Source organism: Grampus griseus (assembly GCF_964374135.1).
Source record: "Grampus griseus genome assembly, chromosome: X".
NCBI classification, from domain to species: Eukaryota; Metazoa; Chordata; class Mammalia; order Artiodactyla; family Delphinidae; genus Grampus; species Grampus griseus.
The window spans coordinates 110,404,842-110,522,487 of NC_138999.1; the positions used below are offsets into that span (position 1 = coordinate 110,404,842).

At 37.6% G+C, this 117,646-nt stretch overlaps 1 protein-coding gene across 4 annotated transcripts; it reads right to left on the reverse strand.

Moving 5' to 3' along the window:
• Window positions 1-34,669: 34,669 nt before the first annotated feature.
• On the reverse strand, window positions 34,670-103,695 carry SMARCA1 (SNF2 related chromatin remodeling ATPase 1). 4 transcript variants are annotated; one of them, XM_082680810.1, is made up of 25 exons: window positions 103,427-103,694; window positions 98,807-98,893; window positions 96,626-96,792; window positions 96,182-96,282; window positions 95,976-96,076; window positions 93,213-93,392; window positions 89,416-89,571; window positions 88,137-88,268; window positions 87,103-87,171; window positions 83,382-83,491; window positions 81,658-81,884; window positions 80,431-80,552; window positions 77,619-77,654; window positions 76,547-76,699; window positions 74,137-74,269; window positions 73,407-73,555; window positions 71,117-71,236; window positions 63,738-63,848; window positions 63,363-63,476; window positions 54,249-54,371; window positions 52,106-52,238; window positions 49,443-49,561; window positions 49,109-49,321; window positions 36,519-36,629; window positions 34,670-35,401 (listed from the first exon to the last, which is right to left on the reverse strand). In XM_082680810.1, exons 1-25 carry the CDS (start codon window positions 103,598-103,600, stop codon window positions 35,330-35,332), a joined length of 3,213 nt encoding a protein of 1,070 aa, XP_082536936.1. In that variant the 5' UTR covers window positions 103,601-103,694; the 3' UTR covers window positions 34,670-35,329. The 4 variants fall into 4 exon arrangements, with proteins under 4 accessions (XP_082536936.1, XP_082536937.1, XP_082536938.1 ...); XM_082680812.1 differs by having other exon boundaries at window positions 35,305-35,401; window positions 36,488-36,629; window positions 103,427-103,695; XM_082680811.1 differs by lacking the exon at window positions 77,619-77,654 and having other exon boundaries at window positions 103,427-103,692.
• Window positions 103,696-117,646: the final 13,951 nt, after the last annotated feature.

Below are 117,646 nucleotides of genomic sequence, written 5' to 3' on the forward strand. Positions count from 1 at the left end.
AGGCAAAAATAAAATAGGGCATGTAAAGAAAAGGATTTTAAAAATCAGGCTATTTAGACCAATGGGTCTTTGTGAGCAAGGCTGGGATTGGGGAGTTGGGCAAACAGGCATGCAAAGGTTGGTAGTGAGGAAAAAGTTGGATTGATCAGTTGAGACTAGTTTAAGGAGAGATCCAAAACCTACGGTTAACATCATACTTAATACTGAAAGACTAAAAGCTTTCCCTCTCAGGTCAGGAATGAGACGAGGATGCTTGCTTTCACCAATTCGATTCAACATCATACTCGTGACTCTAGTCCAGTCAATCAGGCAAGAAATAAAAGGCACCCAGATTGGAAAGGAAGAAGTAAAACTATCTCTACTTTCAGATGACATGATCTTGTATATAGAACACTAAAGAATCCACTAAAAAAATTATTATAACTAATAAACAAGTTCAGCAAGGTTGCAGGGTACAAGATGAATATACAAAAACCAACTGCATCTTGATGAACAATCAAAGAATGAAATTAAGAAAGCAATTATATTTACAATAGCATCAAAAAGAATAAAATATTTAGGAATAAATTTTAAAAGAAGTGAAAAACTTATACTCTGAAGACTACACATCATTGTTGAAGGATACTGGAGAGCTAAATAAATGGAAAAACATTCACCCCATGTTCATGGATTGGAAGAATTCATATTGTTAAGATGACAATATTCCCCAAATTAATCTACATATTCAACAGAATCCCTATCAGAATCCCAGCTGATTTCTATGTAGAAATTTAGAAACTGATTCTAACATTAATATGGAATTGCAAGTTTCCCAGAACAGCCAAAACAACATTGAAAAGGAAGAACAAAGTAGGAGGAGTCACATTTCCTGATTTCAAAACTTACTAAAAAGTAACAGCAATCAGGACAGTCTGGTAGTGGTGCAGGATAGACATATAGATCAGAGGAATGGAACCACGAGACCAGAAATAAAACCATATGTCTAGGATCAAGGGTGCCAAGACCGTTCAGTTAGGAAAAATACCCTTTTCAATAAATGGTACTGGGATGGCTGGATAGCCTTATGCAAAAGAATAAAGTTGGACCCTTACCTCACATCCTACACAAAAACTAACTCAAAATGGATCAACGGGGACTTCCCTGGTGGGCCAGTGGTTAAGATTCCTTACTCCCTAGGCAGGGAGCCTGGGTTCAATCCCTGGTCAGGGAACTAGATCCCACATGCCACAACTAAGACCCAGCACAGCCAAATAAATAAATAAATAAATATTTTTTAAAAAAAGGATCAACGACCTAAATGTTAGAACTAAAACTACAAAACTCTTTAGAAGGGAACATTGAGGCAAATCTTCACGACCTCAGATTTTGCAAAAGATTCTTAGATATGACACCAAAAGCATGGGCAACAACAACAACAAAAGTAGATAATTTGGACTTCATCAAAATTTAAAACATGTGTGCTTCAAAGGATGCTGTGAAAAAAGTGAAAAGAGAATCAACAGAATGGGAGAAAATATTTGCAAATCATATATCTGATAAGGGATTTGTATCTATTTAAAAAATCTATAACTATAAAAAATCCAGACTATTTAAAAAATCTTATAACTCAACAATAAAAAGTCAAATAACTCAATTTAAAGTATGGTCAAATGACCTGAATAGACATTTCTCCAAAGAAGATATACAAAGGGCTTTTCATTAACACATGAAAAGACACTCAACATCATTAGTCATTAGGGAAATGCAAATTAAAACCACAATAAAATACCATTTCATACCCACTAGGATACAATATAAAAGATAAATAATAACAAGTGTTGGGGAATCTATGGAGAAATTGGAACCCTCATACATTTCTGGTGGAAATGTAAAATGGTACAGCCACTATGAAAAACCATCTGGCAATACCTCAAAAGGTTAAATATAGTTGTCATATGACCCAGCAATTCCACTCCTAGTTATATACCTAAGAGAAACCAAAACATATGTCCACACAAAAGTTTGCAGACAACTGTTCACAGTAGCATTATCCATATAGCCCAAAAGTGGAAACTCAAATGTCCATCAACGGATGAATGGATAGACAAAATATATATATATATATCCATCATACAAGGGAACATTATCCAGCTATAAAAAAAAAAGGAATGAAGTACTGATACATGCTTCAACACGGATAAGCCTTGAAAACATTTTTCTAAGTGAAAGAACAGTCACATCAGACCACATACTTTATGATTCCATTTATACAAAATGTCCAGAGGAGGCATATTTATAGAGACAAAAAGCAGATTAGTGATTGCTTAGGGATGGGACAGGAGAGAGGAAATAGGGAGTGGTTACTAATGGGTATGGAGTTTCTTTTAGGGGGAATGGAAATTCTAAAATTAGATTGTGGTGACAGTTACACAATTCTGAATATACTAACAACCATAGATTGTACACTTTAAATGGGTGAATTATATGGTATGTGAGTGATATCTCAATAAAACTGGTATTATGAGTTGAATTGTGTCTCCCAAAAAGACATGCTAAAATCCTAAGTGCTGGCACCTGTGAATATGACCTTATTTATAAATACGGTCCTTGTAGATTTAATCAAGTTAAGATGAGGTCATTAGATTGGTCCCTAATTCAACATGACTGGTATCCTTATAAGAAGAGGGAAACCTGGACAAAGATACATAGGGAAAATGCCATGTATGACAAAGGTACAGATTGGAGTGATGCAGCTGCTAGCCAAGGAACACCAAGGGTCGATGGCCATCACCAGAAGCTAAGAGACAAGGGGTGATTCTACCCACAATCTCAAAGGAAGCGTGGCCTTGCTGACACCTTGATTTCAGGCTTCTAGCCTCCATAACTGTGAGACAATAAATTTCTGTCATTTTAAGCCACCTAGTTTGTGGTACTTTGTTATAATAGCCCTAGCAAAATAATAAAGCTATTTAGAACATAAATATATAAAACAACACAAAGAGTTTCAACTTGTATGAGATATCAGAGATAACACTGGGGGAGTTCCCTAGCGGTCCAGTGGTTAGGTCTTGGCACTTTCACTGCTGTGGCCCGGGTTCAATCCCTGGTCTAGGAACTAAGATCCTGCAAGTCGCGAGGCATGACATACATACATACATACATACATAAATACTAGAAAAAAAGAAATAACACTGGACTAAGAGTTAAAAGACCTAAATTTTTGTCCCAATTCTCTCCTGACTCCCTCTATGACATTAGGCAAGTCACTAACTCTGAGCATAAGTTTTCCCATTTACAAAATGCAGGGATTGGGTTGCATAATTATTAAGGTCCCCTTAAGGATGACATTCCCTACCATTAATAGAACTTATTCCTTTTTCAATTCTGAAAATGTTAGCATAGGGCCCCAAATTCATATGACACCAATAAAAAGAAGTGAAATATTTTATAATCAAATTAACTCCTTCCATCTTGAAGCTCTTTTGCTCATCTTGAAATCTCACTGGAACTAAAACCACTGTTGTTTATAAGACAAGGATGCCCACTCTTGCCACTTTTATTCAACATAGTATTGGAAGTCCTAGCCACAGCAATCATACAAGAAAAAGAAATAAAAGCATCCAACATGGAAAGGAAGAAGCAAAACTATCACTGTTTGCAGATGACATGATACTATACATAGAAAAACCTAAAGACTCCACCAAACAGCTATTAGAATTAATAAATGAATTCAGTAAAGTTGCAGTACGCAAAATTAGTATATAGAAATCTGTCGCATTTCTATATACTAATAACCATCTACCAGAAAGAGAAATAAGAAAATAATCCCATTTACAATTGCATCAAAAGAATAAAATACCTAGAAATAAATTTAACCAGGGAAGTGAAAGATCTGTATTCTGAAAACTATAAGACATTGATGAAAGAGACTGAAGACAACACAAATAAATGGAAAGATATACCATGTTCTTGGATTGGAAAAATGGAAAGATACCATGCTCATGGATTGGAAAACTTAATATTGTTAAACTGTCCATACTACCCAAAGCAATCTATAGAGTCAATACAACCCCTATCAAAATATCAATGACATTTTTCATAGAACTAAAAGAAATAATCCTAAAATTTGTATGGAACCACAAAATAGCCAAAGCAATCTTGAGAGAGAAGAACAAGGCTGGAAATATCATGCTTTCAAACTATATTACACAACTCAATATTAAAAAAAAACCTATTAAAAATGGGCAGAGGGGCTTCCCTGGTGGCACAGTGGTTGAGAGTCCACCTGCCGATGCAGGGGACACGGGTTCGTGCCCCGGTCTGGGAAGATCCCACATGCCGCGGAGCAGCTGGGCCTGTGAGCCATGGCCGCTGAGCCTGCGCATCCGGAGCCTCTGCTCCGCAACGGGAGAGGCCACAACAGTGAGAGGCCAACGTACCACAAAAAAAAAAAAAAATGGGCAGAGGACCTGAATGGACATTTGTCCGAAGAAGACATACAGATGACCAACAGACATATGAAAAATGTTCAGCATCATTAAGCATCAGGGAAATGCAAATCAAAACTACGATGAGATATCACCTCACTGGTCAGAATGGCCATCATCAAAAAGTCTACAAGTGGGCTTCCCTCGTGGCGCAGTAGTTGAGAATCTGCCTGCTAATGCAGGGGACACGGTTTCGAGCCCTGGTCTGGGAGGATCCCACATGCCACAGAGCAACTAGGCCCGTGAGCCACAACTACTGAGCCTGCGTGTCTGGAGCCTGTGCTCCGCAACAAGCGAGGCCGCGATAGTGAGAGGCCCGCGCACCGCGATGAAGAGTGGCCCCCGCTTGCCACAACTAGAGAAAGCCCTCACAAAGAAACAAAGACCCAACGCAGCAAAAATAAATTAATTAATAAAAAAAAGTCTACAAGTAATAAATGCTAGAGAGGATGTGGAGAAAAGGGAACCCTCCTACACTGTTGGTGGGAATGTAAATTGATACAGCCACTATGGAGAACAGTATGGAGGTTCCTTAAAAAACTAAAAATAGAGTTACCATATGATCCAGCAATCCCACTTCTGGGCATATACCCAGAAAAGAGGAAAACTCTAACTCAAAAAGATACATGCACCCTTATGTTCATCGCAGAATTATTTATAATAGCCAAGACATGGAAGCAACCTAAGTTTCCAACAATAGATGAGTGGATAAAGAAGATGTGATGTGTGTGTATGTATGTGATGTGTGTATGCCTGTGTATATATATGTATATATAATGTGTATGTTTATATATATAATGGAATATTACTCAGCCATAAAAAACAGAATGAAATCTTGCCATTTGCAACAACATGGATGGACCTAGAGGGTATTATGCTAAGTGAAATAAGCCAGACAGAGAAAGACAACAACTGTATGATTTCACTTATATGTGGAAACTAAAAAACAACACAAATTAACAAACAAAACAGAACAGAAACAGATCCATACATACAAAAAACAAATTTGTGGTTGCCAGAGGGGTGGAGGGTGGGGAAATGGAGAAACAGGTGAAGGGGATTAAGAGGTACAAACTTTCAGTCCTAAAATAAATAATTCATGGGGATGTGATGTACAGCATAAGGAATATAGTCAACAATATTATAATAACTTTGGTGACAGATGGTTACTAGACTTACTGTGGAGATTGTTTCATAATATACATACATAAATGTTGAACCACTATGTTGTATACCTGAAGCCAATATTGTATGTCAACTATACTTCAATTAAAATAAAATAAAGTAAAACAAAATAAAATTAGGATCCTAAAAAATCTACCCATTCTGTGTAAAAGAGACTAGAATGATTTTACCCATATCTCAGGGAAACATCAAGGACACTTATAGGCTCCTGACAGCTATGGATTGAAAATAAAGTCTTCCATAAGAAGTCATATTCTAAGTCTGTGACATATTTTTGGATGGGGGTGTTCACTCATATATTACATGGAATAGGACAATAAATTAACATAAAACTTGGCCCAGAATTGGTAAAAACTCCCATGGTTCCTGCAGAATCAAAACCAATTTTTAGAGACACCTCCACATCCTACGGTGTATGGAATACCCATAGAAAAGACAACCTTGAATTTATAATAAAAAGGTAGAAACCACTTGAGGAAATTAACCACCATGAGGAAGAGTCAGCTGTCACAATAAACAGCAGGATTACCATCCAAGAAGCACACAAAGTAAATAGTTGAAGGAGATTATAAAATAGGCATGTTTAAAATAATTAAAAAGATAAAAGAAGAGCATAGGACTTTGAGGAAAAAAGATGAATTTAAAGGAGAAACAAAAAGAACTTCTCAAAATAAAACATAGTCACTGAAATTAAAAACTGAATAGAAAAGAACTGAAGACTAAACACAGCTGAAGAGAGACTTTGTAAAGAGCAGAAGTTAGCTGAGAAATTAACTTAGAGAGATAAAAATGGATGGAGAACGTGAGGATTAAAATACCTAAAGATATAACAAGCAGAATAGTATTAAAGAAATACTATTATTTTAAAGGTCTTGTTTACAATAGATAGAAAATGAGTTACAGAAGAAATGAAGAAAGAGAATGGGGAAGAGGCAATATTTGAGGAGATAGTGGCTGGAAATTTTATAGAACTGAAGAAAGACGTGAGTTCTCAGATTAAAGAAGCACAATGAGTCTTAAGCAGGATTAATAAAAACATGGGTAGGCGGGATAAGCACCAACCTCTAGATAATGCTCACGTCTGAAGAGGAAAGGAGGGAAGGGTATGACACAACGGATAGAAGGGGAATGAGTCTTCAATGGTATGATGTGCCATTTTGTTTCTTTTTAAAAATTATCTGCAAAGGCAAATTTATAGAAAAAGAAAGTTGATTAGTGGTTGCCTGAGGCTGACGTCGGGAATGGGGAGTGACTACCATGGACATGAGGGATCTTTTGGGGGTGTTGGAAGTCTTCAAAAATTGAATTGTGGCGATGGTTACACAGTTCTGTAAATCACTGAATTCTACTCTTAAAATGGTAAATGTTATGGTGTTTAAATTATACGTCAGTAAAGCTGTACTTTTAAAACTATCTGTAATATATTTAGCAAAACATTATAATGTATGACTATTAACATAAAAAACAAATACGTTTGTATATGCTATTAAAAGCTTTTTTTAAATGACGGGGCATAGTAGTTGGTTTCTGCCTATAGGTCTGATGGCTCAAGTCAATTGCTTTTTGGAAAGAAAAGAAAGAATGTGGGACTTAAAGATAGTGTTGCTGAAATAATAACAGTGATAATAATAGCTACTTTATATTATTTGATTTATTAATTTAGATACATGCATATTTAAATTTTAAGTTAGGGATGTTGATTATATTCTCTCATTCTGTGAAGCCAAATCAATGTTTGCATCTTCCTGGATCACTTTCTGCATCATCTAACACAATTTTCCAAAGCACATCATTTTTACTTCTGAATAGTAGCAGAAGATACAGCATTTCAAATATACATATATGATGCTCTCTCTAGTAAAAAAAATGTTCCCAGGCAATAAGTTATACCTATAGGCATAACATGCATAACAACTAGTCCACTTTTTCTCACTAATAATTTAACACAGTGATTAAAAGAATAAGCTCTGGAGTTTGACCAGCTAACATCTATTGAGGACTTGCTAAGTGTCAAGCCTATCAATCTTCACAATAACCCTTGAAGTAAATATTGTTATTTAGCACCATTTTTCAGAGGAAAAAAAGAAGTCTCGTAGAAGTTGAGTAATTTACAGCTAGTGAGGATCTGAAGGCACGTGTCTCTACTCTAGCTGCTCCTATCAAAAGTCTAACTACCCAGAGCCATGTTATAAAATTAACCACAGGGTCTGGTGGAAGGAATGTTGTCCTAAACTCTTGTCAGTGCTGTCAGATTAAAACTTTGTTTCCAGTTCAACCAATGATTTTAGGTAATTTTGACACCAAGGGTTCCAAAGAATTCAGATATCTTTGCCAGAGTTTTTCAGATTGTCTTTTCTAGGAAGGTTCCAAGTCCACCAAATCATGGATAATCTCCCTGTTGCTTTAGCTCTATAGAGGAGCTGGGAGTGTTGGCTGACTCGTTGGCCAGGTAGCAGATCAGAGATGGCTGACTTTCGCTGGCAGCAATGGAATTTTTTAAAATGTATAAACCCTAAAACAAAGGCAAAAGTAAAGAGACTATCGCTGGACAAGAAATATCAATAAGTTTCTGAACACAGAAAGCAGATGTAGAAGTGGTAATTGATGAAGTGAGGCAGAAGAAGCAATAGCTAGAAAATGCATAGAGGAATACAGCCAAGAAAGGAATCAGTATGCCGTCTATCGTCCCACAAAAGCTTATTGTTCAGAAGCACCAGAGACAACAAAAAGTAAGAGTGAGGTGTGGAACTGACAACACAGGAATTAATTAAAAGTCTGTATGTGGAACAGTTGACTCTCCCCAACATCCAAATGCCCATGCGCAGAAATATTAACCACCAGACTTTTTTCCCAGGTGAGGAAAAGGGGGCTTCTTCTCTGGAGAAATTAAACAGTCCTACAGCAAAGGCCTCTGCTTTCTGATCTTTGGGAGTTCCCTATCAGATGACTCTAATGTGAAACATACCAGTTGACCAGCTTTATCCAAGCACAGAGTTCCCAAGCAGTTGTTTATATTTTATTTCATTATTCTTATACATGAACCCAAGGATCATCAGGCATTTGAAGAAAGTTTTCAATGGAGAAAAGATCAATAATAAACAGGAAAATGGCCCCAAGGGAAACAGCAATAGTTCAGGGAATAAAGAAAAGTAAAAAAGCAATAAAAATAAAATAATTTTTTTATTGTGTTAAGAGCACTTAACATGAGATCTACTCTTTTAACAAAATTTTGAGTGCACAATACAGTATTGTTAAATATAGGCCTTATGTTGTACAGCAGATCTCTAGAATTCACTCATCTTGCATAACTGAAACTTCATACCTGCTGAACAACTCCTCATTTTCTCCCTCCCCCTAGTCCTTGGCAACCACCTTTAAACTCTCTGCTGTTTTAAGTTTGACTATTTTAGGTGCCTTAGAGAAGTCAAATCTTGCAGCATTTATCCTTACGTAACTGGCTTATTTCACTTAGTATAATGTCCTCCAGGTTCATCCATGTTTTAGGATATGAAAGGATTTCCTTTTTTTTTAAAGTTGAATAATATTCCATTGTACTTATATACCACATATTCTTTATTCATTCATCCATCAATGGACATTTATGTTGCTTCTGTGTCTTGGCTATTGTGAATAATGCTCCAGTGAACATGGGTGTGCACATATCTCGTCAGGATCCTAATTTCAATTCTTTTGGATATACACCGAGAAGTGGCATTGCTGGATCATGTGGTAGTTCTTTTTGGGGTTTTTTGTTTTTTTTTAAGGAAACTCCATACTGTTTTCTATAGCATCTGCACCATTTTACATTCTCAACAACAGTGTACAAGGGTTCAGATTTCTCTAAATCCTGGCCAACATTTCTTGTCTTTTGTTTTTTGATAAAAAAGGTTGTGAAGAGATAACTCATTATGGTTTTTGGGGGGTTTTTTCTACTTCTGCACTCTGTGTGCTACAATGCTCCCTAGATATTAAAAAACAGTGAATCAAATTCATTATGGTTTTGATTTGTATTTCCCTGATGATTAGTGATGTTGAACACCTTTTCATACACCTCTTGGCCATCTGTATGTGTTCTTTGGAGAAATGTCTGTTCAAGTCCTTTGCCCATTTTTTAATCAGGTTGTGTTTTTCTGCTAATTGAGTTGTAGGAGTTCCTTGCATATTTTGAATATTAACCCCTTATCAGATATATGGTTTGCAAATACTTTCTCTACTCTGTAGGTTGCCTTTTCACTCTGTTGATTGTTTGCTTTACTGTGCAGAAGCTTTTTAGTTTGATGTAGTCCCACCTGTCTGTGTTTGCTTTTATTGCTTGTGCTTTTGGTGTCATGTCCAAGAAATTATTACCTATACCAAGGTCATGATGCTTTTTCCCTAGTTTTCTTCTAGGAGTTTTATAGTTTCAGGTCTTACATTTAAATCTTTAATCCATTTTGAGTTGATTTTTATGTATGGTGTAAGATGTAAGACGTCCAGTTTCATTCTTTTGGATCCCATTTGTTTAAAATAGCATCAAAAAGAATAAAATACTTAGGAATAACTTTAACCAAGGAGGTGAAAGACTTTTACACTGAAAACTACAAAACATTGATGAAAGAAATTAAAGAAGTCACAAATAAATGGAAAGACATCCAGTGTTCATGAATTGGAAGACTTAATATTGTTAAAATGTGCAACCTACCCAAAGCAATCTACAGATTCAGTGTGATTCCTATCAAAATCTCAATGGCATTTCTTTTACCAAAATAGAAAAAAAATTCCTAAAATTCATATGGAACCACAAAAGACCCTAGTAGCCAAAGCAATTTTGAGAAAGAAAAACAATTTTAAATAACATCCTCATAGAGATTCAAGATATTGTATTCCTAAAACAAGGACAAAATGCTAAGACAAGGGACCAATGAGAAAAAAAGAAAGAGATTGTGTACATTTAAAATGTAATTTCCAAAATAAAATTTAGTGACAAGGTTGAGCATAAAGCTGAGGAAATTTCCCAGAAAACAGAATGAAGGCACAAAGAGGTGGGAAATCTGAGGAAAAAATATAATACACAGAGGATCAACTCAGAAATTCTAAATCTGATGAACAGGAGTTTCAGAAAAGAGAATTTAGAGAGGAAAGATAAAGAAATTATCATAACAAAGAATATAAGAGCATTTTATAGAGCTCTGTGAAGAATAGAGTTTCTATACCAAGGAGGCCTCCTCAGTGTCCAGTGCAATGAATCAAAAACACTCCACAACAAGCCACATCACTGTGAAACTCCAGAACACCAAATATCAAGACAAGGTGCTAAAAGCTTCCAAAGAGAACAAAAGTGGTCATCTACAAAGGTACAGGAATCAGACTGGCATCATATTTTTCATCAGCAACACCAGATGCTAGAAGACAACTGAGCCACACCTTCAAATTCTGAAAGAAAATACTTTCCAATGAGAATCATCCAACTACAAACTTATCAATCAAGTGTGAGAATAGAATCAAAACATTTAAAACTCAAAAAGTTTATTTCTCACACATTCTTTCCTGGGAAGTTACTTGAGGATCTATTCCTGGAAGAAAAAGTAGTTAACCAAAAAAAAAAAAAGACATTGAGACCCAAGAACCAGTGGCTCTATCCAAGAACTGCAGTGAAGAGAAGTCCTAGGATGATTGCTGCTCCTTAGAACTGGGGAACAATCTGGGCAGAATGGAGCGACTTCTTGATGCTTTTTTTCATCAATTATTTTCCTCAAACTTAGAGGGATTTACTACAAACTGATTTACCTTTCAGTGAATAAATATTTTTCCAAAGTATATAGTTTCTTCAGTTTGACCTCATTTTCTCCTTACTCCATTAAATTCTAGCAAAAGTAAATTGAATAATTTTGATTAAAAATATATATTATATGATCCAAATTTTATCAAAAATCGGTTTGTACATAGCAGCCTACGTGCCCATCAAGAGATGTATGGATAAAGTAGATGTGGTACGTATACAATGGAATACTACTCAGCCATAAAAAATGAATGAAATAATGCCATTTGCAGCAACATGGATAGACCTAAAGATTATCATACTAACTGAAGTAAGTCAGAAAGAGAAAGACAAATACCATATGACATCACTTATGTGTGGAATCTAAAATATGACACAAAATGAACTTATTTACAAAACAGAAACAGACTCACAGACATAGAAAATAAACTTATGGTTACCAAATGGGAAGTAGGGGAGGGATAAATTGGGAGTATGGGATTAACAGATGCACACCACTATATATAAAATAGATAAACGACAAGGATTTACTGTATAGCACAGGGAACTATATTCAGTATCTTGTAATAGACTATAATGGATAAGACTCAAAAAAAGAATATAGATATATACATGTATATGTATAACCAAATCACTTTGCTGTACACCTGAAATTAACACAATATTGTAAATCAACTATACTTCAATAAGAATAAATAAATAAAATTGGCTCTGTACATCTATCACTGGTCTGTCTATATGTGTGCAATCAGATATTCTAGAATGCTGTTAATCTCATGTTAAGGGTGATTGCACCAGGGTGATGGGAATTGGGGTGGTTTTAGTTCTCAACTTTTTACTTTGAATTGTTTGAACTATTTATAATGAGCATGTATCATTTTTAGAAGAACAATAAAGTCATGTTGAAATGAGAGGATTAGACTCAAAGGTCTCCAAAAATCTCTAAGCTCTAAAAGTCTATGATTTAATATTCTATGAAGCAAGCACAGATTCATAATTCAGTAATGTCTCCACATTCTTTTTTTTAAATAATATTTCACTGAAACTTCTAGCCTCTTTGATCACTGATCTTTGTCTAGGCTCAAGGCCTATTGGAAAAATACTAAATGACCTCAAATAATTAACCTTAGAGGACAGTGTGTTCTCATCAATCAAAAGCAATTTTTAAGATACAAACAAAAATTTTAAAACAGGAAGCAAACTATCTGGTCTAAGAACAATAAAGAAACATCAACTTACACATAAAGTAGTTTTAATATTTAATTGTAATGACTGTAAACTGTCTACTTAGAGAGGTTGTAAATATATCTTACATTGGCATACTTTTCTTCAAAACAAGCAGTCCAAATATATAATCCAGTAGGAACACCCCCTATTCCCCTAACCTCCCAGGTCTTTCAGACCTGTGTATCTTTGGACACATCCGAATGCTTTCTCCCTCATCTATAATTTGGACAAATGCCATTCACCTGGCGAAACTCAGTCCCTCCTACAACTACAGGCCCATAGCACTTGGCATATACCTCTGTTATAACAGTTCTCAGGGCCACTGTGTGTAATTGTGCAGGTTGTGCACTGCACAAAGTCACCCACATGAGGGAGTAAGTAGGTGTGCAAATCTATCCTGAGCTTAACGGCCAAGCCAGGTTGTACCTGCCTAGAGGAAGTCTCTTTATTAAATTTGAACAAAGGTATCTTATAGATTCATACTGACTCTTAGAGTTGTTTGGGTTGAAATCAGAGTTTACTCATCTATTGCCCCTCCTAGAGTGTGCACTCCTCCAGGGCCTAGCATAGAGTAGGGACTTAATGTTTGTTTAATGGATGCTGAATAAAGATAAGATATAAACAGTTCCCTTAATCTCTCAACATCAGAGCGAAAACAAGTGTCAGGCATCTTTCTCTCCCCTTATTTAGGTTGAAAAACATTTCTCATAAAGTTGTACAGAAGAAAAGGAAGAAAATAAAATTAATATTTCATGAGTAGCAACTCAATGTCAGGAACTTCACATATGTTATCTCATTTTATGTTCCAAATAACCCTACCTATTAAGTTTTACTAGGAGGAATAGTCAAAATACTTAACAACCAGTACAGCATGGGTACCTACCAGTCAGAGTGGACACTGGCCCAATCAGAACAGAGCCCAGCGGCAAACAACTGATCCACCCATGCTGGTAACGTTCAGCTGAAAGTCAGCCCTGAGTATCTCATCCCCACATTACAGATGGGCAAATGAATGCTCAGAGAGGTTAGGTAATGTGTCAAGCTCACATAGCTAGTAAGTGGAGAAGCTAGGACTAGACCCTGATAAGTCTGAGTCCCAAAACCGGTGCTCTTTCCCCCATACCATGATGCCTCTCCCTGGTCTCTAAAGCCCAGCAGAAGCGTGACAAGTTGGGCTTAAGTTTCCTGATGTCTAGTCCAATGTCTATTCACTAGACTACTTCATTTCCCCAAAGAGGGATAACATTGTTTATGACTCTAAAATAATGACCCTCATTCCATAAGTCACACACAACAAATAGTCCTGTTGCTTTAGAGTCACACCTCATATCTTAGTAAATCTGAACGAGACATTTCTATCACTTTATACATTGAAGAGGTTAGCAAAAGGAGACAATCCTTGAATAATGCTCCTAGCTCCCTATGCAGTTTTTAAAGTCCGTATTCTTTAAATCTGAACTACATAATGCAGTTCCTTTCAGCAAATACACTTCAACTGTTGAAGAATATACCAAATGTAATTTTGTTCTGTGAAAGTTCAGGGCAATACTTTGCATCCTAGACATTTCACTATCAGTTGATGAATACTAGCTTTTTTCAAGACCTCATACGTTCTCTGAACATAGTTTCATTTTGGGATCCTGTTATTTACCCAGTCCTTGCATCAGCTACTGCACAGCACTATGGCCAGACACTATACATCATGGCACATCCCTACTGGGAATGAAAACATTCAACAATGTTTGGTTTCTTCCAAGGCTGTTTTCCATTACAGTCCTGTAGGAGACTCTAACAAATTTGTTTCTCCTATGAAATCAGTTCTTTTCTGTACAGAAAAGGGGATTTTTTTCCTTAGGTCAGTTTTACTACAATATAATACTAACCTACAGGTAATTGACTCATTCTGATTTGTGACCAAAATTTATTTTTCTTGCAATAAAAGAGTGAACCTAAGGAAAGATTATCACTTAAAAATGCTTTTTTAAAGACCCGATTTCTCCTCTTTTTACAGAAATAAATGGTGAACGTTTTTAAAATGCAAAATTTGTAGAGACATGTTGAAATTGCTTTAAAAGAAATCAACAAAAGTATGAAATACATAATTTACAACTACACTAATACAAGTATGCATAGAAAATATTGCACATATGCATTTTGTAATACAGGTTTTGGATCTTCTTTCCATGCAAGTCATGGGAATGGCATTCAAAATATTTAAGAAACAGTGTAGCACGGACATCAGCCAATCAAAACAGAGGCCATCCTAGCTCTGAAATAGAAGCCCAAACTCCTCTGCTAGACTACAGATTAACTTTTTAATTTCTGGGCAGTAAGAAGATCTTGGGGTTCCCTGGGAGGGGTCAGGTCATCTGGGATTGGGGGGCACTTGAGGGGCTCAGGGAAGGAACTATTTACCAATCACTAAGAGGTATTCAATATTTTAATAACCAGTACAGCTGGTTATTAAACAATTACAAGTAGTATATTTTGATTTATATTTTAATATTATATTAGATATTACCATATTAATCAAAATAACCAATATGGTGGGTACCATCTGAAAATCAACTTTGCCAGTCAATACACTATACTCAAAATGTTCATCAGTGCCTGCCAGGCCCCAGGCCCTTTGTCCAACTCCCCTACCCTTAGCCCTACTGCCCAGGCAGCCATGTTCTATGCCATATTACTCTGCCCTTCACTGGCCACAGCCAACAGGACTCAGGGACTCACAACCCAAAGGCTGAAAATCCCTAGGCCAGCCTTTTTGGCCTGACACAAAAAAATAACCTGGTCAACCAATCCGATTCCTAGTCTTAGAAATTTGAGTTAGGAAATACAAGTAGCAGTTAGTACTTTCCTGGCAGGAAATGAGAATGGGAAAGGTGATAACAAAGATATCACAAAGGATGGGAGGAGCTTGGGTTGGACACAGTGGCAGCAGTTAATCATGGAACTGTGTGGACATCCCAACCGACACCCGAGGAAGGGTGACAAGCCAGGTGCCAGGAGGGATGGGACACAGGAAAAACTCTGTTTGGGGTTTACAAATATAGGGGCTCCCAGGCACACAAGTGACAGAAGACCTAGAGAAATTCTCCTGGATTGAAACTACCAACAAAACCCCACTTCAACTTGATCACCAGAGGCCTGATTCAAGTACCCTAAAACGGCAGTTTTTAAAGTGTGATTCCTGATTTGGATATACACACTACTATGTATAACACAGATAACTAATGAGAACCTACTGTATAGCACAGGGAACTGTACTCAATACTCTGTAATGGCCTATATGGGAAAAGAATCTAAAAAAGAGTGGATATATGTATATGTATAACTGATTTACTTGGCTGTACAGCAGAAACTAACACTACATTGTAAAGAACTATACTCCAATAAAAATTAATTCTTAAAAATTTAAAAATAAAAAATTTAGAGATTGGGTCAAGATGGCAGAATAAAAGGATGTGTGCTCACTCCCTCTTGCAAGAGCACCAGAATCACAACTAAATGCTGAACAATCATCCACAGGAAGACACTGGAACTCACAAAAAAAGATACCCCACATCCAAAGACAAAGGAGAAGCTTCAATGAGACGGTAGGAGGGGCACAATCACAATACAATCAAATCCCATAAACACTGGGTGGGTGACTCACAAACTGGAGAACAATTATACCACAGAAGTCCACCCACTGGAGTGAAGGTTCTGAGCACCACATCAGGCTTCCCAACCAGGGGGTCTGGCAATGGGAGGAGGAATTTCCAGAGAACGAGACTTTGAAGGCTAGCAAGATTTGACAGCAGGACTTCAACAGGACTGGGGGAAACAGAGACTCCACTCCTGGAGGGCACACACAAAGTAGTGTGCACATTGGGACCCAGGGGAAGGAGCAGTGACCCCACAGGAGACTGAACCAGACCTAACTGCTAGTGTTGGAGGGTCTCCTGCAGAGGCGGGGGGTGGCTGTGTCTCACCGTGAGGACAAGGACACTGGCAGCAGAAGTTCTGGGAAGTACTCCTTGGCATGAGCCCACCCTGAGTCCACCATTACCCCACCAAAGAGCCTGTAGCGTCCAGTGCTGGGTCACCTGAGGCCAAACAACCAACAGGGAGGGAACCCAGCCCCACCCATCAGCAGACAATCAGATTAAAATTTTACTGAGCTCTGGTCACAAGAGCAACAACCAGCTCTACCCACCACCAGTCCCTCCCATCAGGAAGCTTGCAGAAGGCTCTTAGATAGCCTCATCCACCAGAGGGCAGATAGCAGAAGCAAAAAGAACTACAATCCTGCAGCCTATGGAATGAAAACCACATTCACAAACAGACAGACAAAATGAAAAGGCAGAGGACTATGTACCAGATGAAGGAACAAGATAAAACCCCAGAAAAACAATTAAATGAAGCGGAAATAGGCAACCTTCCAGAAAAAGAATTCAGAATAATGATACTGAAGATGATTCAGGACCACAGGAAAAGAATGGAGGCAAAGATCAAGAAGATGCAAGAAATGTTTAACAAAGATCTAGAAGAATTAAAGAACAAACACCTAGAAGAATTAAAGAACAAACAAACAGAGATGAACAATACAATAGCAGAAATGAAAAATACACTAGAAGGAATCAACAGCAGAATAACTGGGGCAGAAGAACGGATAAATGACCTGGAAGACAGAATGGTGGAATTCACTGCCACAGAACAGAATAAAGAAAAACGAATGAAAAGAAATGAAGACAGCCCAAGAGACCTCTGGGACAACATTAAACGCAACAACATTAGCAGTATAGGGGTCCCAGAAGGAGAAGAGAGAGAGAAAGGACCCGAGAAAATATGTGAAAAGATAAGAGTTGAAAACTTCCCTAACATGGGAAAGGAAATAGCCACCCAAGTCCAGGAAGCACAGAGAGTGCCAGGCAAGATAAACCCAAGGCGAAACATGCCGAGACACATAGTAATCAAATTGACAAAAATTAAAGAGAAAGAAAAATTATTAAAAGCAACAAGGGAAAAATGATAAATAACATACAAGGGAACTCCCATAAGGATAACAGCTGATTTCTCAGCAGAAACTCTACAAGCCAGAAGGGAATGTCATGATATATTTAAAGTGATGAAAAGGAAGAACCTACAACCAAGATTACGCTATCCAGCAAGGATCTCATTCAGATTCAAAGGAGAAATCAAAAGCTTTACAGACAAGCAAAAGCTAAGAGAACTCAGCACCACCAAGCCAGCTACACAACAAATGCTAAAGGAACTTCTCTAAGTGGGAAAACACAAGAGAAGAAAAGGACCTACAAAAGCAAACCTGAAACAATTAAGAAAATGGTAATAGGAACATATATATTGATAATTACCTTAAATGTGAATGGATTAAATGCTCCAACCAAAAGACACAGGCTCAATGAATGGATACAAAAACAAGACCCACATATATGCTGTCTACAAGAGACCCACTTCAGACCTAGGGACACATACAGACTGAAAGTGAGGGGATAGAAAAAGATATTCCATGCAAATGGAAATCAAAAGGAAGCTGGAGTAGCAATCTTCATATCAGATAAAATAGATTTTAAAATAAAGAATGTTACAAGAGACAAGGAAGGACACTATGTAATGATCAAGGGATCTACCCAAGAAGAAGATATAATTATAAATATACATGCACCCAACATACGAGCACCTCAATACATAGGGCAAATGCTAACAGCTATAAAAGAGGAAATCAACAGTAAAACAATAATAGTGAGGGAATTTAACACCTCACTTACACCAATGGACAGATCATCCAGACAGAAAATTAATAAGAAAACACAAGCTTTAAGTGACACAATAGATCAGATAGATTTAATTGATATTTATAGGACATTCCTTCCAAAAACAGCAGATTACACTTTCTTCTCAGGTGCACACGGAACATTCTCCAGGACAGATCACATCCTGGGTCACAAACCAAGCCTCGGTAAATTTAAGAAAACTGAAATCATATCAAGCATCTTTTCCGACCACAAAACTATGAGATTAGAAATAAATTACAGGGTAAAAAACATAAAAAATACAAACACATGGAGGCTAAACAATATGTTACTAAATAACCAAGAAATCACTGAAGAAATCAAAGAGGAAATCAAAAAATACCTAGAGACAAATGACAACGAAAACACAACGATCCAAAACCTATGGGATGCAGCAAAAGCCGTTCTAAGAGAGAAGTTTAAAGCAATACAATCCTACCTCAAGAAAAAAAAAATCTCAGATAAAAAAATCTACCCTTACACCTAAAGGAGCTAGAGAAAAAAGAACAAACAAAACACAAAGTTAGTAGAAGGAAAGAAATTATAAAGATCAGAGCAGAAATAAATGAAATGGAAACAAAGAAAACAACAGCAAAGATCAATAAAACTAAAAGCTGGTTCTTTGAGAAGATAAACAAAATTGATAAACCATTAGCCAGATTCATCAAGAAAGAGAGGGAGAGGACTCAAATCAATAAAATTAGAAATAAAAAAGGAGACGTTACAATGGACACCGCAGAAATACACAGCAACGTAAGAAACTACTATAAGCAACTCTATGCCAATAAAATGGACAACCTGGAAGAAATGGACAAATCTTAGAAAGGTATAACCTTCCAAGACCGAAGCAGGAAGAAACAGAAAATATGAACAGGCCAATCACAAGTAATGAAACTGAAACTGTGATTAAAAATCTTCTAACAAACAAAAGTCCAGGACCAGATGGCTTCACAAGTGAATTCTATCAAGCATTTAGAGAAGAGCTAAAACACATCCTTCTCAAACTCTTCCAAAAATTGCAGAGGAATGAACACTCCCAAACTCATTCTATGAATCCACCATCACCCTGATACCAAAACCAGACAAAGATACTCCAAAAAAAGAAAATTACAGACCAATATCACTGCTGAATATAGATGCAAAAATCCTCAACAAAATACTAGCAAACAGAATCCAACAACACATTAAAAGGATCATACACCATGATCAAGTGGGATTTATCCCAGGGATGCAAGGATTCTACAATATACGCAAATCAATCAATGTGATAAACCATATTAGCGAACTGAAGAATAAAAACCATATGATCATCTCATTAGATGCAGAAAAAGCTTTTGACAAAATTCAACACCCATTTATGATAAAAACTCTCCAGAAAGTGGGCATAGAGGGAACCTTCCTCAACATAATAAAGGCCATATATCACAGACCCACAACAAATATCATTCTCCATGGTGAAAAACTGAAAGCATTTCCTCTAAGATCAGGAACAAGACAAGGATGTTCACTCTCACCACTATTATTCAACATAGTTTTGGAAGTCCTAGCCATGGCAATGAGAGAAGAAAAAGAAATAAAAGGAATACAAATTGGAAAAGAAATAAAACTGTCACTGTTTGCAGATGACATGATACTGTACATAGATAATCGTAGAGCTGCCACCAGAAAACTACTACAGCTAATCAATGAATTTGGTAAACTTGCAGGATACAAAATTAATGCACAGAAATCTCTGGCATTCCTATACACTAAAAATGAAAAATCAGAAAGAGAAATTAAGGAAACAATCTCATTCACCATTGCAACAAAAAAATAAAATACCTAGGAATAAACCTACTTAAGGAGGTAAAAGACCTGTACTCAGAAAACTATAAGACACTGAGAAAGAAATCAAAGATGACACAAACAGATCGAGAGATATACCATGTTCTTGGACTGGAAGAATCAAGATTGTGAAAATGACTATACTACCCAAAGCAATCTACAGATTCAATGCAATCCCTGTCAAACTACCAATGGCATTTTTCACAGAACTAGAACAAAAAAATCTTCAAATTTGTATGGAGACACAAAAGACCCCGAATAGCCAAAGCAGTCTTGAGGGGAAAAAAAGAAGCTGGATGAATCAGACTCCCTGACTTCAGACTATACTACAAAGCTACAGTAATCAAGACAATATGGTACTGGCACAAAAACAGAAATATAGATCAATGGAACAGGACAGAAAGCCCAGAGATAAATCCACACACCTATGGTCAACTAATCTATGACAAAGGAGGCAAGGATATACAATGGAGAAAACACAGCCTCTTCAATAAGTGGTGCTGGGAAAACTGGACAGCTACATGTAAAAGAATGAAATTAGAACACTCCCTATCACCATACACAGAAATAAACTCAAAATGGATTGAAGACCTAAATGTAAGACCGGACAGTATAAAACTCTTAGAGGAAAACATAGGAAGAACATTCTTTGACATAAATCACAGCAAGATCTTTTTGGACCCACCTCCTGGAGTAATGGAAATACAAACAAAAATACACAAATGGGACCTAATGAAACTTCAAGGCTTTTGCACAGCAAAGGAAACTATAAAGAAGATGAAAAGGCAACTCTCAAAAGGGGAGAAAATATTTGCAAACAAATCAACAAAGGATTAATCTCCAAAATATATAAATAGCTCATGCAGCTCAATATTAAAAAAACAAACAATTCAATCCGAAAGTGGGCAGACCTAAATAGACATTTCCCCAAAGAAGATACACAGATGGCCAAGAGGCACATGAAAAGCTGCTCAACATCACTAATTATTAGAGAAATGCAAATCAAGACTACAATGAGGTATCACCTCACACCAGTTAGAATGGGCATCATCAGAAAATCCACAAACAACAAATGCTGGAGAGGGTGCGGAGAAAAGGGAATCCTCTTGCACTGTTGGTGGGAATGTAAATTGATACAGCCACTATGGAGAACAGTATGGAGGTTCTTTAAAAAACTAAAAATAGAATTACCATATGACCCGGCAATCCCACTATTGGGCATATACCCAGAGAAAACCATAATTCAAAAAGACACATGCACCCCAATGTTCATTGTAGCACTGTTTACAATAGCCGAGACATGGAAGCAACCTAAATGTCCATCGACAGACAAATGGATAAAGAAGATGTGGTACATATACAGTGGATTATCAGCCATAAAAAGGAACGAAACTGAGTCATTTGTAGAGACGTGGATGGACCTAGAGACTGTCATACAGAGTGAAGCAAGTCAGAAAGAACAAAACAAATATCGTATATTAATGCATATATGTGTAATCTAGAAAAATGGTACAGATGAACCGGTTTGCAAGGCAGAAATAGAGACACAGATGTAGAGAACAAACATACGGACACCAAGGGGGGAAAGTGGGGCGGGGGTGGGGGGTGGGATGAATTGGGAGATTGCGATTGACATATATACACTAATATGTATATGTATAAAATAGATAACTAATAAGAACCTGCTGCATAAAGAAAAGTAAAAAAAATTCAAAAATAAATTTAAAAATAAGTAAATAAAACTATGTAAGGAAATTCTTGCTGCAAAAAAAAAAAAAGAAAAAAGTGTGATCCTGGACCAGCAGCATCGATATCACCTGTGAACGAGTTAGAACGCACATTCCCACAGAAGCAGAAACTCTGAGGGTGGAGCTCAGCAGTCTCTGGTTTAATAAGCCTTCCAGGTAATTCCAATCCAAGCTCCAGTTTGAGAACCAACCCCCTCAAGCTGGCTTTGCCAAGACTGCCAGCATTACCTGGAAATGTACTGCTGCTGCCCTTAGGGCATCTCAGGGGTGGTCCTCCCAGAGGCAGATTCTCCAGTTGGTCAGATTTGCTGACCAAGGAACTCACTTCTCTGCAGTGTGTGTACGCCTACCAGTTCCAGTATAAAATCCACCATCCCCAAGCAGCTGCAGGATGCAGTATACACTCTGAACCAGGAATCATAGACAGGCCCAGGAATTGAAGATTTGAAGATGCCACCTAAAAGTTATAGGCACTGAGTCTGATGAGCAGCTTTTATTTTTTTATTTTTTTTTTGCGGTATGCGGGCCTCTCACTGTTGTGGCCTCTCCCATTGCGGAGCACAGGCTCTGGACGCGCAGGCTCAGCGGCCATGGCTCACGGGCCCAGCCGCTCCGCGGCATGTGGGATCCTCTCGGACGGGGCACGAACCCGTGTCCCCTGCATCGGCAGGCGGACTCTCAACCACTGCGCCACCAGGGAAGCCCTGATGAGCAGCTTTTAATGTGCTCTTTTCATATTACTTCTAGATAAAATCGCATTGCCTTCCTGCTGGAAGTGGGGATAGCAGGTGTTTGTGGCTGAGGTGTAATAAACCGTTTTAGGCAGAGGCAACTTTGGTCCTGCATGGAGGAGAAAGGTTGGTGTACCAACGGGCAAGAAACAGACTATAGGGACATGTCAATTACTGCCTGTTAGTCCACTTCCTGCCTGCACCCTCTGCTGCTCACGCTGCCAACTTTCATATCACATGACCTTGTCCTCTAGCCATAGGGTGTACCCCCGACCCAGGCACAATCAAGTCAAGCAAACCACTTACCTACCATGTCACCTGATGTAGAAGATGATCTGTACCCCTGTGAGTCTCCCAGCAGAAAAGGTGAAGGCTGAAGCAGTTAGAAATGACAGCTGAAGCTTACCAAAATTGCCCTGAGGAGGAGAAGGATCTATGAAGGGTCATGGCAAGGCAAAGTAACAACAAAAACAGAATGCATTGCACAGCATGGGCTTCCAGGAAATGAAATCGGCAGGCCATCCATCCATTAAGGCTAATCACAGAGAGAAGCAGAGATACTGAGAGAGAATGACAGGGACAGTGAGAGAGGCATCATGGAATCCTGGAGAGAGACGGAAAGCATAACTACCTGGATTGCTGTTGGCTGGTGTCCTTAGGAGAGTCGCCTTTCCGTGTTTAGATGGTCAGAGTTACTGAAATGCCTGAGGAGGGGGCTATTTAAATTAGTTTGAGTGTAAGAGCACGTGAGGGCAATTAACAGGATGAGGGAGACCCAGAGTTCATTAGAAAGACAAAGACAATGAAAGAAACAGAGAAATACACACAGACCAACAGAGACAGAGAAAGACAATGCCTATGGACAGCAAAGCTTGAATGGCATTCTGTCAGAGACAGGGTCATGGCCACAACCCCTTCTCCCAGGAGTTTAACCCGAAGTCCAATTAAATGAAGAATGAATGCACAAATGAATAAATTAGTAAATTTTAAAAGGAATATGTAAAGCTAATGACCTTTGTCGGGATGGACACAGGTGACGCTGGTCAAGGCCCAGTGGCAGAAAGAGCAACAAAGCTTCTGAGATCAAACCAGTATGAGAGTAGAAAGAGATGGCACTAGTGGACCAGACCTTGCCCAATGTAGTCAAAGAGGAACAGAAGGACTGGGTCTGCACGGTGGCAAACCCAGCAACCAATCTCAGCCCAGCTCTTCTGGTGGGTGTCCTGAAGAAAAGTGAGTTAATGTTTCTAAAGAGCTCAAGTGTTCGAATTTCAGACCAGTTTTGTTGTGGTTTTTTTTTTGGTTTTTTTGGCCATGCCACACAGCATGTGGGATCTTAGTTCCCCGACCAGGGATTGAACCCGTGCCCCCTGTGGTGGAAGAGCGTAACCCTAACCACTGGACCACCAGGGAATTCCCCAAACCAGTTTTTGATAGAGCACCTTAACTCAGTGGTGGCCTGGGTGAGGATCTCACTCAGGGGCCTGGGGAGTGATGGGAGTGGGAGTGTTTTGCCCCAGACTTACCAGTTCAGTCATCACACGTGGCAATGCACAGTCCAGCACCAGTAATGGCCTCAGTGGCAATCAAGGAATCACAAACCTTGCCAACTACAGTGGCAGCAAAAGTGGCATGGAGGGACTTCCCTGGTGGTCCCACGGTTCAGACTTTGTGCTTCCACTTCAGGGGGCCAGGGTTTCATCCCTAGTCAGAGAACTAAGATCCCGCATACCTGCACGGTGTGGCCAAAAGAAAGAAAAAAAAAGTGACATGGGAAGCCTGTTCTGAAGTAAACGACTTAGGGTAGCAAAGGTGGAGGTTTCCAGCCTCAAAAGGGTTTATCTGAATTCTGGCCCAGTGCCAAGAGAGGAGTAGCAGGACCAGCCTTAGGCCTTGGTAAACATGTGGGGCCTTAGGGCATTCCAAGACAACACAGGACATTTGCTCTTATGGCCTCTATTCTGACCCTGCCATTTTGACCCCCAGGACATTTTTGTTCTGAATTTTGCTCTTGCCTCCACCCAGAGTATGGACCATTCAGGTTAGAGGAATTTAATTTTACTAGCCGTTTAATACCTCTGTTTCAACTTATAAGACATTTCTTGGAATGTAACTAGGGATTTGACGCCTTGAAAGCAGCTGAGCCCAGGAGAGGAAAGACACCATGTGCTAATCTTCCCAGTTATAGAATCCTCCTGCTTTACCAGTTTATAGCAATGATAACCTCCAGCATGGTGCCTGAGAAAGAAAGAAAAAAAAAGGCAGCCTCTGAAATCTGAAAGCTGGTAGCCTGGTGCTCACAGCTAGGCCATGTTATTCTTCTATTGCACATTAATAAGTCTGCATAAAACTAACTTCAAACAAGGTTATCCTCAGAATATGAGACAAAACAAGGACACTTCATAATTGTAAGCAAAAGTCAAGGTCACTGTGTCCCAAACCAACTACCAAACACCGCCCCCTCTTGGCTAAAATGAGGAACTGCTATTTCTTCACCAGTTAACAGCTTTATTCTCTCTCCAGCTGACCCTCCCTATAAAAAAGATTTTATTGAGATACCCAGTCATAGAATTGTCCCTGATTTCTGACAGAATCAACCTAGAATGAACCCTCATTTCCTTAGACCCTCCCTCTACCTAACTAAAGCCCAAATCCTATAATAGGCTCTTTCTACTATCCTCTTACTGAGACACCCCATGGTTCCCCAAGGTGTGTACTCACCCTCCCTGTAACAAGAAATAAACCCAACTTGATCAACTCAGGTGTGTTCCCAGTGGGCTTTAGCTGAAGGGCATTGGCATGCCCCTATAATTCATTCTTTTAATTGATTTATTTTGTCTTTATTGTATGTTTGTGTGTATGTGTGCGTTTTGCATGGAAGGTGGAAAGACATAAACTTTCAGTGTCATATTTATGATTTTGGAGGGGTAATAGAGTTTTAAATGTTGAGTGTAAAATATCTACAAAAAGTTTAAGAAGAACAGGTAACTAGCCATAATTATATTAGGAGAAACTGCCTGTTTAAGTTGTACTATGGTAAGTAATGTTAATTATTAAACCACCTGAGTCTTTTAATGGAAATTTGGTGATATTTTAACAAAAGGGGTGTCAATTGGGGGGCTCAGGGATGCATAACATTTTTTTTCCCATTTAAAGTAATGGTAATGGTAATTGCAACTTTGATTCAGGAGGATTTGCACCAAGGGAAATTGCCAGGAACAAATCACAAGGGGAAAGATTATACTCATAAGCATTGGATGTGCAATAGCATAGATCCACCCTGAAGAATGGGAAATTTCTGGAACACCTGAGGGGAGGTGCTCACAATTTCCTCATGGAATCACTAAGAAATTAATATCAATTTCCAAGTCATAATAAATATAACTGGTAGACCTAATCAACACAAGATAAAATGGTCAATGTCTAAAACAGCACAGGGTAAAATTTATTAGAAACAAAAAACTGAAAAAAAGACATGTCATTTGTAACACTGGAAACTGAAAACTGACCTGAGAAAATTTAGACTTGGTGGAAATAACCACCATAGAAAAACATGGCAAGTTGTGAAATTGCACAAGATAAAATTTTTTACTGACTATAATTTTACAGAAAAATCACACGTTCTTAAAAAATTTAGACATGTAAAATTTGACCGAAGGAAACAGACTTTGATAAAAATAATGTTCACAATTTACAATGCAAAGTAAGTTTTACTATGAAAAATAGTTTATTGATAAAGCAAATCCTTACTGTAAACTTAAAATGAAACTAATGAATCCCAATGAAAATACTCTCAGTAGAATAAAAATACAAATGGAAAAAATCTGTACAGTTTAGAAAATCGATCAAGGACTTTAGTTGGCTTAAGGGAATTTGTTTCAGTAAAAATTTGCTCAATAAGAAAAATCACCAATGTTGGGGTATTAGTTAGGATATAGCTCCATATACCAATGACAACAAAAATCAAAAACAGTGGCTTAAACAGATGGAAAACTACTTCTCTCTCAAGATAAAGTCTGGAAGTGGGAGCACCCAAGGGCTGGTCAGGCAGTACCATGGTCCAGGGACCCAGGCTCCTTCTATCCAGCTGCTACACCATCCTTGACGTGCGTCCACATAACTCAAGATGGTTGCTCAAACTCCAGCCATAATAGCCACATTCCAACTAGCAGGAAAGAGGAAAGGAAGAAGACCTCTCCTTTTAAGGACACTGTCCAGAAGTTGCAATGTCACTTCTATTTACATCTCACTGGTCGAAATTTAGTATGCAGCCATACCTAGCCACAAAGGGAACTGGGTAATACAGTCTTTTAGCCAAGTGGCAATGTGAACATCTGAAAATAGATATTCTTATTACTAAGCAAGAAGTAAAAGATGTATATTGGGAGGCAATTGGCAGTCTCTGTCTCTTTTAGCATAATTGTGATATACATGCTTGTACTCAGAAACAGGGCATCCAAATGTTCTTGTAGCTAAATAGATGGGGGATCCAAATTGTTGGCTCAAAAACGCTACTAGTTCAAATGGTAGAGTCAAAAAGGCAGGTACCAAATATCTTTGTGCCCTTCACGGACACATCAGGAAGGAAGGTTCTAAGTGACTCACTCTGGACTTTCCATTGAGCTGTGTACAAGGGGACTCAATGTTATAATTTGGGGTACTACTAGAGGACTGTTATTTGCACACTGACTATAAAACAGGACACCTCAACAGCAGAAGCTCGTGGTAGATTCCCCTCCACCCCCATCTTGTATCCAGACCTTTTGCAATGTAACTTTGCAGCATCTCCCCTCGAGAAATGGAGTCAATTTCCCTATCCCTTGAATCTGGTCTGGCCTTGTGATTCGCTTTGACCAGTAGAATCTAGAATGAAATCCAAGCCTGGGCCTCAAGAAGGCCTTGCAAGATCTTGCTCTTTCTTTTGGATCCCTGCCAAGCTGCTGTGTGAACAAGCCCCAGCTAACCTGCTGGATGATAAAGAGGCATGTGGTGAAGTTACCCCCATTGCCCAAGCCAACAACGAGTGACTCCCCACAACCGGGGTCACCTAACTGACCGTAGTAGACATGTGGGTGAGCCCGGTCAAGACCAAAAGAACCACCCACCTGAGCCCAACCTACAGAATTGTGAGTTAAATAAATGGCTGTTTTAAGCCACTAAGTTTTAGAGTGGCTTGTAGCAAAAGCTAACTGATGCAGAGCCTAACTAAAATAAAGCCAAACCAAGCTCAGTTATCATCAAAGCCTGAAGGTGACAATTCTGAATATTCTCCTTAGCATGTTAAGTCCAAAGCCCTGCACCCTGGGAGATACAACCACTAGTTAACAGTTCCGTGAGGCTTGGGCAGTGCACCTTGCCATGCTCCAGCACCTAGCATTGGGGAAGGTCTCCACATGAAGAAAATTATGGCACGTAAATTACTCACACATGGTTTATATTGCTTTTCTTAACTATAAAATAAAAGTGAATCTTTTAAAGACACAGTCCATCCACATTCAAATTTTAGCAGTAGATGTGCATTTATAATACAGCATATGAAAGAATCACTTTTTCTCCTACTATCATGACCAGCAACAGTTGCCACCTCCCAGAAGACTCAAAATACTGTGACACTGTCATACAATTAACCACTGTTCTCAAGGACTCATGTTCACTGACAAACTGTCTCACCAATAATCACAAAATATGGTAAATAAGAAACCCCACATAGGTGATACAATTCTCATGAGAAGTTATCAAGTTTGCATTCTTATTATAATGGTACTTCTTGTGATAGCTTTTACGCTCATCAGTGTTCCAGCCATATACCAACATGGAATCAACCACAGGCCATAGGAACTGACCTGGCTACAGAAGCTGAGCATCTGGACAGTGTAGCATAGTGTCCATATTGGCCTCCAGGGGAAGGGGTTCAGAGCTCCTCTCCGGTCCTCTTCCTATCTCTTACAGGAGTCGTGGAGGAATGCCGAAGTGATAAGTAAGATTCCCGAACACTTGCTGAATCACAGTTTCTTGTGGGTGGAGCCTTGAGAATATAAACAACCCCATATGGATGGAATGCCTCTTTCTGGATTCATTCCCTCTGGAGCTGGTAGCTGTGAGTTCTTTTCTCATAGCAGTGGCAAATTCTGAGATTTGATTTTGGCCTAAGGGAAATGCTACGCTATTCATCCTGCTTTGGTTCTGAGTTCCAGGCTGCCTCTACCCTAAGCTGCCTTGTGATCAAGCCCAGCTCAGTAGAGTCCTGAACTAGGGTTTGGAGCCAATGTGCAAGTTAATGTTACTTTGCATTCTTTTGACACTCTTTCATGCATATGCATCCCTTGTGGAACACCAAGAGTGGTAGGGCCAAGGCACAATTTAAGTATTCCTGAGTTCCCTGGCCTAATACCACCATAATTCCATCCCTTAGTAGTACCTGGACCTTATCTCCACTCCTAACACTGACATGGTCTCAGTAGACAGAGCAGAAACGGACATTTAGAGAGCAAAGTCCCACAAAAGAGATTGAGGTTCAGTTTCCAGACCTGAAGCACTATTCTGCAAGCACAGACTATAATCTCCCATGAGTAATAGGCGGGTGTTGGTATTGGTGCAAATAATCATTTTAGGAGCTAGCCTTGTTCCTGACTTCAAAGTACAGAAGCAGCAAGGTCTGCAACACGACCTAGGTCTCCCTAAAAGAAGCAGTGTGACATTTTTGGCCTATTGGATGGTTAGATCCAAACAGTCATATGGCCAACTAGATGGCAGGTCCAGATTCTGTTCCTCTTAATCTTGTTTTAACCTGCACCCAGGGATAAAGAGAAAATGATGATGAGATAAAATTCTGGGGTATCGTGTGTCTTCTCTGAAGTTTTCTGAGTCCCTTCTCCACCATATGTTCTCACGCTGACTCTGATTTCGGCATCATCTAAATCCTAATCTACGAATTTGTAGAAAGAAGATAAAGGGATAGAGTAACAAAAAATAACTGTTAGTGATTTGCAAGGTTTAATCAGGAGACAACACATTCCTTGCGATGGCTGTTATGATCACGTATCTTCAGTGAGCACCGGCCAAGCTCCAATCGTGGCTGTGGATTTCAGAGACTTCCACCGTGGGATGCAATCACTGCAGGGAGGTAGAGCTCACTAGTAACAAAGATTGAGGCCTTTACTGCCTGGGGAAGGTAGCCTCGTGGACTGAGTTGGAGAGGAAAATCTCAGGAGAGAAAAAACAAGTCCAAGAGTCAAAAAGACTTTAAATAATGCCTATACCTAGAATGCCCTGGCTGTGAGAATTGGATTGGCCCAGACACAGTGGAAGGCCTTTACCAGGTAACGTGATTACAGGATATTTTAAATGAACTAAAAACTCTTGTCCAGGAGATAATTTGAGCTCTAGGAGTGACGGAAGGCAAACTAGGAAAGAATTAGGAAATTAAGGAAAAGAAGAAACACTGAGGTCTCAGAAACCATGATGGACACATACGAAAGGAAAAAAGGGCATACAAAGATATAACCAGACCTAACTGTAATCAGCTACCACGAATGTAAGGGCGGCCATCTATCCAACACACACTGGGAAACAGCAGATGGAATACCATGCCAATCTTAGTAGAAAATGGGTAAATTACCATATTTTGGTAATGCTCTCATATGGCCAGTACAAAAACTAAGCGGCATTTGGAGACTTACAGTTGATTCTAGAACAGAGGTATCAATCCCAATTGAGATGATGGTCACATACCAAATACTCTAGCAAAGATGGGACCTTATTCAAAGATCTTTTCTGTCTTGGATATAGCAAATAGGCTTTAGTGTCTACCACTGAAGGAGATATGTTAGTTCAAAACTGTATTCATGATGAGAGGTAGACAGTTGGACATAAATAGTACTCACCATCAACCTCCCATAGATATATGGAGACCCTAAAAAACAGGCCACATAATTTGATAGTCCTACATATAGACAAATCTAGTATCATGTCACAGAAGGAAGATCAGAGATTAGCCAAGCATACCTTGGGGGCAATATGGAAGGCAAGGTTGAAAGTCAAGGGAAAGATATAGCTTGAATCTGACTACAGTGGCCTAGATGAACGTTTCCCCAGTGGGAAAGTAATGTATCAGGAAAGGGACAAATAATCAGGTCACTAGACCAACAGATGAAAAAGAAAGGCCTGCTATCACCAGGCTTCTGTAATGGTCACATGGCACAGTACAATGAGAAAGGCCAACACGTGGTCCAGTTACCTAAATGAACCAGTGCTACAGCAAAGGGGCACCAACCAGCATGGAGAACACTTAAAGAGACAATAGCCCGGGTACTAGCTTTGGTCATACCAAAACTTGGGAACCTTTAACTTCTGCTTGATAATAATTCCCAGTACCATAGCTATCAGTGATTCTTACAAGAAAGTCTGGTTTGTTAATGGAGAGAAATGAGAACCCAGTACTTTGTACCAGTGCAAAATATCCTGGGCCAGTCACATCACACACTGTCCACACAGGGGTAGATCTTCTAAGAACAGATCAGTGATATACTATCCAGTCATTATTCTCCTTAAACACACCACACCTTTTTATGAAATAACTAAGGGCTAAGAAGAGCTATGCATGCAAGGTGAGTGTATTAATTTGGGTTTCCTCAGAAGCAGACCCTGAGACAAAGATTCTAATGCAAGTAGTTTATTTAGGAGTTGGCCCCAGAAAACACTCAAGACAGGAGTGAGGAAGTGAGACAGGGAAATGAAAACAGTCAATAAGGAGCATGTTATCAACACAGCCACTACTGCGGGAGACCGGAGCTTCATCCCACGAGTAAACTCTGGGGAACCATACAGATGACACACCTTAGAGTGACCTTGCTTAAGGGGCGCGAGAGCTGTTGCACTTACACACCAACTCCAATCCACTCTGAGGTGTTAACCCTCTTCCAGCCTGCTGTGCAAAGGGTAGAAAAGCCTTCAAGGCCTCTGATAAAGCCCTCAGATGAAAAGATACTGGCAGTTAGAAATCAGCTGGAGCACACAGAAATAATACGGCGGAGGGATAGGGAACGTGTACCTGAACCACAGGAAAATCTCACCGCTTGTCTATGGGGGAGGGTAGCTTAGGCAGACTAAATGAAGGAGACACAGGGTAGAATACTGATAGGAGTTTGAAATTTGACGGCAACTGGAGGATTTCAAAAAAACACCTGGAGAGAAAGCATGCGCACACCAGCATCATCATTGAAACTGGCCCGGGAATCTCTACTAGCTGCATTGGCTACTGCACCATAGAGAAACAACAGACCACACTGGGGACCTTTGCCAATAACTGGGAAAAATAGCATTTCATTTTGGTGACAGTAGATAGTTTCGCGAGTTAGGTAGAGGCTTTTCAAACCAAACACCCAGCAACTAAGATAGCTGCAAAGATTCTAGCCCAACAACTTCCCTTAACTAGGAGGTCTCATATAATGGACCAAATTTGGGGGCTTATTTCATGGGAGAACGTGTCATCTGATAAGAATCCGGGTTTTCCAGACAGCATAAGCACTGGTAGGCCAGGGAGCCAGAAGGAACTGTGTGATAAAGACTGAGAGACAAGCAGCTACGATGAAAATGAGAGATTTCTGAAGTCTCTGCCTTCTTTTGATTCTAAGGAAATTAGGGACCGAGTATCCAATGGATCAAAACAGATGCTTTACTAGGGCCTCTGTGGGAGCCTGAGGTTACTGGGAAACCTATTCACCTCTTGTCTTCTACAGAGAGGCCCTGAGTAAAGGAAACCACTCAGAGTCCCTGTACTTCTGCTCACTTCCCTCCTTCACATTCTCCAAACAAAGAAGCAGGTTGGGTCAGATTCCAGTACAATCTGTAGACCGCTTTTACTGGTGGGCTGCATCACTGTGCATTTGTCAAATTGTACTCATAGATAACAGCACTCTCTTCTGCTGCTTCTGGTCTCTGAGCAGCTGACTCAGTAAACTGACTATCCTGCTCCCTCAATCCAACACGGCAGCCAGGTCTAGTGTTACTATCCTATCAGTCTAGGCCTCTTGTGTGAAGTGGGATTTATTTGTTGGGAGTTTTAAATCTTCTGTGACACTTTAATTTCTCTGTGGAAAACTGACAATAAGAGGGGTTTCAAATAGAGACTTGGGGCATTCTGCATCCCCAACACTGTATTGGTTGGACTGTGCTACCATCAGGTGTTCACTGTATGGACCTCCTTGGTAGGCTATGTTCAACAATGACGCTGTACATAATCTAGGAGACCTAGATTTCACATCTCTTTGGTCCAAGAAAGAGCCATGATATAGCCAGGGAAATGGCCCCATGAAAAGACTGACAGAACTTACCTGCAGATTTTCTCTCTTAAAGTAGATGGTCACATACAGCTTAGCCATTAACCCCTTTGGGTTAACAGAGAAAGAACAAGAAGTAGAGATTGTTAAGCTTCCGTGAAAGAAGTTCAAAGACCCTAATTGCACCTGCTCCCACCCTCCATCTTCATTTCTCCCCAAGAAATGCTGAACTGATTGATCGGAGGCCAGTACCCTCACTGGGCTATTTTTCAGTGCACAGAACTTGCGGGTATTAATAAGACCCTCTAAGGTATAATTTTCTCCATCTCAGATGACTGGAACTTTTAATCTCATTGGAGTGGAAAATTCCAAGATTTCATTTTGGGCTTAATAGTTCTGGATTGAAGTTTGGAGCCAAAGCACCAGCTAGTGAAGTATTACTTTGCTTACCTTTGCCTCTCTTGTGGACCTTATAGAAAGGGCAGTTAGGCCAAGGACAGATTTGGATATCTCTGGGTCCCTTGACCTAATATCATTGTAAACTCATCTCTTAATAGCACCCTAATTTCAACCAACCTCCAACAGAGTACAAGAGTCCAAGTCCTAATAGTGGAAAGAGTAAGAAGAATCCTATCAGGAGCATGGCAGTAAGAAATATGAAGTCTGGACAATGAAAAAAGACTCGGAAGAGTCCAGCAGACAGTGGGTTGTCATTCTAGAAGATCTATTCATATGTTGCAGAACCCCAATGAGAATGAGGATGTGAAAGACGCTGACTTGCACTCAGGGCTACCCAAGGTTTGCCAGTGGTACACTAAATAGAGTCCGATAGGAAATGCAAAAGATCTTGGGAGGGGGAGAGAGCAACTCTTTAGTGGCCCCAATTTTGTTTTGATAACAACACCACTGTCCTGCATTCCCAGCTTTGCTTATTTGCCATGTGTTTCACACTAGGTTCTGATCCATTTTCCCTGTTCCCTTATAACCTGACCTTGACTCTGATTAATCACACACTAACGGTTTCGTGTGACAGCCCCTGTGGCAGGGGCAGTAACGTAAAAACATTCCATTTGTTCCCCTACATTTGCCAGTCCTCTTGCACATACACAGGACCATGTGACTAGTTTTGGACAATGAAATATAAATGGATGTGACATTTGTCACTTCTGGGCTGAGGCAATAAAGAGCCTATATGCGATTCTCCAGCCTCTTTTTCTCCTACAGCGGCAGCTGAATAGGCCACATGTTCCAGATGGTACAGCTGTAAAACAGCGGAGCCTCAGTCAGCCTGGAGCCTTGAGGGACTGTGTGGAGCAGATCTCCTCCCAGCGTGGGGTCTGTGGTGTGGGAAAGGTAGAAGCTCTTGGTGTGCAAAGCCTCTGACGCTCTGAGATTATCTGTTATCTGACCGTACTTGTATTCCTATGGAAGACCCTCCCCCTTTCTTCTGCATGCATAGCACTTACTTCATACTCTTAACTTAGTTGTTAATAAACCTACGTGTTATACCCAGACTCCCCTGGACTGGCTCTATGGGACAAAAGATCAGGCACAAGTCAGCAAGCAAAGCTTTAACTTTCAACCAAATACATAGTTGTGAGCAATTCAATTCAGTAAACACAACTATTTTCTACTGCACAAAAAACAGGAAATAATTAAATTTCTTATAGACGTTTCTTTATTATACTTTCCCACTTGAATATTTAGAGAATAATTTAAATGTAATGCATACTGACAGCAAGCACAGTATCAAATATTAGTTTTTTAAATTTTTTCTGTTCTCACCCTTTATTCCTTTAGGAAAAAAATATTTAGATGACCTCAAAGAAACAATTATTATGCTAATCACAGTATGCAGTAACACGTACAAGCCCATACTCAATAGAAAAGAAAGCAACAAAGAAGTGAAAAAGTCTTTCTCCTCAAATCATTTTAATTCAATTTTCCACAGCCATATAAATTTAAAGTATGAAACAACAATAATACAGCTATAGAATCTAGGTTCTCTTTCAAAGCAGCGGCATATAAAACATAGAAAAGCTAAAACCTCAGCACAAGCTTCAAAAGAACAAGGACTGAGAGGATTTTGATGAAGACATGAAATGCACAAAATACAGTACACAGAAATACTAGAATGCATAAAATATAAAGCTACATTTCATGTAGAAAGCATTGTAAAATATATAAAATATGCAAGGAATCAAAACCAAAGAGATTTTTCTTAGAGTACCATGAATACACTGGAACTGGCATTAGCATTTGAAGATGGGAACAAGAAAATAGCAGTTTCCCATTTAAAACTTTATTTCTAGGCTTTAGGATTTCACCTTCTTGACATCCTTCTTTCCAGAGCTCTCAGTAGCTGACTCTGCTTTTCTTTTCTGTGACTAAAATGGAAACAGATTTAATGTTCTGCTCCAATATGCACATTTTTAAATGGCCCAACAATGTTAAATCTAGGATGTAAATGCATTAAAAAAAAATTTTAACATGAATATTCACTTAAATGTTATACTCACATTTAATGTTCTATATAGCCCAACAAACTATGTAACCCAATGTAAAATAACCTCCAAACATGTTTCTTTTTAAGAAAAGACATAAAATACCCATCAAAAATAGTCATCAAGTTTCTACTTACACATGGCACTATAAATGTATGCTTATCTTAAAGGACTACTTAATACTTAAAGTTTTCCGGGAAAAATGTTATTTATGAGTGTATTATTTTTTAAATCTTATGACAGATGTTAACATACCATATTTCATATATTCTATGATGCACATTTGTTTCCCACTTTAGCATCTCTGAAATCGGGATGCATCCTATAATTGATGACAAATCATAGTTACTTGGAGCAGTTCTTCTTAGTGGCACATAAAATAATGCTGTGTCTTACAATGGAAGGCATCTTAGACTTGATGAAATATGGTAGTTTACTTAACCACACTCAAATAATATCATCTATTAAAGAGTATTTGAAATTGTAACTATACAAGGCAACCTGACTGAATTAAAATTAAGTCATCTTATTATTCAACAGTTAACTTATTACCAAGTAAACCAAGTAAAGCTTTGCTGTCTCCTCAAAGTTCTTATTTGCACTCATAGTCCCACAAAGATCAGAAAACTTATTTGATCAAATCAGAACTCCCAGTTTCAAACTCAGTCCCACCCCACCCCACCCCTCTCCTACTCCCCATGACAACTCTGGTCTCAATTCAAAGGATTTTACTTGCATTATACTTCTGCTTAAAAGTCATGAGGAATTTTTTAAAAATACTGAGCCCTGTTACTACGGGAGTTCCTAACCGTATGTTCTACAAACAAAAGGAAGCATGTGGTTGTAGTGTAACTCTTTTTCTGTCAAAAAACAAATCAGCATTTCATAAAACCAGTTTTTATAATAGGCATCACTATGGCATTAAACATAATATAGGCATTTTAATTATGTAAAAAAAATGGGATCTACCTAAAAGTTAGGAAAATGCTGAAAATTTTACCATTGGAGTTTTAGTTGCCCGTTTCTTCTTTTCTGCTCTCTCTCTTTCCTCAATTTCCATATTTTCTTTCTCAATCAATGAAATCAGAGTATTACAGCGTCTCTGGAATTCCTAAACCAATTAATACAAGACTTTTAATTTCTTCAACCCCGGCACAATCTTTAAAAAGTGGTAATTCTTTAACTGTATCATTTTTGTGACACAGAATTTCTAAGTTGGTATTCTTCAGAACAATAGTCATACAGAGTATATTCCACCAAAAATATGAGAAGTGGATAAATATCATTCAGTGGGTAAATGGGTAAACAAACTGTGGTACATCCATACTTTGAAATACTACTCAGCAATAAAAAGGAAAGAAATATTGGTATATGCAACAACCTGGATGAACCTCAATGGAATGACGCTGAGTGAAAAAAGCCAATCTCAAAAGGTTACATACCATATTGTTCCATTTATATAGCATCCTTAAATGGAAGTTTAGAGATGGAGAACATATCAATGGTTGCCAGGGGCTAGGGAAAGGGGGGAGAGTGGGTGTGACTATAAAGAGCTAGCACAAGGAAGTCTTGCGGTGGTGCTAGTTACACGTACCTACCTGTGATAAAATTGCACTGAACTACACACACGTGTGTGCGCACCCCCCCCCCACACACACACAAGTGCATCTATAACCAATGAAATCTGAATAAGCTCTGTGGATGGTACTAATGTCAATTTCCTGGTTGTGACACTACTGTATTTATGGAATATGTTACCATCTGGGAAAACTTGGTGAAGGGTGCATGGGCCCTCCCTGTACATTTCTTTACAACTTCCTGTGAACTGTAAGTATTTTGAAACAAAAAGTTAACAAAAATCACATAAACAAAAAAATAAGAGGATGTCCTATTGTCAAAGCACATTTTGGAAGTACTCAGTTTACAAAAGTCAAACAGATTTCTTTTCTACAGGGCTGCTCATAGCCTTTAAGTTCCTAATGAGCACTGTCAACCACTAGGGTAGGCGATGTAAGAAGCAAGCAATTCCCCAAGCTATTCAAACAGCAGAACTCCCTTCTCAAAGGACATCTTGTGGGATCAGAGTTCTGAGGAGGGCGTCTCAGGAAACACTGATGCATTTGTTAATTCAGAGCAAGCAATAGCTGGAAAGATTCCGCATTAACCTTGCCACTACCTATATTTCACTGCCAGCAAATCAATGCATCCAAACGATAAACAGTTTTTATGAACATATGATGAGCATTAAACATATGATTAGTATCGATGCTCATATATATTAACCCTGTACACTTTGCTGTATTTTAAAGGTAAATAAGTTTAATATCAAAGGATAAATAACATTTAAAAATGATTTCTTTTTTGTATAAGCAAAAATATCTGGGGGTTCCCTGGCGGCGCAGTGGTTGGGAGTCTGCCTGCCGATGCGGGGGACGCTGGTTCGTGCCCCGGTCCGGGAAGATCCCACATGCTGCGGAGCGGCTGGGCCCATGAGCCATGGCCGCTGACCCTGCACGTCCGGAGCCTGTGCTCCTCAACGGGAGAGGCCACAACAATGAGAGGCCCGCGTACCCCCCCCAAAAAAAATGGATAAAATATAAAGCAGCTAAACCCTCAAATAAAAATGTAGATTTATTGGCAATTAAGAACTCCAACCAAAAAATGGTCCAAGTACAAGAATAGAAAACTCATAGGACTCCCCTGGTGGTCCAGTGGTAAAGAATCGCCTTCCAATGCAGGAGACGCGGGTTCCATCCCTGGTCGGGGAACTAAGATCCCACATGCCGCGGGGCAGCTAAGCCCATGTGCCACAACTACTGAGCTTGCGCGCCTCAACAAGAGAGCCTGTGTGCCGCAAACTACAGAGCCCACGCACCACAACAAGAGAGAGAAAACCTGCATGCTGCAACTAGATAGAAGCCCGAGCACCGCAACGAAGAGACTGCGTGCCATAACAGAAGATCCTGCATGCCTCAACGAAGATCCTGTGTGCCGTGACTAAGACCCGATGCAGCCAAAAAAATTAATAAAAATAAATAAATAAAATAAATATTTTTTAAAACTCATAAAAAATTAAAATGTCCATATATTAAAATTTTTTCAAAGAAATGCAAAGTAAAACAATGATATATTTATTAAATTAGCAATGACACGTTCATGCAAGTGTGTGTGTGTGTGTGTGTGTGTGTATGTGTGGTGTGTGTATCTGGTGTTGGCAATAAGATGAAATGGGAGCTCTCATTCATTGATGATGGGATGCCAAAGTTAAAAATTGTGCCCTCCACAAAATCTGTAAGTTGAAGTCTTAACACCCCTGCAGTGTGACTGTGTTTGGAGAGAGGGCCTTTATGGAGGTAATTAAGGTTAAATGAAGTCATAAGGGTGGGGCCCTAATCCGATAGGTCTGGTATTACAAGAGGAAGAGACACCCAGAGATCCCTCTTCTCTCTCTCTCTCTCTCCACTCACACAGAAAGGGTCATGTGAGGACACAGCAAGACGACTCCATCTACAAGCTAGGGAGAAAGGCCTCACCAGAAACCAATCCTCCCGGCACCCTGATCTTGGACTTCCAGTCTCCAAAGCCATGAGAAATTTGTTTAAGCCACCCCATCTACAGTAGTGTGTTATGGCAGCCCAAGCAGACTAAAATAATATCTTTCTAGAAAGCAATTTGGGAATATCAATGATACATCTTAAAAATTTCATACTCTTTGAATGAACAATTCCACTCCTAGATGCTTAATGTAAGGCAATAAGAGACGTATACAACGATTTACAGAAGAATATTTAGAGCAGTGCCATTTTTAGCAGAGAAATACTGGGAACTAAATTTTGGGTACTTTGTCAATTACCATATACATATATACACAACTTACTATATATGTATATACACAGCAGAAATATCTGAGCGAGTACTAACTACATACAGTGTTATAGTGGTTAACAGCAGCTATTTCTGGAAATAGGAGCAATGGTAACTTTTATTTTCTTCTTTATACTAGCATGTATTTTCTAAATTTTCTGCAATGAACATTTAGGCCTTAGGCAATCTAACATTTTTAAGAAATGGCAAATTTTTTAAATACAGTTTTATCTTTCCAAATAAAAGCTAGAAAAATGGCATACAGAAATATTATCAACTATTCAAGCATTTTCTACTCTGTAAAATTCAAGCCCAAAAGAAGGCAGAAAACCAAAGATAGTCTAGCCAGAAAAAAATTCTTCATTAACAAATTATTGTTTGACTATTAAAAATAACCTTACAAAACACTGGTACATTCATGTTTCTTGTGCATCCTCAATTACCCAAGGTTAAATAATTTAGGAAAAATAACACTGGAATTTTCCTTACTTACCAAAACAATAGTGGTATCTTTAATATGCAGACCAAACACTCTTCACAGCTTCATTCAGTAACACACATACAAATTAAACAGCATGTTATTCAATTTATCTATTATAGAAAGGGCTAAGTTGACCCCGATGAGATTTGATTGTTGGTTTCTAGGGAGACTAGATAGAGTCTTTATGTGAAGCTGATTCTTGAACCATTAAGCTATACCCTCTGGCTATTATTATTCTCAGTAAGTAATAGTTGCCTGTGACTGCAGATATCTTTAGATACATATTCATGGTTCATAATGGGTGATTCAGAAAAAAACTAACACTTTTGAGACAGTCTCATATGCAGTGAAATAGAATATTTCAAAATGATTATAAATCGACTGTATAATAAGTTCTTACCTTCATTCCTTTTAACCTGTCACTAACTACAGACAGAAAAATAATCTAACTCTCTGGAGAAAGGCACCAAGGAATGAGTGAGTCTGGACGTTACCTTCCTAGCATAGGTAATGCCACTTTCTCTAAAGATACCAACCCCATCTTTTATTCACATGCTTGAAGACTGCCTAACTAAACAGATGGTATCATAAACAGAGCACGAGCTAACACCAGAAATTACAAGGAGGCCAGATTACCAATAAAATAGTGATTCATGTTTTGAATAACTAAGTGACTATGAAATGACTATGAGAAATTTCATGATGTCAAAAGCACTTTTATCTCATATAATTTCGCCTTTCACATACATATCCCCCTAGATTCTTGTACCTTTTTAATCTTCCTATTCTCCTCGGATTACAGGGAGTGGTTCATGTGCTCTCAAACTGTTTCCACAATTCTGTAGTCTAATTATCTCTTTCTCTCACGATTTCCCCATGCTGGATTTAGGAATGAAATTGGAGGGAGAAAAATAGCACACAAGAGGAAGAGAGGAGATACAAAAACAATAAAGACAACAGAAGAGAGTGGGAAAATGGCAAATGGGAAACTGTTCTGCAGTGTTAATAGCTGTGGCCAAAGGAAAAAAAAGTACTTTGTGTTCACACATGCGCAGGAAATGCTAGATTTTTAAAAGGTTAAACAAATTTCTTCATGGCAGGACTTCTCAGAGCTTTTAGCATTCTAATGTAGGTTGGAAGTGTCACAGGCAGGATTCAGTATCAGCCATTTCCCAAATTTATTTGAACACAGAACCCTGTTCTGCATATTGTATACAGTAAGGCCCCTACATACAAACCGAGAACTTTCAAAGATGCGAACTTGCGTTCCATCTTGCAGCTTGCCCTCCATCTCCTACTGCTGATGATCCTTCAGCTCTACCATCTCCCACCTCCTCTCCCTCCTACAGTCAGTAACTCTTCTTGCCTGTTCACTCGATGCCAGCCCCTATATGCCAGCTATTATACTGTACTACTGTACTTTTCAAGGTACTATACTGTAAGATTTAAAATGTTTGATTTTTTCTATTTTTTATGTATTATTTGTGTGAAAAGTATTACAAACCTATTACAGTAGTACTATATAGCCGATTGTGTTAGTTGGGTACCTAGGCTAACTTTGTTGGACTTAACAAAGAAATTGGACTTACGAACGCACTCTCGGAATGGAACTCGTTCGTATGTAAGGGACTTACCGTATTTGCAAATCCTGGAACAATGTTTGGTAGAAACCAACTTGGGAAATGCTGTGCAGGGTAAGAGTGATAGATAAGACTAAGTTTGAGTCAAAATACAAAGAACCTAGAAGCTAAAAACAAAGAACTAAGCAATTTTACTTAATTCAGTTGACAAAAGGATCTCACTGATGATTGTTGAGCAGGAGTCGTCATGTAATCAAAGGTGTATTTTGCACTCTGAAATCTTCCCTTGATACAGAGTCTCAATAGTGGGAGCTCATAAAATTACTGACTCTCAAGATTGGAAAGGACCTTTAAAAATTATTCAGGTTGATGCTGAATCCCTTCTACTAGGTCCTTACTAATTAGCTATTCAGCTTGTCTGAATTCTTCCAATGACGGGGTACTCACTACCTCCCAAAGCTGTCTATCCCACCTTCGGACAAGTTAAAAATGTTCCCTTATGCAAACTGAACAAGCTGATTTTTGTAGTCAAATTGAACAAGCTGATTTTGTAGTCAAATTGAACAAGCTGATTCCCTCTTCTGTATGACAATCTTTCAAATATTACAAGGCAGCTCTCATGGCTCCATCACAATCACTGCAATTACCACCAGACCTGCCAGACATCCCTCTTTTAGGCCAAATAGCCTCCCCCTTTACCCATCCTTCATTTAACACTTTTCTTGAAGGACTGTATAACACTTATGTCTACCCTTGGTTATATTATTTCTTTCCTTCCACCTTTCTTACACATTCTTTTAAACCACGGGTCAGCACATCCTTTCTGTGAAGAGCCAAACAGTAAATACTGTCAGCTTTGTAGACCACATGGTCTCTGTCACGACCACTCAGCTCTGCCATTGCAGCATGAAAGCAGCCATAAACGATGCATAAGTGAATGCGTGTGGCTGGGTTCCCATAAAACTTTACAGATGCTAAAATCTGAATTTTGTATAATTTTCACATGTCACAAGACAGTCTTCTTTTGATTTTCTTTCAACCATTTGAAAATGTAAAAATCATTCTTGGCTTGCAGGCCGTACAAAAACAGGTAAAGGGCTGCAGTTTGCCAAGCCCTGTTTTAAACTAGTCTTTAGATTGACTTTAAACAAACTGTCTGCCTTGGTTTTCCGTATCTTTTTAATAGTTTATAATTCCATTCAATGCAAAGTCACCCAAGTTTCAACTTTTGAATACTAGGATATGTATCTCTACCTTTATTTAATAAATAATGGGATGTTTGCAGTAAGTGGCGCTGCCCTGTACTGTGTGGTGAATATCAATCACGCCAGGCACCAAGTTCAAACATCCTCTGCCCCAATACCCAGCTTCAAAGCATCAATTCAAAAGGCACAGAAAGCATCAGTAGACTTGAAGTGACTTATTGAAAGAGATTAAAGAGACTCCACATTACACTTCCTACGTACTAAAATCCTAGACACTAAGCCTGCCTAAGTCTGAATGACAGAAGGTCGCTGCCCGTTATGGTTGAAAGTCAAAAGCAGGTGAATGAGCAAAAGCAAAAAAAATAAATAAATAAATTGCACTCCACATCTGCACATCTAAATTGGTAGGTGGTTCTATAAAGTCAGAATCTTCTACAGTTCTTAGTAAAACAAAATGGGTGTTTGTTTCTCCTTTGCTCTTTCATAAACTCCCTATACTTTACCTTTGGGAACTGATACCTTCAACTATACATTCTGTGGTATATTTCCTAGGTTCTTTGTCACTTTGGAACCTCTATCATACTAACAAAAAGCAATGGCATTCTATACTAAAATCTCAGGGCCCAAGTACACTGGTAGTTAGATGGGAGTTATATATTCTAATAATAATAATTAAGAAATATATCCTACATTTCTTAAACAAGTATCAAATGTTATGATAGTCTTACCTAACTGCTGCTACTTAAACATCGCTATTTGTAAAATGTCACATCACCTCTTCACAATACATAAATACATAAAACAAACTCCTGTTAGTGCATGTATCGTATTTCAGATTGTTAGAACAACTCAGTCTTAAATCAAACACTATAGTTACTAATAAAACACATGATATTTACAACTGGCTACTCAAACAAAAGCTGCAGGGATTACAGCCAAGTAAAGTCTATCATTAGAAAAAGGTAGATGAAAATAAAAGAAAGGAAAGGAAAAGAAAAAAGAACTCAAACCCATTGCTACATTTCTTCACATTCTATCCAAATCTGATCCAACTGTAGGGGTCTATGAGATAGAAGCAAACTGAAGTACGAAAGTTCCATGCTCATTTATTCACTGAATGCCTACTTTGTGCAAGGGTTATGCTGGTACTTTTAGGTGTAACCATTTGCACCTGATAGTTAAGAGAGCAGCAGTAAAAAATGACTCTGGGGCAGATGGTGCTATAATAGCCAAGGGAAGTAAAAAAAGAGGAGGAACAGAGAAAAGACAGAGATATAAATTTGGGAATCGTCAGCCTATATGGTAGTTGAGGTAGACATTTGCCCATTTCCACAGAACAGTATTTCTAAAATGTAAATCTGACCATGTCACTGCCCTGTTAAAATCTTTCAATGACTCCCCATTTCCTATAGAATAATGACCAAAGTTCAATACCAAGGACAGGGCTCTTCGTAATTTCGCTGCCAGCTCCTTCCTCATCTTCCAGAACTTCCCTACTCACACTCCAGCACAACCTACTTGCAGTTTCTCAATGTGCTGTGCTTGTTTCTACCTTTGCACATGCTGTTTCCACAGTCCCAGAGCCAACTCCTTCCTGGTCATTCAAGACTCAGTTCCAAGAAGGACCTCTTCTATGAAGCCATTCCTCTGACCTAACCCTCAAGGTAAAGTTAAACACAACCCCTTCTGTACATACCTCTATACAGGACCTTTCTGAAAATTAAGGCTGAAAGGGACATTTTAGTCTTTCAAGCACATTAGGAAACAATATATCCCTATAAGCATAAATATATTTTAATATTTTCATAATTCTACAGTCAAGAAGAACCCATCATTAATTTTACATTTTACCAATTTTGTGAATAATGTACTAATTCATATCCTCACATTTCATTAAGAATGTAATGCTCTAAGAAATCAATATTAGCTGTTATCACACAATTAAGCACTAATACACAAAATTAAAAATCATGAGTGGCCTTCTTCATAAAATTTCCTAGGCTGTGCTGCATAAGCAACAAACAAAAGTGTTATTGTGACTATAAAACAGTTTGGAAAATTTTTAATTTGACTTTTGTTTTTCTAAAGTATCTAGAAAGAAAATCCTTCTCTGACTGGACAGATAATTTATCAAATATCCTGTGCTGAACTAATAATTTAGCTAACGTTTACTATCAATGATAAACCTATAAAAAGGGAGGCAAGCTAATAAAGAGCTATAGCAATATTTTCTAAATAGTATTTTTTCTCCTACAATTCTGATGAGGAATGTCATGTTCTTAATTTTAAATAAGGAACACTTTCATTAATAATAAAGCTGTGATTTGAAAACAAACAGCAATAACATGAAATTTTTATTACATTGTATACAACAGTGTGTGATTCTCTCTCTGAGATACTACCCCAAAAATTCATTTAAACTACTACAAAAGGCAGGGTAATTGTAATAACTAATTACTAATACTCTGATTCAACTCTAAAGTCCATGGCCACGGGCTATGTACACGGAGCTTCTTGCGAGGCCAGGAGAGGAAAGGAAAAAGCTTCCTAGAGGCTAAAAAGTAAGAATATTTTTAAACTAAAATTAAGAGTCAAAGCAACCCTGCGGAGGAAGCATAGTGGCTATATCAAGAAATGTTCTTTATTTCAGAGAGCCAAATTCTGCTTTTTCTCCTTTAAGTACTTAAAAGAACCTAAGCAGGTCCAAAGAATTACTGATTAAACTTTGGATACTTTCAATATGTCCTTTCCAGTAAACTAATGTGCTAGATATTTTAGAATTCTCAGATTCTTTTCAAATCTCCCAGTCACGTTAGTCTGTCACTAAATGAACAGAGATAATGCCCTGACATTCATTCCCTAAAAGGAATTAATGAGCTAATGTTGGTAAAGGGATTGGCAACCTTATATATAAAAGGTAGTATATAAATACAAAGTATTATCTTTTCCTCTTACAGTCATCTGGCAAAGGTCCTTTTAATTCTGATAGTTTTTTAATGTCCTAAGACTAAGACCTCATTATAATACACTTTTTTCTTAGAAGGAAAATGGTAGGGCAATTCATGTACTCTGAGCTTAAAAATCTAAATTGATCATATCCTTCCTACTTGTTTATGTAGTTCAATAGAGACTGATTACTTACTTAAAGACCACACAAGTTCTCAGAGAAAGAAATCACAGTCTTTTTAGCACAGAGAAACAGAACTAAAACTCATTTTTTCTTTTGTATAGCCAGCATTTTTGAATGGAGAAGAGCCTCAAAGAAATTTTCAACCTTTAGCTGAAGGCTTTCAAAATGCGGCATATTTAGAAGTGGAGGTTCATGCCTTTAAGTACTTTAAGACTGTTAAGTCAGAAGCCATGAATTCAGTACTTTGAGATCTCTGAATAAAATATAACTACCAAGGTTTCTTTTTTTTCCCCTAAGTATTTCACACTATTTATTGGTGTCACTGGGAAAGAGTCATCTTTAAGCAAGATTATGTTTTTAAAGATAGCTTCTTTAGTAATAAGCTAAGTTTAAAGTTTAATCATTAATAAAATTTTAATTTGAACACAGTGATACACTCATATAATGAATCAAATTACATCCCCTGTTATTTCTAAGACGGGGTTTTTCAATGAAGCAAATTATTTTAATTTTGGAAATCACAAATGCCTCTTTCAAGGGGGAAGTTTCACTTCCTAGATTGTGAATGTGATTCACTATACAAGATCAATTATTTAAAATGAGGGGAAAAGAGATCATCTAGAAATAATAGTAATCCATTTCTTTAATTCCCTAATGATTTTTATTAGCATGAAACATTCCAAAAAGATGATCTAAATATATTCATGCATATTTTAAAATATATTTCTTATATTCTAAATCCAGAAATATAAGCAAAAATTATCCATTAACTAGGAGGGAAATAATATAGTAGAAAAGTTAACAAAAACTCTGGACTAAAATATTTAATATGAAATAAACTACTATGTGTTTTTAAAGATTCTTTACAAATCATAAATTCCACCTTCCAGAACATAATTAAGGACAGAATTGTCTTCATTTTTAACAGACAAAATAAAAGTTTCATTTTTCAATCACGTATGTAGTTAATATCCACTCTTTGGAAAACATACATTAGATATTTAAACCTCTTGGTAAAGAAAGAGATAAATGTTTTGTTGAAAGATGGAAGAAAAGATTCTTTACAAGGGAGTTGAGAGACATCTAGTGGTTGTTAATAATACACTGGGTTTCTTCACGGAAAATGAAATAAGGTTATGTATGTAGTTCTACAGTCATGTTCATATTACAAATAATGTAAGATTTTCCTTGCTCTTTTGAATCTGTTTCATCCGACTGCTTTAATGTTTCCAGAAACTGAAAACAGCATTAAACTCAACCTTTTAAAAAATTAGTAAACTATCACTGAAATAATACTCAAAATTCAGCAAATGTTCCATCACATAAAAGGGCATGTATGATCGAAAACATGATTCATCAACAAATGCAGGTGGGCATTTGTCTTTTACAAGCTGCTGATGCCGCTCTAAATCAGATCATTACACGCATAAAACCCCAAATGGCTAAAAGTTTTAAATGCATGGCTTTTGAAAGGAGTTCTCTGCTAAACATGGTCATAGATGCACCGAGCTAGAAGGCACCTTAAAAGGCCAACTAGCTCACTGCCAAAGTCTTCAGACTGTCAAAATAGAATCTCATTTTCAAAGCTAATAGAAAGCTATTTAACACTGTTCTTCAATAATCTATTTCAACCATCCAAAGAACCCTGTCAAACAACTCTTCCCTACATCCAACCTCAGCCCTTCATGCTACAGATTAATTCCTATCTTTTTTATTCTTTTCTCAATTCTTCCTACTGTATCTTATTAACATATACACCTCTTCCTATTCTTTTGTACAAGTAGAGCACTTTACATTCATCCCTACAGTTGTCATGCTGCAAGGGAGATTCAATCAATCCATCATTCCAATTTCTCTAGTTCCTTTTGGATTCTGGCTTGATCCAAAGTATTTGCTACCTCTCCCAGCATTATGTATTCCATAAACTTGACAGACACATTCTAGTAACAATCCAGGAACCCTCTAAATTTGTGTTAAAATTTTAAGAAATATCTGATCTTATAAAGCATCCACCAAAATTAGCATCTTCAGTATAGCAACTCAGATTTTTCTTTTCTTTTTTCAACTTGAACTGAAAATATAAAATGGGTCAAACAAAATGTTCAGCATTGCTTCACACCCCTATGAACTTTTGGCCGAGAAAACATTTACGATAGACAGAAACTAAAGAAAAATGCTCACTGTTTAGATTGTTAGTTTCCGGTTACTTTTAATGTTTAGGCTGTATGAATCTACTTTTGTCTTAATTACCTCGGCTAACAAAAGACTGACAATGCCAACATTAAAAACATGTGGCACTTATTTCAATATCAGCAAGAACACTGCTAAGCAGCACTAGGATTTAACAGGAACACAATTCATGTTAGAAAGTAACAGTAAATTGCATGAAGCTAAAAATAAAATCTCTTCTTAATTATTCTGTCTCATAATATTCTTATAAAAACTCTACTTAGGCAACAATTCCTTCTCATTAAAAATAAATCCTTAAGTTATTCACACAGTCTCAAGTATCACCTGCCTCATGACAAAGGGGAAACTACCTTTAAAGTGAAGAGCTCTGATGGTCACCATATTAACCAAGTAATCAAACTCAGCATCACCAAGAATGTGACAACCTGACATAATGAGCCTCCTGATGTGATGCAATGAGAAATACACATCACTTAGGCAGCATTCCTGCCGAAAATGCTTAACCTAAATCTAACAGTGAGCAAACAATGAGATACATGTTGGGCATTCTACAAAATGAGTCTGGGTACCTTCAAAAAGTCATTGTCACGAAAAACAAAAAGTTGTAGACTGAAGAGACTAAAGAGACTCAACCAAATGCAATATGTGAACCCTGACTGGCTCATCAATTTAAAAAAACAGCTATGAGAGACACTTTCGGGACAACTGGAAAATTCTGTACATGGACTGTATACTAGATGACATTACTGAAGCAACGTTAACATTTTCAGGTAGGATGATGGTACTGTGCTCATGTAGGAAAATATTATTTTTATATTTAGGAGATAAATGCTGAAGTATTTAGAGGTGAACACTCATGATGTCTGTGACTTACTTTCAAATGGTTCAGAAATATAGATCTGTATATAGATTAATGAATATAAAGCACAGATCTGTATTTCTGAATACAATATATAGATTCTATATCTATAGATAGATGCCATGTATGTATGTATAAGTATATACACACATATACTAGTGAGAGGAGAAAGCCAGCGTGGCAAAATGTTAAGAATTAGAGAATCTAAGTAAAGGATGTATGATATTTGAAATTTTTCAAAAGAAAAAGTTGGAGGAAATAAGTAAGAAAGGAATACGTACCATGGCGGTTCTAGACTTGATAAACCAGTCAAATCTAAACTGAGGAGCATTCCGAACACACTGTCTTAATTCTTCATACACGTTTTCTCTATCAAAGCCCATTTTGTGTAACATACAAATCAAGAATCTATCTTCTTCCTCAGTATAGTTCTTTCCTTTGCTGGTTCCATACTGAATACGTAACTGATGAAATGGAGCCTTGTATCTTGCAATCTGTAGATTTAAACAAAATAGTGCTTTTGACTAAATGTGCAATAATAATAAGTCAAAGCTAATCACCATTTAATCAATTAAAACAATCTATTGGTAATTCGACAATTATGAAATATACTACTTTGGCATCCAGGGCTTTCTTGATACTGATCCTTCGTTGGATTCTTGCTTCTCCACGTTCAATTTGAGCCATAATTTTCTCAATGTCCTGTAATTCATTGCAACGTTCCCAAAATACAGCTGAAAAACAGAGTTATTACTTTACAATTCTATCATCTTAAGTAAGTGAATCCAAGGAACTGTAGAATGAAGAATTAGCAGGAAAGGATACAGTGAACTTACACTGTTTATAATTAAGATTCAAATTCATCTGTATATATACGTTCAATTATTAAATACTCCTAAGGTGTAATAAATGAGGGGTATTAAATACCTCCTTCCATTTAAAAGTAAGACCTCAACAAGGAGGTTTTAGGTTAGTGATTTTCCTTTCATGAAATATTACGAAGTTTTTAATTATCCATCCCAGATGACCAGAATTTCAAAAGATATTACTACAGATACTGATTTAAGCTATGCTTTTATTCAAACATTATATAGAAGGCACCAAACACATAAAGTGAAAAAGAAGACAGGGTGGTCATATAAACTTAGAGAACATAGTTTCCTAGCAAGCAAAAATAAAAACGAAACTATTATCAACAGGTCAATCAAACTTCCTATAAAGCAGCAATTTCTACTGAAACTGTTACTTCGCTTTTGGAACCACTCACTATTCTTACAGTATTTCCAGTGACATACAGCTTGTTTTTTAAACTTACTTGGAATAGCCTTTTCTCTTTAAAAAAAAGGAAAGCCAAGTCACCCAAATTTTATAAATGAGCTAAATGATCTGGCTGCATTAATGTCACATCTTATGACTTCAGTGAGAGGCCCTCTAATGACATAGTCTACATTCTCAAATTTTTTCATTTTTAGAGTCTATCAAGAAAGGAATGTCAGTACTCTGATTTTTATAAGCACCTGTATTCATTTATTCATTCTCTCACTTATTCATTCAACACAATTTAAACGCCTACTATGAATAAGATACCACAAACAGCCAACTGTACACATTTCATCTTTTATTGCAACCAACTACATAAATTCATTCAAATCTCCCCATCCTCTGACTTGGTCCCAATTAAGCTGCCCTGAGCTAGTCATGCTACCTGGCTTGCTGTCAATTTGAGGGAACATCTGACATGGTATTTTTTTTTAAATAAGCTCTTTTTAAAAATATTTATTTATTCATTTGGCTGCGCCAGGTCTTAGTTGCGGCACATGGGATCTAGCTCACTGACCAGGGATCGAACCCAGGCCCCCTGCATTGAGAGCACGGAGTCTTAGCCACTGGACCACCATGGAAGTCCCGACGTGATATCTTTTTAAATCATTTTTTTTCTTGCAATTTCATACACACTGATGCTATCCCCCTTCCTAACTTTTGAAGAAAATTCTACTTCAGAAAATCTCTCTGCACATATCCTTTTATACTCCTTTCATTCAACTCTTGCTGCTAAAATTTCTCTCTCTCCTCTATTTTTCCCCTCTTTAAGCCCCCAAATGTCCTAAACTTATGTGATAAATTTTAAGGGTAGTAGTAATGTTATACTGTTATCAAAGTAAAGGACGTTCATAGACTTGATGTTATACTACACGAAATAAAAACTCAAATGTAATCCATCTCTCAAGTCCCTGGCAATCACCAGAAGACCCTTTCAGATTTCCAAAAGAAGAAAAAGTGTTCTCTAATTAAACATGGATTTATTCAAGCATTAGCACTATAAATAAATTAAAAATTGTGCCTAATCTATATTAATCTTTGGTCTATTTAGTAGTATTTCAATGTTTCCTCCCTACTATTTTTCATGGCAAAAATGCAGAATTTCAGTTGTTAGGCTAAATAGGCTTTGAGAGGCTAGCTCAGAAACCTAAACCTACTTTGTAACATTGTTTCTATGGGGAAAAAAAATGCCCTAGATTCTATACAGCTGATATTCAGACTAAATTTGAGAGCTCAATCTAATTGGATTTTAGAAACTTCCTATGTTCTTCTACATAAAGAAAATTTACTAGACATATTTACCTATTTTAATAAGATTTCTTTTCAGAAGCCTGAGGTTGGATGCACTGTGACATGGAAATCAATATTAACTCCATTATGCTTCAGCACCTAATCTAGTTCTGGTCAAGACCAAAGACACAGCTAAGTAAGAGAAGGAACTGATTCTAGGACCAATCAACAGGTTTATTCAAGCAGTCTTTTCAGATCCACTCCAGCTTGCCTGGAGTTAGCAGAATCCACACATAACTTGCCTGGAGCAAACTAGAACCCTGAGAGTGTTTGAGGATCTAAAAGGACCTTATAGGAATTCTCTACTTCAAGGACAACCTAGAAAGACACTAATTCCATCCACTGAAACTGAAGCCTTAGACTTGACTTGCCCAGAAGATGATCAAATTCCAGACGTGGGAAAGTAGGCATTTTGCCAGTGCTCATCCAATAGCTACCCTTGTTTTATCAGTGCTATACTTGGCTCTATTAGCTAACTAGTAGGAACCACAGCAATTTGTTTTGATAAATCTTATAATCTTTTCATAGAAATACAATTATATTTTATACTTTCACTTACAGTTTATTCATAAAAGTCTAAAGGTCTCTGAACAAAGGTAAAATTAAATTGACACTAAAGAAATGCATAAGGTTACAATTAAACACCATTTTTGTAGTTGTATACAAACCTGAATATTCCATGACCTCCTCAGGAGATTTGCCCTCCACCTCTCGAGCTATATTATCAATGTCATCTCTTCCATACTTCTCATTAGCTTTAATAAACTGATTAAAATCTCGCTTAGTCCAGTTTGTGAATCCCTGTGAACAAAAAATTAAGCATCATCAATAGAGGTTAAATCAACCAATCCAAATATTGTTCTATTTAGTTCTATACAATGATACATTAAAAACAGTTCAAAAGGCTTAAAATTTTCCTTCTTATAAAATCCCAGGTGTTTTATGTTGGAATCAAAAGTTGAGTTAGTGTTACTAATAACTGCTTTTCTATCATGAAGAGAATATACTTCCCTCCAAGTACTAAAAACTGATTTATAGCTCCAAGATATTGTGTAGTTTTTAACTCCGTATTTTATAGATGCCTACTACATTAAAATACAAATGCATTAAAATTAAAATACTAATGTAAATGCTGAAGTCCTGGATATTCCAGTACTTCATTTTTTTCACAGACTTATTCCCATGTAAATTAAGAAAAAATGTGTATGCATTAAATCAAAGAAATACATGAAGGAAAAAAAAAGACTGAAGAAAAATTTTTGTAGCTCTTTACATCATTCCAAACTACTGTGAACAAATAATTTCTGTTCAAAATTATATTCATAAATAGGATTCGATAAACAGAATGTTATGGGGCCTGCTCAATTTCTTTCCTAAAAGATAGAACAGTTCGACCAATCAGTGTTTTAAGTCTCTTTGGTATTTATTTGAAGTCACAAGATCAAATTTTTGTCTTCCACTCCTCAAGTCCCCACCCACATAAATGTGATACCCTTGACAGAGCAAAACTCTATCCCTAGGCGTTAGTTGATAAAGATTTTAGATTACCCCATATTTTGTTCCTTTGTACTCCCATGATTTTTTAAAAGATTAATTATTTAGGGCAGTAGAGAAAGGTGATTAAAGATGACTTCAAGTACTAGGAGGGGCAAAAAATTGATTTTGTTTCTAATTACAAACTAAAGCAATTTCTCAGTTGAGACTGTATATTCACAATATATTGTACATTCACAATATACTGCAAGCCAAGTAACAGTCTAAGACCATAACTTTATTTTTGTGTTCAGGAAATAAATTTTGAAAAAAAATCATGAATATTTAAATGTTTTACTTTATTCTGTGGTAAGTCCTAATATTCAACCAGTTGCAATTACATTTTCAAACTAAACTTTATGACTTCCAGGCATGTGGCTCAAAAATTATGAATGTAATTTGTAAAACTTCATTCAATAAAATTACATGTTATAACAAAGAAAAGACCTATATAATAAATAGGATATAAATATAAAAACTATCTTTCAATAATTAATGTGGAAAATTTCCTAGCACTGTGCTTTGCATATTGTTCAAAAGAATTTGTTGAATAAATAAATCTTGCTGGCTACTTTCTATACTAAGGTGGTATCATACAGTACATGTTTCTTTATTATTTTCCAAGGATCTTTTGCACTGTAATTCTTTTTATCTTCTACAGATTATTTTGGAAGTATGACACTCGTAAAACTCATTAAAGCAACAATGACCAGAAAGCATTGATATGTTGTTCAAATCGAAATGTTCCCTACTTATTAACTATTAGCTTTTAACTATACAATGAGCACCTTTTATAGTTTCAGAAATTTCTCATCATTGTATTAAAGTTCTTTTCAAGAAAGAATATAAGGCATTTTGAGGATTATGAAATCATTCCATAAATAAAAGATTAGTAGAGTATAATTTCAGAGGACAGTTCACAATCAATAAAATAAATTTAAATTTTCAAGAATATGCTAGTAATTACTGTCTATCAGGATTCATATGTGGATTAACTGACTTTACTATAATTGATAAAATGCATGTCTTATTTCTTATAATTGACACCTATATTTTGCATTTATATATTTTTTAGTATTTCTAAAAGAGTGTATTCTATAAAAGGAATTAAAAAAATAGGGATATTTGGTCTAAATGTATGTTTACAAAATAGCCCTGAGTTGTGTTGGTGTGTCCAATCAGGGTACCAGGCCCATACAATAAAAAGTAAGTGTAATTTATAATATCTTTTTTTCTATTCGTTGACTAGAAGTATTTCAATCACTTAAAATATGTTACTTGTGTGAGAAGTTTTTCCTTTTCTTCAGTCTCTTCTGGTGTAAGAGGTTCAGCTCCATCAATCTTTTTTTGCTCCTCTCTTTGAGCCACAGCTGGATTGGGGATATCAGGATTCCTTGGGACCTAAGAATCAAGAGGTGTGTTATGAGTAAACTGTTGAGAAAAATTAATTAAGGGTATACATACTTGTATCAATATTTAGAGTTAGTTCAGCAGTAAACAAAATAAAGTCATACCAGAATGACACATGACCCTCTCCACATTTCTACTACCATGATATTACCAAAGTAGAACTGTCTTAAATGTGCCACGTGGTACTTTACAGTTAAAAACCAGTTACAGCTAAATGCTACATTATATTCTAGACGTAATTACACTGTGGAACAAAATATCCTTATGATATGGTAATGCATGGTAATAATAATATCATTATCCCCAACACCAACATTATACAATAAAATCTCAAGCCCAGAAACAAAAAGTTGGGTAGTACAAAAAGAGCCCATATTCACCTGGCAATACAGACCAGGGTATAGAAGTGGCAATGCACCTGAAGATTGCATCCAATGCTCTAATCAGTTCAACATGCAAAAAGAAAGGAGTACTTTTATTGCCTTCCAGGATATGGAAAGAGACAGCATCTTCACATAAAATGCAAAGACTGAAAGAGTGACAGGATAATGAAGAAGCAAAAAAAAAATAGAGACTATATATAAGAGGGAAGGGGTAAGCAAAGCACACAAACAGCTGTGATGGGACCTGCAGTCAAGGGGAAAAAACTACAGTAGCAGTGAGCAACAGAAGGTATAGTGTATACTATACAGCGCTGCATAGTATATAGAGCTGCAATACACTGGCAACTGAGAAGAAGAGAGCTCAAGTTCAAAAGACTGAGGACAGAAGCTCAGCTCTACAAGGAAGCAAGCAGTCAGCCAGTCATTTGCATCTCAAAACTGTAGTCCCAGGGGCCTCAGTGTGTCACCATGAACTTAGACAACCCATACAGTTCAGCAGTATAAAGCAGCATTCATTGTATGGAGTGATAAACTAAGTCACTCAGCGCAAAGCCTCACATCATTTTTATGTGCATCTGCAGTGACAATGCAGCACATTGATTTACGAGGGCAGGTATATAACATGTATAGTACATTTTATAGCATCCATCAAACATGGCAAGAACAGGGTTGGCAGTAAGCCTTCCACTGTTTGGAAGGCACACCTATCATAAATGACTCATCCTCTAGACGTATCAAATAGTCATGGTTTTACTAAAACATGATTATAATACATACTAGAGTACATTTCTCTAATTGTCATACATATTTCATAGAGTTTCAATCATAGCATTGTAATTTAAAAATAAGTATTTTTAAAACTATTGTATCCAATAGTTGTTTAAATATAAAACCTACTAACTGGGCATTAAAAAGACATACTGAAAAACAGATTCATTTGTACATAATCATCAGTACGAGACAATCAAATTAGTAAGTAATGACTAAATGTCTATTTTGTCCATAGCACTATGATAGGTGTTCACTGGAATATAAAAAATAGTGGACATGGTCCTTGCCCACAAGGAGCTCACAACCTAGCTGCGGAATTCTGAGCTATACTCTAAGAACTATAAGAATTTGGGGAGATGGAGAAGAGAGAACGAATATTCTAGGCTGGAGCAGTAAAGCAAAAACGGTAAGGCAAAAACAGGAAGGAGCATATATAAGGTTTATGTTGAGACGGGATAAGAAACAAGGTCAGGGGGAAACAGAATTAGAGGGCCTTCTGAAACTACACAGTAGGCAACAGCAAGCCATTGGAGATCTTTCACCAAAGGAGTACTGTTTTCACCTGCAAGCCTTGTGCTGGATGGATTGAAGTGAGGAAGCAACTAGAGGCAAGAGAACCAGCTAAACTGTTGTAATCTAGAAATGACGTATGATCACCTGGCCTAGGATGGTAGCAAATGGAAATGGAAAAGAAGGTGTAAATTAAAAATGAAATGTAGTCCAGTGATATGCATGATTTAAAATCACTTTTTTCAATAGCTAAATTCCACTTTTAAATCACAGGCACACCAGCAATTCCACTCCTAACATATCTATACAAAGACTTTTAGGAGAATGTTTATAGCAGCTTTACTCACAAGAGCCAAAACCCAGAAAGCAGTCCAGATGTCCATCAACAAGAGACTGGATAAGCAAACTGTGGTATATCCTTACAATGGAATAGTACTCGGCAATAAAAAGGAATGCACCATTGATAATGGGACAACATAGATGAATCTCAAAAACACTATGCTAAGTGAAAGAAGCCTTACACATAATATATGATTCCATTTATGTGAAACTCTGGAACAAAAAAACTAATCTACAGATGAAAATAATATCAGAACAGTGGTTGTGTCTGGGGAATGAATATGAGGATTGACTGGGAAGGGGCACTTTCTATATCTTTATAGGGGCTTCAGTTATATAGGCGTATGCATTTGTCAAAATTCACCAAATGGCACACAAGATTTATATATTTCAATGTATATAACTTTTATCTTAAAAAGAATCAAATAAATATTGAACTCTGGCTAATGATATACATGTTGAAGTGTTTCCGGGTGAAATATACTTATGTCTGCAACTTTGAAATTCATAAAGAAATAAGAAGGATATCCATTTGATAGAAAGCTGGAGAAATGGACAAATAGGTGATAAAGCAAATACAGTAAAATGTAAATTGGAAAATATATGTGGTGTGTATATGGGTGTTTACTGTATAATTATTTTGACATTTTTCTGTTTGGAAATTTTTCATAATAAAATGTTGAAAAAAATTACAGACATAGCTTTAAAAGTTTAACAGACCCCTTCAGTTGCTGGTGAAATTACTTTGGCCATAAATTTTAACTTTCATTGAGGAAAACCTCTTTAATCTTAAGATATTTCTCTACCAAAATGCTTCAAACTTTCCATACCTGACAAACCATACTTTAACAAAATATTTCACAAACATCTAATTTTATGACAGAAAATGGATAATATACCCACACAAAATGAACTTTTTATTCTATGTAGATATCTTCAATACTAAAAATTTTCCACCTGAACTTTAATAAAGGCAAAATCAGAATATTATAACATACCATTAGATTTTAGGATCGACTGCCCATATTTTTAATACAGCAAAACTTTAGAATGACTTCATCAATGTTACATTTACAATTTTATTTTTCTTTTAATTTTTTAAAATTCTTCTGCGGTATGCGGGCCTGTCACTGTTGTGGCCTCTCCCGTTGCGGAGCACAGGCTCCGGACGCGCAGGCTCAGCGGCCATGGCTCATGGGCCCAGCCGCTCCGCGGCACATGGGATCTTCCCGGACCAGGGCACGAACCCGTGTCCCCTGCATCGGCAGGCGGACTCTCAACCACTGCACCACCAGGGAAGCCCACATTTACAATTTTAGTTCTAAAAATTACTCAAACAACTGCTAAAATTTTTAGAATTAGAAATGACTCGTAATTCCTAAATTCCTGTATCTCTTCCTACAAATAATCTCCTTCTTAATATTTATTATTTTTAAAAGGTATTCATTTTTTACCTCATGAGGTTTTATCGACATTTAGCTTCCTAGAGTGATTTCAAAGTGCTATAAAAGAATTAAGTAGACGAATTATAGGCCAATAGTACTAAACAGATACCTAGATGGTATCTCAAGTACTCATACTGTATATATTACTGATGACCCCCAGGAACACTTAATATACAAGAAGTTATCTTTCAAGGAAACAACTCAATTATTATTTGGATTTCTAGTCAGATAGTAAGGAATTTCTGATTAAGAGTTATGTTCCATGGAAAAGTGAAAAACTTTTTGGGGGGCCTTGCTTCTTAGGAGCTTCAGCAAACATTTCATAGAAATATGGAATACTGAATTAAATGTGACAACACACAAAATAAAAGTAGTAACCTGAAATCAGCTCACTGTATTTTAATTCTACCACAACAAAACAGGTGGCCCACAATGACACATTACGGAAACTCACAAAGATTATAGAACTTCCTGCATTTGTCAAATGTTTATATCCCCTCCCAAAGAATTTTTATTGAAGATATATATTAGAATGTCCTACAGCTTTCTTCAGCTTCTAATATGGCAAAACTCTTTCACTCCATGTCTTAGACTCAACGGGACTTTTGGATACTCCGGATTTTTAAACTTCTGCAATTGAAATATCAATTCAGTCACCTTCTTCCAATGGAAGGGTTTTAGTGAGCAAGTGATTAAAAGCATTAAGTAACTCCTTTAAGTCACAAGAGCAATGAAGCTTCTGAATACGTCTAACCTGCAACAAGGTCAGAGCTTAGACAGCAGGGAAAATTGGCACATAATGCACAGCTATCTACCAAGTGGTTAGGACAAAACAAACAACTACTTCTCTCAGCCTCAAATAAAACAGAACTCTTTAATTCCAGATCTTATTATCAGGAATACTGCTGTGACCTTGTTGTGCTGAGTATTGAGGGGAAAAAACAAAACAGAAAATAAAAATGCAAATAAGCAGGCCCTGAAGAAAAATGCTGTTTACCAACTGCTTCAAGCCTACTGAGCCCTTCACTAACCACACTCCAAGTCACTACATAATGTGACAGTGGGGACTCAAAATGGACAAAATGGAACCATGCACCACAATGCCCCCAGCTTCAGACAAAACCTCCCTCCCCTGAGCTAACAATCATTTAAGCAGAAAGAGGGAAAGGAGTCCCTTTTTGAGAACCTAACTACGTAGAGAATATCAGGAAACTCCACTACAGCAGTCCTGTTCATCTGAGAACAAACTATTGTTCCATTCATATTGTGGCTTGGGTTAGTTTTCTGGCGGTTTAGTAGGGGGGAAAAAAAATCAATGCTAGGAATCCTTGAGAAGATATGCCCAACACTTATCAATATCATATCGTCCTTTATAGGAAGCTTTTGCAAGTGATTAACATGCCATGCTCATCTGTCTATACAGTCAGCCCTCCGTATCCGCGGGTTCTGCATCTGTGGATTCAAGCAACCTCAGATCAAAAACATTTGAGGAAAAAATTGCAGAAAGTTCCAAAAAGCAAAACTTAAATCTGCTGCATGCTGGCAACTATTTACATAGGATTCACATTGTATTTATACCTATTTACATAGCAATCACATTGTATTAGGTATTATAAGTAATATAGAGATGATGTAAAATATATGGGCGAATTTGCATAGGTTACATGCAAATACTACGCCATCTTATATGAGACTTGAGCATTCACGGATCGTGGTATCTTTGTGGGCTTCTGGAACCAATGTCCCGCAGATACCAAGGGACAACTGTACTCAAACACAAGACCCACCCAATTAAAGCACCCACCTTAGCTCAGGTCTGTAGCCCCTGGTAAAGAATGGAAGAGACAAGGTTCAGAAAGAACCAACATCCAGAATGTATTCTTCTTTGTCTTGTAAATCCCCAGCTAAGTAGGCATACAGAGGATCAAGGCAAGTCTTAAGACAGTACAAAGGCAATCCAGGATGGGGCTGAGGAGAGCCTGGGGCTAGGAGTGGAGTGGTAGGGGGTCGATTCTTCTTCCACCCCCACTGCCACCACCACACTCCCAGCCACCACCATCTTTGCATCTTCACACTGCAGCAGCCTCCTGGCTGGTTTCCCTGGAGAAACTCACCATTCTCTGTGTTGCAACCAGAGTGATTTTTTTTTTTTTTTTTTGCGGTACGCAGGCCTCTCACTGTTGCGGCCTCTCCCATTGCGGAGCACAGGCTCCGGACGCGCAGGCTCAGCAGCCATGGTTCACGGGCCCAGCCGCTCCGCGGCATGTGGGATCTTCCCGGACCAGGGCACGAACCCGCGTCCCCTGCATCGGCAGGCGGACTCTCAACCATTGCGCCACCAGGGAAGCCCAGCCAGAGTGATTTTTAAAAATGTAAGTCTGATCATATTCTACCTCTTATAAGTGGCTTGACCTTGAGCAAATTACTCAGGGCAAATTACTCAACCTCTGTATGCCTCAGTTTCCCCACCTGTAAAATGGGTATGTAGTTCCAGGGCTCTTCTGAGAATACTGAGCTAATCATTTCTCAACAACTAAGAAGAGTAAGCAACACAAGTAAGGACTAAATAACTATCTGCTGTTATTATTCCATCACCCACCTACCCCTTTGCCTTAAAAACATCTCAAAGGCTTTCTTTGCTCTGAAGTTCAACCTAATTAATATGACCTATAATTAATGTTCAATGCTCCACTTGATCCAACTCAACCAACTCACCAGTTTCATCTCAAGTCATTCTCCTTCTCACCACTCCCTAGCAACACTGGCCTTCTTTCAATTTCTGAAGGGGCAATCCTCCTTCCTACCACAACACCTTTGTACCTGTGGCTCCCCCACCTGAATGCTTCTGTCCCACACTTCACTTGGCTAATTCCTGTGCATCTCTCTGATCTCAACTTAAATGGTGGTCCTTAGGGACCACCTCCCTGATCTCCCACTCCACACTAGATACCCACGTTATGATCCCTCGTAGCACCCTTTGTAAGTACTGAAAACAAGTAACGTCACTACGCTGTGCTTTCAGCTTAATGTCTGTCTCCTCCATTAGAACGTGAGTACTGTGCACTGAGGAACCCCCACTGTCTTATTCGTCAGTTTATCCTCAGACCTTGACATAGGACCTGGCATAGGGGAGCACTCGATAAATATGTATTAAATGAAAAACAGTCCTCCTTTCACTCACACTCCCTCTCCAGTCACTTCTCTCCGGGAGGTGAGGAACAGAAAACAGTAAGGTGCCACAGCATGGATGCCGTGCCATCTCCCCTCTGCTCACTCATCCCTTTCCTCTCTTCTTGCACCTTCCTCCTTCCTATCACCCTTCGCAGCTGTCCCTTCATTCCTCCCTCTTCTAAGGTTTCCTCTCTCCTCCATCTCCTTCCAGCTGGCCACCACCCAACTGTCATGTAAGACCCTGACCCTTAACCACAAACCGCCTGTAATGAAAGGCACTATCTACATTAAAACCAGAGCTGTGGCGAGAATGTGGTGGGCACTGTATTATCACAGGGAACAGAATTTCAGTATCTCCAAAGAAGGAGCATAAACAGTTATATTAGCAGAGGTGATTTTTTTATTGCTGCTACTTGACTACCACTTGGCTCACCTCCCAAACAACATGTCAAACCACTGTAAACACAGTCCTTATTTAGGGCTGCAGAAAGAAGCAGAGTTATGTCAGATGCAGAAATAGCCCAGAATGTCTGAGTGGAAAGAGCATAGCATTTGAATGCTCAGAACCTGTGTTTGAGACCAGCACCCTTGGCAACTCTGTTAGCTACCTGACCTTGAACAAGTCATTTAACCTCACTGAACTTGTTTCCTCACCTATTATATAGAGGTGATAATAACACCTATCTCGCAGGGTTTCTAAGAAATCAAATGAAGTATGTGGTAAAACATTTATTCAATTATAAGATGCTCTACACAGATATTTGGTTGATTACTGGGGTCTAACATTTCAATCTAATTCTCCTTTAAGTCTCACTAATAATAGTCAATAAAAGTTAACAGAAAATAATGATCTAAACCTAAAATGTTTAATAATTCTTAGTGGGATCATGTATATATTTGTTTACCTCGTGAAATCTTATTCACTACTTTATTAATTTTACTATTTTTATTTTACATTTTAAACCTATAACTTGCCTGTTTCTTCTACCATATCGCTGTTTTCACTTTCTTTGAAACTGGTTTTATGCCTGATCCGATGTTCAACCATGATTCCTGTACTCTTCTACAACTTCCTAAGAAGGATTTTATCCAGTCCTGTTGGTTAAATACATTCAAATTTAATCATATTTCCCTAACCAGATTATAACTAACCACTTTATATATTTTTATACTTATATTCACCCTAACTTTCTTGTTCCTATTTATATATATTTCCACTTATATTCACCTTAAGTTTCTTGTCCCTATTTATATATATCTAAACTTTGGTACATAAATAGCAAGCAAAACTTTTTTGCTCTATTTCAAATGACAGTGCTCCCACTTTGGACAAATAGTAGAAACACTCTAGAGATTCATTCAGTTCCAAAATATTTTTTTAACATCTTTATTAGAGTATAACTGCTTTACAATAGTGTGTCAGTTTCTAACAAAGTGAGTTTGTTATACATATACATATGTCCCCATATCTCTTCCCTCAGTTCGAAAATATTAACTAACTAAATATCTTATATATATATGGAGCTTTTCTAGGCATATTACAGTTACTAATCAAAGTAACTGGTCACAGTTCCACTTGTGATAAAAGTTCACAAAATAAATTTTAAAACACAGCTTCCAATTCATAAAACATAAATCTTCATAAAATTATAACAGTGTTAATACTTTTATAATTTTGTTCATACTATTGACTATTATTTGGTCATCCCTTTCCACTCACTAGGAAGCCAATTTCAACATACAGAAATAACCTGGTATGCTTAATCTCTCAATGTGATAGCTGTAAGTATGACAGACATTATATTTCACTCACTACAAACGGGTTCTTATCTACCTATATAAGTAAGAAATTTGAATTCCAAAAGATCATTTTTAAGTTCCATAATTCATTATCGTGTTTATCATTATTTTAACACCTAAGTGATCACAATCTACTAACCACCAACAGGGCTTCTATCAATCTACGAGCAATAAACACAAAAATACTATTTCTTGGTCATTTTGAGGAAAATAATCAGACATTTCCTATCATCTATTATACATTCACTTCTATTTAAACACATACCTATTGTTTATTCTACATATTCTTCAAGCACCTGAATACGAGAATTATTAAAATGGTATTACTATTTTGAAATATTGGATAATTCTCCACTAATCTCATTTAGTGATGATCTTACTGGTGATTGGGTAGCTTGATGCTTTGCTTCTAGTTAAACCCCCTCTTTGGTTTTAAAAACACCACTATTTTGACTTACTCTTAAGTTCTCTCACATTAAAATGGAACACTTTCTAGTCTAGCTTGATACATTATATTAGCTTAAAAGATTGTATTATGCTAATCCAAAAAACTGAAAAATTACCTTATAGCCTATGGTCTTCCTATAATAAAGAATTTCCTTTTCGAGGAGCTCAAATAAGCGTGGTGGGAAAAACTGAAAATCCTGAATATTTGGCTGTTTTGGAGGTCGTGGAGCCTGCGGGGGAGAAAATGCATTACATATATATTTGTTTTCAGTACATGAAGTGAACACACTTATCTTTTATTATTTCTTTTATATATAGAAAAATAAATACAATGGAATCCATTTATATGGCTGGAGCATATCAAGTACTTTTCTGTATTGTTATATTTTAGGGACTAAGATTTAGCACTAATATAAGTAAATCTGAATCAGAGACCACGTTACGAGACAATTCTACTGTAGGACATAAAACCTGGCCTCATACTGCTTTACCTTTGGAATCTTTGGCTCACTAACACGTAAAGCCTCTCTGAAGTAGGCATCCACCGCATAGTTGGCTTTGCGTTCTCGTTTGGGAGGTTCAATCCATTCCACCATTCCAAGCTATACACGAAAACAAGAATGAGGAGTTTAATAATTCCAAATTTTTTTATAAATATCAAGCACATCAAGGTTGTAGAAGTGCGAGAAAACCAAAGCCATTAGGAAGAATCAAAACTTGCTTTGTAAAACTCTAATTGGAAAAGATACATGCACCCCAAAAGAATCTGAAAAAGAAGTAACTAAATCACTTTGCTGTACACTTGAAACTAACACAATATTGTAAATCAACTATACTTCAATTAAAAAAAAACTTGCTTTATAAGTCAGTTATACATCCCAACTTCCAAAACCTCATACTGTATACCAAGTTTAGGTGCAAGTGCAAGGATGGTTTTCTTTTTTTTTTTAAAGAAGTTTGAAACTTAGCTCTTGCTTAGTGATTGAGAAGAATTTGCATAATCTGGTTAATATTTTATGTCAAAATAAATAAATAGCGTCTAATATAGGAGGAAGACTAATATTGATTCTGGTAACTGTGTTAAGTGTATGAATTAGAAAATAGCTGAAAGGCATAAATAATAAATATCAACATGACAGCCACATATCCCTTCAAATCAAGAGAAATTTTAAAATAAGACCTCTTGGTAAGGTAGCTGTGGGAAAAGCCAGTGGAATCAGAAAGACCTGAATTTGAAACCAGGTTCTGCCACTTTACCAACTGTATAACTCTGAAGAAATTATTTTCTCCATCTGTAAAATGGGAATAATAATAATACCTACTCTGAGGATTAAATGTGACCATATATGTGAAAGCATTAGGTAAACTGCCAAGAGTTAAATGTAAGTTATTATTAAATATCCAAAGTGGTGTGAACAATGATTTGGTAGCCTTACAAAACTTTACCCCAATATCAGCTGGAAAATGCAATTTAAAAGTCAATATACAAAAGTGACAATATAAAGTTCTGAGTCTGTAGGTATGCTTTTCTAGTTCAGATATTTTTCTTGATTTCACAGTGCCTAGCCTACTACTTTTACACAAAAGAGGCCATTAATCTATTGGGCTGGCTAAAAGTTTTGTTTGGTTTTTTCTGTAAGATGGCTCTAGTAGCACTTACTTGTCTTTAACTTCATTGGAAATAATTCTGTTAGATTGTATGTGACAGCTGTCATATCAGCATGCATTTAAAAAAAAAGACTTATCAAAATTGGTGAATTTTTGTGTAGCCATTTTAACATTGAAGATGGAAGAAAAAAGCAACATTTCCAGCATATTATACGTTATTTTTCAAGAAAGGTAGAAACGCAAAAAAAAAAAAAAAAGATTTGTGCAGTGTATGGAGAAGGTGCTGTGACTGATCGAACGTGTCAAAAGTGGTTTGCGAAGTTTCATGCTGGAGATTTCTCACTGGACGATGCTCCACAGTCAGGTAGACCAGTTGGAGTTGATAGCGATCAAATCGAGTTATTGAGAACAATCAACAGTATACCATGCGGGAGGTAGCCAACATACTCAAAATATCCAAATCAAGCACTGAAAATATTTGCACTAGGTTGGTTATGTGAATCGCTTTGATGTTTGAGTTCCACATAAGTTAAGCGAAAAAAACCTTCTTGACCATATTTCCGCTCTACTTAAACATAATGAAAATGTTCCATTTTAAAACAAATTGTGACGGGTGATGAAAAGTGGGTACTGTACAGTAATGTGGAATGGAAGAGATCGTGGGGCAAGTGAAATGAACCACCACCAACCACACCAAAGGTCAGTCTTCATCCAAAGAAGGTGATGTTGTGTATATGGTGGGATTGGAAGGGAGTCCTCTGTTATGAGCTCCTTCTGGAAATCCAAATGATTAATTCCAACAAGTACTGCTCCCAATTAGACCAACTGAAAGCAGCACTCGATGATTAGTCAACAGAAAATGCATAATCTTCCATCAGGGTAACACAAGACCGCATGTTTCTTTGAGGACCAGGCAAAAACTGTTACAGCTTGGCTGGGAAGTTCTGATTCATCTGCCGTATTCAGCAGACATTGCACCTTCAGATTTCCAATTATTTTGGTCTTTACAAAATTCTCTTAATGGAAAAAAATTTCAATTCCCTGGAAGACTGTAGAAGGAACCTCGAACTCAAAAAGATAAAAAGTTTTGGGAAGATGGAATTATGAAGTTGCCTGAAAAATGCCAGAAGGTAGTGAAACAACAGGGTGAATACGTTGTTCAATGAAGTTCTTGGTGAAAATGAAAAATGTGTCTTTTATTTTTACTTAAAAACCGAAGGCACTTTTTGGCCAATCCAATACAATTAATGGTCCCACTCTATTTGACCTCATCTACAGGCTGAGTTCTAACCTTGTTATCACATTTTAAGAGTGGAAGATAAACTAAGATGACTAGAATGGTTAGAAATCATAAACTCTGTGTCTAGAGAAGTAAAGACTAAAGACAAAATGGTGGCATCCACATATGGAAAAGTCTATCAGATAGAAAAAAATGTTCTTTGTTGATCTATAAGATTAAAACCAACATGGAAAGGCACAAGAAAGTAGATTGCTACTCAATATAATTTAACAAATATGTCTTAAGTACCTATTTGCAAGTGTCAAGGATACAAAAGTGAATAAAACAATCTCTTCCACCAAGGAGCTTATAAGCCAAATAAGAAGTATTTTGAGGTACTTCCCTGGTGGCACAGTGGATAAGACTCTGTGCTCCCAATGCAGGGGCCCAGGTTCAATCCCTGGTCAGGGAACTATATCCCACATGCATGCTGCAACTAAGAGTTTGCATGCCACAACTAAGAGTTTTTTGCATGCTACAACTAAGAAGCCCACCTGCCTCAACTAAGGAGCCCACGTGCCACAACTAAGGTGCCCGCCTGCCTCATCTAAGGAGCCTGTGTGCCACAACTAAGACCCGGTGCAACCAAATAAATAAATATTTTTTAAAAAATAGAAGTATTCTGAGAACCAGAGAATATAACACAGTGAAATGAAATATCCTGAATAAGAATCCCAACAATACCGAGTTCAACCAGAGGTTGGATGGGGGGAAGAAAAAAAAACAGAGGCTAGATAACTGTCCTAGATGTTATCGATGGGATTTCTTAATCACAAACAAGGTTAGACTAAATGTCTCTTTTACCTCTAAAAGTTCACGAGATGGATAATGTGAGTTATGTAACATGATGAGTTTTGTTTTGTTTTTCCCCTCAGATGGGTTAATGTGAGATGACAGTAATAGAAAAGATTTTTTTTTTTTTTTTGCGGTACGCGGGCCTCTCACTGTTGCGGCCTCTCCCATTGCAGAGCACAGGCTCCGGACGCACAAGCTCAGCAGCCATGGCTCACGGGCCTAGCCGCTCCGCGGCATGCGGGATCTTCCCAGACCAGGGCACGAACTCATGTTCCCTGCATCGGCAGGCAGACTCTCAACCACTGCGCCACCAGGGAAGCCCGAAAAGATATTTTTTAATAACCAATATTTATTTGTCTCGATTGGGATGAAAAATCAATAATAACTTAACTTTCTAAAAGTAATGTATTTGGCCATTTAACCTATACTTGTTTGAAGGTTTAGATATTCAAATGTGAAATAAGTATTAAAGGCCAATTCCTGGATTTTCAAAAACAGAATAAATCATGCTAAATTAGTTTGTTTTAGATAAGACTACATTAATACAAACTTATTCAGGTTAATTTATTCAGAATCAATTTCAGTCATTATGACTTAATTCACCAGGTATGGTTATAAACTAATGCAACTGGTTCGATAAATCTTATATAAAAATCTACCTCACTGTGCAATTTCCATATGTATGAACAACATTCTTGCAGGTTTTCAATTCTCTTCAAAGGACAGTATGAACTTATTTTATGAACCTATCTAGAAAATATGGAAAGACATAATAAAAATATAATTTCAACTCAGAATATTCAGAAAAAAATCTGATTTAGTCAGTCAATTATAAAAGTCATCATAATTGTTATCATCAAAATTTCTTTATATCTGTACATCATTATTTTGCTAGAATTAGAAACACAGGAAAACTTGTTATATTAGAAATGGACAAATATTTTACTAAGCCTAATTTTCCTCTAAGAAAGTAGGTAGGAAGCACCACTGATATTTAGACTTTTCACTGTTACTTTATAAAACACTTATAATAACAATAAGCCCAAGGGAATAATTGTAAAATTAATAAAATTCATATCACATAATGAGATCTAAAAAGCATATTAGGAAGGCAGTTTGCACTCTGTGTATGCAGGCTGTCACCTCCATCTCCTCAGAGTAAGCCATAAGTAGTCTGAATTAAGGTTATAGATAGAATAACCACATAGATTTTGGTCAAGATACTAAAAACTAACCAGAAATAATGACAGCAACAAAGCATTATCAACATACTAGTTGCAATGCAAATTAAAATGGCTCACCTCTGATTTTTCAGTAAAATCAATACCTAAGAATAAGCTTTTTTATTTTAAAAAATTCATTCTGTCAGTTAAAAAATTTAACAGCTTTATAGAACAATTTGAGTAACAAAATAAAAATGATAGAATTGTATTATAACTCAAAAAATAACTCTCCTTGAGTCCATGTTGATATAAATAAAAGAGTACATAAATAAATGGGGAGAAGGGACAGCTCTTCCTTACAGAAAAATCCCAATTAATAAATGTAGATGGAATGAAGGAAATACAAAATTACCGTTAAGTAAACACCACAATAACTATTGCAGGCAAACTCCACCAAGAGATGCTAAAACCAGTGGGCAAAAATTTGAGGCGTATCTCCCCCCACCAAGATACTTATCAATTACAAAGGGAAAAATGGGAACTCTACAGTGGAAAAAGCCAGCAGACATCACCTCAACAACGTGACTAAGGTTACTGTCCCCAGTAACATGACATAGTGATGTCATATGTTCCCTGGTATGATGTACTGAGAAAGACGTAACATCCCTTCCAACACATTCTTGCTAAAAATGCATAATGTCAATCAAATCATGAAAAAAATGTCGAACAACCCCAAAGTGAGATTCAAACTACAAGACAACTGAACAATACTCTTCAAGAGTCATGAAAAACAAAGAAAGACTGAGAACTATCACAGATTAGAAGAGACCAAGGAGACACAGCAACAAAATGCAATGTGGGTCAAGAGAATGAGAAGACAAGCCACAGACTGGGAGAAATTGTTTGCAAAAGACATATCTGATAAGAGACTATTATCCAAAATATACAAAGAACTCTTAAAACTCAACAATAAGAAAACAACCATTCTGATTTTTAAATGGGCGAAAGATCTGAGGAGACACTTCCCCGATGAAATATACAGATGGCAAATAAGCAAATGAAAAGATGCTCCCCATCATATGTCATGAGTGAAATGCAAACTAAAACAAAGACATACTACTACACACCTACTAAAATGGCAAAAATCCAGAACACTGTCAACACCAAATGCTGGTGAGAATGTGGCGCAAACAGGAACTCTCATTCACTGCCCACGGGAATGTAAAATAGTATGGCCACTTTGGAACACAGGCTGGCAGTTTCTTACAAAATTAAACATACTCTTACCATACAATCCAACAATCGTGCTCCTTGGGATTTACCCAAAGGAGTTGAAAATCTATGTCCACACAAAAACCTGTACATAAATGTTTATGGCAGCTGTATTCATAATTATCAAAACTTGGAAGCAACCAAGATGTCCTTCAGTAGATAAATGCATAAATAAGCTGTAGTACCTCCAGAAAATGGAATATAACTCAACACTACAAAGAAATGAGCTATCAAGCCATGAAAAGACATGAAGGAACTTTAAATGCATATTACCAAGTGAAAGAAGCCAATTGGAAAAGGCTACATACTGTATGATTCCAACTATATAATATTCTGGAAAGGGCAAGACTATGGAGAAAGTGCAAAGATCAGTTGTTGCTAGGGGTTGACGGAGGGTGGGATTAACAGGCAGCACACAGAGGGTTTTTAGGGCAGTGAAACTATTCTGGATATCATAATGGTGGATACCAGTCATTTATACATTTATCCAAACCCACAGACTGTACAACACCAAAAGTGAATCCTAATGTAAACGATGGACTTTGAATGATAATGATGTCAGTGTAGGTTCGACTGGTGTGGGATGTTGACAGTGGAGGAAGCTGTTGGAGGGAGGCAGATGGAATATGGGAAGTCTTTGTATTTTCCACTTGATTTTGCTGTGAACCTAAAACTGCTCTTAAAAATAAAACTCTGTTTTTAAAAACTGCAATGTGGGATCCTGGATTATAAACCCTGGAACAGGGAGAGGACATTAGGGGGAAAACATGTTAATTTCCTGGACTTGATCACTGTAATATGATTAAGTAAATTGTTAACATTAGGGGAAGCTGAGTGAAGGATATATGTGAACTCTTTACTAGTTTTTGCAATAAAGTCTGAAGTCATTTGAAAATTAAAAGTTTTTAAAATTACAGCCATAATTTCAGTTTAAACAGACAAAATAAATAAAATTCCCATTTCTTCAAGAGACCTTTGTTGTCCATGAAGTATATTACAAGGCATTCTTTTATAAATGAGACCACCTGTAACAAAGTCCTTCTGGCATTTAAGTAACTATATGTTAACAATAATATTATTACTAATATAATTAATACTAAGTGCTACATATTTTGTTCTAATTACTCTATAATGTAATTACTCCAATCTCCATTTCATAGGTGAAAAAACTGATTATCCAAAGTCACTTAATTATGGTTACCAAAGGGGAAAGGAGGGGAAGGATAAATTAGGAGTTTGGGATTAACATATACACACTACTACATATAAAATAGATAACCAACAAAGACCTACTGTACAGCACAGGGAACTATACTCAATATTTTGTAATAACCTATAAGGGAAAAGAATCTGAAAATAATACATGTATGTATAACTGAATCGCTTTGCTGTATACCTAAAAGTAACACAACATTGTAAATCAACTATACTTCAATAAAAAAAAATTTAAGTCAATTAGTGATCGAGCTGTGATTTCAGCTTTAGAATCCAGGAACTCAACCACATCCTATACTGCTTCTCAAAAACAAAAGTGGTGGTAGTGGTAGTAGCAGCAACAGCAAAAATGATGTTGATGGTGGTGGTAATAATAATAATAATAAACCAGCCCTTAGATAAGATCATTTTGACATACATCACTTTCACGCTGTAGCACAGTATTGTGATAGGTAAGTGCCAGTGTTTTGTTAAATATATAATTGTTACGGGAAGAAATGCTAATTTGAGAATCTAATGGTTGAGGGTAAAAAGTTACCTTCTGTTTTTCTCTATAATCTTCTCCTTCAAACTTGTACAAACTTTGTTCAGTGTCCATTCTAAAATTTCTCAGAGAAGACTCTCCCATTTTCTGCAAGCGTTCATTCATCTCTGCAGTCTAAAGTTGAAGGCATTGAAATTAGAAAATTATCACTGAATTACTTGTAAAAATCTGTGGATTTTCTATCTTTTTAAAAGTCAGGTTTTGATATGAAATATGCAGTCTGTTAATTTACAAGGTAATAATGCAATGTTAACATCAAACTTGAATATAAATTTAATTTGCCCCAAGTATTTTAAATACTTAAATGGCTCTTAAGTGTTCTCACTTAGGCTTTCTTTAAAATCTTTTGTCATTGAAAATGTAGCCATATTATAATTTCTGCTGCATAATTTTAATGGGACACATGGCTAATGCTAAAACAAAGGCAAACTTGGATTAAACAACACATTTGCACGCTAACATAAAACACAGGAACACAAGATTGTTCAAATTCCAACATATGGCTTCAGATACGTGAAAAGGTACTAAATATCACTAATCGTCAGGGAAATGCAAATCAAAGCTACAATGAGATATCACCTCACACTTGTTAGAATGGCCATCATCAAAAAGTCTACAAATAATAAATGCTGGAGAGGATGTGGAGAAAAGGGAACCCTCCTACACTGTTGGTGGGAATGTAAATTGGTTAAGGAAATGTAGAAAACAGTATGGAGGTTTCTCAAAAAATTAAAAATAGAGTTACCATATGATCCAGCAATTCCAAATTCCACTCCTGGGAATTTATTTGAAGGAAATGAAGACACTAACTTGAAAAGATACCTACCTGCACCCCCATGTTCGTTACAGCACTATTTACAATAGCCAAGACATGGAAACAACCTAAGCGTCCATCGATGGATGAATGGATAAAGAAAATGTGGTGTAAACGTATACAATGGAACATTACTCAGCCATTAAAGAGAAGGAAATCCTGCCATTTGAGACAATGTGGATGGACCTTGAGGCTATTATGCTAAATGAAATAAGTCAGACAGAGAAAGAAAAATACCATATGATCTCACTGATATGTGGAATCTAAAAAAAAAGAAAACCTAACTCATAGACCCAGAGAACAGATTGGCTGGTTGCCAGAGGTGGGGGGTGGGAGGTCAGTTATAAAATAAATAAGTGCTGGGGCTATAATATAAATGTATGGAGGTATAGCCTCAGAAACAAAAAATAGTCTGAAAAGTAAATTCGACCAATTTACAGGAAATACAGTACATAAGTGAACATGGGAAAATACTCCGTGGGGATGGAATCAGCAAAATCTAGACTGTGAGCAACTCAAAAGGCAAACAATCCAGTTTCTTCACCAAATAAATTACAAGGGAAATAATACATAAATGGAGGGAGAACCTACAGATTAAAAAGGATACATATGACATATCAACCAATGACAATGTATAGACCTTATATGCATTCTGATTTTTAAAAAAGTTTTAAAAAAGCTTAGCTACTTCTGAGATAATTGGAAATTTGAATTATAACTGGATTTTTGCTGTTAAAGAATTATTGGGGTTTTTCAGGTGGGACAATGCCATCATGGTTATGTTTTTAAAGAGTTCTTATATTTTAGAAATACATAGTGAAATATTTACAGCTGAAATGATATGGCTGAGATTGAACTGGGGCTGTGAATGGGGCAGGACTGGTTGATGAACTGGGGCTGTGAATGGGGGAGGACTGGTTGATGGTTGTTGGAAACAGGTGATAAGTACATGGGGGTTCATTACACTATTCTGTCTACTTTTGCTTATGTTTGAAATTATCCATAATAATTTGTGAAAAAAGGTAAATTCAACACAAAATTGCAATATTCTGAAACAAATTATTATACTTTAACAAATAATGCTTTAATATTTTACAAAATGTTCACAAAAGTTTCAGTTAACACAATGTATCAGTAGATAATTTCTAATCCCATGCAAAAAAGTCACAAAAATGCAGTCCTGATACAAGTGATTAAACACAACATTTTTGGGGCTTTTAAGTAGAGTAAATACCAATATTATAAGCATGAGATATAAGGTCACTCAATTTTAAACTCCGGTTCCTACTCTTCTCACCCAAAATTAAACTAAAAAAAAAACCCTAAATTATCCCTGGATATAAATCTACAAATTCTTAGAACATGAGTCATTTGAAACATGCATTTGAAACAACACACTACAATAATCATGCTGAAATAAACTGATGTTAAAGCAATCCATCATGAAAACAAAATGCCATTTTAACTAACCTTCTTTTCCCCTCTTTCCAGAAGAGTTGTAATGTCTTCATCTGTCAGCTCACTTTCTTTAGAAGCAAAAACATGGGTGGCTCCATGACGTATCATTTGTAACATTTCCTCTTTTGCCATCTTGTTAGACTGTTGGTCAATAAGTCTTCCTGATAATAAAAATAAAAGTTGTATATATGCAATGATATTCCAGAGAAAGCATAGCATATTAGTTCTAATCAGAAACTACTACATTTAAACATAAGTAAAACTTTAGTGAGCTTTAAAGTAATTTTTTAAAAGAACAACCCTGCAAGTTTTTCTTCTACCATACCTTCTATTTCAATATGAATTTCCTTCTATAAAATTCAGTTAAAACATAGGACAGAAACATTTTTTCATGTTCAAACTTCATTTCTCAGATCAAATTGTTCTGTATGAAAAGGCACCCTCTAATACATGTTCTAAAATTTTTAAACCAAACATTTTATCTGCTAAATAATACCAAGTACTTCAAAAGACATGCCACTGACATTCAGCTATAAGCTAGTGATGTTCAAGTACCTACTCCATATACTGAATGCCAGGTTTCAAAATAGGCAGATTTAAATTAGCATTTTTTTTAATTTGACTTTTTTCTTTTACTAAGTTTGCAGATTTTGGTCAACTTTCATTAAAAGTAATCTCCTCTGAAGAAAATTGCACGTGTTTTTCAAAAAGAACACCTAATTCAGTTTACACGTATAAATACCTTGTTGTATGACAATTGAGTCAAGTCTCAGTTTTATCTCAGCTCTTTCAACAATCCTTTCTTCAACGGTGTTGTCGGTGATGAGACGAAATACACGTACTGGCTTCTTCTGACCGATACGATGTGCCCGATCCTAGTAGAAAAAAATCCTAATATAAGACATTGGGCATTCTGGATAAAATGTATGGTATAGCAAGCTTATGCTATAAAATTCTGAAAATAAAAATTAGTTCCTGATCTCTCTAGACCTGCCATTTTTGAAACGAGGGTAAAGAATATTAAGAATATCTAGAGACCCCTGGGAACACAGAAATCTGCAAATATTCTGCCGTACCATTAATGGAAATTTCCAGAAGGACAACAGACAAAACCCCTTTAAGATGAGGACTAAAGAGAGCTGAAAGCTTCTGGATTAAGTTACTAAGTAACTTTAAGCCATTAAATACAAACATCTTCCACACTAGCAAGGAGTTTTTTAAGTGAGGGGCAAATTAGTTAATAAGGGCTGCTTTGGTGGCAAAAGTCAGCTTTCTCTCATCAGCAAGCAGTTCTTTGTTTACTGAGGCAATTCAGGGATCTGTAATAAAGGGTCATAAAAATTAATGGGCTATTAATACCCTTACTGTATGGTCTTGAACTGGTCCTATGGTTTACAGTTGGTAAAGGTGTGACAGGTGGCAAGTTCTGATAACATATAAACAGCTAGGGGGAGTGTTTTTGTTTTTGTTTTAAACATCTTCATTGGAGTATAATTGCTTTACAATGGTGTGTTAGTTTCTGCTTTATAACAAAGTGAATCAGTTATACATATGTCCCCATATCTCTTCCCTCTTGTGTCTCTCTCCCTCCCACCCTCCCTATCCCACCCCTCTAGATGGTCACAAAGCACCGAGCTGAGCTCCCTGTGCTATGCGGCTGCTTCCCACTAGCTATCTATTTTACGTTTGGTAGTGTATATATGTCCATGCCACTCTCTCACTTCGTCCCAGCTTCCCCTTCCCCTTCCCCGTATCCTCAAGTCCATTCTCTAGTAGGTCTGTGTCTTTATTCCCATCTTGCCCCTAGGTTCTTCATGACCTTTTTTTTTTTTTTTTTTTTTTTTTAGCAGTCACTATGGAGAACAGTATGGAGGTTCCTTAAAAAACTAAAAAGAGAACTACCATACGACCCAGCAATCCCACTACTGGGCATATACCCTGAGGAAACCATAATTCAAAGAGTCATGTACCACAATGTTCATTGCAGGGGGAGTGTTTTTAAAACACAAGAAGCTGCCAGGGCAAACAGGTGAAGGGAGGAGGCTGGTCGAGAAAAAAAAATCAAAGAAACAGGGTTCAAAACAGCCCTTGTACTAAATATAAAAACACTAGAGCCAGTAACAGTTTCAACACAGCACACTGAGAGAGAATGCAACACCCCTACACATATTTACATTTCAAACTCAAATCGGTAAATCGTGAAAGATCAGCTATCCTCTAACACTTTTAAGGAAATAAAGTGTCACCAGTAAGTTTTCCAGTTCAGTAACACTGTAACTTACTGGGGCTTACTCCAACTTAGTCACATCAAACATGCAGTTTGGTACCTAAAGCAGTAACAATTATGCCAAAGCATGTGGATTTTAAAATGTCCCGATGGTCAATATTTTCAATTCTCTATTATAAAAGAAAAGGGACGACTTCTAAGCTCTGCCTCATTGGCATATGACTTTAATCATTTCCAAAGACAGTCAGTTGTCCCATAAATTCCTGGGATTTTGAATGCATAGCTATGTTTTATCTTTTTACCTCTGAAATTATATATAATCTCAAAACTTGAGTCACAGTGACTCAAGTTGTAGCTCTAGTTCAATAAATGATACCATGATGAAAGGTAAGAAAAGCTCCCTGAATCTTTTTTAAACATAAGAGTAGTTTCTGATGGTGTCCTTAGGTAGCAAATGTTTTCCTGGAATATATTCCTTTGTTACCTTTTTACCTTCTTGCCCCAATTGTTTTATAACAGAAATTAAAACCCTATCTCTCCCAATTTCAGTGCTAAGGATTTTAATATATTTAGTTGTTAAGGAAATTAATACTGAAAGACTAATTTTTAAACCCTTTTCATTAAAACATATGTATGTGCCCTCTTCAATATTTAGGAGTGGGAAAAAATGACATTTCTGTTTCATGATAAAAGCCAAAATCAACACACAAATGCTATAGTTGGGCTTGGGGTGTATTTGTTTTTGTTTTGTTTGTTTTTTGCAATTAGCACAGCAACTTTGTTTTCCAGAAAAATCTATTTTAACATCTACAAAATCCCCCAAAGATTGTTGTTACCATTTTATCATAAATTACCTTTGTGCTGTATAAATAACAATAGTTTTCCGAGCTAAGGTAAATTTCTGATACCATTAAAGATTACTAACCATAGCTTGTAGATCAACCTGTGGATTCCAGTCTGAGTCATATAGTATAACCACATCAGCACTTGCCAAGTTAATTCCAAGACCTCCAGCCCTGGTACTCAGCATAAAGATGAATTTGCTACTATTAGGAACATTAAAGGCCTCTATTGCTTCCTTTATTTAATTGACAGGAGATGGAAGAAAAAGAGAGAAAAATCAAATTATATTACCAGAGTCCTTAAGAAAGAAATAAACATTTTAACATGCATGCTCAAAACCCCACTTTGTAATATTCTTCCATCTTCAAAAATATTTAAGCATCTATCTATAAACTGTACTATGTGTACAGTAAAAAGTGTATTACATAACGTTCCTAACCTTTAGAAGCTTACCTCAATAAAAAGAACAATCACAAAGACAAATTTAACTAAGCAATTAATCAATCATTTAAATTATTTTAAAATAATAATAGTGAAAATGTTTTAATTGAGTGGGAGCTAAAATATATCTAGGGGGTAAAATGTCAGATATCTCAACTTCATTCCCATTAATTTATGAAGAATTAATAAAGAAGGTATAGAAGACCAACCAAGAGAGATAAAAGTTTAGAAATGGGAATGAGAGCAACAGATAGAGGGGAAGGTAAGTAGATTTATTTCCATATGGTGAAAAGGAGCAAACAGGGAAGTAATGAGGAAAATCAGGAAGGTAATCCAGGGATATTCAGTGAAGAGTCTTAAAAATTAATAGGATGTTAATATCCTTGCTATATAAAGATCTCATACAAATTAATTAGAAAGAAACACTAAGACCGCAATAGAAAAATGAGAAAAAAAAGGACAGTACACAAAAGAACAAGTACGAATGGCTAATAAACACAAGAATAATGTTCAATCTCACTAGTAATCAAATAAATGCAAATTAAAACAACATAATACCATTTTTTAAAGATTAAAAAAATGATATACTCAATGTTGACGAGGGGGCGGTGAGACGGGCACTCTCATACATTGCTGCTGGGAGTGTAAATTGGTACAACCTTTCTGGAAAGCAATTTGGCAATATGCATCAAGAGTCTTAAAAGTGTTCATACCCTTTGACCCAGTAATTCCACTTCTAGGAATTTATCCTAAGGAAATAATCAGAGATGGGCACAAAGATTTATGTATAAGGACTTTTACTTAAGCATTATTTATAATAGTGAAAAATTGGAAACAACCTGAATGATCAACAATAGGGGGATAAATTATTTATTGTATGTCCACAGGATGAAATATCACACTAAAATTATTTTTACAATGATATTTTTTACTGATATAGGAAAGTACAATATAATGTTGAGTAAAAAGTATCAGGATACTGAACTTCATATGTAGTGTATAGAGTATAATATTAATTATTTATATATTATATATGCATAAAAATATTGGCCAGAAATACTTTTCTTCTCAAGATTTCCTTGGCAATCATATATTACTTTCATAATCGCAAAATACAGGAAGTTCTATTTTTAAGGAATGGAATGGCATGGTCAAAAGTTGCAGACAGAGAAGGTGACTCTGCCGCAGTCCATACAGCATGTAGAGGGGGCAGTACAGAAAGCAGCATGGTGTAGTGAGAGGCAATTTGGTGTAGAGGAAATAGCAAAAACCTGGGCGTGAATCATAACTCTACCATTTATTACACATGTGGTTCTCAGCAAGCATTTAACCTCTCCGAGACACAGTTTCAAGTGGAGAAAATTATGCCAATACTTTACTGGGCTGCTGGGAGAATTCAGCTGGAACTCTAAGTTGCCTAGCTCATAGTCGTTGCTTGACAAATGTTAGTTCCTTTCCCCATAAAAGTGAGGAGCTAGCTGAATTTAGCTGTAGCAATGGAGAAAGGGCAAATCCAGCTGCTACTGAGAAAGAATTGCTTATTAACAGCTCGCAAACAAATCGAGTAAGGAATTAAAGGTAGTCTTCCCCTTCTTACTAGGAAAATAGATGAAATGCTTGTCTGAACAACAACATAATGGGAAGGCAGGACATTTCCAAAACAAAACAAACAGCTCTCACTTTGCTATATCTTTTTTGTTTTAAAGATTTTTTTTTTGATGTGGACCGTTTTTAAAGTCTTCATTGAATTTGTTACAATATTGCTTCTATTTTATGTTTTGGATTTTTGGCTGCAAGGCATGTGGGATCTTAGCTCCCTAGCCAGGGATCGAACCCGCACCCCCTGCACTGGAAGGCAGAGTCTCAACCACTGGACCGCCAGAGAAGTCCCTCACTTTGCTATATCTAAAGTCAAAGCATGTGATTCAAAGTCTCTGAAAGGAGAACATTATTTAACATTTTAAGAAACCAGATAATTGGAGCATAATTAGGTAAAGTCCACATTATTCATGAGCAGAGAGATTAGACAGAAATGCAAATTGGCTATTTGAGATCAGAAAGCACCTACTCTTCTGCCTTAGTATCATCTTCATTCCGGGAAGAAGGGCCATCTTGAATGGTACTATGCTTAATGTGGATTTGGAGAAATCCATTCCCAGGAATAAATCAGCGAAAGCCCAATAAAGATTCAAGTTACCATTTCAGAGAGGGTAAAAGACTAAAGAGCAGGGAACAGCATAAGCTTTGAAACGTCCTCATTTATAAATATTACCACAACTGTTTTCCCACAGTGTGTAGCAGGGAAACCCTTAATGTGAAAAGGGCCTGTGCTCCTGCTGTGGACACTATCGTACACTATGCCAGGTTTCACTAAGGAGGCACACAAGGGACAGAGTGCCCACTGCAGCTATGGAAGGAGAGGGACACAGGCTGAGAGTCTTTGTGGCCTGAGAAGGGGTCCTAGACCTCAGAGGTGAAAAGGCCTGTGTGCACTTTCATGACCTGTGGGCTATACTGCACTACATAGTACAAAAACTCTGTTCATACATATTATATGCAGTGATCCTCACAACACTGTCAGGAAAACAGAAGCCTAAGCATTAATATTACCCTTATAATAAAGAGTCAAAGATACTGAGGCTCAGAGGATTAAATAGCTTGCACGCATAGTGGTGGAGTTGGTGTTAAGTTCAGGTCTTCTGAAACCAAGTTCAATGCATTTTCCACTATACCATGAACTCAGGATCTCTGCCCAGAGCATGAGTATAGACTTAAAACAGAGGCCAAAGACAGAGCCCTGAAGGATCACAGAAAAGAGAAGATAAATTAGCAAAGCCCTCTCCCTCAAAAAAAAAAAAGTGCTTTAAAGGGCTTAAAATACATTAGACCCCTGACATTCATGAGAAGTCATCTAAAAATCTTCAAGAATTTCCAAATTACAGAAAACTAGTGGGTGCTAGGCAGGCTTCCTCATTAGCTAAGTGACTCATTCCTGCACACCAACCTTTTAGTACTCCAAAATCCAAGTGCATGATAAGCTCCTACACCTATGTTGTCCCATTTCAGTTGTACAAAATTTCTGTAAGACTGAGATCATTCCCTTTACAAATTACTGTCTCATGAGTCTATGGTTGCTCATAAATTGAAACAATCTCAACTGTTAAGCTCCATGAATGGCGAGGCTCTAATGTAGGAGGCAAATCAAGAAAAGAAAATGACACAGAATCAGGGGTCAAAGAGTAAACTGAGAAACAAGTAGTCAAAAGGCCAGAGACAGCAGTGATTAGAGGAGGTAAGGATGTAATAGATAACTTAGGATGTCTTTGAAAACCTTGGAAAGAAAGATTTTTAAAGAGCCAGTGTAATGGAAGTCCAGCTAAAGATCTCAAAGAGAGAGAGATGGTAGTGAGAAATTCAATGCACCTAGCTAAAGAAAAGGCCAAAGTTCAAAACTACCTAATGATGAAAAACGTGGCTTAATTGAACTCTGATTTTTCAAGTCTTGTTTTATTTTCTCTTCCTCACCTCTCTTTCTTCATGTGGGGTTTGTCCATCCAGTCGACAATACTCGTAACCACGCCACATACAATAATCCTCCAAAATGTCCAGCAAGCGAGTCATCTGGCTAAAAATGAGAACCCTTGAACCTAAAACATTTCACCAAAAAAAGCAAGTGGTTCATCTTGTGTAAAACTAACTTGAAAGTTACAAAAATAAAAGTAAACATCATTTGCAATATAAATATATAGCACATGAACACTCCACTAACCACACACACACACACACACACACCTTCAAGGGATACTATACATAAGTATGCATTTGTTGAGTTACACATTTTTAAGGTCTTCAAAATCCTCCACACATATTGAGATGATTTAAAATCTTCCCTTACTAGAAATAGAGACACAGATGTAGAGAACAAATGTCCGGACACCAAGAGGGAGGAAGTGGTGGGTTGAATTGGGAGATTGAGATTGACATATATACACTAATATGTATAAAACAGATAACTAATAAGAACCTTCTGTATAAAAAATAAATAAAATAAAATTTAAATGATAAAAAAATAAATTTTAAAAATAATAAATAAATAAAATAAAATCTGCCTTTACTCCATCCTGAGGATGTTTCTAGTCTCTCATCCTCAGTAGATACACCCCCATGCTGCTTCCAAGCTTCTCTTCCTAACATACAAGTCTGATCACATCACTGTCCACAGCCAAATGTTCTATGACCACCCCACCACCTTCAAAATAGTCCAAACTCCTTAAATCATAGTGTAAAAGGCCTTTTGTAATGGCCCCATCCATCTTCCCAGACTCATCCACTGCCACTCTACCCAAATACCACAAGCTCTACATTCCCTTCCTTCACACCTCTGCTTCACTGAAGATGTGGAACACCCTTCCCTTCCTTTTTCTCATGGTTTACTCCTACACATTCTCCCGTGCTCACCTCAAACATCATCTTTGTGAAGACTTCCCCAACTCCCAATCTCTCAGCATATCACAGCACTATCACAGTGACCTGCAACTATTCCTCCTCACTGTACTGTGAGCATCTACAAGGCAAGGACTGTTGTCTTGTGCATCTTTGTACACCCAGCCCATAGGACAATTCCTGACAAACAGTAAATACTCAACAATGTGTGCTGAACAAGTGAATGAATGAATGACAAATGATTATGCAAAATGTTATTCATATACAATATTAAGTTACTTCACATTAATTTGAAGATTTGTAACTCACCCTGTTCCTTGAGTTTGGCCAACAGTTTATCAAGAACTACCATTTTACCACTGTTGCTAACAATGTGCTCATCAGTGGTATACGGTGGACCAGGTTCAGCACCATCAAACAGGTAAGGGTGATTACAACACTTTCGAAGCTGCATCAGAATGTTTAAGAGCCGCATCTTGTCCATTTTGCCAGCAGAGTTTAGAACATCAATATCTTTCATCAGGATTTTTGTATACCTAAAATTTTAAACTATAATTAATCATCAACTATTATAAAGGCTTAATGCCATCAAGAAATGTCCCCTTGGAAAAAAAATAATGTCCCTTTGGTGATCTGCTTAGATTCCTATTTAAAGAAAAACAAAAAGATTTGATTTGAGACTAAATTTGATCAGCAAAACCAAAAAATAGTGACGATCTGAATATTTTAACTTGTATGTTGCCTATAAACCTATTTCCTCCTGCTTTATCCATTGCTAAAAATTGCCATCAGCTGATAACAATTCAGACAACTACATCTGATAATTATTAATATTTAATAACTACAATATTTGCTGAAAGTTGGTATCTGGCTTTTACTTGTTTGAGTTAAAAACAATTGCAATTTCTTATACCTGTCTTCATAGGTCATTTTTTTCTGATCCTATAAACATTTTTATTGTCTTTTCTAGACCTTCACCCAGGAGAAAACAGACCTACATATCCACCTGGACAGTAATAATATTTAATTATAACGACGGCCAACTTGTACTGAGTGCAAGTGCCAGGTATATGAATCATCTTGTTAAATCTTTACAACTCCAAGGTAAGTACTAGGGTCACTGCCATTTTACAGATGGAAATTCAGGCAGCTAAAAGAAGTGAAACAATTTATTCAGAGCCACAGAAAGGGACAAAGCGAGGGTTTGATCTTAACGTCTGAGTCCAGAGAAATATACTCTTTACCACTCCTCTATACTGGCTTCAATAATAGAGAAGTCACTGTATATTATAAATTATCTAATTTTATTTATATAAGCAACACTTTGCTTCTCTTAGTAGCATTATTACATTACTAACATGTTTAATTTTATGTTTAAATTTATGATTCCTTGTGACTCCTCTTGTCAATTTCCTGCTCTGCTTGTATTTATCAATACAAGCTTGCTTTTTTCATTGATGGAAAAAGCAAGAATAACTAGCAAATGTGCCGGTGACATTATCCCCTTTAACCCTAACATCCTTATAAGCTAAGTATTATTACCCCCATTTTACAGAAGGGAAACTGAGATTACATAACTTGTCCAAGCTAAGTAGCTATTAAGAGGCAAAGCACTGACTCAAACACAGGTCTATAGACTCCAAGGCCCATGCTCTTTCCTAAAGGTTAAATAAAATACTCATCAATTTTCTATTAAAATATCTGAACTACTTAACTTGGCATTTAAACATAAAAATGTAATTTTTGAACTAAAGGCACAACTGAACCACTACAAAGCTTTTTTTTTTTTTTCCGGTACGCGGGCCTCTCACTGTTGTGGCCTCTCCCGTTGCGGAGCACAGGCTCCGGACGCGCAGGCTCAGCGGCCATGGCTCACGGACCCAGCCGCTCTGCGGCATGTGGGATCTTCCCGGACCGGGGCACGAACCCGTGTCCCCTGCATCGGCAGGCGGACTCTCAACCACTGTGCCACCAGGGAAGCCCACAAAGCTAATTTTTAATAAATAAATTCTAATGGAAATATAATAGCTCACCATTCTCGCTGCATTTTACTCAATCCCAAGTAAATCTTGATTTCCTTTTTAGGAGGCAGGCTCTTCTCTACATCAGTTTTTATACGCCGTAACAAAAATGGTTTTAAAACCTAAAAAGTGAGAGTTTTTATAAAAGTTTATAAAACATTCAATATTATAAACCATTTATTTCATTGACAACACCCTAATGTGAAATTTACTTCCCACTGTATAATCTGAAAAACACTACCAACACCAGTTGCCAACTTTCTTGGTAAAAAAGAACCAAGTAACGGCCCATTACAGGCTCAGAATAGGGGACCTAAATTAGACATTCATGATTTGATGGCAGAAAAGACATTAAAAATTAAGACAGTAAGATTATTGACTATTGAAAAAGTACGAAATATACTTTTTTAAAAAATCTGCTGTCATACAATATTTTTAAACCTGAGAGGAAATCTGAAGTCAGAGTATGGATCCAAGAGTCTCTAAAAGTGAAACAAAAATTCAAGCCATTTAAAAATGGTTAACTATATGAATGAGGAGAAAATGGTTCAATGTTAAGGAAGATACGAATGAAAAGAGAAAAAACATGAAACAGTCAGTGTATACCTGCAAGGCAAATTCTATCACAAGAAAAAAAAATCTCTAGAGCACCTGCAATGTGCCAAATACTACATCATGGACTTGATAGAGTATTAAATCCTTACAATAAATCTTTGAGGGAAAGGCAATTATTTCAATGTTAGTAATGTCACCAAAGTCACCTTGCTAGTAAGTGGTAGAAGCAGAAATCAAACCCAGATCAGGCCGATTCTACATCCAGCTCAGTCCCTGATTAGCTGTTGTGAGCTGGGCAAGTTCTTTTAACTTTTCCAAGCCTGTTTCCTCATCCATTCATCCAAAACATATAGATTTATGGTATTTGTGTATGCCAAGCATTTTTAAATGGGGATAAAGACACCTAGTTTCAAGGCTTCTGTGACAATTTGTGGTAGTACATGTGCAGAGCTTAACCACAGTAGACATCGGTAAACTGTGGCTATTATTACTAGAGATCCATGGGAGGTAAGGAAAAGGGAAGTGTAAACGAAGACTTCTGGTTTCCTGCTTGGGCCTCTTAAATTTGTCTAAGTGGCATTTTTAAGAGTTTCAACTGACTGTGAGACATTTAGGCAGAAGACTCAGAAGGCAGTGGGACATGTAAGTCTAGAGCTTAGGAGAGAGACAAGGAGAGAGAAATTTGGGAGTTATAAGTATAGAGGTGGTAGCTGAAACTATGGGAGTGAACCCCCAGGGAGAGCACATATGAAAAAGGAAGCCAAAGACAAAGCCCTATGAAACACTAAACTTTCAGGGACAGAGAAAGAAAAGACCATGGTTGGGACTGAAAAGAATAGCCAAAGAGGTAAGAGAAAATCCATCCCATACCCCAGACACTAAACAGAAAGCTCTTAAAGCAGGAGTGGTTAGCGGTACTAAATATTACAGAGACGCTAGGGCACTGACCAAAAGGTATACCCTGAACTAAGTAACTGAAATCACAAACACTTGTTAAGTAAGTTTCAATTGTATTTAATGGATAAACTCTAGTGGTCAATGGATTCAGGAGTGAATAGGACCCACCAGAGACAGAGTAAACATTCCCCAGAGTTGACCAAGTTCGTGCTATCAGAGGCCCAGCTGTACTACAACTTGTGTTACAAGATTCTTGGAAGATTTGTCTTCTACTCCTCTGCATTCTTGCAATAAATTCCCTATTACATAAGGTCATTTGTTTCTGGACTTGTTCTGTTTAACTCTAAATAAATATTTACATAAAGCATGATGACTGTTAGGGCTTCAAGTCAATAAATGTTTAATGAGCAGTTACTCTGGACCAGGCACACAGGGTACAATGTGGTGGAAAATAGACAGGGTCTCTGCCACACCAAGTTTACATTTTTCCAGGGTAGGGGGAGAGAGGGAGAAGTGGACAATACATGGGTTTTTTTTTTTTTTAGTATTATCTGTAAAGAAAGATTGAGACTCTCATTAAAAACAGCAGACAAAAAATAGCAAATGCATCTATACCCACTTCCTCACAAAACTCCACTAAGCCAATTAAAATTATAGGTGTACATTTTTAAAAAGAGTGAATAGGGACTTCCCTGGAGGTCCAGTGGTTGAGACACCACACTTCCAATGCAGGGGGCAGAGGTTTGATCACTGGTCGAGAACTAATATCCCACATGCCGCATGGTGTGGCCAAAAAAAAAAAAAAAAAAAGGAGCAAATAGGAGATTTGGTGGTGGAGATAGAGGGGATAAACTAAACTTTCAAATAGCTTAGCCATCAAGGTAATAAACCAGAATCACAGCTCGAGAAGGACAAAGCGTTGAGGGAGTACTGTTCTGTGTATGTGAGGTGGGGGCATCTAAGTGTGGGTTAGGATTTAATAAGGGAGATAATTGAGCATATTTACCTGTTGAAGGAAAAGAGCCAACATGGAAGGAGAGGTAGAAAATTCAGTCAATAAAAAGGATAAATCAAGGGGAAAAGTCCATAAGGAAACAAGAAAAGATGAGATCCAGGGTTCACGTTGGAACAATTAGCCATTGCTGGGAGAAAGACCTCTTCCACTCAAACAGAGGTAACTCAGATGCAGATATCCTTGGAAGATGGATATCCTTGAAGGAGTTCCTACCTAATGTCTTCTATTTTCTCTTTGAGAAAGGAATGATGGTACTTGCTGAGAAAGGAGGAGGGCAGGGAACACCTGGGTTAGAGGTCTTGGGGAGACTGGGGAAAGTCTGAAATAGCTGTTCTAGGAAATGAGAAAGAATGCTGAGGAAGGCCATGTTGAAGGATCACCAACATCATCAAATCCCAGCTTACGTTAGGGAACATGAAACTGTAGTGGCTCCAACCTGTACAGTGGGTGTAATCTCCTTTATCAGTGTTGAGCAGCCCCAGTACAGAGCAGGTCACTCTGCTAGTAAGTGGTAGAAGCAGAATTCAAACCCATAGGACAGTTACATAATTCCAGTTTAGGGCTTTTAGGGCAGAAATGGCAGATCAAGAGAGCAAGGGAGTTTGAGATATTGGCAAAAAAAAAGTGGTTCAAGTGATAGAACATGGGCTCATTGCTGGATACAGAAAATGTAACAGAAATGGTCTGACAGATGGGGGTAAAGCAGGAGTCCAGGCACTGGATATCTCTGTGAGATAACAGGACAGATACAAATGGAGTAATATGAGTGAAAGAGAAGGATACAAGAAGCTGTTAACAAAGAAGGGGAAACTGGTGTTCAATGAATGTGAGGGGGTCACCTGGTAATGAGTAGATGACAGAGAAAAGAATGGACGGAGGATGGACTTGCAAGGTAACTTGAGCCTCAAAGGAAGAGTTTTACACATGACAGTGGAGAAGCAGTGGTTTTGAAATGGCATTGGGGAACTAAGAGAATACTGATGCAATCTCAAGGACCTGTGGGGTACGGGAGAGTGAACAGCCTCTATGGGAGAGAACCACATTATCCTGGGGAGAGAGCCAAAGCAGAAGAGCTGTTCCATAGAGAAGCTGAGGATACAGTGGGAGTTTGCCTCCCAAAGAGGCTATTAGAAAAGTCGAGAGGGAAAAACACTAAGACTGAGCCCAGAAGCAAATCCACAAGTTCAAACAGATTCTATAGCAGCTTGTTTTCTAGCTCAGTTATATATATATAAGTACTAAATTTTCCTGTCTGCTATTACTTACTGCGTGAAGTCTTTCCACAAGTTTTTGATCACCAAGACAATTTTTAGTGTCAAACCAAGAATCAAAGTCCTGTGGAGGGGTGAAAATTCTGCAGTAAGTGCACAGTTTTTTTTTTAATAAATGCAGTATTCTATAAATTCTTATACAACTCATATAGCAATAATTCATTTTAAAAGCACTGTAAAAATATGTTAACTGTGATGGCCAATATTATTTACTTCTGAAAACAGATAAAATACTGGAGCAGTTAACAAAATCTGAACTGCATTATAGAGGCACTCCATCAGCAGGTTTTCCTTAAAAAGCTTTTATTAGGCTTCCCCATACCATAGTAGCATTGTATCCAGTTAAAAGGAGTAGGAATAAGAATAAAAAATCGAAGACATGCTAATGAAAATGTTAATCAAACAGTAAAAATGAACAAAAGCAAGATAAGGTATACAAACCAATAGATAGCTGAACTTGGTACTTTTATTATCAATTAATATCAGTAATGAGGAAAATCAAGCTCCAAAGTCCTTAAATCATTCAATTCTGTTTGCTGCACTAGCATAACCTTATGTTAATGATAAAAACAGTATAAATCATACATTTACAAAATATGTTGCTTTTCACATCACATATTATAAGCTCTTTAGTACTCACCAAATGTTAATACCTGCAATAATTAAAGATTATTTCAATGACTCCACCTGCCAAACTAGTATGTAGAAAACCCTTCCAATTTAATTAAAAGAAAATTTAGAAAGCACTATTCTGAACTCAGTCTACCTTATGTCATAAGTTGTGGTAGCAATGTTATTATATAGGCAAAGTTTAACAGGCAGGATAATCTCAAAGAAAAGAAACATTATTTCTCTAAATATCCCCGTTTGAAAAAATTTCTACTTAAGAGCACCTTTCTGAGAAAATCAAAACACAAATAAAGAATTACAAATGAAAAAGAACTATCAATTTCAATCTACATTCTATGCTTTGAAAACAGATGTCTGTGAACATAAGAAAATTACACTTAAAACGTATGACAAACTTACATCTGCAGAATTAAAGACATCAGGCAATAAAAAGTTGAGTAGTGCCCAGAGTTCATGCAGGTTATTCTGCAAAGGTGTTCCAGTTAGGAGCAAGCGGTTAGTTGACTTGAACTCACGAACAATCTCTGAAAGCTAGAAAAATAATAGTTACGTCAACATTGTTTTATTTATTAGAATGTTCATCAGTTCTTCATCCAACCCAAGACATGTTTTGAATAAAATAAAACTTGAAAATTAATTTTCTGTGGCAAAATATCCTGGTTCAGGTGACATTGCCACAGTGAAGCACAACTGAACAAAATATTCTAGGCATTTCTACACTTACAAGAATGCAGATCATAGTCACACCTGAGACCGTTCCCCCACTTTAAAAAATTTATTTTTTCCATTTTGGGTCCACAGAAACAGTCAGAACTCTATGGAATTCAGGCTAGTCACTTTATACAACACTATCGCCTTCTCCCTGCCAATCATGTTCATCCGCCATGCCTAGCCAACTTCTAACTTGGCCTGGTCACAATTTTTAAGCACCACACTTGAGCCCATTTTCCCCGAATATCTTATATTAACTTTCTAAATATAAAACCACAAAAATTAAAGCACAAAAAGTATAAAAGAACAGTAATCTTATCAATAAAAATGCACATTTTTATAGTGCTCTTAAATTAACAATTATTCTCTAACATGCGTCCTCTTATCGGGTATTAACTCTAATTTGAAAAGCACCACCTGGTGATTTTGCTTCAGTTGTGTCCCTGGTTCTCCCAAAGCAGCCCAGTGATCCAAAGAGAGGTTCATCATAATAATTGACGCTTTTCCTACTGTTGATGGAGTTGAATGGCAAGAAATGTTGGTATTTTTCAATGTTAACACCACACTCTAATTCACACAAGTCAGATAATTCTAGGAAATGATTTTTTCTAATCCATATGAATACACGTAAGGTAGCTCCTCAAAAAATAAACCAATGCAAATGACATTTATACACCAAATATTGCCAAAATATTAAAATACTGTAGCATAACAGAGTTACTTAGGCTGCAACAGTTATAGCAAATGAACACCTAATTTTCTTTACATAAAAACTGGGCTCAATTTTCATTTGTCTTATATTCAATCATTTAAACTTCAAAATCATTTTAAAAACTGATTTTCTTTCACATTCTGTGAATAAAATCACAACCTTCTATCACTTTTTTAATTCTGAATACAGAGAAGTAAACAAACAGAAATTGTAGTTAAAAGAAAACTTTAATAAAGATGTTGAGAACTAGCTTACCTTAGATTTTTCATTCTTTATTCTGTGAGCCTCATCGATGACTAGGTATCGCCAGTGAAACTTTTTGAATACAGATTTTTCTTTAATTACCATCTCATAAGAAGTAACACAAACATCCCACTCTCCTGGCATCATTTCATCACGAATAAAAGCAGCCTGATGCAAAATAAAGTTCCTTATATTAGAATATGTTGACAAGATGTCACAGAATTAAAGCATCAACAGACTATTAAGAATTCTAAGAGACCCTTGGAATCATTCGGTCTCATCCATTTTACAGATAGGAAATCTGAGGTCCAAAGATACTTTTGTGGTCAATTATCTGTATGACATGCTAATATTTTTCATCAACAAAAGAGAAGCAAAGGCTTCCGTTAAACGAGTACAGCATATTCAATGAACCGGAGAAGTTCATATCACCAGAAGATGACAATTACTAGGCTCTCTCTTCATACCACAAAGGATCAAAAGGACATGGGCAAAGGAACTACTTTCTGAATACCATACTCTTACCAAAATCCAAGCATTACCAACATGATAGCACTTCGATAAATGGAAAAAGCTCAACATATATGAGTGATTCCAACCTTTTGAGATCTCTTGTATGTCTCCTTCACTTTCTAGCAGGGATGAGTCATAAATTTTGTTAAGGGGTCATGAAAGCCCATTAATGTTTTTGTGAAATTCCTGATGTTATGAGACTACAAATGTGATTTTATAAAGGGGACTTGCTCTCTCTCGATACATGAGTCTATTTAAAACAGTGAGACTATTTAAAACTATTTTTAAATCTTCATAGGCAGTGGCCAATGTGGTAGCCAAGTTGATTGAAAGCATTTTTAACTTGTATTAACTGAATTCCAGATTATTTTTTATTACAGGTCAAAATAAAACCACAAAGGTTAACAGGGAGCAGCAAAATCTACATTGAGAAGGGACTGGTTAGTACTGTAAATCTGAAGTTACAGTGCATAAACAAAATTGACTGTTCACTGCAAAGTCATTATTTCATAAATTCAGTTATGCATCAAACACGCAAGGGACTCTTTCAACAAATATTCAATGAGTGCCCACTATGTATAAAAGAATTGCCTGGACTGAAGTAGAGGACAGATAAAAGGCCTTTGTAGATCTCAGCTGCTCCCTGGGAAGTGGTATTCAAAAAGTTAATTAAGACATTAGGGAGTTAGAGGCAAAATAAAAAGAACCAGGGTGCCAGACCCTATTTAGTCCTGCATATACCTTACCCTTATTTGATTTTGTGAAATACTCAGTTTAATGGTTCCTCGTACAGTTTCATAGAACATACACATATTTTAATTTAAATTAGCTCTTCTTTGAAATTTGTGTAACTACTTGATAGTTTCAGAGTTAAATATCTTGATAGAATATTAAATAAGGATCACATAATCCAAAAGTTCTCATATTATAGGTGACAAAAATTAAGGCCCTTTGAGATTCATTCAACACCACAGTCAGTAGCAAAGCCAGAATTAAGACCAGATCTCCTGTTTCCATGTCCATGACCTTTGATGCCTCTGGAGTGTGAAAGGAAGGGGTCAAAAACTATGTTTAGGAATCATACCTCTAAATACTTCAGGACTACATTAGCTTCAAACAGGATCAGGATTTTCTCTAATAATTTCCTACCTCAATTAGATACCTACTGTAGCTTACATCAAATACTTTATTACCAAAATACTGACCTCATAAAGTGTTTACAGAAGGCCAAGAAAATAGAAAGATCCAATATATCTATCCCATGTGGTACAAAGGCTCAAATCTGTCTATAAATAATGATCTGGATTTTCTCTACACATAATGACATCAATCTTTAAGTGCTGCATATGGCACATTAATTATTTATGTAATTAACAATTACTGGTTCTCAAACTCTTTGACCATGGCCCACAGTAAAATTGTATTTTAGGTCGCAATCCAGTATATACATACATGTTTGAGGGCGTGTATATAGAAAGAAGCAATACATATCCTCAATGCTACTTTCTACTCTGTTCTATCTCACTGTTTTAAAAAATTGTTGTCACCACCCACTAAACTGAACCCCAACCCATTAATGAGTGGCAATTTGCAAAACATTGACTTTGAAGGTTAGTTTTCATGATTAAGAAGTTTTCGAAGTGTCTAGAAGAATTTCAACCTCCCATGGGGTAGAGATAGGGCAGTCACCAATTAAATACATCCACCTTTTCTTGAAAACTCCCAGAGACACTTCATGAAACCCTTGGATTCCACATAATATAGTCGAAAACCACTGACATACATTTTTACTGAGACATGATGACAACACAAGCCTAGATATTTCTCAATATCTATGACCTTCAAGAATAATTTCAGGGACTTCCCTGGTGGCGCAGTGGTTAAGAATCTGCCTGCCAATGCCGGGGACATGGGTTCGAGCCCTGGTCCGGGAAGGTCCCACATGCCGCGGAGCAACTAAGCCCATGCGCTACAACTACTGAACCTGCGCTCTAGAGCCCGCGAGCCACAGCTACTGAAGCCCGTGCGCCTAGAGTCCGTGCTCTGCAACAAGAGAAGCCACTGCAATGAGAAGCCCCCGCACTGCAATGAAGAGCAGCCCTGCTTGCTGCAACTAGAGAAAGCCTGCACACAGCAATGAAGACCCAACGCAGCCAAAAATACATACATACATACATACATACATAAAACGAATAATTTCAGCAAAACAAATCAATACTTTAGAAATACAAAATTTTATAAGAAATGGTATTACATAATAGCAGCAATCAGAAAGATTTCTAAGTGACTAATTTGCTACTGCGAAATATTAGGCATAGGGAAGAATCAAGCCTGTAATTCTATATTTATGAGCTCAGTATTTCAATATTTAAATTATTTATAAGTTAAATTTAAATAACTTTAAGTAATTTTTCTTCAAGCAAAATGATAAGAATAAAATCACATAATTCATTATGCTACCATTCTTTTGAGGATATCTTTTGATAACCTATCTAAATATGTAAAATAGAATAAATCTTTACTCTAAACTATGTTCTCTGGAGGCAAAATAAAGACCAAGTTTAATCATATGCTTTCTAAACTGACTATTCATTTTGGTATTTTTGCATAATTCATTATTTTTAGATTAATTCAACAGTCCTAAAATAATTGTAGCCTACTAGATTGACAAATAGCTACTTTAAACAAGAGCCCAGAATTTCTGATATTATCTAAGAATGTATGCACACATGTATTTTTCTATTCAAAGATCAAAACTGAAAGCTGTGTCTATGCATAAACACAAAACACAAGGCTCTCTGTACAAAGAGAAAAAGTTCCATTCATGTGTGTGTGCATGTGCATGTGTGCGTGTAAACAAGTCAAAGTCAAAAGTAAAAAATTTAAACAAAAAAATTGAAATGCAAATTGATACATTTTTGGCATCAAAACAGCACAAATGATAGAATCACTGAAAAGATAGACTGTCAATAAAGTAAGATTTTTAAAAATAAAACATCACTTAAAAGTGCAATTCAAAATGCTTAGGTTAATGAGCTAGTTAAAAGTAAATGCCAATAAGCATAATAATGGGTTTTCTGTTATGAATAGGTAACACATCTACCTCATAGGAGTGTTGTGAGAATTAGCTTAATTAATATATAAAACGCACTTACAAAAGAGCCTAACAAAGAGTAAGCACAACTTAAGTGCTATTTAGTAGTAGCAGTCAACTCGAATGTCTTTTATAGCAATAAAACTTAACCCCAGAAATGATGTTATCCTCGATTGCCTTTTGAAACCTGTTTCTCACTTACTCTCGCATCCTTGTCTCCAACGAAACAAATAACACGAAGAGATGGGACCCATCGCTTAAATTCATTCATCCAGTTGTGTAAAGTCGACTTTGGAACTAAAACCATGTGAGGTCCAGGAATGTTTCGGTAATGTTTCAGGTAACCAAGCAAAGCAATTGTCTGTAAAGTCTTACCAAGGCCCTGCGTTATCATCACAAGGAAAAGAAAGCCATAAACATTTTTTATTTAATGAAACATTTGTTAGTAGCAACTTTACAAAAGATATTTGCCAACTATCTCACATAGGGAAAAGTTAAAAGACTTTTTTTTTAAATGAATAAACATTCCAATTCAATACTTACCCTGAGCACAAAAAGAAGCTAAGAACTTGCAGTTAGAAAGTTGCTCAACAAAGCAATTTTCTATTTAGGAGACTTTTACTCCTAAAGGAGCAAGCAACCTATATTATTTTTTCTACTAGTTTGCAAAATTAGGAATTTCGTGTATTTCACAAAGACACATTTCCTTTATCAGCCTGCTTAGAAACCGGTCTTTCTTTCCCATTGACCCCAACATTATTACAGCCCAGACATGAAATATTCACACTATGCATTTCAAGGGGCATGTAGCTCTATACTTGCATCTCACACCCTTGAAGACCTAATGAATCATAAAAGAACAGAACATAAATGAACTTTGCAGCCAGAAAGGACTGTAGAGATCACCTAGTCCAGTGGACTTTTTAAAAAATAATATACTGAACACCCATGAATCCACTACCTAACCTATGGGAAAGAGAACTATGTCCTATGCTGTATGACCTTTCAAAACAGTTTCTGGCTTTATCGCTATACAAGGTATACATTGCTTTTATAAACCTAAGCTTAAAGCTATTTTTATAGCATTTATCCTATCTGATATTTCACTTATGAGATGAGTTTTATGGATGTTATGCATTAAAATCTTAAAATGTTTATTCTCCTTAACCAAGTAAGTGCACTTCTAGAAATCCTATGGAAATAATTTGAGAGGTGCAGAAAAACTAAATTACAAGGGTTCTCATAACAGTATTATTATATATCAAATATATACATATATATCAGTCAACATATACGATATACATATATAGAATATATACTATCAACCAATCCATATGACCAGCAATAAGGGAGGAAATGAATAAAATTATGGAACCTCCCTAGGATTAATTATTATGCAGTAATTAACAATTATTCTTACCAAAATGTTTTAATTGTGTGGAAAATATGTATGAATGTGAAGAAATCAGAATACCAAATCATATATAACACGACCTCAACTATGCAAAATAAATACAACCAGAGGAAAAAGACTAAAAAGAAATATGCCAAAATGTTAACTATGGTTATTTCGAGGTAACAAAATTATAACTTACTTTTAATTTTTTCTCAACTTTTTTCCAAATTTTCTATACTCGAAGTATCTTTCCCCTTTTTAGTAATTAAAACATAGCTGGTGTCAGCATAACTTCAATATGAAGGATCTTTAGACAGGCTGCAGCCAAGAGGAGCGTGAGGCAAACCCTGATCTTTCTCTTGTCCAATTAACTAAGCTCCTCCCTGTCTGAGCTGACTGTAGTTTCCAACCCAGAATACTAAATATAAGGAGCTACAGACCCTTGATTTAAAGGACTTGCCACACACCTAACAGTTGCTTAGCCAGGGATGAGTACCTATGGGACTGACTACTACACTACAAGCTATAGAGCATCGATAGTCATGTGGCCCATATGGATATGTGATTGTAAATATGGCTCCAGAGTCACATATATGAGTATCACTGCCCTCTCTTAAATCCCACCTTATTCATTTGGTCTTAAAATGCCAAACCAGGTCTTCATACACTCCTCTGACCTGATGAATTAGCATCTTAAATGGCCTTACTTTTTCTCTTCGGTCTTTTTTTTACACAGTCTGCCCTCAAAATCCACAGGTTTCGCATTGGGCATTTAACCAACCACAGATCAAAATCTGTGGATGGCAAACCGCGGATACAGAGCGCCCAACTGTACTATGCCATTTCATATAAGGACTTGAGCTTCCATGGATTTTGGTATCCCTGGGAGTCACAGAACCAATCTCCCTCGGACATGGAGGGACAACTGCATGTCCATCATTCCTTAGCTCATTTCCTGACTCCCAGCTGGCACTCTACTGTCAAGACTCAACAATGCTCTTCACTTTTTTGTTCCTCACACTTTCTTTGATCACACATGGAGGCATTTACATTCACTCATGCATACATTCATTCATTTAGCGTTTGGTTTCTATCGCCACCTCATTCCCAAAAGGATTTCAGGTAGCCTACAATGAAAACATGGAACATAAATTAATGGTCAAAAAGAAATAAAGAGGGGCCAAGGAAAGTAAGACTAAAAGCTAAAGGATAGGAAAAGGCACAAAGGACACAATGGGCAGACCATTAAAAGTTACACTGATGCTCCATTTTGGTATTCACTAGGGCTCTGAGCTTCCTGGAGGCCATAGTGCAAACATGAACAAAAGTACAAGGAGGTTTTTTTTATACCATCTGAGAAAATCTCACTAAGAATTTTGTGGCCTGTGAAAGTATATGTTCTAGAGGTTACTTAAAGAAACAATTCTAGACTTCACAAATGCCTTTTATGTTATAACTAAATAAAACAATTAGCCTCCAAACCCCAGGGGGGAAATTCAGCTCAGGTATTTCAAATTTACATAAAATTACTGATAACTAAGAATGTGTTTTAAGCTACCAACTCCTTACCATTTCATCAGCCAAAATACCATTGACTCCATTTTCATACAAAGAGATCAACCAGTTCAGTCCTCGAATCTGATAATCTCTCAGTGGTCCTCCTTTCACATCTGAAAAAAAAAAATCAAGGCTCTCATAATTTCATTAATACAACCAAGTAAAATTTTCTAAAACTAAACTGAAAACAAAAAACACCAACATGATGAAGTACTTACATGAAGGTGACACCTCAAATCTAACACACACGTTAGATGTTTTCCGACTCTCCGAGAGCAGCTCTTCATCTTCTTCTTGCTCTGTGCGCCTGTGACGGTAGCTGAAATGAAAAAAGAAATACCTTCGTATTCAACCCAAATGCTAAGGTGTCAATTAAGTCAGTATACACTGTTAATATCTTTTATGAAAAAAGAAGGGTTATCTAGAGTCTTGCTTAGAAGTTGGTAGAACCAGCCTACCTTTTTACTGATTGACTTCTACTGAGATAAGAAATATTGTTGCCTCCAAAACATACTTACACTGACAATAACCATATTTTTTGAATATAAAATCACACTGAATAAGTGAAGAAGGAAGGGAAGTATGAAGGGAGGTAGAAGGGGGGCAGGAGGAAGGGAGGGAAGGAGAGAGGGAAGAAAGTAGAGAGACAGATGCCAACATACTCTCCAACAGAAATTAAGCTCTGCTTGTCATCTTTCTTTATTCGAGGGCGTCCCAATTTCATGTTCAGAGGAGATGTTGGAGATTTCTGTGCTGAAGGTTGAATGAAATGTGCAAAAAGTTCTGTCTGCTTCAGTAAAAATTCAAATCTCTTTGCTCGATCTGCTTTCTAATTTACAAGACAAAAGAAAAAGTAATGATTTCTTTTTGTGTTCATTCAAAATTTAACAAATACTTATATTGCACTTAATTTGTACTATGTTCTAAGCACTTTAAACATACTAACCCATTTAATTCTCTTAATAAACCTATGAGGTAGGTACTAGTATTATCCCCATTTTACTGATGATAAAACTGAGGCACAGAGAGGGTAAGTAACTTGCCCAAGTTCCCACAGCTAGTAAGTAGCAGAATTTGAAAATGGTATTTTCAGATGGTTTGAGTAGAAGCCAAGTGATCCGACAGACTTAATAAATGACTCAATAAGAAGTACTCTGCTTAAAGAATTGGGGTCAAAAGGCAAATCCTGAATGGTTTGGAAAGCCAACCAAGAATTTTCAAGCTTCATCTAGAAACAATTTAAATCTTAGAATACAGTGTCATCTTGTCTCAAAATACTTTCAATGTCATGGTACAATACATTTCTCTCTTCAAATATAGTGATCTGGAAAACTGTGTTTTATGCTATGAGTATATAAAGTTTCTCCCGAAAGTGAGGATTTGGAGAAAAAATATACACACACACATATATAAGTGAAATAGTTGATATATGTTAACAATTAAAAATCGACCAAAGGTAAAATAGAGAGCTAGTGGGAAGCAGCCACACAGCACAGGGAGATCAGCTCGGTGCTTTGTGACCACCTAGAGGGGTGGGATAGGGAGGGTGGGAGGGAGCCGCAAGAGGGAGGAGATATGGGGATATATGTATATGTATAGCTGATTCACTTTGTTATACAGCAGAAACTAACACACCATTGTAAAGCAATTACACTCCAATAAAGATGTTAAAGAAAGAAAGATCGATATATAATTTCTCAATACATTTTAAAAGGTCATATAGCTTATACCAATAAATGCAATAAAACTTTTTTTCACTAAAAAAATCCTAAAAGATCAAGATAAAGAAAAAAACCAAGGTGATTTTTAAATTCCCAGTCACTTTCTGACCACAGGGTAGAGAATATTTGATTACCAATGAAGGATGCATAATTAATAACATCAGAATCTTACAAGAATTCATTAACGTAAATATAAGAATTAGACAAATACATTCAGACCAGTAGCTGGAAGGAGGCCAAAACCTTTCCATTTTATGTTATCCTCACTGGAATGTTGTTTTTAGAGTTGTTAAAACATTAACTGTCTACGTTAGATGTGGCCTTAAACATTAAGGCATGGAGTTTTGTAAAATCACCATGAACAACCAAAAAATGTACTTCATCTCTACTAATTTTTATAATATTACTTCAAAAACAGCCCCTTGACCAAAAAACAATCAGTTCTAACTGCCTATTAATTTCTCTTTTCAGTTAACCAAGTTCACTGGTTTTGAAAGATCCCAGGGCATAAAAGTCTAGTTAAAATTAAAGCTAAAATATGGGTTTTAGTGACTAAAAATTAAATAATTAAATGTAGAGCAAAGCCATAGGTGGGTGTAATTATGGTTATACTGCTTAAGCATGTAATATTTTCATACATTGGGCAAATAGCCTTCCCTCAGGAAAATGTATTACCATATTACATGTTTCATAATGTGCAGCATTCATTCACACATCCAGAGCAAGGAGAGAGGGAGAAGAAAATACCAGGCTGGTTTTGTGACCTGCTTTCTCTCAGCCATATTGATATTTTATCCACTTACATTTTCACTTCGTGGATAAAATATTTCTAGCATAAAACACCCTATTATGGGGTAAAGAGTGCTAAACAAAAGTGAAGAGATGTGCCTTCTAGTCCCAACTATTCCATATCATTTCTCTGATACTTTATTTCCTCATCCGAAAGTGAGGAGATTCATTTATCCATCAAAAATCTATTATGGTGGATGATATATTAAATTACTTTTCAATTCTAAAACCTATGATTCTGTATTCATTAAACACATATATTTTTTAATCTTTCACATGTCCTCTATACAAATCAACTACTGTATTCACTATCCTAGCCAAGAACATATTTACCATTTTCTCTTCATATTCTGGATCCATTTCCTTTTCAGATTTAGAAGCTTTAGCAGCAAGTTTGAGTTGAAATGGAGAAAGGATTTTCTAGAATTTCAAAGAAAATAAATCATCAAATTGCAAAGCAAGGTCAACATTCTCATTTGAAGAAAGTAAAAAGTAATTAAATACTAAATAAATAAATCAACATGGGCCATGCCTGGACCAGTGATGAGAGCATGCCATGAACAGGGCTTATGATTAATCCAGTTCTGTGCACCTGAGGTCCAATTAAAAAAAAATCCGAAGAATTGTGAAAGCCAGCGAAATAACATTAATTAAAATAAAAACCAAAAGGTGGGAAAATGAGCCTTTTCACCTACTGTCTAATTTAAAGTGCAAGAAAGTGTATAACCACCAAATAGGAGATTTAAAATCTAGACTATTATCAACCACAAACCAAAGAATTCAAGGAAAGTAAATATTAATTCTCAGAAACACTTCTTAATGTAACAAGCCAAACTTTCAGAAGAAAAGACTGTGGTTTGTTCCTGAAAAGATATGATTTTTTAATATTGTTTTATATTCTAATTAGAACATTCAAACTGTTTTATGTACTGCAGTGCAATCATTTATATTTAAAATAATGAAATAGTACAGTTTCAAACTTTTGGTTTATGTTAATTTTCTCCTACTGGAAAGAAAACCTTTTAAAACTATTTATAAACACGAATATTTTGTAGAAGCAGTTTCTCAGGGCTATTAACTATTAACCTTTGATATTTAAAAAAACTGTAATTTAGTGAAAAGTAATATAAATCAGCTACTTTAAAATACTGAAATTATCTAGGGGGTTATCTCATACATCCTATCCTTTATAAAGACAAAGCTGGTACTTGTAAATATAAATAGATATGTAGAATACACCTCCTTCCCTGTAAGAAATCAAGAAATAAAATAATAAAAACACAAATCTACCCATTAGTACCAGAGTGGAGAGTATTCCAGTTTTAACACAGACTGCAAAGTCAAAACACAAATCTGTTTGTGAAAACTAAAGAAATTATGTCCATTTGAGCACGGCTTTTGACAGCCTGTTCCTGAAAACTTAGGTCATAAATCAAGACAAGAATGTGATCTTAAACATAAGAAAAACATGGCTCCAGTAGTTAATAAATGTTTTCTAACATTTACTAAAATTTCTATTTTGAGGAAATCCAGACTAAGATTATGGAATCTGACCCTGGTCAGGGTTCTCCTTTGGAGCACTGATCAGATATTTTTCAGTTATTCTTAGCCCAAACAACAGCCATCTTGATTTACAGCATCTCATATGTATGTATGTGGGATGTTCTGAATGTAATTCTGGATGGATGAGAATAGAAACTACTAAAATGCCCTCAATACCACACTTTCAAACTGTCACATACACTAGAAACCCTATTTTATTTTCAAAGCAACAAGGAAAATTCGATAACAAAATCCACACCTTTATCATTCCCTGAAAAGCTAAATGAAATCTAGTTTTCAAGTTTCAAAATTACTTTCCCTCACATACACAAGTGTATATCTAATAATGTGGGATACAAATTTCACTTATAGAAAATTAAAGCTTTATTATTAGAAAAACATTTTACTCTTTACTTTTTTGCTTACCTTGTGGTAGAATACCATAAAATTTTAATTATATGCTAATTAAAATTCCTAACCTTGAGCATTGCCATTAAAAGCTGTAGGTAATTACTTAATTGGCACTATCTTCCACAACAAATTTTAAAATACCTACGTTCTAAACCTTTCCATTTGTGTCTGTGTATGTTTTCACAAATAAACTCTCTCATACAAGAAAAGATAAAAGGTGACCAAGATATTCTAATGAATTCCTTATGGATTTTATCATCTGGTAGTCTAGATGCCATGAGAATGCAGCACAAGGTCACCAAGATGCCCTGTCTTAAAGACCATGACCTTTTTCTTGACATTTTCATTACCAAAAATACCAACTCTAATTTTCACAGCGTTAGGTTATCCAACTGTCACTTAAACCAAGGAAGTTCAAGAACCAGAAGGTAAGCAAAAATACCCTTCTGTAGCTAAATGTCACAAGATAATCCACTCTCATCTACTTTATGCATCACGAAAATGCTCTCATTCAGAGCCTACTTTCTTTTATTTGATACGCAATTCCAGCAAGTTTGATAATCTGGCTTCCCATTCTACAGAGAATAAAAGCTGCAGCAAATGACTTGGGAACGACCACTAGAAGAAGGCATGCTGGCAACAGCAAGAAAGGATGGCAGAAGCCCAGGACTAAAACTTAAGTTCCATTGCGCTAACAGCCCTTCTGCTTGGTGTTCAGGTTATCTCCCTCTCCCCGCTGGATCCCTTGTATTTTTGTATTTTGCAATTGTTTTAAATGAAAGGTTTTGCTACATCTACGTTCTTTATCATAAACCCATTCTTTCTGATGAAAGTAGATGAAGTGTCTAAAAAGTGATAGTTAGCCTGACAATTGAGGGAGGAGACTGAAAAATTATGAAAAAATCAACACAATACCAAAGTGTCTGGGAGGTGGTTATTTGAGGGGAAACAACCTCCTAGGTCTCAAATGCCTTTGTATCACTGTCAGAGTACAATAACTGGCGGACATGAGAAAAAGGTATTTAATCTGCACTTTTAGGACACCATTTAAGGCATCAAGGCAGTGTGTAAATATTTAGATTGGAGGGAGGTACCGATTTACTTTATTTGAAGCAATGGTACAAATGAAAGCACTCAAATAGATGTTTTGGTACTACTCAGAGTTTTAAGGAAAAATTAAAAAAGATGTAGTGACTAAATCAGTGAACTTCAGATATCCAGAAAGTTCCTTCCAGGCAGCACCTCATTTCCCTACGCTGAGCGGACAAATGAGATACTATTAGTGCAATTTCTGATCAGGCCACAGAGTTGTAGTAATATATATGCATCAACTCTCTGATTATACAGGATTTTTATTGATTCCCAGTCTCTTCACAATTCAAAAAATTTATACACCCTGGAAATTCGACAACCTTTACTGCCATACAAAAGACAGCGGAGCACTTACATTTACCCCATCTAGGGAATAAAAGGCACCTAGATGCACTCCTGAATTTCCCAACATTGATTTATACTGATGCTTGGTATTTGGCCCAGCTTTAATCATCAATATTGTCTTACCGATCCAAGTACCACACAGATCCTAATATGCGTATGTTTTCTATGGTTTTCACTTAGCACTACAATCGTCCTTCTGTTTAGTCAACCTTGTAACAGTAAAATATGTCACTGAAGCAACTGCTGAATTTAAAATTACTCTAATTCGCGGCGAAAGGTGTTAACTTCCCTCAATAGCTTTTCATTTGGTCATATAGTACCATATAATGATCCAGACAAAGCCACTGGAGATCTCTAAAGCATAATTTTAATTACCTACGGTTTTTTTTAATTGCGATATGTCTACTCGTAAACGGAAAAAAATCCAGCCATGAAAGATCCGTTCCACAATTTTATTATACATCAAAAATCCTTATGCCCCATCCTATTTTTTTAATCTCAATTTTTTCAACGAGTTTCATAGTTTTATTTGCACGTCTCGGCCCATATGATATATGCCTTATGGAGATAATATATATTTTTCTGGATCTGGCTTTAATAGGTGTCATAGCCGTCCCCTTACGTACATTAGCAGCAGTTCATCCTGGCGACGCTGAGTTTAAAAAAAATTTTTTTTTTAAACCTGCGTGTGTCCAGGAGCCAGCAGCGCCCACTAGGAAAGGGAGGCGGAAGCCTGGAAGGCTTGGGGCCGGATTGGGGGACCATTTGGGTGGCCCTGGAGTGAAACACTATACCGTCGGGGGCGGGGCAGGAGAGGGTGAGGGTGCACACGTTGGAAATTTTCCTAAGCCAGCGTCCACCGTGCCTCAGTTTTGGGTTTGGATTGGGAGGGGGCGGGGGTACAACGCTGAGAGCTCATTTTCTCGGGGTGACACCCCCGCCTAACTCAGCAGGCGGGGACCAAACGAACAAGGGATGATTTTTTTTTTTCCCTGCCACCCAAGGGGCCGACATTGCCAATCAAAGAAATAAAAGTCTCTCCTATCGTCCTCCGCCTTCCAACCACCGGCACCTGGAAATTCAAATTTCAAAAAAAATAAGCCCCCAGCAAAACCCCTTTTGCGCGAGTGTGGGATTGAAGGGCCCAGATTTCCCAGGCAGAGGCCGACGGGAAGGGGGGGGAGAGGGAGCGAGCGAGAGGAGAGGGAGAGGCGGAGGCTTTTTCCTGCACGGCCCCATCCCCCACCCCGTTACCCCAGTTCCGGGAACGCGAGGCGGGCCGGGGGCTGTAGAGGGGCTCCCCAGCCCCCAAGTCCCGGGATAACGGGCACCCGCCGCCCCGCGCCGCGCCCGCGCCCCGCCCCCGGCCTCCAGGAGGCGTAAAGGGAAGGGGGAGGGGAGCGAATGCTAGACTGTTCCGCCGCCCCCACCCCGCGCGCCCGCCGCCCCCAGCCCAGCCGAGCTCCGCGGGTACCTGTCGGCGCCCAAAGGTCAGGGTTTGGGCCCCTCGGAGGGGCCCGGCGCAGAATTTGTCCACCGCACACACACCCCCTTCCTATTTACCTCCTTCTTCTTCTCGCCCTTCTCCTTGGCCACGGTGGCTTCGGTGGCCGCGGCGGCCGCTCCCTCCTCCTTAGAGGTGGACGGCCCCGGCTGCTCGTCCTCTATGACCACAATCGTGGCGGTCGCATCAGAGGCTGCCACGGTGGCTGCCACTGCGGCGGTGTCCGGCTCCATGGCGTTGGAGCGGGAACGAGGAGGGGGACGAGCAAGGGGACGAGGGCTCCTGGGCGGCGGCAGTGGCTGCACTGGAAAGAGCTAGATGGAGCAAGGGTGGGGAATCACTGGCTTCCAACCCCTTCACTCGGGCCCCCCTTCTTTAAATAACCCTCAACCCTGCCCCACTTCCGTCCACCCACCCTACGTCATGGCCTCCCCCCGTCACCCTCCCCCCTTCCTCCACCCCCCCCTCAACGATCGCGAGACTCCCCCTCCCCACCCGGAGCCCGGGCCGGCACCGCACGACCAACTGTTGCCTGAGCGTGGGGCGCGGACAGGGGTGGAGGCGGGAACCCACAGCCCGCGGCCCCCTAAAAATCTCCTTCCCCTCACGCCCCCAACAGTCAGCCTCAGCTCCCCTCGCAGATGTGTGCAGAAAGAATCCTCTTCCCCTTAAATCTGCTCTTTGTACCTCGGGGCGCTCTCCCCTTCTTGCACAAAGAACTTTTCCTCTGCTTATAACTGTACTGTAGAAGGTCTGTCTCACCATTTGCAAAGCCCAGAACCCCTCTGGGGACTTCCCTTTCCCAGGTCCCCAAAGGGGGACTGGTGGTGCTCTTCCCACCTTCGTAAATTCTGCAGAAGCACAAGCACTCCTTCAATCTCTAGATTGCAGCTGCAAACATTCACTTACAAGGCAAAGCGTGACCTGGGTTTTACGTATATTCGCTCTGTTTTCCAGTCTGCTACCTCTCGGATGGCCAATGTGCAGGAGCCCTTCTTTTGCCTTCACCACTGAATTTTAAAAGTCCTGGGGATCAAGGTCAAGGTCCCCACAGAACCTCGGGCAACTCATGGTAGGTGCCTAATACTAATAATTGGGTTGAGTTATTGTGTTTTTTTGTGTATTTTATTCGTATCCCCGTTGTTATTTAGTAGTAATTCAACACCAATAATATGCATGACCACGGATATAAAAGCATTTTGTAAAGGGTATGCAAATGTCAGTTATTAAATATTATTGTTTCTATTTCTCCCCACCAGTTATTTTGATCAATAACGGGAAGATTAACATCTTAGTCTTAAAATTCCAGTCATTAGGGACAAAAGATAGGAAAACATATAAAACACAGTATACCAAACAACAATCACAAAACATACAATTTCCAAAATGAAGCAAGTATTTTCCAAAGTGGAAAGAAATCATGATTAATTTCCCTTAACACACCTTCCTAAATTCCCAATCTGAAATCAAGTGTGATTTCTGCAAAGAGCAGGAAGGCACACAATTGTCCCCCAAATATATCCCTTTTTCCTGGGGATAATACCCTAAATTCCCTTTTGTTTTAAAGCTGTGACTCCTTAATGTGCAGAAACCTTGTGAGATTTTAGCTGGTTTTGATCATTTATACCTTAATGTGAATGAGTGTGAGATCCTGTCCAGGGACTGGTTTTGAACAGAGAAAAAGAGGCAAAGAGCAAGACAGGATTGAAGGAGTGTGCCACTGAGAGGAAAGGAGAGGCTGGTGGTTCTAGTTTTGCTCTGATTTTACTTTCATTATATTCTTCTCATTTACTTTAGATTTTTCCCCCAGTGCCCACGTTTCTCACCCTGAAGTACACATGTGTACTATCCAACAGGTATACGGAGTCTAAGTATTAAAAATACTTCATATTTCTGAAGCGTCAACTGTAGTCCAAAAGTGGAATGGAATTAAGTCACTTAACAGGTCATTTGAAACACGATTTTTTAAAAAAATTATTTATTTATTTTTGGCTGCATTGGGTCTTCGTTGCTGAGCACTGGCTTTCTCTGGTTGCAGCAAGCGGGGGACCACTCTTCGCTGTGGTGCGCGGGCTTCTCATGGCGGTGGCTTCTCCCGCTGCGGAGCACGGGCTCTAGGTGCACAGGCTTCAGTAGCTGTGGCACGCAGGCTCAGCAGTTGAGGCGCACGGGCTTAGCTGCTCCGCGGCATGTGGGATCTTCCTGGACCAGGGTTCGAATCCACGTCCCCTGCATTGGCAGGCGGATTCTTAACCACTGCGCCACCAGGGAAGCCTAAAACACAATTTTTTTTAATTAAAATGTGTAGATGTATTAAGGAATGAACTGCAGAATTTGAAGTATCTCCAAATAAAAGCTTGAGACTTCCAGTTGGATATCCTACCCCTTCCCCACTAACTGTTCAGTCTCCTCAGTCATTCAGAGTTGTCTGGTGGGAAAGTTCAAGAAGCGCTGAGAGAGAAGGATGCTGCAATGCATGCATCCACCTGACTTGAGAAGGACCTTCCAGATGAGGGCAATGGAAGAGTTCTTTATTACCAAACTGCAGCTGTGGGAGGATAGAAGTCCCCTTTCATTGCCTGGGGCTTCAAAGGAGAAAGACTCAAGAAATATTCGTTGTGTATTGATGTGTTCCTGCTTGCAAGTGTACTTTATCCTATTGTATTTCTCACTGCCAATGTATGGTATTTCAGATACATCGTGGGCTAAATGCACTTTTGTGAGGAAATCTGGGAAACTCACATCCTTTCCTAACACCTTTTCTGTGGGAACATGTGTTCCAAGTTCCAAAAAAAGAATTTAGAAATTAATTTGGGGGATACATTGGCAATTTTTCTTGTATGTATAATGCATCTTCCTTTTCGAGATGATGCGGCTGAAAGTGCTACCAAGTATAAGTTTGGCTGGAAAGGTCAATGCTTGGTCCATAGACCTTGCCACTGGATTCATGTAAATATTGCCCTTTGGCTTGTGGCAACAACTGCTATTTACAGAGCATGTGCTATCCTTATTTGCAAATCTGCCTAAAATTCATGATCTGTAGACTTTGTTCTGCAAGAGTCACCTCATTTCTGATCCTACTCAACACCTTGCCCTGTCTGCTACTACTTTCCCGAATTATGTCTTTTCATTTGAAATGGTCTTGAATTGCTCTGCAACGTTGAGGTTGGAGAACAAAGCAAATTTTTTTTATAGAGAACCATGGGGTCATATTTGGGAACCTCAAAACAAATCCTAGTCTATAGGACAGGACAATACGTCCATTTGGCAGATGTGAATATTGTAGAAGTTATCCAATAGTCATTTTCACATAGCCAAACTTGTTTAGTAGCTACCAGAATGCGTGTCCAATGGTGGTATTAAATACTTTTATAAAGTTCATAAAGCAAGGTCAAGGGCATTCATAAAGGCAAGGTCAGGGGCGTTCCTTCTCTATCCAGTATCTGAAATTTATCACTGAAACTACAGTACGACAAAAAACCACATTGTGATCCCACTGATCAGTGTTCTTCAGAAGCTGGTACAAAGGATTCTGGTGACAGTATCTTGCTTGCCACTCTAGTGACCATTCTGTTCATATCAGTGAGCTTCTTCACCATTCTTGTCAAAGACATTTATGATAGTGGCATTTTTAAACAAATTTTGTGATGCATGCACACTTTGGTTTTAGAATTATTTTTAATAAATTTATTTTATTTATTTATTTTTGGCTGCATTGGGTCTTCGTTGCTGCGCGCGGGCTTTCTCTAGTTGTGGTGAGCGGGGGCTACTCTTTGTTGTGGTGCGCGTACTTCTCATTGCGGTGGCTTCTCTTGTTGCAGAGCACTGGCTCTAGGCGCATGGGCTTCAGTAGTTGTGGCTCACGGGCTTAGTTGCTCCGTGACATGTGGGATCTTCCTGGACCAGGGCTCGAATCCATGTCCCCTGCATTGGCAGGCGGATTCTTAACCACTGCACCACCAGGGAAGTCCCAATAGTGACATTTTTGAAAATGTGTTGTTTTCTCGGTGCTCTGTGTGTCAAGGAAAAGGTGATGGTAATAGCTAGTATACGTTTACCATTTCTTGAGTACCCACTATTGTATCAGGCACTGTGCTAGGTTCTTTACATATGATATTGCTAATCCTCCTGGTAATTTTATGAAATGAATATTATTATCCCTATTTTACAGATCAGAAAACAGAGGCTTAGAGAGGCTAAACAACTCATCTGAGGTCCAAGGCTGGTGAATGACAGAAGGCAGATTCAAATCCCAGACTGTCTGGCTCCAAACCTCACCTTTATTAAGTACTCTCTTCTTCACAAGGCTTCCTCCTTGACAGTAGAAATCATGTTGAGAAAATGACGGAAAAATATTTCTGCCGATTGTCTCCATGGTGTTCACTCTGGGTTTATTAGAAGAAACTGTCACTCTTAAGGCTCTGGTTTTATATACAGCCAGATAATTTCTTTAGCTCCATGTAAAAGCTGTTGTAAAGTGGAAGTTGGAGAATAACTTGGGATTCTTGCATGTACCCAAAGTAAATTCTTGGAACAGGAATGAACTCAGGACAGTTAGAGGTCAGGGAGTGGGGAAAACCTAACAACTTAGATGTCCAAGAAGAAGTGTTTGGCAGAATATTGTATAGTACATTCATAAATGGGATACTAAGTGGTCATTATGAACAATTATGTAATATATATTTGATGACATGGAAATATGCTTCTAATATATTTCTCAGTAAAAAAAAGGCAAACAAGAAAACAGAGTGATCCCATTTTTGCAAAAAGATAGAAATTATTTACATAAGTAGATTTCCACAAAGGAAAAGTCTGGAAGGTTCCACTCTAAATGTTAACAGTAGTTACAGCAAGGTGGTGGGATTATGTGTGACTTTTTTCTTATTTTTGCTTTTCTAATCCTAATTTTCCTCCATGAAGGTATTCATGCTTATATAATAAATAACATATATATATATATATATATATAACTGAATCACTTTGCTGTACACCTGAAACTAACACAATATTGTAAAACTTCAATTAAAAATACAGAGAAAAATAACATTTTCACAAGTGAATCAAAAAATATTGCTGAAAACTTGACAGGTTGAAATAATCCCTAACGGAAGGAGTAGGAGCTAGTAGACAGGGTAAGTCAAAAAGGGACTATTTCGTACTGAAGAGACAATGCAGTTATTTCATGTGTAATGTAAAAGAAGAAATATAAATTACTGTGCTGTTTACAGTAATGTTACCTGGTTAAGGAACTGTTTTTTGGTGTTTTTTTTTTGACTTTATCATTTTAAGTTGCGTGTAAAAGAATTTTTTTTTACTTCTAAAAGTTATCACACAAAACCTAGCTCAGGAAAAAGTTATAGCCAGATTTTTTAAATACTTCCCACCCTGAAATTCTACACACACCATGCAAGCCCTAAAACATGAAACACATGCTAAGTAATCTGAATTGGATTTGCTAAAACCAAATGGTGAATATTATTAGAGGCAGAATAGCCAATTATTACCAGCTTGGGCTCTAGAGTTGGAAAGACTTGGAGTTCGAATTCTACCAAATTATTTAACCTCTCTAAGCCTCAGATTTGCATCTGTAAAATGGATATAATACCTAACTCAAAGTGGCTTTATGAGGACTTAATGTAAAAGTATACGTAAAACATTTAGCATGGTCTTGGCATGTAATATGCATTCAATGGATGGTAGTTAACAAAAAGAAAAGCAGGGTGATGCTTTGAGTTTCAGACTGAGCCAAGGAAAAAGCCAGGATATGAGAAAGTCCAGAACTAAAGTCCTAAACTAAATTGCGGATAAGGCAGAATTGTTGTTTGCCAAGTGATTTTCTCTGTTCGTTATCATTTATTAGGGTCAGCAATTTGGTGCAATCACACTTCCTCGAAGGTAAGTTATGAAAAAGGCAGTTAAGTGAGGGAGAAGAGGGTCAGGACACCTCCCTGCTTAGAATATGACCTCCTTGAGGACAGGGACCGTATCTAATTCATCTTTGCTTAAAGGCTACATGAAATGAGGTGGAGGGAAGGGGGTCCAGGGGCTGGCTCCCCAGTGGCATTGTGTCTTCCACCCTCCACACATACCCTTCAGGTGTTATGTTGCCCTCTGTGGTTTCTCCCACTTTTCCTCTTTTAATTTTGCCCTAGGTGTCCATTTCGGACAGATTTCATATTCATAATAATATATTTATAAAACACTTTTCAAGGCTCTTTTACAGCTTACCCACTCTGTGTTAAACAGTATATCAAGGAGTATGATGACTTGCAGAGAAAATGGATTAGGCTCGTCTAGAGCCTCGACCAGTGGTCTCAAACATTAACACACCAGCATCACCTGGAGGGCTTGTTAAACACAGATGGCTGGACCCACTCCAAGACTTTCAGAATCGATGGGTTTGGGGTGTGGCTAGGAATTTGCCTTTCTAACAAGTTCCCAGGTGATGCTGATGCTGCTGGTCCAGGGACCACACTTTAGAACCAGTGACTTAAAACAGAGCTCAGCAAACTTTTTCTGTAAAGGACCAGATAGTGCATATTTCAGGCTTTGTGGGCCAAAAGGTCTTTGTTATAACCATTAAACTCTGCCGCTATAGCATGAAAGCAGCCATAGACTATAGGTAAATTGTGAGCATGGCCGGGGTCCAATAAAACTTTATTTATGGACACTGAAATTTGAATTTCATGTGATGACATATTATTCCTTTTTTGACTTTTTCAACAATTAAAAAATATAAAAACAATTCTTAGGTCGAGGTCATACAAAAATGGGCATCAAGCTGTGTTTGCTGAACGTACCTGAAAGAGAACTCATTATCTAAGGAAGATAAAACAAACACAAGTGGAAAAAAGAGGCATAACAAAGCAATAAACATGTGAGTAGGTGTTTAACCTTGATAGTAATCAGGGAAATGCAAATTAAAACCACAATAAGATACCGCTACACATCCACTACAATGGCTACATTTTTTTAAAGATTAACAATACCAAGAGTTGGGATGAGAAGCAATGGGGACTCTCATGTAGTGCGGGTGAGAGTGTAAATTGTATAACCACTTTGGAAACCAGTTTGGCATTATTTACTAGTGCTGAACACACATGTACCCTATCATGGCAGAGAAATGGAGACGTGCCACCCAGATTCTCCTTCAATAAAGGACATTCTGTGCAGATATGGGGAATGCCATCAACAGATAGCTTCCAGCTGCCAGCTCCTTGAAGGTCTGCCTTAGCTGCAGAGAGTTGCTTTGCCCAGGGTCATGCTCTTCCTAAGATGAATGAGCAAGACAGGCGTGTCAATGAGCCAGGCCTGACACAGAGCACACTGATGGGCACTACTTGTTCTGAAGCTCCACACCAAGTTGGCTCAAGCTTTGTCAGACTTGGGTCACAGTTCACCTTCTCCCTCGGCCCAATCCTCCTTCCTCTGCCTTTCTTTCATAGAGGTTGGTCCTAATAAACATCTTGTACTCAATACCCCATCTCAGGTTTTGCTTCTGGAGAGCCCAACCTATGACACCTTTGACCCAGTAATTCCACTAGGATAATATACCCTAGAGAAAATCATTCTTATGTACACCAAAATCTATGTACAAGAATATTCATAGCAACTTTCGTTTATAATAGCCAAATGCTGGAAACCGGGCTTCCCTGGTGGTGCAGTGGTTGAGAGACCGCCTGCCGATGCAGGGGACACGGGTTCGTGCCCCAGTCCGGGAAGATCCCACATGCCGTGGAGCGGCTGGGCCCATGAGCCATGGCCGCTGAGCTTGCATGTCCGGAGCCTGTGCTCCACAACGGGAGAGGCCACAACAGTGAGAGGCCCGTGTACCGCAAAAAAAAAAAAATGCTGGAAACCACCCAAATGTCCATCAGCAGGAGAATGAATTTGATGTATTCACATGATGAAATATTATACATCAATGAAAATGGCAGCAATATATATCTACATGCATGACACAATATGGAGTGAAATAAGCAAGATATAAAAAGAGTGCCTACTATATGATGCCATCCATTAAAAGTTCAAAATTAGGCGAAAGTATTTATGGCTGCATTCATAATTGACAAAAATATAAACAAAAGCAAATAAATGATTACCACAGAAGTCAAGATAGTAATGTCCAGGTATGATCTTCAAAAATTTTAACTGGTATGACTCAAATCCAATTGGATAGAAGCTTTTATACCTCATGAGAGTATGCTGGCTCAATACCAACACTGGTTTAATTCTGGGTGGTGGAAGAAGGGGTGGTCAGAGAGAGAGGCACCTGGTTTGGAGGTGTCTTCCAAAATGCCAACAATGTTTGGTTTCTTGACCTGGCTAGAGGTTACATGGGCATCCACATGGTAGTAATTTGTTAAACTGTACGTACGTATTTTATGTACATTAAAAGCAGGAAAAAATAGACATACTATAGGAAAATATAAATGCTTTATAAACATTTACTTTAAAAAGTATAACTGTAATGGAGAACAGTATGGAGGTTCCTTAAAAAACTACAAATAGAACTACCATATGACACAGCAATCCCACTACTGGGCATATACCCTGAGAAAACCATAATTCAAAAAGAGTCATGTACCAAAATGTTCATTGCAGCTCTATTTACAATAGCCCGGAGATGGAAACAACCTAAGTGTCCATCATCAGATGAATGGATAAAGAAGATGTGGCACATATATACAATGGAATATTACTCAACCATAAAAAGAAACGAAATTGAGTTATTTGTAATGAGGTGGATAGACCTAGAGTCTGTCGTACAGAGTGAAGTAAGTCAGAAAGAGAAAGACAAATACCATATGCTAACACATATATATGGAATTTAAGAAAAAAAAATGTCATGAAGAACCTAGGGGTAGGACAGGTATAAAGACACAGACCTACTAGAGAATGGACTTGAGGATATGGGGAGGGGGAAGGGTAAGAAAAAATAAAAAAATAAAAAGTATAACTGTAAAGCACTGAGGAGATGGTGGGGGAGTGAAGGTAAGAATGATCAGAGCTCATCGTGTGCTAGCTCACTGTGTGCTTATTTGTTCTGTAACAATATGTTATAAAACAGATCTTGAGAAATTCCAAGACATTCTATAAAGAGTTACAGAGAGAGAACCACTGTTGTTCAGAGGGAGCATTCTTTTCCAGCTGAGAGGTAACAGGAGGAAAGCTTCAAAGAAAAAGGACTATTTGAGGTGAGCATTGAAGAATAGGGACGATTCCAGCAGGTACCGCTGCAAAGGAGGTTTGGGGGAAAGACAGCTTTAATGAGATGTAAGGAAGAATGAATCACTTGTGATCAAGAAATTAGATAAATTGATGAGAGCAGCATTTCCCAACTTGTTTTGCTGCTTAACATCCTTCGATGTTAGAAAATTTAGGAAATTCTGAATCATACGTTATTTTCTGCAAGAGATACCTATATTGAATAACTACTGTGCTAGGTGCTAGGTATACAGCCATAGCAAAACAGACACTGTCATGGAGTTTACACCGACTATACTGGGACTTAATTTCTTTCTACAGGCACCATTCTCCCTGAGAGCAGAAAACAATCTAGACTCATCCATGTAAACTCAGTCAATTCGATGTTGTTTTTGTGTGTGTGTCATTTCATATTTAAACTCGGTCAGATTTAGGAGTACCCTCCCTCCCTCCTTCATGACCCTCACGTTGATTTTGAACTCCAGAGTTTATGTAAGACGAAATAGCAGTGGTGGGGAGGAGGTGTCCACTTCTTAGGCTCTTGATATATTCTGCACTGGCCTTCCCTGAGATGTACGGTCACCCTGTCATCCATTCCTGCTGCCATCTGTGAAGGTGGCCAACTCTGCCTCAGGGCTCTAATCGCCCCGGTTCCTACTGCCGCCCAACGCCGCTTCCCCTTGTCATAACCACAAGACTCCAGCTTCTAAGTTTTCTTTTCCTATTTGCCTCCTTCTTCTCAGTTCTGAGGCTCTTAGGATGGAGGGATAGAGTGAGTAACATAACACATCTTGCCCAGCAAGTATTCTTCCGAAATCTTTCTCTCTTACACCCTGGACCGAGACATGAAACAATAACCTAAAAACAAAGAGTATGTTCTGCCCTTCTTTTGTGACATCTGCATTGGAATTGAGACCAGCCTCCTGTGTCACGTCCTGCCTCAAAAGGTCACAGGGTTGAGGTTAGAAGAGAGCTTGGGTAATCTTTATAGATCACCCCTTGGATCCATCAGGGTATAGATTAAATGCCGCAAATAGATAAAAACTGCATTCAAGACTTGGTTGGAATCCTTGAATTTTGTGCTTTAAAAAAAATATCAGCTTGCTTATTACTTTAATAATTTTTGTGTTTAACCTCCAGATGATGATATCAGAGAGATGGTTTTACTTTGCAGATGTGGCTAATTTTTATTCCTGATAAACAAAAAACTGAGTTGAATTCAGCCATAACTCTATTTTCTCTTTTAGGGTTTTCAAATTACTAGAGAAATCTTTATGTGCTATGTAAGAATTTTGATCAGATAAATGCAGCTTATGGGCCTGATGAGTATCGCCTTGAGAATTTGTAGAATTTTAATCATTTTTACGGTCTGTATTTCAACATCAGCATCCCTTTGATTCTTTGCGGATATATGTCAAACAGCTCATGACCAGTAAAAAATAATTTAACACTCTATAAAGGTCAAAACTGAGATGGCAAGTTAGAAGTATTCAGCTGGATGATCAAAAGAGTACCTGAGTCATGAGCACACCCATCTGACTGCCACTAGCCACTGCACTTGTTCAATTCCTAAGGGAAATGCTGGGCAGAGCATAACGTTTGTGAAGAGTAGACTTGGGAGGTAAATCTGGAAAGATTTGTTCAGGACAGAATCCTTTTTAATAATTTTTAACTCCAATTTCTGAGGGAAAGTAGGCCTGGGTGCTGCCAGACCTGGCTATGGGATTTGTGAAGCAGAAAGGAGATCCTGGTCAAGCAGAATGAAATAGGGGAGGAGGGTGAAGGGAATTAAGAAACTAACCAGGGCATGGGAGTTCCCTGGTGGCCTAGTGGTTAGGATTCCGCACTTTCACTGCCGTGGCCCGGGTTCAGTCCCTGGTCAGGGAACTGAGATGCGTGGCCAAAAGAAAAAAGGAGAAAAAGAAACTAACCAGGGCAGGAATAAAGTAGCTAAGGGAAGGTGAGATGTAGAGGGGAGGAGGAGGGTCTTCAGGGCCTCCTCCGCCTGCTGTGCCTGTCCCCCCTTCACATGAGTCTTTCTCACCCCAAATTCCATAAGGAATGAAAAGTATAAATGGAAATATATAAATAAAAACGAGCTCTTCGTTATGCTGCTCTGCATGGAAAGCAATATCTATGTTGGATTTGTGTATATGAAAAGCAAGGCTTTTCAACTACTGGGGATTTAAAAATCAATGAATCATTTATGCCTCGGCTCAGCCTGCCTTCCAGCCTCTGGCTGCTGACTCACCTACTCGAATCTTCCTCCCCAGCCTCATCTGTGTTAGGCAGGCCTGTTTTTACCTTTGCAGGCCCTACACTCTCTTACTGGTGAAGGCTTCAGCCAACATCATATTAAAATGCATCCCCGTCCTGCATTAAAAATTTATATTTTTGCTATAAATTTTTGAAAGGGCTTTTGTAATTTCGCTCTTGAAATTATTTGTCCGTGCATAACTAATTTAATTTATAATGGGCATAACTAATTTAATTTATAATGGCTGTGATTTCTCCATAATCATTATGCATACTTGAAAATTGGAAGTGAGAAGATCCAACCTAAAAATTATTTGCAAAGGCAATAGATTTTTTAATAAATTTACAATTAATAAACTTGATAGAATGTTATATTTTGTGTCCATTTAATTGAATTATTATTTTTGAGTTTTTCTTTTTTTTTTAGTATTTTATAGTCTGTCTTTAAGATCTCACTTTTTAATTTTGTCTCCAGAAAGCCTGTAAGTCCTAAGCACTTAGTTATAGTTGTTTAATGGATAAAAGACAGGCACCGAACACCCATTTACTCGTTTGTGTGTTTTGAGGGGGTGGTTGTGGTGATGGTGAGTGGTGAGACTTGGGCTTTCTCGAAGGTAGAGTTTCATTTATTTGAATTTTGTTCAATGACCATTTAACTCTTTGCATTGGATGCCTCTTATATGTCAATACAAGTATAGGACGTAAGATCTTTATTCAGTTAGGCAAAATGCCATCTGATGATGATAAGTGAGAATGGTCAGAGCTAGACCTTAAGGAATTTACTATAAAATTGACAAAACTTGAGTTATTGGATATTAGAGATGAAGGAGAAGCAGGGTTCCCAAATAAACCTGAAGTTTATACAACAATTTGCTGCAGGAGCAGGCCTAGGGAAATGATGAAATTAGTCAAGCTTGCCTTCACCCCCCTCTGCTGGCCCTAGGCTGAGTAGATACAAATCTTTACTCAACTTTGACTCCAGGGTCAGCTATTTCAATATATCCTAAACACCACTTCAGACTCCCTCACCCCATGACCTTTTGCTCTGCCTGCTATACTAATTCCCAAACTTAACGTACCATCTTGGGATATTTTCCCTACTCCTGCTTTCCATCTGCCAAGCATTGCCAGAGACAGTTACAGACTCATGCTGATTTGGACCACTATGGAAATCCACACCATCTGCCTCCAACTGGGCTCTTTCTGTCGCTCTAAAACCTTTATTAACTTTTCTGGATTCGCTATCACTCTCCACCAGTAACTGTTCCCTCCTCCTGTGCCTTGTTCAAGTTCCTAAACCCTCTACTCTCAACTTCAATTTCATTGGAAATTTCATCAGATTAAATGTGGTCATTCAGGTAGAGCTGTTACCATAGTGCCTGGCACATAGAGGGTTCTAAATAAAACACGTACTGTTATGACTGTTAATATTGAATGAATGCCATAATGTGTTGGATTAAAAGCTCGGGCTTTGGAGTCAGACAAACCTAAGTTTGAATCTTGATACTGCCATCTACTAGCTAATGACCAAGTTGCTAAACCTCTCTGAGTCTCGGTTTTCTTATCTTGAAAATGGAAACAATAATATTACTACTTTAAAGGGATTTAGTGATAATTAAGTAAAAGTACTTATGTGAAACCATGAGAAGAGTATGTCACATGAGTACAGTGTTAAGCCACCAGGATTATTATTGCTGTTATTACTGTTAATACATCCACTTATTACTCTTTTTTTTCTTTTTTTTTTTTTTTGAGAAAATCATCATCTCCCTTGTGAGAGACCACAGTTTTTAATGTCCTCACCTCCTCGGTATATTTCCATTTCTTCACAACTTCTTATTCTTTTTTTTTTTTTAAGATTTTATTTATTTATTTATTTATTGGCTGCGTTGGGTCTTTGTTGCTGCGCACAGGCTTTCTCTAGTTGTGGCGAGCGGGGGCTACTCTTCGTTGCAGTGCGCGGTCTTCTCACTGCGGTGGCTTCTCTTGTTGCGGAGCACCGGCTCTAGGCACGCGGGCTCAGTAGTTGTGGCTCGTGGGCTCTAGAGCGCAGGCGCAGTAGTTGTGGCGCACGGGCTTAGTTGCTCCGCGGCATATGGGATCTTCCTGGCCCAGGGCTTGAACCCGTGTCCCCTGCATTGGCAGGTGGATTCTTAACCACTGTGCCACCAGGGAAGTCTTTTTTTTTTTTTTTTTTTTTTTTTTTTTTTGCTGAGAGGTTTGTGGGATCCTATTTCCCCAACCAGGGATTGAACCCATGCCCTCGGCAGCAAAAGTGGGGAGTCCCAACCACGGACCACCAGGGAATTCCTGACAACCTCTTATTCTTTACAATAAATATTTGAGTACACCACTGTCTGCTGGGCATTGTTTTACGTGCTGGGATACTGGAGCCTTGGAGGAAGAAATCTCTCTTCTCTAAGGTCAATTCCTCTATCTGCACCTTGGATCCTTGTCCTTCCCAATCACCAAGGGATTTTTCTTGCAACCTTTCTGCCTCCCTCTTCTAGTATCTTAAACGTCCCCCTCTTCGTTAGCTCCTTCTCCTTTGCTTTAAAGAGGCTTCATGTTTTGTCAAGAATTTCTGTTCAACCCTTCTAACTAATTTAATTAAAATTGTATTTTTTTTATTTCCAAACTTCTTCAATATGTGGTCTCTCGTCTCCATTTACTCAGGATATCATCTCTCCTCAATTCCCTGTAACCTTGTTGCTACCCTCTTACTGACCACTTATCAAAACCACTTATTTTGTGGTCTCCAGTGAATTCCTTGACACATCCAAGAAAGTCTCTCAATCTTCATTTTCCGTGTCCTG

What these genes read in the sequence shown, in the direction of transcription:
- SMARCA1 (XM_082680810.1), bottom strand. Translation starts at nt 103,600, where the DNA reads ATGGAGCCGGACACCGCCGCAGTGGCAGCCACCGTGGCAGCCTCTGAT. An exon ending in GTATTTTGGCTGATGAAATG is followed by an intron (nt 93,393 to 95,975) that starts GTAAGGAGTTGG and finishes ATGATAACGCAG; the next exon opens with GGCCTTGGTAAGACTTTACA. An exon ending in GTGAGCCAAAGATTCCAAAG is followed by an intron (nt 63,477 to 63,737) that starts GTAAAGCAGTAT and finishes TCTCCCCCGCAG; the next exon opens with GCTCCACGACCTCCAAAACA.